Here is a 119,071-nt window from a genome sequence, read left to right as displayed (position 1 = left end):
CTTGACTTGGCGGAAGCCAAGCCATTTCCCCCCTTGCTCTCCCTTCTAAAGCTTCTGCACCAAGGCCACAAAAGCCAAATAAAAGGACCCCTTGAACTTGACATCATATTATTTTGATACAGCCCAGAAAAGTGCTTTGGGGGCTTTGGCAGTTGCATCGCAGTGCTGGCCCAAGTTGTACCTCTAATCCACCAAGACACCTTGAACCATCAAGTTCATTTTTGCATTTGCTACTATTGTTTTTTATTTTACAGGAATTGCAACTTACCACCAAGCACTCTGCTCATATCATGTAGGAAACTACAGAGGCAAAAATGACTGTTAGGAATGTGTAAGATTGCAGATATATAGATGAGCAATTTCTTTTTAAAAAAGAAATAGGCAGGTACTCTCTGGGACTTATAAAAGAACTTTGTGCTCTTTTCCAACACAGTATTATGCCTTGGGAATGGATTTCACTGTTCTTGTTTCAATTCTATTTGTCAGGCCAAAAAAAGCTCCAATGGGAAGATTAAAAATGAGGCAGTCTCAGCCCTTCGTTGTGCTATAATAAAGTGGGCCCAGTATATGAGGAAGCCTGGGTATAAGATGATAAACCTCAGGTATCTGGCCAATAGGGTTAAGGCAACTGCCCCTATTGATCCCTTCTCTCGGTCAGAACAATGCTTGCTGCTAAGGCGCACCTCAGATTCTCAGCTGGGTTAAAGCCAAGATCCCAAATAAGTGGGGGTGGGGAGTAGGTGGGGACTAACGCAGCATGGAAAGAACCCCAATGCTATCTTCAGGTAAATGATAAACCAGGATATGGTGCTGGTGCAGCCTGATTGGTGTGTGGTATCCGGAAAGTGGATGAAGAGTGAGTGTGCACCTTGGCACTCCCTTTTCTCTGAGGAGCCCTGCCGGCAGCCCAGACTTGCCAGGATGCTGCAGATGGTCCTGTTTGCCTTAGTGGTGCTCAGCACCAGTCTGGACCTGATGACTGAGGTCAGTGAGCAGTGATGATGGCAGCAGTGGAGGCTGTGGGTTGGAGGGATTTAGTAGCAAGGTGTGCTTTTGAGGGACCTGGTGTCCCCAATTGTAAGGCCCTCGGCTTCTGAACTCCCTCAGTCCTTTGAAGGGAGGGACACATCAATCGGGCTCAATTTATCTGCAAAGTACCGCTTCCCCCTTGAGGCTTCCCTAAACAGATATATCAGTAGTTTTGGGCAACTGGAGATTTGGACACAAAAAAAGTTTAAGATAATATCCTTTAAGTTCATTCAGGAGGAGATTGTCCCCTGATTGTCCAGTCATGAGCAAGCTGTTCAAGTTATGAGGCCAGCCTTTCTTGGTCCGTGTCAAGTAGACAGCAGGCTAAAGTTTCAGTAAGCCAGAGCCGTACTGGAGACTGGCCTTCTGGGATGAAGAAGCGAAGGCTGTCATGATTCTTCCCATTTCTGGGAACACAAAGACCAGTAAAAGGAAGGTTCTCAGCTTTGCTCCTACCACAGAAGATGAGTGGCATCTTCTGAAAAAGGGCACGGCTGGCTGGCACCCTGGGTGGGAATAGGGGATAACTACTACTGATGTTCTCCAAGTGGATATGTGGCCACCACCTTCTGCTTTTCCTCTAGAGTAGGAGAGGGCAAACTATTGTCTGCCAGGGGCTGCACTTAATATGGGGGGAGCATATGTGCGTAGGGTGAATTGGGTGGCAAATCTGAGGAAAATTGTTTTTCAAATGTTACATTTCTATTTAAGGCTAATCCCATAGTTTTTATATAATAGTTGTGAAATGAGTATACAAATTTAATAAATATTTTCACATCAAAATGCCAGGAAATCAGTTTTCAGTCATCATATTTAAAGATGGTCCCAAGGACAACAAAAAGAGGATTTGAGAGGCTGCATCCAACTCCGGGCTGCGGTTTGCCCATCCCTCCCTTGGAACCTAACACAAGGTGGAAAGGGCTCCATTTTCTGATTCTTTCTTAGTTGTGAGAAGGAGAAGGCGAAATAAAACTTTGAAGATCTGGGGGAGGGGGAAATGAAAGACTGCATCCCATGATTCTAATCTAGCAGTTCATGTTCCATGTGCTCCATTCTTTAATTTTTGAACTTCCAAAGAGGAAGAAGCCCTGCTTGCTAAGGGGAAAAAGTCCTTGCTTTGATCCCAGGCTGGTCATATTTGCCTTCCATTCCTTTTGCAACCTATTGGGGCAGAGGGACCTCTCCTTGACCTCCTCCCGGGCCTCTCCCACCTGCACAAACATGCCCCCCTCGACAGCCATGGGGAGTAACGAGCTTTCCCTGCCTCTCTGGGGTCTCTGCTTTCTAGGCTGCTGCTTTGACCCAAATCCATCAGGCAGGATACTGCGCCTTCTATGGTTACTGTGGTAACAATCCTGAAGTTGGGCCTGGGCTCATCGAGCGCACTGTGCCCTGCCTTTCCAACACCCCAGCCCGGCTGCTCCATGGCCCCCACCTCAGCTTCCTGAAGAAGGTCTGCCCGATGCTGTTCAAGGGAGACTCCAGCACCTACGCCTGCTGCTCGCAACAGCAGTTACACGCCTTGGAGAGCAGCCTCTCACTGTTCTCGGCCATTCTGTCTCGCTGCCCAGCCTGCAGGGAGAACTTTCTCAACATCCACTGCCAAAACATCTGCAGCCCAGACCAGAGCCTGTTCATCAATGTCACCCGGTACTTCAATCACACCATCCTGAACGCTCCGGTGAAGGGTGTGCTGGAGTTCCAGTGTTACTACAACCAGCAGTTTGCTGAAGGAGTCTTTCAGTCATGCCAGGGAGTCAGGATGCCAGCCACTGGAGATTATATCACGAGCTTCACATGTGGGAAGTACGGGGCAGCTGCATGCAACACTCAGCGATGGTTAGATTTCCAAGGTGATACAAGCAATGGGATGGCCCCTGTGGCCATCTCTTTCCAGCTGAAACCAGGAGACTGGGCAACCGAGGAGAGAAAGATTTTGCCACTCAATAGAACAGTCTGGAAATGCAGTGAGGCTGTAAATAATAGCACAAAGTGCTCCTGCTCGGACTGTGAACAGACGTGTCCAGCCATCCAGCTTCCTCCTTCTGAACATCAGCCCTTCAAAGTGGGGAGCATGGATGGGGTCCTGTTTGTCTGTGTCCTTCTCTTTGGTGTTATTGCACTATCATTTATGGCCTTGCTGCTGTGGCAAAGGTGCCCCTCATCTGAGAAGCAAAAAGGACACAACAGAGAGGATGCCGTGACTAAGTTGACTGTCTCTGAGAAGGTGAGTCAGGCCATGTATGATTTCTTAGTTGAGGCCTTCAGCAGTTGGGGCACATGGGTGGCCTCTAATCCCATCAAAGTCATGATCATTTCTCTAGCCATTGTGGTAGGACTTTCCAGTGGAATGATCTGGATGCAACTCACCACGGACCCTCTGGAGCTCTGGGCCTCTCCTGACAGCCAGGCCCGGCAGGAAAAAGCACTCTATGAGAAGCACTTTGGGCCCTTCTTCCGGACCAACCAAATCATCCTGACAGCCAAGAACCGCTCAAGCCACATTTATGATTCTCTTTTTTGGGGCAAGAAGAACTTTAGTGGGGTCCTCTCTAAAGAGGTGCTATTGGACTTGATGGACTTGCAAATCAAACTGCAGGACTTGAAAATCTGGTCTGAAAAGCATCATCAGAACATCACTTTGCAGGACATTTGCTATGCACCTCTGAATCCTCAGAATGCCAGTCTCTCGGACTGCTGTGTTAATAGTCTTTTGCAGTTCTTCCAGAACAATCACACCCTCCTGGAGATGAAAGCCAACCAGACCATGGGGAAGAAGAATGGCACGGTTGACTGGAGAGACCACTTCCTTTATTGCATCCAGTGAGTGTGCATTTGGGAAGCCTCCTTCTATGTGTGAGGGGGGTGGATTTGTTTCATCTTTTCATCCTTGCTAAGAAGGGTAGCAGGTGGAAGGAAACGTCGGTGCCATGTTTTGGTGACATTGTTTCCTTTTCATTGCCATCCATTCATTCATCTTCTCCGCCCATCTCTGAATTGGCACAAGAATGTCAGTTTAAAGTTGCTGTCTTCTGTGCCAGTCCTGCTGCTGCCTCTTGTGCCCCAACAGCTGGCCTTGTCTGCTTTGGAAGTGTGCCCCTTGCCTTCCTTGGCCCTATGTCGTTCCAGGCATGGCAACAGGATAGGGATGGGCTGAACTTTTTTAAACTGGCTGGCTGCCCCTCCATCCACCTCCTGTTGGTACCTCCCAAGCTAGCCTAAATTGAAGGGAAGAGAGATGAGTGGCCCATCCTCAGTTGGGTCCTGGTGATTGGGAAGCAGGTGACAGGCTGATGCCCACCTTCTGGGGGGACTTTGCAACTGACAATATGGGGAGCCTGACGAATAAGCACAGACACAGACACTGGCTGGTCCTGCCTCTTCTACCTCCCCTCCACTTCCTTGTTTAAAGCCTGCAGAGACTCATTGCAGGTGTTCCATGTAAGGTGGTTTCTTGGTTAATGGGGCTGTTGGAGCTGTTCTTTCTCCCACGTCTACAAGGGATAGCTTTTCCCTTCTCCCACCACACCCCCATCTTACAATGTCTGTTCTTCTCTTCTTTGCTCTTATCTTAGCTCTCCAGCCTCTTTTCAAGATATCACAGAGCTCAAGCTGAGCTGTATGGCAGACTATGGAGCCCCCGTGTTCCCCTTCCTGGCTGTAGGTGGTTACTCAGGTAAGAGAGCCTACTCCCTCCCATTTGCTAAGTCCAGACAGCAGTGGCTATCTCTTTCATGTCATTCCCAATGGGACTCACCCTGTTTAGTCAGGGGAAGAGAGTGAGGTCAGCTGGAATGTAGAATGGAATCACTGATAACCTTGGTGAACCAGCCGTGGCAGGAAGGTCCATGCTATTACCGGGCTCTGCTATTACCTTGAGCTGGCATTGCTTTCTAGTTATTTTTCTGTTTCTTGAGGTCTCAGCTGTGCCTTCTTTAGATTTGAATTAAGAAATTTATAAGTGCCGAAATACATACAAAGAGGTGCTTTGACATTTCAAAGTTCAGGATTATCCTAAAATCTTTGCACATAAGCTAAAGTCACATCTTTGTTAAAAAAAAGAGAAACCATAAGGTAAGGCATAAGGAAATTTGGGGGCATCTTCTTGTCCAGAATTTCCTGAGTCTTTGGCCAAAAAACTCTTGACAAGACCTTTGGGCTAATGTAGTGTGGAAGAGGATTGAAAAATGAGGACCTTCAGTTGCTGCATGGACCTCTACCTGAGCATCGTTTGTTGTATTTTTTGCATTCATGTTCTTTCTTCCCATTGAAAGTTGCCCACCTTTCATTCACAAATCAACATCCCAGGAATTCAGTGAACTCAGATTTCTTCTTCCCCCACCTCAGCCTTATGGCATTGTATTTTAATTGTAGTCTATCGATTTCCTGATAGATGGTTGTACCTCAGGTTGAAATGGTTCTTCTTGGCATGCTGGCCCCAGGATATTTGCTTAATTGAACTGCTACTGATGGGCAAAGAAAGGGGATATTGGGGGGGGGGGTGTTGTCTTCTGTTGGATATATTCTCCCTTATCATAGTTTTCCTCCAATAATGAAGTTTAGCTAAAATTTTATTTGGTATCATATAGTGCTTTCCAGACCTATTTTTAAACCCATAGGATTGTCATGAATATATAGAATATGAATATATTTCAAAGTGTGAGGAGGTCGATGGCTTTCAAGCCCCATTTTTCCAGAAATTTTAATCTTCCAGAAGAATGATAGCCCTCTAAGGATAATAGTGGTAATAATGTTTATTTTATTTCTCCACAATTGGATCTATCAGCAAGGTGTTTGAAAGGTACAGAATAAGGGTCCTCAAACTCTTCAGCTCATTGACCCCATAATGGTGTTTCAGATTGTTCATTGATCCCCAAATGTTTATTATATGTAAATAATGTAATGAATAATACTTTAACTAATGGTATTACAACTAATAATAATAATAATAATAATAATAATAATAATAATAATAATAATAATAATAGGATACAACAAAATAGAAGATAAAGAACTGGAGAAAATCACAAAATACAAAGACCTGCAAATAGAACAATGGTGGCAAAAGAAAGCAAAGTAGCATCAATAGTCATAGGCCCCTTGGGTGCTATCCCAAAACATCTGGAGCAACCATTGGCATTGACAAAAATCATTCTCAGTCAATTGCAACTTTACTTAGAACAGCCTATATCCTGCAGCTATACCCTTTATACGAGGGGTGTCAAACTGCCAGCCTGCGGACCAGTTGCATCATGTGGAGGCCACGCCCACCCCAGCTCTGTCAATGCAAAAAAAGTTGTAATATGTCACAACAACGTGACACGGCGAGTTTACATTGTCAAAAAATATAAAAACTGGACAGGATGGGAAGCAGAAACAGATGGCCACGCAGCAGCTGGTCAAGCAGAAAAAGAAGGAATGCTTGTCAATGTATTTCATTGCATTTGGGCAGGGAGGAAAATAAGGAGAAGCAGAAATAGAGACAGTGGCTTTAAAGTTTTCACATGGATCACACAATGACTGTTGTTTTCTGTGACAGGGTGTGACGTTTATGGTCCATCACTAGTTCTGAGCTGAACCACTAAGGGCTGTGAGGTCTTTTTGTGTGAATTAGAATCCTGAAAGGCTGAAAAGCAGCTTTTTTAGAATCAGGGCTAAGGTAGAGCTTGCAACTTATTCTGATGAGAAATGGGAGTCCTGAATAATCTGGTCCATGTATTTCCCACCAGCCATTTTCTAATAGGAGCAGCTAGAACCCAGGGCCCAATTTGGGCTTCTTTGGGCTTCCTCTTGGGGGTGGGTCAGGTGGGTGGGCCCTTTCCTCGCTAGTCTGGGGACTCCGTTGGAAGCATCGGTTGGAATTAGAAGGTGCGCCTGCCTCTCCAGCATTTGGGTGACTTTTCTCTATGCTTGACAGGGTTGGAGTACTCCGAAGCAGAAGCTCTCATCCTCACCTTCTCCTTGAACAACTTTCTCTCCAGTGACCCACGTTCTGACTTTGTGCTCTTGTGGGAGAAGCATTTCCTGAAGGTGGTACAGGAATTTCAGAAAAATCACACCGAGACATATGCCATCGCCTACATGGCAGAGGTAAAGTGCCACTTCCCTCTCCTGCTTGGGAGTCTGAATCCAGCTGTAGGACCAGACAGCCTTCATGTGGACAGGGCCGTTTTCAGTCCTGGGAACCCAGTGAGGGAGACCTGGGCAAAAAGTGTCTAAATGCTGGCACAATTCCAGGTTCTGAATACAGTAGAATTCCTTGGGAAAGGCACATATATTATCTGTGCTTTTATTTTAACCATTTATGTAGCTGCCCACCTTATGACCAACTTTGGGTAGTTCCCAATCAAAAATAAAAACAGCATAAAACCCATAATAAAATGATAAAGCTACACACATTAAAAACAATACTTGAGGAAATAACTTTAGAAACTGTCACTTAGCTGCATTTTAGGAGGCCCTGAAGGCTCCCTCTACACTTTTAAAATGACCCGTGTCTGTTGCACACATGGTGATGCTGGGACAAATGTGAATAGAACCTCCAGTTACCCATCTGCCTCCACCTTTCATCATGTGTGGGGAAAGCTGTGTTCAGCAATCAAACCAACTTCCTGGGTCCCAGAGAGGCATCAGGAGCAGAAAAAGCTCTCCAGGCAAATGTATTTCAGCGGATACATCATAATTTGACCCTCTTTGAGATGGGTCTTGTGGGCCCGTCTTTCCCGCACTGAGGGGGCAAAAAGAAAATGCTCGGGGGTCCCCAGTCCCTGGGCCACAGCCTAGTATTAGGCCACAGCCCATTCACAACCGGGCTGCACATGAGTGTGCGTGCATAGCTCCATTTGCATGAGCAGCGGTTAGAAACACCCCCCCCCCCCACACACACACAGGTTGGGGACCAGTGCTCTTGCTAGCTTAAGATTTTGCTCCAACCTGAGTTGTGCAAGCAGAAGATTATTTTGAAGTCTGTCAATGGTTTCCTTTTCAGAGTGTTCAAATAAAAGCTAATCATGTAGATGGGGTTATTGTAATCATGATTTGCTTTGGAGGGTTGGTGTGTCTTTGAATCAGACTTGACAGCTGGCAACTACCAGTTTCCATGGCAAGATTTTCTTCCTGGAATAGAGGAAAGGTCTGGCCCAGAGACACGCAGTTGGCTGCTTCCACCTTAGGCAGGACTAGAACTCACAGCCTTCTGGTCTCCTGCCGTATCAACTGGCTCTCCAAATTATACTGGAAGAGAACAAACCATTTTTAACAAAGATTTTTTTAGTTTCTTCGGGATTTTTATGGTTGTTGGGAACAGAGTAATAAGCAAAATATTCTTTTGACTTGCCCTCTACTGCACTAGGAGCAAGTCGAGAGTGCAGGATGTTTTCTGCAGTTTGAAAGTTCACATTTCTGACCCCCAACCATCCCTTGAAGGGATTGGAGAATTGGCCCTAGTCAAGCCCTCCTCCCCCAGGTTTCCCTTTGTCGCAAGTCCCACATGTGACTTACAGCCCCTGGCTCCACCTGGCAGCCTGTTTAGGTTTGCCGATTCTGCATACCCCCCACCCTCAGCTTGCTAGCTGGGTGTCCAATGTTAGAGACACCTAGCCCTGGTCAACAATCAAGAGCACTGGCCTGTCGCTTTCAAATGACCACTGAGATGCTCAGATTTTTAACTGAATATTCAGAAATTTACCAAATTGAAGGCCACAGCACAGCTTTTCCCATGGAAGAAGGAAATTGCTCTCCCTTCACCCCGTCTGTCTGCTCCTGCTCTTCTAGGCTAGCCAGGCACTTGCTGGAGAAAGGAAAGCTGCCAAAGCTGGACTCCAGGAGCAAGAAGACTCCTTTTATAACCCCCCTCCTGCCAAGGCCTTCTTGTGGGTGGGTGGGGTTCTTTGCACTCCAAAGCCAGCCTCCATGGTCTGTTGCCTGCTGATGTTCCTCGGTAGGGCCTTCTTCTTCTCTTAACAGTTTGCTTCCTCCTTATCCCTTTTAATAGGGATCTCAATGAGACTCCTGGCATTTGTCTGCTTGATTCATTTTTAGGCTATGGCCACAGTTATTCCTTTTTCAACCTTCATAGAACACAGAATAATAGAGTTAGAAGAGATCTCGGAGGTGTTCTAGTCCAACCCCCTGCTCGAGCAGGAGACTCATTACTATTTCAGACAAATGTTTATCCAGTCTCTTTTTGAAAACCTCCAGTGATGGGGCACCCACAACTTCTGACAGCAAGCTGTTCCATGGGTTAATTGTTCAGTTAGGAAATTTCTTTTTAGTTCTAGGTTGCTTCTCTCCTTGGTTAGTTTCCATCCATTGTTTCTTGTCTTGCCTTCATAGTGAGACAAGTAGGGGGAGAAGCTTTGGGCTGCCACTTCTCCAGGTACAAGAAGTTCTGCCCCCCCTTTCCAAAGGGCATTGAAGGGCAATACCTCAAAACACATAAAGTGGCGGTTTAGGCTGCCCAATACAGGTGGCTTCTTCTGTTAGCCCCCAATAAACTATAGAGCTTGGGGCCAACCATTTCCCCACAGAGAGAAGTGATAGCAATGCCCTCGGAGTTTATCTGGGAAATCAGTATAGCTTAAGCTGTCTCTCTGTCTGGGTCCAGGGCCATTTTAAGCCCTGGCTTAGTAGCTCTGTGCTAAGAGGACAAGAAAGACCTGGCCAGTTCTTGCCAGTTGGCATCCAAGAATTCCAGGGAAGTCATTTTGATGCCAGCTCGCCAAATCCTCCATCATCTCTCTGGGGTACTTTTGCCAATAAAGATCAGAAGAATGCAGGCATTTTAATTCTAGATGTTTATTACTTACTCTTTTTGTGGACAAAGCAACAGAAACAAAATGAAGTTCATTTAAACAACTCTTTTGGCTTTTCACACAGAATATTTAAGTTGGTATCTTTGAACCCATTTTCTAGGTTTTCAAAATACATAAATGAACCAAATAGATTGTTTTTGCAGGACGAACACATCATGAAAAATTAAATAAGGCTCAGAACTAGTCAAGGTTAGCAGATTGCAAAAATGTAACCCCAGTCTGATACTAACCTAAAGAAATAGTTATGGGAAGCCTGCTTTGAAATACTGTTTCTTTGACTATGCAGCTAATTTTGTTGATATTAAGGATTCCCTTCCATTTGCAGTTGATTTTCATTTATTCAGAACTAACCAAGAATGATAAGAAAAGCCAGAAATGGATGTGTAAAGTTACAAATGCTGAGCTGGCTTGATCTATTGCTATCTGATTTTCCCACTGGAGCCAATTCAACTCTCCTTCTGTTCCCACAACTGCAGCGCTCCCTAGAGGATGAAGTGAGCAGAACCACGTGGGAAGACCTCCCCATCTTTGCTGTCAGCTATCTGGTGATCTTCATATACATCACGGTGGCCCTCGGAGAATACTCCAGCTGCAGGAACATCTTGGTAGGATGGAAAGACAGACAGACAGGAACGCATGTACACACGCGCGTGCGCGCGCGCGCACACACACACACACACATTGGATCCTGCTATTTCTAAATGATTTGATTAAGGAGACAGCTGCTGCCTCTGCCCCAGTCACCTCCATTTGTTGTTAGCTGTCCCATTTCAGTGTGATTTACATCATGGGCCAGTGCAAGTCTTGGGGTACAAACAACTGAGTGGGCCAGAGTTCACAATTGTCCTGGGGCTGGTTTCCTCTGACTGTAATGGAATGTGTGTGGATGCCCTTCGGGGAAGAGAAAGGAAAGAGATGCTGTCCAGGGAACAATCAGCAAGAGACTGAGGAGCCCCTAGTGGTTTAACAGTCAGAGGAAGAAACTTAGGAAGGACCCACCTAATGGATCAAGTGGCTAAAAGTGGAGGCAGGATGTCTTTCAGACTTGCAAGATTCTGTTAAAGTAGCCTTAGGATAAAGCAGAATTTGCCTATGTAGTCAGTTTCCTGTCTGGTTTACCCAGGCAGGCTGAAAAGGGGTTTCTCCCTGACCCAAGGGAGGGGAGGTTTCGGCTCGTGTGTTGCTCCCCCAATTTGTGGGGACCCCTCGGGCATTTCTCTCTTCATTGCCCACTTATGTTCCCCCCGGACCATTCAGGGGGAGGAGAAGGTGGGCCTGGATCCCTGCTGGGGCTGGGGCTTTACCTCACCCTCTTCTTTTCAGGTGGACGCCAAGGTGACCCTTGCTCTAGGAGGCATTGTGGTGGTGCTGGGGGCTGTGCTGTCATCTTTGGGCTTCTACAGCTTTGTAGGGCTGCCCTCGTCCCTCATCATTATCGAAGTGGTGCCCTTTCTGGTGTTGGCGGTTGGTGCTGATAATATCTTCATCTTCGTGTTGGGACACCAGGTGCAAGTGCCTCCCCATCCCCCAGGACGGGGGGGCTTGTCCAAAACAAGCTAAAGCTCCCATTTTGAATTGGGGTGTGGAGGAGAAATGGAGCAAGGCCACTCTTGTTGGACCGGACTGAATCTGGGTATGTGTTGCCCTTCCCCTGCCATTGCAGCGATCCCAGCCAGCGCCTGGGGAGACCCCGGAGCAGCATCTTGGGCGCACTTTGGGCAATGTTGCCCCTAGCATGCTCCTGTGCAGCCTCTCTGAAGTCGTCTGCTTCTTCCTGGGTGAGTGAAGCCAGAGGCAGATCAGGCAGCTCTCCCCACATCCTGACCCAGAGATTCTATTTTCCCTTGATAGCTAATGACCCCCTGGTGGCCTTGACCGGCTTTTTGGGGGGGAGACACTGCAGGTAAAGTGGATGGAGCATTGGGAGGATGCTCTCTGGGGCATGTGAATGCAATTCTTAAAAATGTGTATTTCAGCATATTAAGTTAACTCAGGAAATAGGGTACTATTATAGGCTGAAAAAAATCAGTAGCCAAATTATGCAAATCCAGCCAGACTAAAGATAAGTTGTTGTTGTTGTCAGCTGCTAAGTTGTGTCCAATTCTTTGCAACCCCAAAGACATCCCAGGCCCTCCTGTCTCCTAGAGTCTGTCCAGGTTCATGCTCATTGCGTTGAAGATAACTAGGTAAAACTAAATGTCCTGAATGCTGGGGCCTCCTCATCTGACGTGAGCCCCACATGTGATCCCTTCCACTGTATCCCTTTCTCTGGCTTTCCAGGGGCCCTGACCCCCATGCCTGCGGTCCAGACTTTTGCCCTCTCCGCAGCCCTGGCAGTCTTCTTCGTCTTCCTGCTCCAGATGTCACTCTTTGTGGCGTTGATGTCCCTCGATATCCGCAGACAGAAGGTCGGGCTGGTTGCAGGGCATGGGGGTGGGCTGAGCTGCTCCTGGGGGTGTCTCTCCCACGGAGTCAGCTACGAGCTCTCCATCCTTCTGCCCACAGGCCTCTCGGGCTGATCTCTGCTGCTGCCTCCGCCTGGCTGAGTGCGACTCCATGAAGCCACACGAGGGGCTCCTCCGCACATTCATGCGCAAGATCTACACGCCAGCTTTGCTTGGCAGCAGCATGGTCCGGGCTCTGGTGGTGAGTGCCCTGCCTGGGCAGGATGGCTTGGAAGGGGGCCTCGGGGTGTGAGTAGAATGGGGAGCCACCTCCCAGCTTTCCTTCTGGCACTTTTTCCCCTCTCTAGGTGCTGCTCTTCACCCTGCTTTTCTGTGCTGGCATCTACCTGACATTCCACATCGATGTGGGGTTGGAGCAAGAACTGGCAGTACCCCAGGTGAGCCGAGGACAGCGGCCGATCCAGCAGCAGGAGAGCCTCATTTCACCCCTGCCCGTGTCTGAGGCCTGTCCTGAGAAAATCTGCCTTCCTTCTGAACCATTTTAAGCATCGATACCTGGGATGGTTTATGGCTGATGCAGAAAATTAAGTGAGAAATGAATGAAGCAAACCGACCAAATCACCAGTTAAATATAGAATTTCAGTGCATTTATACATTAATATTCCTTCTACCATTTGTTCAGGCAGTGGAACAGTCAGCTAAACTGTCTCCTGACTGATGCAGAAAAAAGAAGCTCTTCCAGGGAATGGCATTCTCCGACCAATCCTGCATTTCTGGAAAATGTTCAGAAAGGCAGATTATATGGCCAAGGGATGGCTGAACTTCCCCTTGCTTTTCTTTGCTGTTTCAGGACTCCTACATGCTGCAGTTCTTCCAGTTTTTCAACCAATATTTTATGGTGGGTGCCCCAACCTTCTTTGTTGCCATTGGTGGCTACAACTACTCCACAGTGCCTGGAATGAATGGCATCTGTTCCAGTTCTGGGTGTAATAATAACTCCATGATGCAGAAGATCGAAATGGCCACCAGGTTCCCTGAGAAGTAAGCCACTTTGAAGCTGCTTTCAACTCAAAATTAAACTTTTTGCATTATGCTCACCTTCACACGTTGTTTTTAATTTTCCATATGAAAGATGCTAATAGTGTTTGAAGCCAAAGTAACAGCGTGGCTACCTTATGGCTTTTAAACATGTGCCTGTAGGATACAGAGCTGTAGAAAGCTGCTCAGTTACGTTTGTGGTTGCCCAGCATGTCCCAGACTCGGTGCTTTGGCTGAAACTGGAGTGGCATCCATTAAAACTCAGGCACCAAAAACACCTCAGATGTTTAAAGCCGTCTCTGGCTAAGGCTTCTGTCGAGGCTGCCCTTCCCTCAGTACTGACCTCAGTCCTGAATTATCTTTGTGCTTTCAGGTACTTTCTGGCCATTCCTGCTTCTTCCTGGGTAGATGACTTCATTGACTGGTTGAACCCTTTATCCAGATGTTGCCGCATTTACAGTTTTGGCCCTGATAAGGGCAAGTTCTGTCCCTCAACCATCAGTAAGGAACTCTGCATGGGGAGAGATGGGAACTGGCAGGATTGGACATTTCAGGGCAGGTGGCAAAATGGGGGGGGGCTCTGGGCAGTGTCCAAGAGTTTGTCTCCTTTTGGTAGACTCCCTTTCCTGCACTTTCACCAAATGCATGGGCAGCTTGCAAGGCACCCTCCGGCCAAACCCAGAAGAGTTCAACAAATTTCTGCCCTGGTTCCTCCATGATATACCCAACCTCAACTGTCCCAAGGGGTGAGTGCTACAAACATGGCTTGCGTGTCTGTTTCCATTTGGCACCATTTGCTGACGCTGTCCAGAGGGACATCAGCCTTCCTGTCGCATTCATCCCTTCCTCCCTCTACAGGGGCCTCGGAGCTTATGACACATCGGTGCAACTGGGCTCTGATGGGCAGATCTTGGGTGAGTAGACCACATCGAAGGAAGGCACTGTCGATGTGGGCCAGCAGCAAATGGTCCTGAGTTCTATGCCATCCTGCCTAATTTCAGAGGTGGGATTGTGATTTCTGGAGGAAGACTGGGCTGGGCATGGAACAACACTTCTCTTGCCCCCAACAGCTTCCCGGTTCATGGCCTACCACACACCCCTGAGGAACTCTCAGCAGCACACGGCAGCGCTAAAGGCGATGCGGCAGCTGGCAGCAAATATTACGGCTACTTTGAGGGAAGTCCCTGGCACTGATCCAAACTTCCAGGTCTTCCCATACACGTAAGTTGCAGGAAGGAGAAACCTGGCAGAATGGGGGGGGGATGCAGCTGAGGAAGGAAAGGGCTGCAGTGCCCCTCATCACAGGGCAAGAAGGATCCGGAAGCCATCTACTCTTAAGGCAGCTTCAGGGCTGCCTGTCCCAGCCATGAAATTGTGATCGGGCTTGGTTTTTGCTTGGGAGAGCCCAAAGCTGATCCTCTACCGACATGAACCAGCAAATGGGCATGGCTGCTGAGGAAAGGCCCTGAGGCTCAAAGGCCCTGAGCTGCCAAATGGCGGAGAGCCACAGCGAAGGCCTTGGAGAAGGAATGCTAGAGACTGGACTTTGGGCCAATCACTCTTTCTCTCGTAGCCTAATACACCTTTCAGGGTTGTTGTTGTGAGGAAAATAGGAGGAGAAAGGAGTATTAGGTATGTTCGCCGCTTTGAGTTCTTTATAAAAATAATAAAGTCAGGATATAAACAAACAGGCAAGTAAATAAAATAATATTGATATTTTGTGTAGAGCCTGTTTCCTGACCTGGCCAACCTCAAAGGACTGACCTCAATGTACTGTTTTGCATGGAAGTTCCTAAGAACATGCAGATTGAGATAAGGGACAATTCAGCTGAGGATGACAGACACACAACATTTGGACAATTTCAGTCCCTTCCTTTGCGGTATATTGTCACTCTGAAATAGCAGTTCAGATAGAAAAGTTGAGATCAGTGAGAACAGTCTTGAAGAAGAAAAGATGCTGCAAAGAGAGCAGTCAATGCAAGAGGGGCCTGGAGACAGGATCACAGAATATGAGGAAAGCTGAAGTGTAGAGAAGACTTTGGGAGGGTATAACAACTCTCCAAGATCCCTGAAGGGCTGTCATGTGGAGAATTGTCAAAATTATTCCATAAGACAACAAGAAACAATATTAAATTACAAGGAAGTAGATTTTGGTTCAACACTAGGAAAAAGTTTGGAAAAAGTGCAAGGAAGAGCAACTAAGATTATTAAAGGCCTTGAGACTAAAACATATGAAGAACGGTTGCAGGATTTGCGAATGGCCAGTCTAAAGAAAAGAAGGACTAGGGGGGACATGATAGCAGTATTCAAGTATTTGAGAGGCTGCCACAAAGAGGAGGGGGTCAATTTATTTTCCAAAGGAACCAGAGGGCAAGACAAGAAACAAGGAATGGAAACTGACCAAAGAGAGAAGCAACCTGGAATTAAGGGAAAACTTCATAACAGTGAGGATAATTAACCAGTGGAACAGCTTGTCTTCAGACGTTGTGGGCACTTCATCACTTGAGGTTTTTAAGAAGAGATTGGTCAGCCACTTGTCTGAAATGATATAGGGACTCCTAGTGCTTTTTTTCTTTAAAAAAAAAAAAAAAAAGGTGCCGGAACTCACACACGTCATACAACCCGCCTTGCCTACCCTACAAGGTTCCATCCCAAAAAAGGTGCCGGAACTCCATTCTGGGCGTTCTATGAGAAAAAAAGCCCTGGGGACTCCTGTTTGAGCAGGGGGCTGGACTAGAAGATCTTCAAGGTCCCTTCCAGCTCTATTCTGATTCTGATGTTGAACCAAAGGAAACAGCCTTGAGAGCTGTTGGACTCGCCTTCCCTGGGGTGTTTAAGTAGAGACAGGATAACTATCTGTCGAGGACACTATAACTATTGTGGTTGAACTGGGTAGGGCTTAAACTAGATGATTAATCTCCCTTATCAGGGAGGGTGGTGGGCTTTTCCAGGAACTGCTTCTCTTTCCACAGAATCACCTATGTGTTTTATGAGCAGTACCTGACTATCACCACCGTTGGCATCATCAACTTGGCCCTGTGCCTGGTGCCCACCTTTGCAGTCTGTTACATCCTGCTGGGCCTGGACCTGCGCTCAGCCTTCATTAATCTGCTTACCATCATCATGATTATTGTGGACACTGTGGGTGCCATGACTCTTTGGGGAATCTCCTACAATGCCGTCTCCCTCATCAACTTGGTCACAGTAAGCCCATCTTTCCTGGGGATGATCATCATGGCAGTGTGCGGGGGGGAGGGAAGAGGTACCAACGGCATGCTGAGACCAATCCTGCCAGATGTGCCTAGCTTTGAAAATAAGCAGCCTGCACTGGTTGTGCTTAGTGCTTTTCTGGAGTATCGTCTTCCAGGGTCCTCACTGGAGATTTCTGGAGGTGAAGGATATTACAGAGGAAAGGACATTTGCATGCAGAGGGAGAAATTGACCTCCCAAAAATGAGATGAAAATAAAAGCAGCATCAGTGTTTCCCCAAATGTATGAAATCTGTAGAATGGTGCCTTTTAATAACTCACCCTGGGAACTGTTTTTATTTTCTGTGGAAGCTTTTTGTGTGGGATCCCTTTCGGTGCAGGAAAGGCAGCTCTCAAACTGATGCATGGTTTTTGACTTTTATTGTCCCAGAGCTGCAAAGGAGGCAGAACTTCATTTTTCTTACAGTCTGCAAAGATTCCACTTCTCTGTCTTCAAGGATTTTCCCTTATCTGCAGCTGCTGGGAGATCTTAAGCAGCTCCTGCTAAGCCAATTCCAGTCCTGTTTGGTTTTCTCAGTCACAGTCTTTCACACAGAGGGTGAAATAGTTAGGTTTTCCTTTCATATTAATTTTTTACTTTTACTCTAAACTTACTGCACCTCTTCTTTTGTCTTGGTAACTCTCTGCTCTGCACAATGTATGATGTTTGGCCTGCCCCTTTGGGCTTTTCCAGCCTCTAGCTTTGATTTTTGTGTGTGCCTTTGCTGCCAAAATGTTAGAAAGAGTAATAGGATTAAAAGGAACATTGTGGTCTTCTAGTGTCCAACTTCTGCTCAGGCAGGAGACCCTATATCATTCCAGCCAAATGAATGTCCAGATCTCTTTTTTAAAGCCTCCAGCAATGGAGCACCCACAACTTCTGGGAGGCAAACTGTTCATTGGTTAATTGTTCTGTCAGGGAATTTCCCCTTAATTCTAGGTTGAATCTCCCTTTGATAAGGTTCCATCCACCACCTTTTTTGTCCTGCCCTCATGCGACTTGGAGAAGAGGCTGAAGCACTCTTCTCTGTGGCAGCCCCTCAAATATTGGAAGATTGCTATCATGTCACCCTTAGTCCTTCTCTTCATTAGACTAGATATACCCAGTTCCTGCAATTGTTCATCATATAATTTAGCATCTAGTCCCCTAATCATCTTTGTTGCTGCCTCTGCACTCTTTCTAGTGACTCAACATCTTTTTTGTACCATGGTGACCAAAACTGGACATGGTATTCCAAGTGTGGTCTTACCAGTGCAGCATAAAGTCGCACTAATACTTCATGTGATTTTGATACTATCCATCTGTTGATGCAACCAAGGACTGCATTGGCTTTTTTGGCAGCTGAAGCACACGGCTGGCTCCTACTTAAGTGGTGATTCACTAGGACTCCTAGATCTGTCTCAGAATTACTGCTGTTGAGCCAGGCATTCCTTTCTACCCTCTGCTTCAACCTATCAAGTGAAGGGGAACCCACCATTTCTCTGTAGAATTAGAGTTATTGCTCTGGGGAAGCTTTTCCAAACATTCAGTCAGAATTTGCATTCTGAAGCTGAAAAAAAATAAAATTCAGATAGCAGAATCCGTGATCCTTTTTGTCTCTTCTCCCACAAAAAGGATTGGCAATACTCTTGCATGGGTGAACAACAATGGCATATGCAACAGATGTTCTTTCATTACTAATTGCTCCACTCTCCTGCAGGCAGTGGGCATCTCTGTGGAATTTGTCTCCCATATCACCCACTCATTTGCTATCAGCAAACAACCTACCAAACTAGAACGCTCCCGAGAAGCCACAATCAACATGGGAAGTGCGGTAAGGAGAAAGAGGCAAAAATGGGGCCAAGTAAGCTGGGATGGAGGGATGCGTGTGCCACAAATGGCACGTATTGTGGGCACTGGCAGCTGTCCGATAGCTGTTGCCTCTGGGCATCTCCAGTGACTGAGGCTCTGAGCCAAGTTGGTCTCTTGCCTGCAGTTCACTAGCTACGTTGCTTAGGCTTCAGAAGCTGCCAGGCGCAGCTTTCCCAAAGGAGCAGCTATTTCCCAATTGCCTGGTTGGCCTTAGCTGTGCATGGCCATGAGATCAATGGGACTCTCACTTCTCAGTTTGCAGCCATGGGGTCAGCCGTTGCTCCCATTACCTGTGGTGCTGGTGGGTGATCTCAAATCTGCATTCTGATGTTCTCCAGGGCAAGGGACTTCTTCCCTTGAGATTCCTAGGAGCAGCCCTGATTCCCACCACTCTGAGTGCCCTTCTCCTTCTTGTAGGTGTTTGCTGGTGTGGCAATGACCAACTTGCCAGGCATTGTGGTCCTGGCATTTGCTAAGGCTCAAGTGATCCAACTTTTCTTCTTCCGCCTGAACCTCATCATCACACTCCTAGGAACGCTGCACGGCCTGGTGTTTCTGCCTGTCATCCTCAGCTACTTTGGTACGTTTCTCTTCCTTGTTCCCCGGATCCTTTGGCTTCTCTGCCCTATAAAAGCAAAGGAGGCTCTCCACACTCCATGGATGCATCTGCAGGCTTGTTGAAAGGGTCCGTCTGTTGTCCTGGTCTTCCATTTGGAACTTTCCTCCTGGCTCAAAAACCAGAAGTAGGAAAAATGCTATAGTTTGGTTGCCTTTCACGTTACAGTAAAAATTGGAAATGCCCCCCTCTTAGTCAATGGTTCTCTGTGTGTATGTGTGTGTTCGTGTGTGTGTGTGTGTGTGCATGCTGAAGAATGGGGGGGGGGTTGGTAGGGTGTGGCAAAGGGAGGGCTTCTTCCCTGGAGGAAGGCTGGAGGGGAGCAGACTCCAAAAGGCTGCCCTGAACCTATCCTGGAAAGGAAATGGCCCTCTGCCAAGGGCTTCCTCTGACAAACTGCTCCTAGGATTAGGAATTCTTTTATCAGCAGCATTCTGCCTCCTTGTAGCACTTTCTTTATTTGGTGCCTGTGACTCTCTAGCAAATGAGGAGAAAGACATGATATTTTTGTTCAAGAGCTGGGAACTATAATGGGCTGTGCAAATAACCTTGAGGAAGGGAAAATCTGCAGGATGTAATGTGAGAAAACAGCTCACATTTGACCCTCTTTAAGTTAGAGGCAGGGAAGAGGGAGGGAGGCACACTCTAGAGTTGCAGGATTCTGTTGCTGTAACTGTACAATAGAAGCAGTTCTAGCATCCATACAGATGGTGTCCGTCTCGTGTCTGTCAAAGAGCTGACAGAAATGCTGCTGAAAAGGACAGGTGGGAGGCTGCTGCTCAACTGGTCTTCATCTCGCCTGGGCGGCTTCAACCTGATTTGGGCATTAATAAAACACAGGAGCTCCGAGCCCTACAGAGAGATGAGACATCATCCCACCCGGGTGGGTCCTTCTGTGCTCCATCCTGACTCCTCTGCTCTCTTTTCAGGGCCTTCGGTCTGTCAAGCAAGGCCAGAGCTGCAGCCAAGAATGGACAACCCCTCCGTCCCTTCGGAAGGCAAAGAAGTTCCTGCCATCGACCAGACCGCTCTGCATCACAGCCCGGCTACAGCCCCAAGTCGTGACCTGGCCAAAGCTGGCCTCTAGAACAGGACTTTTCAACCTTTTCACCCATTGTACCACTTTTAGGATATGGCAATATCCGAGTACCACCAGTTGGCCAGCAAAGTGTCAAAAACTTGATGACCAAAAAAAAAAAAGAAAAAAAAGGAAAAAAAGTGATAAAGAAAAGGTAGTCCTTGACTTACAACAGTTTGCTTAATGACTGTTCGAAGTTACAATGGCACTGAAAAAAGTCCTCCCCAAGCCACAGCCGAGCAAGACACCTGCCTGCCCACCCGGCGGCGCTCTTCCTCCTGTCTGAGGTTTTCATTGTTGTGAGCATTTCTGTTGGGGGTTGGCAGCGGAGGTGGGGTGGGGGGTGTTTGGTTTTTATTCCACCCGTCTGCTGGGTGGTTGTAGCAGGTTTTGGTCACTTCACATGACCCTGGGACACTGTGACTGTCATAAATATGAATCAGTTGCCAAGCATCTGAATGTAAATCACTGCAACATTCCAGCTGATCGGCGCTTCTTCTGGGCTCAGCAGAAGCGCCAGGATCAACGTCGACCTCCAGCTGGAGCCTGGCGCTGATCCTGAGCCCTGACAGCCCCGAAGAAGCGCCGATCAGCTGGAAAGCGGCACTGATCCTGGCGCTTCCACTGAGCCCTGACAGCCCTGCAGCTCCAGCCATCTCTCACTCAGGCTTGTGCTGTGCTGCCACCGGTTCAGCTCATTCCCCTCCCCCGCTACCACTTTTCTAGGATGGTTGCATACCACCTGCCAAGTGCCAATGTACCACAGGTGGTAACCATACCACTGGTTGAAAAGCCGTGCTCTAGAAGCCTCCACATTGGTTTGCAGGAGAGAAGCTTTGGCAAGCTATGTGTATATCTAGCAGCTGATGCCCCAAAATAAGACCCTTCAGAATCTTCTGACTGTATCTGTTCAACACTGCATGAATTTGGTTTCTATCTAGACTGGGGGAACCTCTTCTGAAATCCTAAGCAACTAGGGAGAACAGGCAAACAATCTGGGCCTGGCAACCAAACTTTAGCTCAGAACTGGACAGATAATTCTCTGTCCCAAAAAGTCTCTACCGGGGACAGTTCTGGACACCTGGTTGATGCTCAGCTCTTCAGTGCTGGATTTTTTTTGTTTTGTCACCCTGAGTTCCATAAACAACAGTAAGGACAATTCCCAAGTTAAAAATGAGATGTGTTCGCAAGTGTGCCTTAAAATCAAATTTCCAATGTAAGTTGGAACTTATACTTATGAAAACTGCTGAAAACAGTTTGTGTATTAAAAACACACAGCTTCAGCAGTTCATGAAAATCTTGCCTGGCTTCAGTGTATGTTGACTAGAAGACAGAATGCTATCTTCCATTTTTACTAATAGGCAGTCCATTTATAAGTACAAGTGGTCTATAAGACAGATGTTCTTAACCCAGAGACTGCCTATATAATAAATATTCCCTAAATTAAACTGTAGTTTTCTTGGGAGGAATTTTTGATCTTGCTGATAAAACCAGAAGAAAAGAACTTGTGGATCAAAACCTGACCACTGTCACTGAAGCTACTCCCCCTCCTGTATCAGGATCAGCTTCTAGTTTAATCCATTGACCATGTAGGCTGCTTTAAAATCTACCTGATTCTTTTCAGTAGTGTTAAATACTTCTGCCTCTCAAGAAAAATGGAAGGAAGTTATAATATTGTCTAGTATTTTGATTCCTGTTCTATATTGATGGGGGATGGCGGTGGCGGGGAACAATCCTCAAAAACATTTTTAAAGTGTTTTGTTTCTATCCTTCACTGATGCAATTGTCATGTGTCTGATTAACGAAACACGTCAAAGAACTTTCAGGCATTTTTTTAACCTAAAAAGCCTTTATTAGTATTACAGAGAGTCAGCATGGTGGAATGCTAAGATCTGAATTTCCCTTCCTTTGCACATAACATTCCGGGCATTTCCCCTCCCCTATTTTGGGGTCATGATTCACATCTTCCAATTAACTTGGAGGGCAAAGATTTACTTCCGTTTCTTTTTCCCAGGCTTTCCTTATATTCTCCTCCCCTTTCGCTGTCACCTGATTTAACTCTAAAAATACGAGACAGTTCTGCATATATTGTCAAAGCAAGAATATTCAATATTAGCAGCGTTGACAGCAATACAAATAGCTTTAACATGAATTATTTATTCCTTATTTTTTATCCTCGTCTTTCATTAAAATAATGCTCAAGATGGCTAATAATAAAATAAAATTTATAGAGCTGACCTTAAAATATTTATTATATTTAACCACCCCAATTTTATTGTTCTGAGCACTCTGAAACCAAACAAGGATAATACAAGTAATGTGAATATAACAAATGCAGGACACCTCAATCAACAGGGTCAGAAACTCCTCTGGATGAGGAGCTATAAAGCTTTTGTTCGTGACCTTCAAAATCTTAGTAAACACAGCTGCTCAGAGAAAGTGATATTTACAAAAACAATGGATGTTTTACAAGAGGAAATATACGATAGGCTGCAATCCATTCAAAGGACAATGATTTTAAACCACAAAGAAAAACAAAACAACTTTGAAAGTATAAGTCAACTTATCTCCAATTTAAGTTCACTTCAAAAAAATCCTCAGGAGAACACAACAGAGATGATTGAATATAAATCAGAGGGAAAAGATTTAAAGATGGACTTTCACAAAATAGAAGAGTATGATTTAATTCAAGTGGAAGGAAAGACAACTTACACTTTAACATCACAAAACAAATTGGAAGGCAAGAGAAGGGATTTTAATGGAAAGAAGAGGGCAAGTGCTCAGGACAGAGATATTGATTTACTCTCTACATCTACAAGAACACCTACGATCGTATGGGAAAACCTTTGGATCCAGCAAAGTATATTGATCAAGAAAGATTCTGGGCAAAGAAAAGAGATTAAGAAAAAAGATGATGGGACATACCAGAGAGAATATTTAAAAAAGAAACGTGTTTGAATATGGTTAAAGAAATAGAAAAAATTTGAAACACACCATTCTAAGAGGGATGAAATGTTTTAGATACTTAAATGTGACTGAATTTAAGTTTTATATACTGAACAGCTGAGGAATCTCCCGCCGTTGGACACACATAGACGTGCATTGATGATGGATTTCCCTCTGGAAAAAAAGAGGGGAAATCCACCGGGTAGACAACTCGTATACTCTTCAACAGTGTCCCGATAGATCCCCACCTTTCAGGTGGAAGAGAAACAATGACGATGATAAAAGGGAATCCGGAAGATCTAATGGTGAAATCCCTGAGCTTAGTGCTGTTTGCGGTAACGAAGAGGGATGTACAACACGGAGGAGGAAGAGAAGATGTGGAATGACGACTCGCTCATTCAGTAAAGGGGGGAGAAAAACTCCTCCCCCTCATTTCATGAACAAACGAGAAGCAATGAATGAAGAACGCTCCCATTTGCAGTTAGATCCTTCCCAGGAGGAGCGTGAAGGATCTACTCTGGACACTAAACAACGAAAAACGGTTGATGTAGAGAACGCTTATGGTGGGGGGTGGAAACATAAGCACCGGAACGCACAATGCCCGGATAAATGTTACTCATATGGTTAAGGGAGAGGGGAATACAAAACAGGAAGAAAACATCGATCCACAATCAAAGGAGGTGAAAAGTACCTGGAGTCCTAACGGAATGAGGATTAACACTGAATCAAACGCCCCTGAGACCCGTAGCAGAAAGAGGGATGTGATGGGAGTAAATATCACCGCAGGGGAGGGTGATACGAGTGTGTCAATAGACTTAAAAATTAATAACAAAGGGGCAGGTAGGAAGATACGAAGGAACGACAGAAGAGAATGTAACACCAAAGAAACATCTGGAACATTAATTGACCAGCTGGGGCCGGTAACACAGTCTAGGAGTCGGGTGCAGATGTCAGCCAAACCTATTTAAGTCATTCTTGTTAAACTGGCTTTTTAGCCCTGACGATGTTGGGAATTCCCAACGAAAGCTTGGCAGCTTTTTAGTAAAGTATTTTTCTTACTTAAACTCTCCTGGTGATCGCATATTATTTATTTTATTCATATATATTTTCACTACTATTATATATATATATATATATATATATATATATATATATAATAGTAGTGAAAATAAAAACGTGATTCCTGGGTGAATTCATAACCAATAAAAACGTGAGCACCAGGAATATAATAAACTGAAAATGTTTAATACCATCACCAATCACCAAGCTTTTGTCAGAGACTTCTGACATCGTCAGGGTTAATGCTGGTCTATGGGAGAGTACCTTTATAGGTGAACCGTCCTTTGCACACGGCTCCTAGCTATTGTCATAGGTCCTAATTGATTTGGCTGCGTTCTAATTATAGCTTCCATATTGATGACTCCTCTTTTCTTGCTTCCACTGTTTGTGAGTGTGCCATTACCAAAACCTATCTCAGAGTAAAGGTCTATCTGCAACATCAGCCACTTCTGCATCTGATCTGAATGATCTGGACTTAAAAGATGTTTCATTCCTTGTTACTATGGCAACAGAGTTGGCTTATCTCCATCAGGTTCCTTTTCCTCACTCTCTACATACAGGGAGTTATTGTTGTTAGTTGCAAAGTCATGTCCAACCCATCGTGACCCCATGGACAATGTTCCTCCAGGTCTTTGTGTCGTCTACCATCTTCTAGAGTCCATTTAAGCTCACGCCTACTGCTTCAGTGACTCCATCCAGCCACCTCATTCTCTGTCATCCCCTTCTTCTATTGCCCTCATTAGGCTCTTCTCCAGAGAGTCCTTCCTTCTCATTAAGTGGCCAAAGTATTTGAGTTTCAACTTCAGGATCTGGCCTTCTAAAGAGCAGTCAGGGTTGATCTCTTCTAGGACTGACCGGTTTGAACGCCTTGCAGTCCAAGGAACTCGCAGGAGTCTTCTCTAGCACCATAGTTCAAAGGCCTCAATTCTTTGTCGCTCAGCCTTTCTTATGGTCCAACTTTCACAGCCATATATTGCAATTGGGAAAACCATGGCTTTGACCATACACACTTTTGTTGGCAGGGTGATGTCTCTGCTTTTTAGTATGCTGTCTAGATTTGCCATAGCTTTCCTCCCCAGGAGCAAGCGTCTTTTAATTTCTTGGCTGCAGTCCCCATCTGCGGTGATCTTGGAGCCTAGGAAAATAAAATCTGTCACTACCTCCATTTCTTCCCCATCTATTTGCCAGGAATTGAGAGGGACGGATGCCATGATTTTGGTTTTCTTAATGTTGAGTTTCAAGCCAACTTTTGCACTTTCCATCTTCACCAACATCAAGAGGCTCTTTAGTTCCTCTTCACTTTCTGCCATTAGAGTGGTATCACCTGCATATCTTAGGAGGGCAGGACGGGATGCAGCGACTCCACGGGGGAAGGGGGGAATCCAACCTGCAAATGACTCGCGGCGCCCCCATCGCTGGATGGCTTTGAAGGAGATCCGGGCGTTTGCCCGTCTACAATGGCGCGGGGTCTCCTGCTTGGGCAGCGGCTGGCACTAGAGGAGCTCCGGGGTTTCTCCCGGCTCGGTTCTGAATTTGAGCACTCGAGACCAGCGCTCCCTCCAGGCGGGCGGGATCCGCCCCAGTGCGAGAAAGCGCGGCGCCCCCTGCGGGCCACAGACCAAACCGGCGGCGGTGAAGCGCGACCCCTGGCGGGCGGGGGGGCGGCGCAGCCGGCGGCACTTCCGGCGGAAGCTCCCATGGCGATGGCAGCGGCGGCGGCGGGGCGGCGCGGCGCGGAGGCGAGCGGGGGCGGCGGGAGGAGGAGGACGAGGAGGTGGGGGGGAAGAGGGGCTCCCCTGGGAGGGGGGGACTCCGCGCGTGCCCGCCCCTGACCGCGCGCTCTCTTTGCAGGCCTCCGCGCGGGCCCTCAGGGGCGCCTGGGGGCTACTGGGCGCCGGGCGCGGGTTCCGGAGCAGCGCCGTCTCGGAGAAGGTAGGGGCCGCGCAGCCGCTGGGCGGGCCGGCGGGGTGTTCCGGGAAAGGCTGAGCGGGCGAAGCGGAAGGCCGCCTCGCCCACGCGCCCCGCTCTCCCTTGCAGTGCCACGCGGCCCGCGTCCGCCCTCGGAAGGGGAACCAGCCGGTGTCGTACGAAGAGGCCCACCCGCCCCACCACATCGCCCACCGCAAGGGCTGGCTCTCCCTGCACACCGGTGAGCGCCAGGCGGGGGCAGGAGGAGGGGGGTCGACGCCCCGGAGGGCCCTGTGGACCCCAGGCGCGAACCCAGAGCCCTCGGAGGCGAAGGCGGCTACGGCCGAGCAAACGGCCACCGGGGCTCCCTCCATCTGATATCTCCCCCCCCACCCCCAACACAATAATCCCCGCCTTTTCCCGCCCGGCTTCCCTCATTACCCCCCTTCGCGCCCCCCCAAAGATCCCCTTCATCTAGCAGTTTTCAGTGGGGGAGGGGCTGGGAAGGGGGGAAGCTTCTGGACTGCAGCTGCTCCCGCCCCTCCACCTCCTACAATTTATGGAGCCCAGAGGATGCTGGGAAAAGCAGGGCTGCAGTCTGGAGGTCAAAATGGCTGTTCAGAGGCTCTAAAAATAAAGCCCTTTCTTAATGTTTCACATTAAATGGCAGCTGCAGCAAGTCTTTGCGATTAGATGTCTGAAGATGGGCTGGGTGAGGCCATTTTCTGGATCTGGTCGGTTGGAGCGACTGTGGCACAGAGCACCCTTCTCTGGCTCAGCCCTAAGGCCTCCTCTCTTGCATCACAAGAAGAATAAAATTGGCTCTCGCTTCCTTGGTTTGTCCTGCAGGTAACCTGAATGGTGAGACTGACGCAGCTGAGCGCACAGTGGAGGATATTTTCATTCGCAAGTTCCTCTTTGGCACCTTTCATGGCTGTTTGGCTGATGAGATTGTGCTGAAGCGTCGGGCCAACACTTTGATAATCTGCGCCATTCTAATGCAGAATCTCCCACCACATAAGATTTACTTCCTGGTTGGCTACACAGAGGTGCTGCTTTCTTTTTTCTACAAGTGTCCTGTTAAGATGGAGGTGCAGACCATATCTGAGAAGATAATTTACAAATGTCTCTAATCCTGGCTTAGCTTATCGTAGAAAGATGTTCCTGACTCCTGGTTGATATTGATGCTCCATACTAGACCCAGTGGGATTCTTGCTTCTTTTGTCCTTGAACAGACTGGTGTTTTCCAGCCATTGACTTCTCCTCCAGAAATTGGAAATAGATGGAAACACCCAGAGAAAGGAGAAATCTTATTGATTATTAGAAATGAGTTGCTGAAATGCAAACAAGGAATATTTGTCCCTATTTATGACTGTTCCCAGTTCTTTGTCTCTTTAGCTGTAGAATCTTGGCCTGCACCGCTCTCTGTAGCAATGGAAAATCATTTCACTTTGCTTCATTGAATGGGTTGCAGGTTGCCATGCCAGGGCAAATAGGGGTGGGTGAGTTTCTGCTGAACAGAAGGTGAAAGTGCTGGACTATGGCTGTTCCATTGCCTCTCTCCCTCCTCAGTGTTCTCTTTCTTCACAGACTGCAGGGTAAGTGCTTCAGTATAAGAAGGAATCTAGCCTGTAAAGAGCAGGCTTGTAGGGCAGAGTGAAGACGGACAAAATGGCACCAAAGGTCATGCTAGGTTCTTTTCAGGCCAAGTGCACAATTAAACCCTATAAAGAGCTATTCAGATAGCCAGTGAAGAATGGCCTGGGGTAATAGAAATGGAATGACAATCTGAGAAGCCCCTTGGGGGAAAAATAGGCCCAAAAATGCATATGTAGCACCCTGGAAAAATTATTGCTTCTGTTCTGAAAAAGAGAATCTGTTCAATGTACTTCCCTTTAGTTACATCTTGGAGATAAAGTATTCAACATTGGGAAGTTGCAAAATGGGATGAACAATTTCCTGGCAGTTCGTATCTATGTGTAGCCCAGGCATGACTAGAAGCGCAGCTTGAACTTCAAGGTGATTTTCTGTGTAGTGAGAGTCTAGGAAAACATGATTTCCCCTCACAAGTCATGTTTCCTTCAAGTTGTAATGGTTAACAGGGCTGAGTAATTGCTAAAATTCATGATGGGCCAGTGCTATCCAAGTGTCATAGCCATTTTATTTTGTGCTAAAAACAATGTGACCAGCTGGATTTTGCCTGATCTCAAAAAAAGCTCCAAAGAGCCAGTCCTAGTTAACGCTTGGATAGGAAACCACCAAGAAAATCTCAGGGCTGTAAACCAGACTGGGAATTGGGCAAAGAGGGAAGTAGCAAATCTCTCTTCCTGGACTTGTTTAGAAATTGAGCCTGACTTGAAGGAGATTTGGCTTTTTTTTATAGAAGATAAATAGATTGTGAAAGGATGTTTTTCCAGGAACTCTTCTTTCCCTTTGAAGTACTTCTACTGCTAGGTGTGTGTGTGTGTGTGTGTCAGCTGAGCTCGAATTCTGAAAACCAGGTCCCTAGCCTTGGGGAAATGACCATGAGAGTAGTTTTGCTTGCCTGAGTACCACTCCCTACAACTGAAAGCTGGTTGGCAAAAGAGTTGTGCCCCTTGGCCACCACTTCCATTGGCACAAGGTGTGTACCCACTGACTACCGGTAGGCTGGGGCCAAGAGGGCTTGCGATAGTACCCAGGCAAGCTTGAATTGTTACTAGGACAGGAGAGGAAGACTCCAAATGGTCGTGGGGGAGGCTCTGTTTTTGCCAGCACAAGCTCCTTCGGATTGGAGTGCCCTCCTGTTTGAGGTCAGCCTAGCCCAGCATTATCCTGCCATTTCCTTTCTTCCTGGAAATGATGGGCAGGGAGCTTTCATGTAATTGTAAAGTGGAGGTTCACCACTGTGACTTGAAACAAGACTTCATTGAAAGCACTCTTCAGGAGTGTGTACTTAACTGAATAGACCTATCTTCGGAGGTTTGCACAAGGTTGCCACCATTTTCTTTTTTTTTAATCCAAAGTGAATAATCCATTTTAGCATGTACCACTTTGCTGAGTCAGCATTCATGGATTCAGCGGATGTCATTCAGTATAAAGGAACTCTGTAAGATCATCCTGTGACATAGGATGTTGCAAGCAATGCTCACAAGGAAAGGTTATGGCTGCAGACAGGCCATTTCCAGCCAGAGATTTCTGATGAGCTGCAGTAAAGAGGGACCACTCAGAACTCTTCTGTTGCTTTGAACTCTGACTCTGCTTTATAAGACGGGGCATGGGGTTCCTGGCACTGCCAACTGTACAAAACTAATGATGCAAGCAGAGAAACGCACATGGCCAAGCTCCAGCTTCCTGATGGTTTTAACTTTGCCCTTCAGAAAGGAGTCCAAAGCTCAGAAGCCCCCAGGAAGCTAAACTGGGCAGTGGGAGTGAATACTACTGGGCTTAGCCCAGACTGTATTTATATTTCCCTTGGCCATACTTCTTTCCATCAGGTGTGAACCGGTTGGGATAAAATGACAATACAATGTGTGGCCAAAAAGGCCAGATTCAGTTACATGTTGTGTCATGAGCAGACTGAAATTGGCTGCTGAAATTCTGGATGTAATCCTTGCAGCTGAGTGGCCCTCTGTTCTTCTGGCCACTGGCCATCTGTTTTCCCACCCTGGCCGTCCTGTTTCATAAACTGCCACTGAAGAGGCCCAGTTGTTTTCCTAGGTGGTGGTGTCTGGAGCACTTCCTAGTGAGTGCACTGTTTACTTTGTTGGTTTATGCCTAAATGCTGTTTAGAACTGTTTTGCCAGTGACATCCGTGGAAGTAACTCGGTGTTAGTCACAGGGCCATAGACAACTTTATTTTTAAATCCCAGTACAGAAGAGCAAACAGCCGAAGACATGCACTGGCGGCAGCATTGGTGACATTCATTTTCTCTTCCTTAGCACAAGCCATAACCTTAATCTACAGCTCAGTTTCTCTTTTCTGTCTGAAGTTCTGTTTGGCTCCCTTCCAGGAAGATTTTTTTTTAGACTTAATTTTGTTTTAAGTGATTACCAATTTATTTGTTTCGCCATGCTGTCCTGTCCAGGCCATTCAACACAAAGATATAGGGAACCTAGAGTGGGAGCTGTATGCAACTCCCAGGGCAGGCTGTTCCAAAGGGTGGGCAGCCTTCCACAATCTTGCAAGATGGCAGCATTCAATTGAAGGGACTGGCACACCTATTCTGCCCCATTCTGTCAGGCAGAAGCAACTGGAGGCAGGCAGTCCCTCATATACCAGGACCTGTGCACAAAGGGCTTTATAGGTGATACCAACACTTTGAATTGTGCCAGGAAGCAGCTTGTGTAGCAGTGATCTAGGCATAATGAGGTGTGCCCATTATTGCTTGCACTGTTGCATTTTGAACCAGCTGTCACTTCCAGATGGTCTTCAAAGGCAGCCCCACGTAGAGGGCATTGCAATAGTCCAACCGTGAAGTTTTGCACCTTCCAATATATTTTTATCCACTACTAGATGACAGTTTTGTAGCATAAGACCTGCCCCCTTTGGAACATAGATGTTTGCAACTGGTGCTGTTTCTATTCAGTGGAAGGGGAGTTTTCTCCCCAAATAAATATATACTTTTGGTCCTTTAGCAACTGATGGAATTGTATACTGTCACTTAGTTCAGATGGCAGGTTGGGTTCTGTTTACCGAAAACATTACAATAGGGTGCATTGCTACAAGATGCTAAATGATTTACCATGCAATAAGTGGATTTACACAATATATTAAACGGACATCATTCATTAGGTCTATACCCCATTTCTTCCACAAACACCCCCTAGGTTAGGGTATGTGACCCTTTATTTCTCCCAACGACCACCTAAGTTGAGCTAAGTGAATGACTGCCTTAAAGACTGTGCTTGAAACTACATTTCCTTGGTTCTAATGCAACAGTTTAATTGCTATACCACATTCTAAGCTTAGTATTCTGTATGAATGCCCCCCCCTTTTTTTAGTAGAATGTGATATATCAGATCAATTTTCTCAAGTCCTCAGTATTAGCTGAAGATTCACAAATAGAAAATCATTCTAATCATCCTAGCCTTTTCATGTTTACTTCAAAATTTGTACTTCCCAATATGTGCAGAGAAGATAAAAGCAGTGCTTTTTTCCCTACTATAGCACATTGCATTCCCATAATGCTTACTTTTTCATTATTGCAAAATTGGGAGGTGTTTCAGCTCCCAGAAGACCTGTCTGATACTTAGGGAAAAATAACTAAAGCTGGTATATTTACAATTGAGCATTTACAAAAAAATGGTGTCTTCTCAGCAATCATTGGTAGGACTTGCTGCAACTTAAGATAGGTAATGTGGTAATCAGAGGACCACATTTTTTCCATAATCAACTTGCCAGAACACTTGACATTTGAATTTTCAGTAATTTTGCATAGTTAATCTAATAAAGATTGTCTTACTGGGTCTAGGACTGAGTGGGTGATTAAAAATTCCATAGAATAATAAATGAGAAATGCCCAATTTATGTATATTAGCGTAATATCTAACGGGAAATATGACCCACATCTGTACCTATATATAAATCAAATGATGCAGAAGCAGCAACACCAGACCTTTTGACGGAGTGGCAAGTGCCTCTTCCCCTCGCCTGCAGCTTGTGCTGCTTTAGGCTTATTTTACATACCCAGATGCTCAAAAGTGTTCCACACAGATTGACAAACTCTACAGGGGAGTTGTTATGGTGGAGAATCGAGTGTCCCTTGTGTCAGAGATCACCCGACTGGTGGAACATTGACTCAAGAGCTGAACTTGTTCCTATCTTGCCAGAGTTGGTCGTTAATGGCACTTCTGGACTCCTGCCTTGCCCTCCAAGCGTAGATCCCGTCTTTGGAATCTGCTCCCTTCTGAGGACAAAACGGACTCTGGTGACGCAGCTTTCAACAACCAGCTCAGCCCAGGAAAGGCAGCAGATTCAGTCTTGCCAGTTAACAGCAAAGGACAGCCCTGTCCTCTGAACTCAAAGTCACAGGTGCTGCCTGCCAGTCAAGCTAACCCTGGCACAACCCTGGATGACCAGGGATGGGATTCTGATTCAGATATCTAAGTCAGGCTTTTGAGGCTATTGAATCCCTCCCCAAATCCCTCTTCAGCATTGCAGAGCACTTAGTTATGGTAGTGGCTTCCAGTTTTCATGCAGGTTGTGGCCTGTGGGCCCTGCTAGGTGGCAACGCTGGGCTGATCTTGAAAACTAAGCAGAGCAGGACTTGGCTGAATTGGCTGAGCAATATGACAGTCCTCAGCTTAGCGACCATTTGAACTGATGATGGAAGCCCCAAAAGGCTATTTAGATAGGTTCAAAGTTCCGATGGCTGCCTTCCCTCATCACATAATTGCATTTTAAGCCCTTGGAAAATGGCTCACGTTTACGGCCATTGGCAGCATCCTGCATGTGATTGTGATTTATATAATCTTTGCTGAAAACTGGCATTTACTTCCAGTTTCTGGCAAAAAAATGTCACTGTGGACAATGGAGTCAATTAAGGACCCCTATGTTCACTTAATGACTTCCACAAAAAAGGTGATAAAATTGGGTGCGGTCATGTGTTGATCTGCAAATCAACTGGCTCAACTTAAAACTGTAATTCAATTACGGTCATAATTCAAGCAATATCTGTGAAGTAGAATAGGAACCTGAAAAAACCTTCCAGGAGTGGGCAGAGTAACCACTTAAAATACTGTGGCAAAGAAGAAAAACCATCTGAATATAATGATGGAGAACCAAGAATCCTGCTTGAGGCAAAAAAAGCCTTTAGCTCTGTAACCGCATTAAACGGTGTTTTCTGAGCAGCAGACGGGATGGGTGAGAAATTGGGAGACTCGAGCAGTCAATGCGGGAAATTAAAAGGTTTAACCCACTGGATTTGTATAGGAAAAAAGTAACAATTCAATGAAGTTGGTGAAATAGATTGTTCAGAATTATTTTGCATTATTTCATGGAGGCCAATAAAATGCCCAGCACAGCAGGATTGGAGCATTGCATGCACTGCTGTTCTTTCATCATGAGCTATCACATTACCTCAAGTTTGCTTAACCTCAGGAAATAGCTGGATCAGGTGTCCTGAGACCATTAACTTGGCAGTAGAAATGATTTAAAGTACATTCCCCCCCCTCTGATATGTGTAAATATCTGGCCATGTATACAGCTGGGTGCCAATATTCAGCCAGTGAAAAAGCTCAAGGTCTATTTAAATATGGTGCCTGGTAGACAAATGGATTCTGCATGAGAATCCATTTTGCCAACATTATCGACAACGTCTGATAACAGATATGGCACAAGAAGATGAGGTAGGGCAGCTTTTTGCCCCTAGGCCTGAACTAACCACGGCCAGGGCAGGGCTTAGGCTTTGCCCCTCAGCATTTCAGCAGCCCCTGGAGCTTCTCTTAGGTTCTCCTCCTGCAATTGGAGTGAGCGAGGGGGACAGCAGAGTCATGGCACTCTGCTGCCCCACTTCGAACACATCTGGCTGCCAGGTGAGGGGAAACTTTCAGAGCAGAAGAGAAAAAAAGGAAGCATAAGGGCAGACCCAAACGAAAGATAGATTGAAGGGAAAAATAAAACTCTGAAGTCGAAAGGAATCACAAGGATTGTCTAGTTCAATCTGTGGTAAGAAAAGCAATTAAGCCATCTTCAAGAGATGGCTGTTAGGTGATTTCTTAAACATCCAGGGATGGAGAGACTATTGTCAGGTGGGGAGCCTGGATAGAGTTTAAAAGCATTGATTTCCCCCCCCCCCCTGTCACGTATTCACAAGAAGCTGATCTATTAACAGGCCGAGGCAAATTAGAGCCAGATATGTCAGGAGATTTCAAGAGGGGGTTGGATTAGGTCTCTTGGGGGGGGGGGAAGGAACCGATGATGTATTTGACCCTGCCCTTGGGCTCAGCCTAGTGGTGTCCTACATCTATTTTCCTTTTGTTCAGATCTTTAAAAGGTTTCCCCTTTCGAATTGTGTCTGACTCAGCTCCGTTTCTTAGCTGAGGGAGGAAGCGTTGTCCAAAGACCCATCTGTGGTCATGTGGCCAACATGAGGGTAGATGTACAACTGGCTCACCACACTGAAAGTCAGCATTAATAGCTCTGCACTGAGTTGGATTTCATAAGGATGAGATTTCATGATACTGAGGCCTGGTATTCTACAACATTTTTTAAAGAATTACTGGGATAGAGCCGTGGTGGTATAGGGGTTAGAATGCAGCACTTCAGGCTAACTCACTGCTCAATCCAGGAGTTCAATTCTGAGTGGCTCAGGGTTGACTCAATCTTCCATCCTTCTGAGATTGGTAAAATGAGCATATTAGTACTCAAGTCAGTGTTGCAGATAGACCTTTACTCTGGTAAATTGAACCTCAAGTATGTTTAAGGGTACGAAAATGGAGCCTTATTTCTTTCCCTACTTCCAAGGGTTTGATTACTGAAATTCAAGCATGGCCCAAACTGCTCTGGAACTGCTCTCAGCTCCTGTTGCAACACTAAGTTTTATATGCTGGCTTGTAAAGGATAAAGTCATTTCATAATAAATATTCCCCATAATCACAGTTAACACATCTTGAGAACGGTGCAGAATCAAACCAAGCACTTCATGCTTAGACAAAGGCTCTTTTGTAAATCTTTGGTGGACCACCTTTGCCAAGCCTAGTGTGCCATTCTAATAACGTTCTTGCAGACCTGTGCCTGGAGAATACATGGAGGCATTTGGTAGACCAGGGCAGCTCTGCAGAACTATATAGACCAATCTGGATCTAGCAGCAGGGAGGGAGAAGGATCTTCTGTTCTCTCTCAGCCTCTAGAGCAGTGGTTCTCAACCTCTGGGTCGGGACCCCATTTGGGGTCGAACGACCATTTCACGGGGGTTGCCAAACAACGCAGTCCGCCATTTTTTCTCCCTTTTCCTTAGCTGTGCTACTCCCTTTTATTCTATTGGCTTTTGAAAGCCAATAGAATAGGACTCTCTTGAATAGAGTCTAATTCTATTGGCTTTCAAAAGCCAATAGGAACTGTCCAGGCTGTCTCTGCCCTGCTGAGCCCGCCAAAAGTCCCATTCTGCAAACGGTGCTACACCAGTTGAGTAGTTCTCGACTTACGACCGGTTGAGTAGTCCTCAACTTACGACCGGTTGGGGAATCGCGGCATTAAAAAGGTTGAGAACCACTGCTCTAGATCTGTTGAAAAGTGCATGGCATCATGGGGAGGGGGAGGGGATTCCCTTGAATTAAATTAGACTTGGTGACTTCATGGACAGGTACATGTAGTTTTTTGAATAGAAATGTGAGTGCAGTTGCTTTCTTTGGGACCCTTTTCTTTGTCTGGCTTACAGCGCCAAAACCACCTTAGTAATCTAAAAATTTAGACAGGTAATTTACAAAATTCTTCTCTATCATTTGCTTTCAAAACTTACAAATGGGCAAGCCTTCTGTAACTCTATGTGCCCAGATGGCAACCAGGCCATATCTGGGCCATAATAAAGGTGGGATATAAACAAACAATCATTGGTTTATTTCTGATTCAGTTCCAATTTTTTCTTTATTACAGTCTCAGACCAAATACATAATTTAGTTTTAAACTACAGAAACACAAGAAAAGCACTAATATATAACTTAAACAAAAGAAACCTTAAGACAATTAACCAGGAAAATATATATCCCTTAGCTTTTGTAAACCACAGCTATCGGAAGAAACTTGGCAGCGTTTGCTTCACTTTGTAGAATAGAAAACTGGATGCAAAAGTTACAAATGAAGACCAACAAGCCTCCTGCAGCTCGAAAGTTAAGACAAAACGTACCGGCTGCCGTGTCGCGAAGTGGCCAAAAGCTCCGGGGAGCCGAGCCGGCAGATTGGGTGATCTAGGTTGGACGAAGAGAACGGGAGCCGCGGCGCTCGGCCAGGGAGGTGGGATCTCGAGGCTACCCAGATCCAAATTCCGGGCTTTGGTATCCGGGGTAGATGCGCTGGCGGCCCGCCAAGGGGCCGCCTGAGCCCCCCGGCGACTCCAGGGGCCCGGGAGAGGCCGACGCTGCCCCGGCCGAGGGGGCCGTGCCTGCAGCCCGCTGGTGCCCAGGGAGCCGTGCCCGCTGAGGGCGGCTTCGGCCCGCGCCTCCCCCTTGCCAGGCAGGGCGCCGGGGAAGCGACCGCATCCTTTCCCCGCGGCCTTGCCGCGCTGCCCGGGCAGGAAGAGCGCCCCCGCGCCTTCCGCCCGGAGCCGCCCCCCCCGCCACCAGCCGCAGACGGGGCGGGGCGCGCGGCGTCACGTGGGCCAGGGCTATAAGAAGAGCTCCCGCGCGCGCCAGACGGAGCCGGCGAGTTGCGGAGGGGAGGAAAGGTAGCTGGGCGGGCGGAGGCGAGGTGCGCACGAGGCCGGCCGGGCGCGGATCAGCGAGCAGCGGGGCGCTCTTCGCGGTGCGTCTGGCTCCGGCGCGGGGTCCTTGCCGGGAAGGCGTCTTGTGGCTGCCCGCGAGGCCCGCCTGAGGCGCGGCTTTCCATTGCAAGAAGAACACCGGCGGGCGGGGCGCCATGGCGGGGTTGCGGGGGGGTCCGCGGAGCCGGTCCGCTGCGCTTCTTTGGTAGCAGCGGACGGGCGGCCCTCGGCTGCATGGCGTCGGCCGTGCCCACGGCCCTGGCGGTGGGCCTGACCACGGAAGCGGCGGGGGCGGAGAGCCCGCTGGGCGCCTTCCTGTGGATGCTGGTGCTGGGCTTCGCCATCGCCTTCGTGCTGGCCTTCTCGGTGGGCGCCAACGACGTGGCCAACTCCTTCGGGACGGCGGTGGGCTCGGGCGTGGTGAGCCTGCGGCGGGCCTGCGTGCTGGCCTCTGTCTTCGAGACGGCGGGCTCGGTGCTGCTGGGTGCCCGGGTCAGCGAGACCATCCAGAGAGGGCTGATCGACGTGCGCCTCTACGCCGCCGCTCCGCAGCTGCTCATGGCCGGCTCGGTCAGCGCCATGTTCGGTGAGCGGCGGGCCCGTCGGGGGGGGGAGGGCGGCGAGGGGCACGGCGCGGGGGGGAGGGCGGCGCTGCTGACGCCCTTTCCCGGCAGGCTCGGCCGTGTGGCAGCTGGCCGCTTCCTTCCTGCGGTTGCCCATCTCCGGCACCCACTGCATCGTCGGGGCGACTATCGGTTTCTCGCTGGTGGCCAAAGGACAGGAAGGAGTCCAGTGGTCCGAGCTGCTGAAAGTCGGTAAGCGGGGAGGGAGCGGGGGGGAGGGCGGGGAAGAGATCTGGCGCCTTTGCCTCCCGTAACGGCGCCACTCCGGCTGTTTCTGCCTCCCTCAGTGCTGTCCTGGTTCATCTCCCCGCTTCTCTCCGGCGTCATGTCCGCCCTCCTGTTCTTCGTGGTCCGGACGTTTATCCTGAACAAGGTAGGTCGGGGGCCTGCAAAAGCGGCCCGCTTCATCGCCGCCGCCGCGCCTGCCGCGGGCAGATAAGGCCTAATCTCTGGCCTCAGCGGTCGGGAAGGGAGCACGTGGGCGGCCCCGGAGAAAGACGGCCGGCCTGGGTCTCTCGGCCGACGCCAGCCCCAGGAGGCCCTTTGGCAGAGGGGGCAGGGGGCACTAGCCCTGACAACCTGGCCTGCACGTGTGCATGTGGTCAGGATAGGTGCTGTCTAATGGGAGTCTCCAGGGGAGAAAAATGCTACTTTAAATGCTACTTTAAAAATGCTACTCTCCGGAGGCCTGTTAGCCACCCGTGTCTAAAAAGCTCCATCTTTCCTGATGGGATGATCTGTGTCCTGCAATGTAGTCCTCCTTTTGTAGAGGTTTGGTGGGCAAGAACAGAATAATATACAATGAGATGCTTCTCCTGTTGAGAAAGTGGGTCTGCTGTTCTAAATTTTTGAAATTTTCAAAGTTTAAATAAAATATTTCTTCACTGCTGCCCTGTATACTTGCTTAACTGATGTAGTAGTGATGTGTGATTAGATTGTAACTGTAGAATTTTATAGTTAGGAGTTCTCTTCAAGGGTCAGATTGATGGAAACACCCCAGTATCATTCTCAACACTATTTAGTTCTTCCTTGCACATGCTCTGCCTGAATGTGTCAAAGGACAGGACAGCCTACTGCTTCTTTTGGTAACTGGTTTCCCAGTTGTCAGGTTTTGAGTATAGGGAAATTTTTCCTTGGTACAGGTAGTCTTCAGCTTACAATGTCAGTTGAACCCAAAATGTGGCTTCTCCATTGACTTTGCTTGTCAGAAGGTCACAAAAGGTGATCACACAATCCTGGGATACTGCAGCCATCATAAGTATGAATCACTTGTCAACCACCTGAATTTTGATCATATGATCATGGGAATGCTGCAACAGTTGTAAATGTGAAAAACGGTTTCACTATTTTCAATGATGTAAATTTGAACGGTCACAAAATGAACTGTACAGGACTACACTGTACAGTTAAATCCTGCACTGATAGCAGGTCATGGTCGCTACCTGACTTCTCTTTATAACTAACCTTTTTAAGTTTTCCCGAGAAATGGTCTTGGAGGGAAAATTTATTCCCTCCCCCCCCCCCAACAATCACCCTCCTGGTCCTCTGATGGTTTTCTGGGAAGACCGCAGAAAGTGGGGTTGGGTTGGGATGGGAGAGGCTGAAAAACCTATAGAATCCTCAGTGTTTTCCGCCGCAATTGCAAAACTATGAAGTTTATAGTTCTGAAATTAATAGTATTTTTTCCAGAAGATTCAAAGATAGTAAATATTTCCTTTTTCTTCCCTGTGGTTACCAAGATTATTAATGTTGCTCTTTTAAAATATGTCATTGTATTTAGAGAAGTAAAATTTCTGGATGTGCTGTTTTATAATAACGGATGTCATAAAATATATTTTTTGTAGGCAGATCCTGTTCCAAATGGATTACGTGCATTGCCCATTTTCTATGCTTGCACAATTGGGATCAATCTCTTCTCAGTCATGTATAGCGGTGCAGACTGTAAGTAAAGCTTCAAATATTGAGGTTTAATTTTATAGTATTTTATAAGCTTCTTAATCAAACACAGAATTTTACCCCTTTTGCTTTTCAGGACTGAACTCTTCTAGAAGGCAACTGGTGTGGGCCATTACAGAAAGCTGCAGGCTAGCAAACGCTGAGTTCAACCTTAGCTAGTTATCCTGTCCAAGAGGCCTGTTCACTCTGTAAATTACTAGAGTCCTTTCTTCTTAATCCACACAGGAGCGACTGTTTCTGACTTACTGCTGATGTTCCACAACCCCCCCCCCCCACACTCAGTTGCCTGCAGACTCTGATCTGACCTCTCCCTTTCCTTCTCATGCTGTCTTCTGCTGAAACTCAGGATTCTAGCTGCTGCTAAACCAGAATATTTCCCGTATTCTTCTAATCAAATTCCTACCAGCTAGGAGGCTCTGGGTGGATTTTTCACTCTGGGTCTCCATGCCTTGAATATTAGATTCCAAAGAATTTTCCTGCTTTCCCCTTGTTCATGATGTGCTGGCAACAAATGCGTGGAAGAAGAATGTCATATTTCTGTGCTGGAACCTTCTGAATCTCTTCAAATAATAAACTGGGTTTTGGTGGGAGAAAGAAGCTGGATTTAGCATTTTTGCTATAAACCAGGGAGATGTCATATTTACAAGGGCATTTCTACTGGAATGTAGCCTGGTGCAACAGGTCTAAACTGCAGGTAGTTGAATTAACTTTTAAGTGCCTGAAACTGCCTTTTCCCTTTGGTGCTTACAGTGTGTTAGAGCGACCCTTTTGTGTGTTACTTGAAATGTGTATGTGAATAACGAGTAAGATACCTCAGCCATAACCATCTCACCTGGAATTTATTCCCAAGACCCTCTTACCAACCTAATTTTTCTAATCCTGCAAAAATGTTCCTATTCATTTTTTTATTACTTATTTTATATTAGATGCTGCTTTGACTGATTATGGATGCTGCCCTGACTGATTGGAAAATAATTAGATCAGTTGTGATACCAAATTTGTGGATCCCAGGTTTTGTTTCAGATAGGCTTTCTGTTGTTACTGGCATATTATCTTTCTCCCTTTCAGCCAAGAAAATAAGTGATAAACTGTATAAAAACATTCTTGTATGGGAGAGCATTGAAATAGTTGGCAAAATATGAGCAAGGGAAGAAAGTAAGGCCAGAGTGAAGCTGATTTAATAAGGATCAGTCAAGATATCTTGGTTTCTTTTTCCCAGGAATTACCATTTCTTCGAGACACCATATTTTATTTATTTATTAATGACTGTATTCACACATTAGTCTGGGCAGAAATGGACCTGGGTGTATTTTCGTTCATTGTGTGGTGGAAACCCTATTGTCCTAGTTAGTTCTGTGATCCAGAATGCAATGTAAAGCAGAATGGCTTGTTAGCTTGGCATGTAAGATGAACGTTGCAATTGTATTAACTTGGGTGTAACAGACTATTCCACAGTGAGGGACACGAAATGGCAGACATGCAGTGGACTAAGCATATAGGTGCTTTGGTTATGTAAAAGTCATGTCATCTTGCAGTAATTTACTGTAACATGAAAAAAGGAGGTGAAAGGTATTAACGTCGAAAGGAATGGGGCTGCATTATCCCTACTAGTATGAGCATATGGAACTCTACATTTATTCTTGAGTATTTTTGTATTTTTAGAAGGGGGCTCTTGCTACTGTGTTTCAAGATGTGTTATTTTATTTCCTAGTGCTGGGCTTTGACAAAATTCCCCTCTGGGGCATCATCCTTATTTCTTCGGGGAGTGCTATTTTGTGTGCTCTCATCGTCTGGTTTTTTATCTGTCCAAGAATGAAGAAGAAAATTGAACGTAAGTAAATAAAATGTAATTGAATTTGAGGGTGATGGTGCTGAGTAGTTGACTACTTAGATGTTATCCTTTTAGACAAGCCATTCCCAACCTTTTTGAAACCAGGGACTGGTTTAGTGGGAAACAATTTTTCCCACGGGAGGGAAGGAATGCTTTAATGTGCTACCTAGATCCGTACATGTGCAGATAAATCTTCACTCACTTGCACGAACTGGGTTCCTCACAGGCCACAGACTGGGGGTTGGGGACCCCTGTTTTAGATAACTGTCTAGTTTAAACAGTTGAATTTAAATGTAAACAATTTGAAAGAAATGATGCTATGTTCATGTATGCTGCAAGTTGTTTTTAGTGCCAGAATAACGTTACATAGTTAAAGCAAAGTCCAGAGTGTGTGTTGAGTATAGCCTGGGCAGATCCAGTGTAGTCTCAACTAATCAATTGCAAAAGTGGGAAGGATGCTTTCCACGCTATAATGATAGCAGTTCTGTGCTTGCTGAGGAAAGGGTCACTCAGACTGCAGAGAGTTTATGCCTAAGATCCCCACAGCTGAACGTTGTTGGCATCTCTGTTGTCATAGCTGCCATAAAAGTGAAATAGTTCGCTGCCTTTCCGATGTGAAATCTTAGAGTTTCTAGAGCATGCACATTATGTTTTTAGCTCTAGCAAACAATTTCCTTTTTCTTAACTCCAACCCGTTCCTTTAGAATGAGTTTTTGTTTGGATCCTGTTCCAAGGCATACTTGGAAATATAAGATGAAAATTATTTTCTCATCCTAAAATATTAAGCATTCTGCAGAAGTCTTGTGACTTAGGCCACCACGTGCTGCTTATATCTGGCACAGGACAATATGTAAAACTATTGCATTTAACTTTATGGTGGGAAGGAGGAGTTAACATAGTTTTCAGGTATTATGGAGTGTGAATTTTCATATCCCTTGTTGTGATTTGCAGATCTTTGCTACTTGGTTAAACTTTGGAAACTGGCGTTGGATTAAGTTGGGGAGGTGAATGGTTTTCTTAGTTGCAACTTGCTTATTTCTGCAGAAGAGATAAAGACCAGCCCTTCCGAAAGCCCATTAATGAGGAAAAAGAATAGTCTGAAAGAACAAGATGAAATTAAGACTACAGATAACAGCATTGCTGATGATGAAGAGAGGAGCAACACAGTTGATACTGTGCCTCACAAAGCAGCTCTTGAGGAAAGGGCCGTTTCTTTCAACTTGGGAGACCTGGAGGAGATTCCGGAACGGGAGAAGATGAAGGAAACAGTCATTGACAGTGGTGAGTAGAGGTGACTCTAGTAAGTCCCGGTGTAGGCTCAGTGGAGCTCTGCTAATGATGTAGAGAATAAGCACTTGGTAGTTATGTAGCAACTTACATGCTGTTGAAGTCAGACTGCCTACTTTATGTCTGCAGGAGCCATGCAGCTTCCCAATGGGAGTCTTGTTCAATTGAACCATATGGTGAGCAACCAGATAGGTTCCAGTGGACATTATCACACTGTGCATAAAGATTCTGGACTGTATAAGGAGCTCCTTCATAAGCTCCACCTGGCCAAAGTGGGGGACTGCATGGGAGATTCTGGAGATAAGCCTCTGCGGCGTAACAACAGCTATACCTCTTACACAATGGCAATCTGCGGCATGCCTCTAGATTCTTTCCGAGTCAGGGAGACAGAATCTAAGGGAGCAGAGGAGGTAGAGAAGTGGACGTGGCCCGGAGTAGATTCCAAGAAGAGGATCCGCATGGACAGCTACACCAGCTATTGTAACGCTGTGGCAGATGCTGCCCACCCCACCGATGTGGATTTGCAGCAAGTGGAGATGGGGGCTGTTAATATGAAGGATAGCAGTTGCTCTCTGGATGATTGGCATGACCAGGACAAGCCGGAAGTGTCTCTGCTCTTTCAGTTCCTGCAGATCTTGACTGCCTGCTTTGGCTCTTTCGCTCATGGAGGAAATGATGTGAGGTGAGTGGCTGGCTTGTTCTGGGTGACCTGAAGTAATTTATGCACAAGAATAAAGGTGCTGTTGGGGCAGAGTTGGCCTTTGGCAGTTACTCCTGTCCATTTATTGAGATAAAAATATTACACAGGTTGATGGCAGGGACTATTTTTCTTTTGCCACTTTAGGGGTATTTGAGATGGTTGATTGACCTGATGCGTTTTCTCTCTTGGCAGCAATGCTATCGGTCCTCTTGTTGCCCTGTACCTGGTGTATCAAACGGGCAATGTGTCTTCCAAAGTAGCCACTCCTATTTGGCTCTTACTCTACGGAGGTGTTGGGATATGCACTGGCCTGTGGATCTGGGGAAGAAGAGTCATTCAGACCATGGGCAAGGACCTCACTCCCATTACACCTTCCAGGTAGGAGTTGTCCACGCAGGATAATATCGTAGCCTGGGGAGCCAGGCTGGAACTGAGTGGAGTGATGTGAGGGCCTCATGAGCTTGATTGAAACTCAAGGATCCTTTGGAACTTTTCATAAACATTTTTTTGTAATCTCATTTAATTTTCTGTTCTTTTCTGATTTCTATATTGATTGCAATTTTCTTTTCTGCAGTGGCTTCAGCATTGAGCTGGCATCTGCTTTGACTGTGATCATTGCGTCAAATATTGGTTTGCCTATCAGCACAACTCACTGTAAAGTAAGTAAAAAGGACGTCTGTAAAATGAATGTTAACATGATTGGTGGCAGCCATCTTGTTAAGGCCTGTGATTCTTCTATGCTCATCTCTGACTTTTTTCTAGAAAGCTCGGAAGCTAGTTCCAGTTTCATTCTAATACTTGGCTTGAAGGAGAATAGTACTTGTTTCTCCCAAGTCAACTGTCCACCCATTATATTGATCACATTGGCCTTTATATTAGACTATATGTTCTTTGGGCTTCATTGCAAGGGTTGTACTGTGTTTCCCCGAAAGTAAGGCCTACACCAACAATAAGCCCTAGCTTGATTTTTGGGGATGGGCCTAATATAAGCCCTATCCCAAAATAAGCCCTAGTTTTGGGACGAGGCACACACCTAAAACAAGCTAGGGCAGGGGTGTGGAGCTGCCCCACCTGCCCCGCACCCACTTACCTGGCAGCCAGGCCTCTCCTTGCTGGCCCACTTCTTAGGCCTCTTCTGCAGCCAGGGTTGCATTTCTCACAGGGCTTTCCGGAAGGCCTGTGCAGCCAAGATCCGAGCTATGGATTCAATCCATAGCTTGGTTCTGCAACACCTCAGCAGCCGAGGACTGAGCTATGGATTGAATCCATAGCTCGGTACTCGGCTACATAAGCCTTCTGGAAAGGCCTGACTGCAAAATGCAGGCTCGAATGCAGAAGAAGTGGACGGGGTGGGTGGGGCTACTCCGAAAATAAGACTTGGTGCCTGTTTTGGAGGGGGGAAAAAATAGGACCCAGTCTTATTTTTGGGGGAAACACGGTGCAAACTTTGAGTCCAGGGAAAATATGTGTGGGAACTGCTATGAATGGCATTTAGTTCCAACTGGGCATTGACTGCTGCTTTGTTAAGTTCTGTACTTTTTATCTCCTCCAGGTAGGATCAGTGGTATCTGTAGGCTGGCTGCGCTCGAGGAAAGCTGTTGATTGGCGTCTATTCCGCAATATCTTTATGGCCTGGTTTGTTACTGTCCCCATTTCCGGAGTCATCAGTGCAGCCATCATGGCTCTACTCAAGTACCCTATCCTGGGAGTGTGAAACAGGTGTGCTGAGCACCTGGTATCTCTTTGCATCTTCTTGCCAAGTGGCTGAAACAGTGTTAGGGTGGCTCCACCAATTACAAAAAAGGCTGAATGTGTTATTTGTGCGGTATCTGCTTTTATGCACAACCTCTTCCTTGGAACTAGAAAAGAGCTAGGTCTACAAATCATTGTGTCTATATTTCTAAACTTTTTTTATCTGGCGTTAACTTAATATTTAACGTCAGAGGTATCATTGTTTTGCAAGCTCTAAACACAAACTTTAGTGAGCACAATGAGGAGAATGTAAGCTAGCAGAAAATCTGTGGTGAATACCGCTTTTATAAATAAAACTTTTTAAATAAAAAAAACAGGCTCTGGGATAAATGTATGGGTGGGGCAATGATGATTTTATAATAGTTGTGTTCTTAATATGTGCTTGCAGTAGCAGTACCTAAAGTAGTTGGAGATTACAAAAATAACTGAATTAGTTTTAAAAAATCTGTATACAATTAAAAGGCCTATTACAAAGCAGAGAGGTTTGGATAATAAGCCTTCCTTATTCCTTTCTGAAAGAGTTGTAAGGTTCTTGTTTGGGGGAACAAGTAATTTCCAAAATCCTTTGCTAAGTGTGTGTGAGAGAGTGAGAGATACAGTATCTTATTTAATACTTTTTTGGTACCTGGAATAATTCTTGGAACATTCAGATGAATAAATATTTAACGAACTTTGCAGGAACTGTGTTTGAAAAGTTCTGTATTATATATCTTGTACAGTTCTAAGAATGAAATTAAATATTTCTGCCCTGTTAAAAGCCATTGGAATTTTCATTTAACCTTCAGGCTAGTTGTTGCCTCCTCTCCAAGAACTAATTTCTTTCTATAATACTGAATTCAGATGGAATTGCCAGGATAGATTTAATTGAAAAAAAAATTAAACTGAAGAGGCTGAATCCAGATTTCGGCCTCCTGTTTCTCTTAAGTCACAAATTAATATTTTTGTCAAAACCTGATTAGTGTCGTCAAACACAAGGAACAGTTTGGCTGTGATTAATTAGGTCATTCTCGTGACTCCATTTGGTTGAAGCAGAGGAACTTTTACTGAAAGAAAATCATTGCAGCCAGGTGGTATCTGGTGCTCCCACGAAAAATACAAAGCTATCCTTTTCCTTTCCCACTCCTTCCCCCCATGACCAGCCAATGTGATGCCAGTAAGATGTTTTGAAAAATTTTGAGATGTTAAATTGGTAACGTTCCATTCTGGGGGCAAATGGCCTTGAAAATCCTGGTACAAGCAAGGTGCAGGCCGGTGATGGTAGACCTGACACAAGCACAAGAGATCTGGTTTTGGGGAATGTTTCTACTTTTGTAGATCAAGTACAGTTCTGTGTAAATTGGGCCGCCAAAAGCCCCCAGGCTGCAGCTTGGTACCGGGCCACAGCCTGTTCACCTGCTCAAACAAATGGAGCCTGCCGCTCAGACACAACCATTTCCTCTACCACCAATCCGCCGGTTCACAAAGCTGGAAAGGTTGGGGGATCACTGGTGTAAATTCTTACATACTGTATAAATTTCAGGTTCGGTCCATGGCAAATGCTTGAATATGGTTTGGACCAGTCATATCCTCAAAGACCAACTCTCACAGGGCGGGTGAGAAAATTTAGGTAAAATTTAGAAGAGGACGGACTGTTGGATATGTTTGCCACCCTGAAGGCCAGATTTAAAAAAAGAAAGATCTAGCCCAACAGAACACAAAGTTAGGGGATGAAATAGAATCAGACTTTAATGGAAGAACATTTTTCATCAGTTGCGAATCTTTGGGTGCAGCCTTGGAATCATTGGAATCTAGTAGGCTATATGATTTGACTTCAGCTTCTCCCCGGTTCAAGGTTGTCTTAATCTTCCATCCTTCTGAGATTGGCAAAATGAGGACCCAGATTGCTGGGGGCCATAGGGTGATTCTAAACCGCTTAGAGAGGGCTGTAGAGCACTGTGAAGTGGTATATAAGTCTTAAGTGCTATTGCAAGTTTGAATTTTCAGTATTTTTGCATAAATACGACCTTCAATGCAATATGATCTCCACATCCAAGCTCTTTAGACTACATAAGAACCCAATTAATCAAGTAAAAATCATTTTTCGATTGAGGAAAATGATCCAAAAGTATAATTCGTGGCAAAAGTACAGCAACTGGTGTGCCCCTCGAGGCAGCAATAACTGCCATTAATCATTTCCAATAACTTAAATCAGTCCCACACCATGGCTTGTAGGAGTTTTAGCCCATTCTTCTTTGTTCCGCTTGGATGCTGGTAAGTTCCATCTCTGAATTGCCCACAGTGTTTCTGTAGGATTGAGGTCAGGGAGGTGCAGCTCATGTTCAGGTGCAAGTAGTCCTTGACTTAACAACAGTTCGTTCAATGACTGAAGTTGCGGCACTGAAAAATGACTTATAACCATTTTTCACACCTGCTGACTGCTGCACCATGGCTACATGGTCAAAATTTAGATGCTTGGCAACTATGATGTATTTAGGATGGCTGCAGTGTCCTGGGATCACCTTTTGTGATCCGATAAGTCAATGGGGAAGCCTGATTCACTATGTTACTATGTTACTGACTTAACAACTGCAGTGATGACGAATTATAATTATGTAAAATGGGGCACACCTCACTTAACAAATGTCTCACTTAGCAATGGAAATGTTGGGCTGAACTGTGGTTGTAAGTCAAGGTCTAGCTGTAGTAGCTTTTCTAGTATGCAGTTCTCAGAAAGGAACTTTTAGTGCCTTGCACAAATGGAGCTTCAGGCGCGTGCAAGAACCCGCTGCTCGTGCAAATGGAGTTGTGCACATGCACTTGCTGCTTGCATGGAACCATTTCCTCCTCCCCTTCCCCCGGTCCACAAAGCTAGAAAGGTTAGGGACCCCTGTGGTCTACCCATTTCGTCCAGACTTCTTTGAAGCTGCAGCCCAACTATGTTCTGCACCGCTTTATTGAGAAAAGGAAAATTGGAGACTGGAGAAAAATTGTCCAAAATTGTTGGAGCCAATGCTTCTCTCCCAGACTAACTGGCCAAATTAACCATCACAAAGTCCTGTTTATTTTTTAGAAGTCAAAGAAACAAATACTTCCAAGTATTTGTTGAGATAACAGGACATCACCACAGCAATTTTATACTTAGATATTCTTCACAGTAACTCGATATTCCAGCGTCATTTTAAACAGAGTTGCTGACTGATTATCTAAATAATGACATTTTACAATTCTTACTGCAATGGTGTAAGCCTTGACATGGACTCTTACATGTGCTCAGATCAATGGTTTTGGCAGGTCACAACACTTTCTGGGCACACCAATACAAAAATGTCAGTTATTAGCAGCAATGAGAATAAAGTTCACAAAAGATTTTTAAACTTTTCCAAAGTTTTTGGAAGTTAAATCTGCTTAAACGTAAATTAAAAAATAATAATTGAAACATCAAAAAATATCAAAAGGAGTTGATGAAACTCTTTTTTCTAGAAACCCTGATTCTGAAGAGGTTTGGATGTCAGATTCTGTGCCAATTGCAGTAATAGCATGTAGGGGATGCTGGAGAAAGAAATTATGCTGTACATGGTGCTGGCTGTGCCCTAGGCAGAGCAGTATATATTAGGGGTTGATGAAGAAGACAAGGGGAAGGGACATAACTATGCAAACAGAATAAATCGTTCTGATCTTCTGTTTTGCGGAAATCTTTAGCAGGGACAATATATTGAACAGCCTTTCTTTGTTTTCACAAAAAATATCATAAATCCTGATAGATTGCAGAAAAATCCCCAGAATTTCAACATTGTCACCAGCATCTTGGGTTAGGAATGAAGTTTCCAGCTTGTCAGCAGTTCTCTGGATCAGAATGACCCCTGTGCTGTAATTGATCAATTGGTCTCACAGCTATTCCTCCCAGGCTTCTGACCTGGAACTCTGGAATGGGATGTCCTTTTCATCTATTCCATGAACTGGGTGTTCCACCCTTCTCTCATCTTCAGGTTCTATCCATCCATTGCCCTCGTGCTTTTGGGGTCCGTTTGGGCTAGCAATATTGATTAGCCATTTTGTTTGGAAGAGCTAGCAGGCCATTCAAGAAACCAGGCCATCCAAGAACATGGCTTTGCTGCCCATGCTTACTCAGAGAAGGAGGGATCTGAATGGTTTGCCTTCATGCAAGGTAAATCTGACTAGTGGAAACATGTATTTAACTGAAAGTTTATTTTCACTATTATGTATTTTAAATACACAATAAATATATAGAAGATATTTAATATAGGTTTTCTACATTTCTATTAAATGATTTTTTTGAATATATATTCTAAATATTATAAGCTTATGATGCATACTTTTTCCTCATAAAGTTCCTTTATGCCCCTCCCTCCTGCACGTTTGTCTGGTTTCCGGCATCCTGGGAAGCTCCGCCCTGTCAGCGTGGCTCTCCCGCCCGTCAGCTGTCCGGCGGGGCCCTTGTCAGCTGTTCTTGCGGCCTCCGCTGCGTGGGCGCAGCTCCGAAACGTCAGCTGCCCGGCGACCGCCCGGAGCACCACCATCTGAAACGCCTCACCGGAAAGGTTGCTGCGTCGTGGAGGTTGAGCTGCGTGGAGCCAGTGCTGGCTGTCCTCTCCCCCAGCGTGCCGTCCTTCTCCTCCCCCCCCCCCCCGCTCTGCATGTCGAGCCCAGGAGGGCTGGACACTTGGTTCTTCGGGTCTCACAACGATGCACTCATTACTACTGTCACCGAGTCCATCTCCTTGCTGCTGGTTCTCCTCTGGTTTGTGTTGTCTAGACAATTGTCTTTGATCAATTCTCAGGGACTCCTTGGTGGCACATTACTATGGCAAGGACAAAGACATGCTACTTGTACAAATGGAGCTTCACGTGTGTGTGTGAGTGAGTGCCTGTTGCTTGTGCAAATAGAGACGTGTATGCACTCACCTGCCACTTGCAGAGCCTGATTCTGAATGGTCCATGGCCCAGTACCGGACGGTGGCCTGGGGTTGGGAACCCTTGCCCTTTGGAACAAGGTCTATAAACCCTTTTGTCATAAGCGGATTGTGCCTCTCCTGTCACTGCTAGGCATGACTGACCAGGATGGCAGCTCCCCTAGGAAGTGTGTTGCTTCTGCCATTTAATGCAGCCTTGGGTGCTCTGTGATCCCTGTACCTGTGGCCCATTTTATTGCCGGGATTTTCCTGTGGGCAGCTATTGCTCCCTGCAAGAAGAGGAGACAGGCAAGGGAGGGACGTCTGCAGCTGTTCCCCAGAGCACTCTGGTGTGGATGGGAGCTTCCCTGTGCAGACCGAAGGCGGAAGGAGTCCCACTCATCTACCAGGAGGCAGCAGCTGCCTTCCCTCCCTGGATCTTCCCTGCTGCTGCCAGTTCTGACAGTGACTCTTCTGGGCCTGCTGCTCAATTACAGGGAATCCTCAACTTAAGACCACAACTGAGCCCAAAATTTATGTTCCGAAGTGAGAAATTCGTTAAGTGGGTTTTGCCCCATTTTACGACTTTTCTTGCCACAGTTGTTAAGTGAATGAGTGCGGTTGTTAAGTGAATCTGGGTTCCCCATTGACTTTGCTTCTCAGAAGGTCGCAAAAGGTGATCACATGACCCCAGGACACTGCAACTGTTATAAATGTGAGTCAGTTGTCAGGCATCTAAATTTTGATCATGTGACCATGGGGATGCTGCAATTGTCATAAGTATGAAAAATTATCATAACTCAGTTTTTTCAATGCCGTTATAACTTCGAAAGGTCACTAAGCAAACTGTTGTAAGTCAGGGACTACCTGTAATGCAGCTGCTGTCTGCTCTTTGCCCAGGATCCCTGTGCCAGTGCACGCCCACCTGAGTTCATAAGGATGAGGGCAAGGCAAATCTCTCAATCTGAACCTCTGCAAAAGGCCATTCCTGCAGGGTGTGGAGAACTTGGTTTCTGCTGTATGACAGGTGTGACATGTATGTGGTGATAGGCATCTCTGCATGGCATGGCTTTGCCTAGAAGAAAAGACAAACGTTGCTACTTTTTTGCACCTTTGAACAGCATCTCAGGGGCAAAAGCTCTCCAACCTGCTCTAGCAGCCTGATTGTACTGATGCCACCTGATGCTGACAAGATTGACAGCTATTTTCCAGGCAGGTGACGGACATCCCTCTGATGAGTAGATCCTCTGAGAGATGCTTATTAGAGTATGTAACCAAAGAGAAGATCCTGTGCAGAGGGATCCCTCTGCAGGTGGAAGAGAGTTTGTTCCATTGGAAGCCACGGGCAGGTCTCTGCCAGAGGGAGGTAAGCAGACAAAATAGCTATGAGCTGAGGAGGGAAGAGAGCTGCAAGCCTCCAACCTTTGATTAAAGTCAGAAAGGAGAATTTTCCAAGTAACAAACTGGTACATAGTTAACATTTACTCCAAACATATAGGAAAAGATTAAAATTAATTTATTTTTAAACTTAAAAATTTAAGAAGTTTAGCTAAAAAGTAAGTTTTTGAATGTATTTTTTATTTTTTGTAAAAAATCAGAGTTTATAAAATTTTCTTTATGACTTCTAATAGCAGATCAAGATGATAAAACATCTTAAAATAATTTTCTCATGTTCAGAAGAAATTTAATGTTCTTCCATTTAAATTTCCATTGTTGCATCTCTATCACTGCATTCAAATTCTGCATTCATTTGACCACGTCTTTACTTAATCTGTACTTTGACTTCTTCAAATGTCCCATGTTATGAATTGAACTGAATATTTTATTTGGCCAAGCGTGAGATGGGCACAAGGAATTTGTCTCCCTTGCAGAAGCTCGGTGTACATGCAAAGCAACAGAATAATGATAACCTATAATAATACTAATAAGATGGGATAGTAAAGAAGAATACAGATAGTTCTCAACTTTCAACCGTTCTAAGTTATAGTGGCACTGAAAAAAGTGACTTATGACCATTTTTCAGTTACAACCTTTGCAGCATCCCCTTAATCAAGTGATCAAAATTCAGATGCTTGGCAACTGGTTCATATTTATGACCGTTGCTGTGTCCCAAGGTCACGTGATCACCTTTTGTACTTTCCAACAAGCAAAGTCAACGGGGAAGCCAGATTCACTTAAAAACCGGATTACTAACTTATCAACGGCAGGGATTCAGTTAACAACTGAGGCAAGAAAGGATGTAAAATTGGGCAAAACTCACTTAACATAAATTTTGAGATCAATTGTGATTGTAAATGGAGGACTACCTGTAGTAATACTACAGCATGGGTATATTTACTTAGAATAAAACAATACTGTGAGGATTAGGTGCTTAGCAGAGTGATGGCATGAGAGGGGACAAAAGTCCCCGTGTCCAGTGGCTTTGGCATGCAATGCCCTGTAACAGCATCCCAAGGGGGTGGGGGTTGAAACACTTTATGTCCAGGATGTGAGGGGTCTGTAAATATTTTCCCAGCCTCTTTCTGATCCATGCAATACACACGTCTTTGATGGAAGAAGGCTAGTTGTAATTGTTTTTTTCTGCTGTCCTATCTGTTGAAGTCTATACCTGTCCTGTCTGTTTGCTGTACAAGTTACAGATATGTGTTACAAGATTACAAGACGGGCAGATTCAGTGTGTCTTTCTCTGGTTGCTGCAATTCTTTTACAGTACCACAAGTTCAGGGGTACATTTGAAGATGCAAAAGGCAAACAGATAAACTGGGAAATAAGAGGCTCAAAAGAATTTGCCTTCATTTTATTCATTACTACATCTTGCAACATAGGCAAAAGTCTTCACGCTTGCCATAAACGTTTATAGGAGAGAAGGGGAAAATGAGGGATCTTCCTTCCTGGGCTGGAAGGCACGGGGATGCCTTGAGCCCCTCTAATCCAGAAGACGCCAAGCCCCCCAAAGCTCCTGCTCAGCCGGCGCCCCTCTCTCGTCACCCGCGACTCCGAAGAGCTCGGGCCAACCAGCTTCGCCGTCTCCCTCCCCTTCGGCCCTGGCTCCGGAGCAGCGGCGTCGAGGCGCGGCTGGACCGCCGCCCGGAGCTCGGCTAGGGTCAGGCCAGGGCCGGGGCGGTGACTGGCGGGCAGCCTGGGCGGGCTGGCCGGGGAGGGGCCCTCGGACTGGGTAGGGCCGGGAGCCTCTCCCCCGGCCAGGGGGACGCAGCGGGCAGCCGTAGCCCAGGCTTCTCCTCGCCGCCACCGCCGCGGAGATGGGCAGCGTCCCCCTCGAGGCCTCCAGGGCCGCGGAGTCTCTCTTCCCGGCCGCCCTCGAGCCCCGCGGGCCCGTCAAGCGGGACTACCACCACCGGTGAGGGCGGTGGGGGAGGCGCGGGGTGGTGGGCGAGGGCAGGAGCCGGGAGAGCACCGGGCGCGCTCCCTTCTTCGCCGGCCGCCGCAGCCCGCGAGCCCCGGCACTTTCCGCGCTGCGACGGCGTTGTCGTCGTCGAGCGAAAGCGCCTCTGCCTCGTAGGCCGGGGAGCCGCCTTTCCCCCCGGCCCGCTGCCGCAGGAGTCGGGGGTCCCGCGGGGTGGCCCAGCGCTGCCGTCTCGGGCCGGGGCCGGCAGGAGGGCGGGAGGCCGCGGGTTTGGACGGGCAGCGCGGCGGGGCTTGGCCCCGAGGCCGTCGAAGCGGACGAGCGCAGCTAGGAGAGTCCGCGGAGGAAGCGGATGGGGGCGACGGGTGGCTTTGCCGGCGAGCCCCTCCATTTGCCTCCGAAGCAGGCGGCGCCCGATTGGGGGCCTGGAGGGGCTCGCTGGGAAAGCCGCTCGGGGCCGCCTTTTCTCCAGAGCCTCCCTCGGCTGCGCCCTGAAGGTCGACCGGTCTCCTGGCCCCCTGGGGGGGGGCGTCAGCTGGGCGTCCCGGATCTGCCGAGGAAAAAGTGCCTTGCTGAGAAGACGCCGCCGTTGAGGAAGGAAGGAGACGCTTCTGCCGGGCTGCCCAGCCTGCCCTAACCCGAAGCGGAGGGGTGCCGGGGCAGTCACCGCTTATTCATTTGGCCCCCGAGTATGGAAAGGCACACTTAGCCAGTTCTTAACTAAAATGCCTGGAATGCCACAAGAGGCCCTTCCTTATTCAGCAATGAATAAGGTTGTGAATTCATTATAGGATGTAGGTGCTCAATCACTGGAGATGTTTAAGAAGAGACTGGATAGCCGTTGTCACAAATGGTAGAGGGTCTCCTGCTTCAGCAGGGGTTGGACTAGAAGACCTCCAAGGTCCCTTCCAAATCTGTTATCCAATGTTCTGTGAATAAGCATCGGAATAAGGTTTGTTTCTGTTACATAGAAGTAACTCCATTCTTACATCTTGGCTCTATATGTACTGATGGGTAGACTCTGGATCTCATTTTTGTCTCCTGTTGAATGAGCCGGAAATGGAGGGGATTTCACTTAACCCGTTATCGTTGTTAGTTCATGCCCTGGACCAGTTGCAATTGCTATCCTCGTAGAACTTCCTTAGGGGAGAGGAACCATTTGGATGGTCTGCTTCGGGTACCTGATGGATCCTGTTATTTGGGGATTCTCCTGGATTTCTGATAAGGAAATTCTGTTCAGGTAGTGAGCCAGGTGCCTCTTTCTGGGTCTGACTGGGAATGGCCCCTTGGTTTACTGAGGGAGATGAAGGGCCAGAAACAACAAGTGGAGCAGCTTTGGAAGAATTCTCCAGGTGAATCTGGCTGAGCACGTATGCATGTCCATGTTTGGGTCTACACCGTGTCAATGTGTGAGTGTGTGAATTATCCCTCCTTCTCCCTTGTTGTATAATAATTAGATGGCTGCCATCTAGCAGTCTTATGAATGAATTAGCTTTATACTTTCCTACATGGTTGCTGTGACATCTTGTGCAGAATTTTGCAAATAGAGTTGCTTAAAATCACTGTAGGGTGGACCTCCACATGGACCATCCTAATGGGATGAGCTTTCTGAGGGAGCAACGGGGCTGATGTAACCGTTGTCTTTTGCTACCTGCTGGCTGGACCCCTGCTGGACCCCTCTCCTGGTCTTATTAGATCTATTGATAACTTTTGGTATTATTGATTATCTTTGGACTGTCTGTGAGGGTTGGTGTTATTTTACAATGGAGGAATCAAATTGAACTGCTCATTCCATATTGGGCAGTTCCACTGAGTGTTGGTGGGGGACGAGAGGCTGGCCTGGAGGCCCCTTACTTGTGGGTTGCCTCAGAGGTCAGTCCTATGTATATAGGAGAGGTCATCCAATGGTTCTTGGTACAGCATCATCAATGTGCTGATAATATTCAATTGTACATCATCAATGGACTGTTAAGGGAGATGTTGTTGTTGACATCGTTTAGCAGTTCCTAGAGATTGTCAAGGTCTGGATGGAATTGGACTGCAGTTGATTCCTGGCAAGTTGCCATGGATATATCAGGTTCCTGTGCTACATTTCAAGAAGTAGATTCACAATTTGGATGTTTCTGATTAATGTTTTTTGTTGGCTCAGCAGATGGAAGTTACAGCCAACAAAGGCTATGCCCATTTTGGCAGGTGTGCCAGTTGCACACCTGGGGCAGAAGGACTCGACTGCAGTAATTCATGCCCTTATAACTAGCAAGTACTGTAATGTGCAGACTACAGTCCTTGGGGATTGTTCTTAAAGAGTATTTGAGAACCATGGTTGATCCAAAATGCAGCAGGCCACATCTTTACGGACTCCTGTGTACACAGGTGCAAGAATACCATGGGAATGGGCTAAAACAAGGGCATACAAGGTCAAGAATGAACAGAGGGTCTGAGACATTTTCCATGACTTGTATGGCAGGATTCTGCTTCTGGCTGTTGGGTGTTGCTCCCTCTGTTGTTGAACTCTTAACACATTGAGTAGCCATGTGGAAAAGAAAATGAGAAAACGAAGATAGTGGCGAGGAATGAGACAATGGAGTATCCTACAACTGTGTCTGAACATGCTTTTAGCTGAGGAAACAGTTCAATGCGATTACAGGTTCCACTAGGAAATGTAGGAAGCAGCATTGACAACATGGATGCTAGTATCTAGCCATGGTTTGTTTGCTCATTCTAAAAGTCCACTCTGACTCTTCTCTCCTGCCTCACCTACCAGCATAGCCGCTCCACACACACCCCATGATCTGCATTGTTTTCTTTGCAGATCAGGCCTTGACCTAGGAGGGAAGGCTGTAGAGTGCCAGGAGTGTGTGTGTGTGTGTGGGGGGGGGGGTTAATAGCAACCTGGGTGAGCAAAGGAAGGGCTGACAGGCAGTTTGCAACTATTGACACATTACATGAAGCAACGTCCTGTTACAGAGGATTGCAGACAATGATGAAATGCTCTGACGCAGAGGCTGAAGTCAAAGACCTTCCCGTTCTCTTCAGCAGGTGAACGGACTTTGCTGGCTGTTGCTGCTGCAATGGCAGCCAGCAACGGTCCTCCAAGCAGTTGGAAGTTCTCCATCAGAAAATCCCTTCAGGGAGCCAGACAGGTCCTGCAACCCCTGGCGGTTGAGCAGGCTCAGTGAACAGATGGAATCCAAAGTGACCCTTGGCAGGGTGGACAAGGGCTCCAGGAAATGTTCTTACAGGGTGATGTAAGAATGATTGGTTGCACAGGAATCCGGAGCAAGCTTAGGGGTTGCTGAGGCCATGCCATGGAAAGCAGCCAATTCCTAGGGCAGGGTAGGCAACCTTGGCTCTTTGATGACTCGTGGACTTCAACTCCCAGAATTCCTGAGCCAGCCATGCTGAGGGGAAAGGGAGAGGTTTCCATGCTGAGCCATGCTGGCTCAGGAATTCTGGGAGTTGAAGTCCACGAGTCATCAAAGAGCCAAGGTTGCCTACTCCTGTCCTAGGGGGTAGCTTGACCAGAGAAAGTTAATTCAAGGCAGATTCTGCTCTCTGCCATGGCAGCCCAGTTGGCAGAGATCTTTAGCTGCCAATCTGAAACCCTAATGCAACACAAAGACTGGAACACAGGGCCTTGGAAGGAAGCACCCAGACTTGAGAGAAAAGCAGCCGTCGGGTTGTGTAAGAAAGACCATGATACCCACCTCTGAAAGCCTCCACACAAGTCTCTGGTGGCCTCCAAAGAACGTCCCATTAGTGGCTTGGGTGGTTCTGAGGCTCTCTTGGGAGTTTGTTTGGGTTCTTTTCTAGGCTGCTTCAGGTGGCTTCTGCCTTGGGAACTGCTGCTGATGGCCAGAAGACTAGCCCTGATCAGTTGAGGGCTGCCTGGGTCAAGATGTGTTGCAAAACTCTGGCTACATCTTTTTTTTCTCTCTCTCTCCAGTGGTGCTTGAAGAGAAATTTCCAGAATATGCAGGAGAATTAAATTGTTCCTCTTAAAAAAAAGAGAGACACAGGAGATTTGGAAGAAGTTTAACGGGTTTTGGCAGATATACATGAAATCTCAGGTCTGACAAGAGGAAGGTTGGCATTAAATCATTTCTGAGTGTTCCCATTGGAATATTTGTGTTGCCCATTTCAGTTGAAAGGTTCAGCTGGACTTATTCTAAGTTTGCTTGATTTTCCAAGGCGAGTATCAGGCAAATGTAGGTGCTCATTTTAAAGAGTGTGAGACTCTGGTTATAGCTAGACCAGTTCACGCCATCTCATCACTTGCTATCCCATCTCCTTCCCAGGATCTTTGTGAACCGGAGCTTGGCACTGGAGAAGATAAAATGCTTTGGTTTTGATATGGACTATACCCTTGCAAGTAAGAGGCCTTGAATGCTGAATCGCTGGAGTGCATGGGGTTGCGGAGAGATGGGGTGATAACCAGTGACAGCTTTCCATGTATTCGGGGCACTTTTTTGCTGAGATATTGCCCGACAGACCCTTGTGGTCTGTGTCTTAGTCCGTTATTAAATTGCATGCATGTCTCCTGATTCAGCCCATCAGGCCCAATGTGTTCTTGGGATGAGAAGAGAAGGTCTGTACTGAAACCAACTCAAGAGTACCCAGCCTTTGGGAGCTAGCAGGGGGGAGGGAGAGTTTCCCATTCACAAACTAAGTGACATGGAGGACATCTAAGAGTCTGAACTGTTACCCGCTCCCCCCTCCAGCAAGTGGGCCCCTTTTGTCTTTTGCATCCCACCCCCATCCAGAATCACCACTCTCCTCTCAGTCAGTCATGGCTGTCTCAGCCTACAACTGATGATGATGGCATTTTGTTAATTACTTTTAATGAGAATAACATGTATTTGTGTGATATGAAAATCCTTCCAGGAAACCCATACAGACGGATACAGGATCCTAGCTACAGGATAGAAGGTCAGCTCAGCCCGCCAGCCATGACGGCTAAGTTGGAGTTTTTAATTCAGGAAATTGCTGGGATCTTTGGCAGCCCTGGTGGGCTGCTTTGATCTCATTCAAACTGAGCTTTACCAGCTTGCTTATGTTATTCTGCATTCGTGAGCAGTTGACCATTTCGCAAATAGATGTCAATATTTGTGCTCTTTTGAACCCCAGTTTTTAATTTTTGAGATGACCATGCGAGCAAGCACCAAGACCAAAGCTCACTTAGAAACTGTTGGTCTTTTACATTTTCTACTTTTCCTTTGGGCTTTGTGATAAAAAGATGAGCCAGGAATGGGAGGGGACTCTGCTCTTTTCTGTTGCAGTGTACAAATCTCCAGACTATGAAGAATTGACCTTTGAGCTGTTGCTGGAGCGACTGGTGTCCATTGGATACCCTCACGAAATTCTGGACTATAAGTACGATCCTGCCTTCTCTACCAGGTAACAAAATAACCAGTTATTTAATTCTTTCAGTTGCTGTTGGAGACTTTGATAGTGGACATGAATTGTGGGAGGGAGGCAACCCAGTAATCTTTCCTTGTCATTCTTCAGGGGGCTGATCTTTGATGTCCAGCATGGGAACTTGCTAAAGGTGGACTCCCATGGCAATCTGTTGGTGTGTGCACATGGCTTCCATTTCTTCAAGGGGTAGGACTCTCATCCCTCCTGCATAGCTATGGGGTTTATCTTCTGCTTCTCTGCTGAGACAACTGTAGTAGAACATGACAAAAATATTATAGAAATAGAAATGAATAGAATAGAATAGAATAGAATAGAATAGAATAGAATAGAATAGAATAGAATAGAATAGAATAGAATAGAATAACAGAGTTGAAAGGGACCTTGAAGGTCTGCTCAGGCAGGAAACCCTACACCATTTCAGACAGATGGCTGTCCAGTCTCTTCTTAAACTTCTAGAGGCAAGTTGTTCCACTAGTTAATTGTTCTAGCTGTCAGGAAATTTCTTCTTAGTTCTAGGTTGCTTGATTAGTTTCCATCCATTGCTTTTTGTCCCGCCTTCAGGTGCTTTGGAGAACAGGTTGACACCCTCTTGTTTGTGGCAACCCTTGAGATATTGGAGCACTGCTATCATGTCACCCATAATCCTTTTTTTCATTAAACATACCCAATTCCAGCAACCGTTCTTTATATGCTTTAGTCTTCAGTCCCCTGACCATCTTTGTTGCTCCATTTGCATTGCCCCCTTTTCCTGAAGGAAATCCTTGAAGGAGAGCCCTGCCTTCCTCTCTCTGATCTCTTCCAGAGGGGCCCAATGGCTTTCTGGCGGAGCTTCTGTGAGCTGTTGGCCTCCTGCAGATGCTGAAAGATGCTTCGTGGTTCAGAACAAGGGCCTTTATCCTCCTCACAAGAGTCCTTTACCTCATATGGATTTAGGAGCTAAGTATTCATATCCTGGTTAACCAGGACAGCTTCACTGTCACAGGTCAAGCAAGGAGAATATGCAACAGTGAAAATGAAAGAATAGAAGAAGAACCTCATCCCCACTTCTGGTTAGGGTATGAGACAAGTTGCAAAATGACATGATAGCAGAATTCCAGTATTTGAGAGGCTGCCACAAAGAAGAGGGGGTCAGATTATTCTCCAAAGCACCAGAGGGCAGGACAAGAAACAATGGTTGGAAACTGAGCAAAGAGAGAAGCATCCTGGAATTAAGGAGAAAGTTCCTAACAGTGAGGACAATTAACCAGTGGAACAGCTTGCTTCCAGAAATTATAGGCGCTCCATTATTGGAGGTTTTTAAGAAGAGACTGGGCAGTCACTTGTCTGAAATAGTATAGCCCCACCTTTGGCTTCCTTTCTTCTCTCATTGGACTGCAGAGCAGCCCCTCTTCCCTGGCCGCTCTTGTGCTCGTCTTTGTAGGGCTGCAGTCCAAGGGAAGCAGGTGATGGAGCCGGGATTGGAAAGGGAGAGGAGCACGGTTCCCTTCTACCTATTCCAAGGCCTCCGTTGAAATTCCAGAAGATTTTGAGTCTCTCCTTGCTGAAGCTTTGCCTCTTTCCATTTCCAACTGGCAGAAACCCAGCCTGGAGCTCAAGAGCAAAGGCCTTGGGTCCCTACTAATGAGCCAGATGTACCAAAGATGCAGCCTGGATTTGGGACAGTCACCCCTAGAAGAGAGCAGGTTGCATGGGGAACTGAGAAGAGGTTTCCTGGATGGTTAGGAGTTCCTTTCACACTTTCAGCAAAACTGGCGGCTTGGGACAAAAGTCTTAGTAATGTTTGCCTTCAGTACAACTACATCCCTATCTCACTGATGACTTTTTCTGTTTTTAGGAATGAAATCTGGAATTATTACCCAAACAAATTCATTCAGAGAGACGACACGAAACGTTTTCATATTCTGAATACTTTGTTTAATTTGACAGGTATTTACAAAGGGAGAGTTGGGAAGAGGGGTCGACTTTGGGTCAGGGCACTGCCTGTCCCAAAGGAGGGCTTAATCTGGGTTGGGAGGAATATCGGGCACAGCCACCTGTTAATTTCTGTGGAAGTGGAGTGCAAACAAAGCACCAAGTTCCCACTGTTTCCTACAGCCGGTAAGCATAAAATGTAGCTTTTTCTCCCTAAATTCAGCTCTCTAAGCTTTCCAAGATTGCTTCAAGTTGCTTTGTTCTAAACGTAAAGCAAATTGCAAAATTTCACAAACTTTCCTCAGAGTGGCAACTGTTTTGGACCAGAACTGGAATGTTGAAAGGGAGAATAAAGGAATAGAGCTTGGAAGCGAGTGCAGACTGTACTCCTTGCTCCAACATACCCCTTGAACCCTGAATTGCTGCTCTATCTTGGGGCTTCCTCCAGTGATGTTCTGGAAATCGGGGACAAGGTTTTCTGCATAGCATTGACAAGGAAGTGAGGGATAACTGCTGAAAAATTTATTAGAGCAGTGGTCCCCAACCTTTCTGGTTTTGAGGACAGGTGGGGAGGAGGGGGCAAGAAAATGGTTCTGTGTGAGTGGCAGGTGTGTACCCTTGCAGCTCCATTTGTGTGGAGCTTCAACACAATCAAAAATGCCCGACACTCACACAAATGGAGCTGCGTGTGTGCACTCGCCTGCTGCTTGCCCAGCCCTGTTCCAAACCATCCGCAGCACAGGACTGGGCCACAACCTGGGGGTTGGGGACCCCTGGTGTAGAGAGGGCCCACATTTTCTTTCTAAAGCATTTTGTATGTACAGTGGTACCTAGGTACTCATCGTTAGTTGGTTCTGGGACGTGCTAAACAATTTTTTCTCATAAGGAATAATGTAGTCACAAGGCAACCGACACTGACGAGTTCTAGCCTGTGCATTGAGAACCAAACAAACAATGAGCATTGGGACAAAAATTTTGTACCAATGCGTTGAGTCCCAAATTTGATGAGTTTCAAAGCAGTTGAGTACCACCGTACCACTGTATTTTAAACCATTTTCCTGTGACTTAACTTTGGCTAAGTTTATATAACTTACTTAGCCGAGCCAGTTTAAGATCCAGCAGCTGCATTTGCACAATATGCGAACCTTGTTTTAATAATAATAATAATAGTTGGAAGGGACCTTGGAGGTCATCTAGTCCAACCCCCTGCTCAGGCAGGAAACCCTATACCATTTCGGACGACTGGCTGTCCAGTCTCTTCTTAAAAACTTCCAGTGTTGGAGCATTCACCGCTTCTGGAGGCAGGTTGTTCCACTGGTTAATTGCTCTCACTGTCAGGAAGTTTCTCCTTAGTTCTAGGTTGCTTCTCTCCTAACATTGGTTAGGTTTTTTTGTGATTTAGCATGTGGCACAAATCCAGACCTTGAGGTCCATGAGGAAATGGATTCCTTTGATGAGCAAGTGAAGATGTTTGGCAAGTGCAATCTGTATTCATGGTGTGGCGCACACCATTTCCCAAGCATGGCACCTTGCAGGCTAAAGTTGACCTCCTCTGGTTTAAGCTGAGCTGTCAGAGCCAGATGGATTTTCCAAGCAGCGCCAGCCTGAAATGGGTCTCCTCCTTGGCCTAGAGGGGGCTTCCGCTCACCCTTTTCTCCCTCCCCACAGAAACCTACCTCTTGGCCTGCCTCGTGGACTTCTTCACCAGCTGCTCCAGATACACGAAGTAAGCGTTGTGGCTGAAGCCCTCGGGTGGTCCGGCCTGGCCTCATCTGGGTGGAGGGTGCTGCCTGGGGCTTTAGAGCCTTCTGGGATGCCCACCCCAGTGTGCCAAGGGGCAGAGGCCGGGAACTCTGTTCCAGTTTGCAAGTTTGTTTGTGTTCCTGGGCTCTCCCTGCTGTGTGGAATCATGGCGGATCTCACCTTGGACTTGTTCCTCTTTCACTCTCAGTTGTGAGACCGGCTACAGGCAGGGCAACCTCTTCATGTCCTTCCGCAGCTTGTTCCAGGATGTCCGAGAGGCCATGGATCATGTTCACCTTTCAGTAAGCAGAAGAGGGGGGAGGGGGAGGAGGGGGCTAGGCAGGGGCATGGATGCGGCAATGCGCTTTGGATAGACCAAGATATTTCCTTGGATTATTTATTACGGTGAGTCAAACTTGAGAGCCTGCTTGGTCTAGTGGTCGAGATGTGGGGAGTGGGCACGGGCATGATGTGAGCTGGGTGATTTTGAGCCAGCCCCTCTCACTAGGAAGAAAAAGGCCATGCAAATCACTTTAAAGAACGATGCTGAAAAAAGTGCAGAGTTCCAAGAGTCAAGAGAGACTCAAAGCCACTAAAAATCAAACCCAAACTCACCACCTAGTCACATCTTACATTTGCAGTTCCAAGGCAGCTTAAAAATAACTTCAAAATACATTGATAAGGTCATCTTAACTATTGGTAATAAGAATCTTGGATGTGAGGGGAGAGTTAGAATTTTGGGCCTGCCTTGGTCTACTGGACCACTTTCAGACTGCCACGGGCGGCATCAGGAGCTGCCCTGGCCAAACTGCCCTGCCAGAGACCCCCCATTGCTTGGCCTGGGTGGTGACACTCAGCTCACGTGGCCTCCCCATCTGTTGCTCTCCTAGGGCTCCCTCAAGGAGAAAATGCTGAAGGACCTGGAGAAGTATGTGGTAAAAGATGTAAGTGAGCTTATATCTTGGCTTGGAGAGAGAGTTATTGCAGAGGAGGCCCCCTTTCAGCCCCTGAAATCCTATCTTGATAGGCCTTCTCTTGAAGACACTCGGAACGCTGCTGCAGGGAGTAGCCAGGCTCTGATCTGCAGCTTGTTTCCTTCTTCTTTCCTTCAGCCCCGTATTCCTCTTCTGCTGAGTCGCATGAAAGATGCAGGGAAAATGTTTCTTGCCACCAACAGCGACTACAACTATACAGATGTAAGTCGGGCCTTCAAAGAGAAGGTGAGGTGGGACCTGCTGTCCTCCATGCTTAGTTCAAGAGACGGTGGTAGTGCCAAACTGACCATTTGGCAGGGTGACCTTGCAACTGCTCATGGAGCCAGATAGTTTGAAGGGAGGAGGTCAGTGGCAGGGAGATGCATGGAAGAGACCCTGATGGCTTTGCATCCTTGTCTAACGAGGCCGTTGAACCTGGGCTGATTTTTCACTGCAGAAGAGAGTAGCACTGGGCTTATCTCTTTCCAGGCAATCATGACATACTTACTTGACTTCAGTGAAGAAAATACGGTAAGTCAATCTGTGAGCTGGTGAGATGTTTCAGGCCCAGGTGGCCATTAGCAGCATCTGGGTGGGTCAATTCATGTGGATTGCAGCAAGGTAGTTGGGCTGGGGGACAGGCCTTCCTGCCAGACAGTAAGAAGTGTTGGGGCTGCCCTTCCTTTCATGTCTCCTGTATTTGTCTCCATGGGAAACAGCTGCTATTAAGTCCCATGTACTAAAGTGATGTAAATTGTCAAAGAGCTTGCAGCGTTAAGGTAGCACTTATTAAAGTCCCTATAACAGGCCTGTAACTGAGGAGGGAGAGAAAGACATGTATGCAGTCATTGTGAGCTTGTGACTAATAGGAAATCTGCAGGACTTTCCAGTATGCCAAGTAGCCTAATTTGTTCCTTTTCCAACAGCAGGATAAATCCCAGCATCGACCATGGCGCTCTTACTTTGATATGATTGTTGTCGACACTTGCAAGCCCCTCTTTTTTGCTGAGGGAACTGTTCTGCGGCAAGTCAACACAGTGCGTATCGGTCAGGGCCAAAAGCAGGGAGGATGGCAGAGAAGAGTGGGGCAGGATCCAGGAGGAACTTCATGAAAACAGGGAAGGGTTCATTGTCATCCTGTCCAAATGGGCCAAGATCGGAGATCCGTAAGAGGGGAATGTGTACAATAGTGAAACCGATCAATGGGCAACAAAATCTCACCATCAGCTAGCAAGATTTGTTCTGCTTCTGCTTATACCCAGATTATATATAGGTGTTCCTGATTATAGGACCTTATGGCATCTATCTGCATAGTGCACGGAGTTCTTTTCTAGCCTTGTTTTTTGCTTATCTGGCTGATTGTACTCCTTCCATGTTGGATCTGACCCAAAAGGCTTTGGGCGCTTCAGAGTGAGCCCCACACGACTCTCCACAGATACTGGTCAGACTAATACATGTTTGAGGGGGTGCATCCTGTTGCAACATAGCAAGAAGCAATTTCAGCTGTTGGATGCAGAGCATCAGTCCATTCCCTCTTTCTCCTTGAAAAGCGTGTTCCTACGCTATCTTTTTTGTCCATGGATTATGGGGGAAAGCACACCTTTGTTTTGGATATTCTGTTAATTTGCTCAGCCCTCCTAGACTGGTATTTGCTTGGGGTGTTCCCTCTGCCAAAATCTAGTCCTCATTACTTGAATATTGCTTGCTCAGGCTAATTAGTCTATTTGGGGTCCTTGGTGCTCTTGGAACTTAGTTGTTTTCTTGCAGACGTTTCATTACCCATAACGAGGTAACAACATTGGTGCTAGTTTGTCTCTTGAAGCTGCCACAGGTTCCTGGTTGACGTTGGTAGCTCCTCAGGCTGATAGTTCAGAGGATCCAGATGAGTCCATTATATTTTTACATTCACATTTCAGAGAGCCTCATACAGAGCATGATGGCACTCAGGCAGTTCATTGAGAGCCTGCCCATCCATGCTGACTGTTCCTACCAATACAGTGTACTGTACAGTAGTATGCAAGCTGAAGCCAAGAAAGCAAACTAACACACTAAAAGCATCCTTATGGGGACAAAATGTAATTTTTTGAATGTACAGGTGACTTTTTGAAGAATTAGAATGGTAGACACAACAGGTGAGCAAACTTTCCTTCATTGCAGACACTGAGTTAGGATGCCTATAAATGAGTATAAACAAATAGATATGGATTAGTTTAAAATCAGTCAGCAATTGCTGGAGAAAGAAGTGCTGCAGCCTTTGACATCCACCTCCTTGCATTCATCCAAGTCTGACTGGGGATTTATGGAAGATGCAAGAAATGCTCAGTAGGGCTGGCAAAGAAAACCCCAGCATTCTGTTTTGACCTTTGCCCCTCTATACAGCCGAGTCTTTGGAAACTGAGTCCACGAAGCTGGGAGCTAGTAAAGCTGCTCTCTTTGGCTATGAAAAGTTGCTTTGACAGACCCAAAACTTGTGCTTCCATTGCGGAGAACCTGCCTGCTTCACAGGAAGTGGCTTTTAAGAACCAGTTCTCACCCAAACCATTATTAAGCCTTTTATTGATGGAGCCTTTTGTTGATGAAGCAGTAACTGTTGCAGATCTGGTTATTGGAAGTGAGTTGCTCCCAGCTTCCAAAAATTCAGAAGTCCAAGCAGCTGAAGATTAAGTGGAATCCAAACATGCAGAGAATAACAGAATAACAGAGTTGGAAGGGACCTTGGAGGTCTTCTAGTCCAACCCTCTGCTCAAGCAAGAGACTCTATACTATTTCAGACAAATGGCTGTCCGTTCTCTTCTTAAAAGCCTCTGTTGATGGAGCAACCACAACTTCTGAAGGCAAGTGGGCACTGATCTGTGAGCCTTTGTTTAGCAGTCTCCAGGGCTTCAGACTCGGACCCTTGTATTTTTTCTTATCCTTAAATCTTCACACCTTTCTATACTTCCACCAATTGACTCTCCAAGTTGTCTTGATTTTAGACTCTAATCTCATTTTCAGAGATTGGAGGGCGGGGAGGTATGTACTGCTATTCTGCTCCATTGTGTAGCCAAGCATTCCTGGGATTACAACAGCTCCAGGATGTACCATTCATTATTTTGTGTAATGCTGGTAGTGGGGATTGTTGTGAGGGCTCTATTGGCATTTTCTAGCATACTCTCTGATGATACTTCTGTACTGAGCCTTGATAATTTATTTCAGGGGTTGATTGTAGCCAGTTTATTTATCATCTCATGCCTCATATCACCTACTGTGTTCTGTAATGGAAGGGGTTGCAGTAACGTTCCAGCTTCAGGTATGGGCTGCACATCCCATTGTTCTTTAGAAGAAGAAGAATAGAAGAATAGAATAGAGCTGGAAGGGACCTTGGAGGTCTTCTGGTCCAGCCCCCTGCTCAAGCAGGAGAACCTATACTATCTCAGACAAGTGACTGTCTAGCCTCTTCTTAAAAATCTCCAGTGATGGAGTGCCCACGATTTCTGTGGGCAAGCTATTCCACTGGTTGATTGTCCTCACTGTCAGGAAGTTTCTCCTTAATTCTAGGTTGGTATGGTGACCAAAATTGGCTGCAGTATTCCAGGTGTGTCTTACTAGGGTTTTATAAAGCGGTAATAATAATTCACGCGATCTTGATTCTATGCCTCTGTTTATACAACCCAGGATTGTAATAGCTTTTTTGGCTGCTGCTGCACATGGCTGGCTCATGGGCAATGACCATCCACTAGGACTACAAGGTCCCTGTCACAGCTGTTGTTTTTGAGCCAGATCTCGCCCAGTCTGTACTTGTGCCTTTGATTCTTGCTGCCTAAATGTAACACTTTGCTTTTCTCCACATTGAAACTTATTTTGTTGGACAGGGCCCATTTTTCAAATTTGTCAAGATGTTTTTGGATCCTGAGTTTGTCTTCTGGGGTGTTGGATACTCCTGCCAGTTTTGTGTCATCTGTTAATTTGATGAGTTCCCCTTCAATTCCCTCATCTAAGTCATTTATGAAGATATTGAAGATTACTGGGCCTAAGACCGAGCCTTATGGTATCCCGCTGCTTACTTCTCTCCATGTGGATGTAGTGCGATTGAGGACTACTCGTTGAGTACGGTTTGCCAGCCAGCTACAAATCCATCTGGTGATGATGTTGTCTACTCCACCTTTTTCTAGCTTGCCTAGGAGTTGGTTGTGGTCTACTTTATCAAATGCCTTACTGAAGTCTAGGTATACGACGTCCACAGTATTTCGCTGGTCTATTAGTTTAGTCACTTTATCGAAGAATCAAATAAGATTGGTTTGGCATGATCTCTTTGTAACAAATCCGTGCTGGCTACTAGTTATAACTTTGCTTCTAATTGTTCGCAGAGCTGTTTTTTGATTATCTTTTGTAGGATCTTCCCAGGTATTGATGTCAGACTGATTGGTCTATAGTTTCCTGGGTCTTTTCCAGTGTGGGATGTAATAATTTGTTAGTCTAGTCAGTGGCTATATATATAAATAGATTCGCCTTCAGAGCCCAACTTGACTTTGCTTCTTCAAGAAGGCAGGACGTAGGTTGTCTTGGAGTAAAGCAGATACTTGCACGGACAGTCATTTGCTCTTCTTTTGCTTGTTTCCCCACTGTGAGAGTTGCTTACAGTGGAAAAAACATATAAAGAAACAGACTACAAATGTCAGGTTGCTGAGGGGAAAATGGGAACAGATGAACTAGAAGGAGCTGAAGGGAAGTAGGTTCCTGCTGGGGATTGAGCTTCCCAACCTGTTCATAAACCTGTGGGTTAGAGGGATTGTCTGTGCACAGTGCTGTGCACGTTTGGTTACTCTAAGAAAACCCCATCTTTGTGTGCAGGACACGGGGAAGCTGCGAATTGGGACCTACAGAGGACCACATCAGCACTGTGCTGTCTACTCTGGAGGTAAAGTTGCCTGACTTTCCCTTTGGGCCTGCCGCCTTTCCGATAGCTGTTCCCCTTGCGTACCTTGGAAAGTGCTTCTCATTGCAGGGTGGATAAATACCTCTTCTGCCTCCCCTGGGCGAAGTGGGGTAAAAAACACAATTCTTCAGTCTCCATGGGCTTGGAGGACTGGCAGTAAAGTAGCTGTTCTTGCCGTTTATCACCTGTGAGAACTGGCAACCAGAAGACCAGCTTCCATTCCTTCTGCTGTTGGGTGGGCAGATGTGGCAGCAATGGCTTTCGGACACAACCATTGCCAAAAGGTGACCGGGTGGCCAATAGAAGAGGCCCCTTGGAATGATTGCTCTACATAGGTCTGCACTGGCAGAAGAGGAAAAGCCCTTCCTTTGAAGTTAAACGAGCAAGGGCCAAGGATGGTCTGGAGGGTGTTGGACAAGGCCATGTGTTCCTATTGTCAACAAATGATTAGGGTCAGGAGTGTCCTCTCCCGGGGTAAGCAGGGCACACAAATAAGCTGTGGGACTTAAGAAATTGTGGGTGTGGAGGAAGGGCAGTTGCACTGGTGCTCTGACAACATCTCAAAGACTTTTAGCACATCTACCATTCGCTCTTCTAATCATGCTGACTGCTGGAAAGGGTACGCCAGTAATTCTGATACTTTGGGATGTGTTGTGCTGCGGGGAAATTGTCCTCAAGGCTTCGGCTGCCTCATAAGACTTGACCCTGTCCCTTCTGCTCCTAAATATCTACCTGGAGATAGAAGGTAGTGGTGGATGCATACCTAGTGCTGGAGTGAATTGCCCCCAATATGCTAATAGTAGCTCTAATGGCCCACATTAGTACATTGCTTGAAGGTGAAAATTGAAAATTAATCCACACAATACAGTATGGAATTGTTATTTTCTGCACAAAGTCTGGGTTGGGGACCTGAAAAGGCTTGTACTGCCTGTAAACAGAGCAATCCAACCTTTTTGCATGCAATATAAAATTATCAATCACATCCCTCCCCCCAATCTTGGGAGGCTTAGGGAGTAAAATATGGATATCAAACTTCAGAAAGGCATCATAAACATTTTGCTCCTTATTTCTAACCACAATGACTAAGAATTCAAGGTGTTAACTACTTTGAGGTAGGAACCTAAGAACAGTTGAACAAACCCTATCACAGGCCAAAGAATTCAGCCCCCCGTCCCACAGCTGGAGAAATCTTCCCCAAATTTGCATCATGTGCAGAACTCAATCATTAAACATGCCTTCCCCCTCCCCAGTGGCTGCAAACCTGGTCCTGGAGCTGTCTGTGGCCACTAAATGATGTTGATCTAGATCTTCAGCTCCTGATGGGCAACCCTGACACTTATTGGCTCATCTCATAGTCATCATGAACCTCCCCCAATTACTAAAATGTGCAGATGAGGCTGTTCCATGGACTCTTGAGGAGAGCCATTTTGGTGATACAAAGAGGATATCTTTTCCTCTCATTTAATTCCCATAGGGAAAACTGGGGTGTGCTCACGCCCTTCTCATGTCCACTTTCAAAAAGTGTGGCTAATAGTTAAATTCCCCCATAATTAACATATGTGAGAATGAAACATGTTTCTATCTTTCTAGGTTCCTCAGACATGATATGTGACCTCTTGGGCGTGAAGGGCAAGGAGATTCTTTACATTGGTGATCATATCTTTGGGGATATTCTCAAATCTAAGAAGAGGCAAGGATGGCGCACATTCCTGGTGGTCCCAGAAGTGGCTAAGGAGCTGCAAGTGTGGACTGAGAAGAGTGGTGAGGTTTCATCTGCCTGTGGGGATAGCGATGGCCCCAGGTGAGGGCTTCTTGCTGGAACCTAGAAGGAGCACCACCTGTGGTTCAGTCACCTTCCAACCCATGGCCTGATCTCTCCCTGGCATTTTCAGAGGCCTTTCAGTTGCCCACCTCAAAGAGCCACGTTGCCCTCAGTCCCTGGGACCTGCTCTGCTGGTTTTTCCATCCTTTTTGGACAATCAGCTAAACCAGATGCTGTCCTTAGAAAGCCATTTTCTCTTTACAGAACTCTTTGAGGAGCTGCGGAGTCTGGATGTGCTTTTGGCTGAACTGTACCAGTGAGTAAGACCTTTTTCATCCATTAGCATTTTGCCTGGATTGTAAGGGATGTTTTTCACAGCCACATTGATATGGCCAGTCATAAACTCGGCTGCCCTACCCAGCTTGGCCCCAACCTCTTCAGAAGTGAGGCCAGCAGCTGGTGCTGTCCTTACAGTTTCAATACAGAATCATTTAAGGGAAGTGATTGGTGGATTGTCCTGGCTGTGTTTTCGCTCCACTCAAAATCACCTGCTGCCTGGCAAAACAGTCACTCTGCTTAATATGTGGGTGGATCTAGAGAACAGAACAGAACAGAATAACAGAGTGGGAAGGGACCTTGGAGGCCTTCTAATCTAACCCCCTGCACAAGCAGGAGACGCTCTATCAATCTGGTCAAATGGCTGTCCAGTCTCTTCTTAAAAAAACCTCCAGTAAGGAAGCACCCACAACTTCTGATGGCAAGCTGTTCCACTGGTTAATTGTTCACATTGTTAGGAAAATTTTCCTTAGTTGTAGATTGCTTCCCTCCTTGATTAGTTGCCATCCATTGTTTCTTGTTCTACCTTCTGGTGCTTTGGAAAATAGTTTGGCTCTCTTGTCTTGATAGGAGCCCCTCAAATATTGGAACGCTGCTATCATGTCACCCCTGTTCCTTCTTTTCACTAGACTAGACAGACCCAGTTCCTGCAACTCAGTGTGAGCAAGGAAAGGCTTCTGGGCTCAGACTTCCTTGTCTTTCTTTTCCAGGCACTTGGACAGTGGAAGCAGTGAATGCCCAGACATCAGCTCCATCAAGAAGCGGATCCAGGTCTTGTCCTCGTGTTCTTTGGGTTCTTAGTCCCACGTGGCAGGTCTTGTAGCCAGGCTTAGTTCACTCCCCTGCTCTTCATGGAGCGCTGGTGGTACCTCTGCCTTCCGGAGAAAGAACTACAGAAAATTCCCAAAGAAAAGTGGAACAAAGTACAGGGCAGCCTCAAGAGGGAACTGGCTGCAGGGAGAGCAGCTGGTGGGGAATTGGGCGGGAGGGAAGCAGCCACTCCCAGGAAAGAGAGAGGCCTGGGCAGCACCCTGGAAACGCCCCCACGCTGATGGCAGCTACCTGTGGTATCCATTATTCAGAAGGGCTGGGAGTCTGGAGAGAATGTCACCTCTGCTTTCTTGGCTTGGAAATCTACAATTAGAGGACAGGAAAGGCCTGACAGTGGAGTGTTTGCTTATGTTGTTCTGGTGATCCACCAATGTTGTAGAAGTCATAGAATAACAGAATTGGAAGAGACCTCGGAGGTCTTCTAGTCCAACCCCCTGCACAAGCAGGAACCCTATACTGTTCAGATAAATCCAATCTGGTTATAATTGTCTCAAAAAAATCCAGCTTTGTAAAAATCAGGCTGATGGCTGCTAGAGAGGCAACTTTTCTCTTGCAGAAAGTCACCCATGAGATGGACATGTGTTATGGGAAGATGGGAAGTCTCTTCCACTGTGGCTCCCATCAGACCCTCTTTGCCAATCAGCTGATTCGCTATGCAGACCTCTATGCTGCTTCCTTCGTGAACTTCCTCTATTATCCTTTCAGCTACCTTTTCCGGGCACCAGCGGCTCTGGTATGTGGGCAAAATCAAGAGGCGGGGAGAGGAAATGGGGTGTAGGAGTTCTGTGAACTGACCTAGACGACGACCTTTTTTCCAGCAGCTCCCTGCTGCTTCTCGTAGAAGGGGCTTTGGCTGCTTCCATTGGCATCTAAATGTGAATCCCTGAAGGTAGCTTTTCACTCTGTATTTCATTTCGATCTGTTCCCTATCAGATGCCCCATGAATCAACCGTGGAGCATATAAAAATGGAGACTACCGAGATGGACTTTCTTTCAGGGCAATTTATGCACCAGCTCAGGCAACAGGTGAGTAGACCTAGGCCAGAGTCATTTGGTCTTTCTTCCCTGCTTCTTCTGTGACTGAATTGGCAGCTCCTGTATTTGCCTTTCCCTCAGTTCTTCAAGATGACTTTACGCCCATCCGGATTAGAAAAGGCCCCGTGGCTCTGTGCTTCTCTTGCCCTTGCCAGGAACAGGAGATGAGAAGGAGCAGGTCCAAGCTCTTAGCCAGGGAAATGCCACTGACCTAGCCAGAGTTCCATATCGGCGCTCAGGGAGACCTCAGTGTAGAGCAAAGCTGGCATAAGAGATACTTTTGGGGTAAAAATAAAACACAAATGGCATCATGTACTGAAACCTGGTCTTTCTCAGGCATTCAGCTATGGGAAATTTAAGAGATTAACAGTCGAGGATTCTGCAAAAATAGCCTTAATTGCTGTGCAACAAAAGTCAGAGCAGTCTCTCACTAGGAAATATTTCTAGATATGCTGAAACTTTATGATTCCCCAGAGTACTGGTGTCACAGATTCATGTTAGTGTGTGATAGCCGACAACTGAGTGTTGCACTCTGATCCTGCTAAAGCCTTTGGGTGGTCTTCAAAGACAGCCTCATATAGAGTACATTTCAGGAGTTCGGGTCTTTATCCACTTTACGGACACAATGTCCAAGAGCTAAAACCCTTGTTGAACTCAACAAAAGGTTGCTGGGCCTACTCTTCTGGGACTCTGGAGGGGTTGGTGCCATAAGGCTCTCTTCCCAGAGTCAGAGAATTGGCAGAATCAGCTGAGATTGGAATGCCTTTCAAAGAAGAATCTGAATTTTGAAGTCTTCTGGGTTTGGGATGAGTTATAAACACTGACAAAAATAATAAATAAATCTTCTCAATCATTAGTTAGGTGACTGATTCTTGAGTTAAAAGGCAGGCCACGTTTGTCCTATAACTAGGTGACTGAGCCTACTAAATTGTATCCATCCCACTCTGATTCTCAAGGAAAATCTAAATGAGATAGATGTGGGATCTGATTCTCTTTGAAATGAAACCTCGGCCACCTCCACGGCCCTGCCCAGGCACAACCTGTGGAGCCCCTGATTGAGAGACATCATTTTGTCTTCTCAGCAAAAGGCAGGTATTGCTGGTAACATTAAGCGATTGTGATATTTTGCTTTACAGCTGCCTCACTTAGAGTAACTCTGGTCCCAATTGCCATCATTAAAGGAGGACTTTGCCGGTTGTTATGTGTTTATTGCAATGAGGCTTTAATACCTGGATAAGCCACAGGGAGTGCTGTGTGCTCTATCTGAAATGAAATTTCCTACATACCACCAGAGGCGCACTCTAATTTGCTAGGAGTTCTTAGAAATTTACAGAAAACTTTGTAAACTACATTTCTTACTTTCACTTTCATTTATAGATGGACTGATTTACTTGGAGTCAAGATAAATTGCAGCAATAAATTTAAGATCATTTCACATGCAATACATTCTTAGTCTTTGAGCTCCCAGAATCCAAATGATGGATGCTTCCACCATTTAATTATTTCTTCTTCCAAAGATGTATATTTTCTTCTAAAGAACTTAGGAAAGATTAGAGACACCCAATGACAAATGCAGGAAAGAGTACCCCCACCCTTGCTTTTCCCAGGCAAAAGCAGCCATGTTCTCCATCTCTCCCGTTGGACCTTTCCCTTAAATGGGGAGAAATTCTTAGTTGTATTTCGCTACCAGGGACACAGCTGGATCCTCTGGGTGGGTGGGTGAAGGGCAGAATTCAAATCACTGTAGGATTGCAGCACAGACCATCGGAGAAAGAAAAGCAATAGCAATAGCACTTGGACTTTAAGAGGTTTACAGAATCAGCCTATGGTCCCCCAACAATCTAGGTCCTCATTTTACCAACCTCGGAAGGATGAAGGCTGAGTCAACCTTGAGCTGGTGAGAATTGAACTGCTGAACTGCAGGCAGCTGGCAGTTAGCAGAGGTAGCCTGCAGTACTGCATTCTAACCGCTGCGCCATCACGGCTGTGTCTTCTGCTATATCGATTCCATCATCCGGATTGAACCCACAACTCTGCACTTCCAGAGGGCTTGGTGTATAACCCATCACCCCTGCCAAAATAAATACATTTGTGTGACCTCTCTTGAACAAAATGATTTCATTGGGGTTGGGGTGGGTAAGAAAGAAGTTTTCGTATTTATATTTTATTCTATATCTCAGAAAAAAATAACATCTGAAATAGTTCTTTTAATTTAAGGCAGCAACTCTTATTTTGATTTCACATTTATTTTTATCAAGAGGTGCTCTTTGTAGGTTTATAGCAACTACTCTAGAAAATCCCAGATTGGCTGCTGGTTATAATGATTTCTGGGTAGTGATTGTGCCGTTGTTGCCACACCAGCACCCCTAATTTTGCAAGCGCCTCAAATCTGTGCCTCACAGACATCAGGGACCATAGTTAGACACCCCCAGCTTAAAGCACCTGTGATAGAGATTTGTTGAGCCTCTGACGGCATCCAGATTCACTCATCCTGAGAAGAGAGTTTCTCACTGGGTGGACAGAGAATTCTGGCAGTTGAAGTCTGCACATCTAAAACTTGCTGAGGTTGATAAATGTTGCTTAAAACATGGCAACATGATAAAATTCCCCTGAGTTGTAGAAAAATGTGACTGTAAAACTTTGAACAACAGTGATGTTTTTTCTATGTGGTCCTATTTTTTCTTTTTCTTTTTACCTTTCTTTGATTCTAATGTCAATAGACTCACTAATTTCAGAAACCACAGAAAAATTAATTCACTGATTTTGCTTACAATATAACTCTTACGTTTGATTCCTTGTTTTAATTGGAGACTATCTGCTTAGATAGAATTCTATCATGTCCCTTCTAGGAGAATATTAATATAAATATTAGAGAAGGATATAAATGTTATAAAATATTGGTTTTAACTCCCCTTTCTATATCTATTTTTCTATCAGGATTTCTATATCTTTTAAAATCTGTATTTCTGTTAGTACTATTTTTTTCTTTTTTCTCCGACATAAGGGAAATAAATAGATCTTCTTCTAAACACCCCAAAACAACCACAAAATAACATAAAATATTATAAAATATACAATATCATGCAATTGGATATAATATCTGTAGGAGATGGAAACTCTTTATGTCTGAGGGATGAAATTATATCTCATCTGCCAAGATATTGGCGTAGGATGATGTAAAGATGACCAAGCATTGTTTTATCAGGGTATCGTTGCTTATGCATTGATCATTGATCATAAATAAAGATATAGAATGGAAGATAAAATATGCAAGCATTAACTTGATCCAACCTAGGCAGCTGTCTGTTAATAATTGGTTAACAAATGCCATTAAAAAGGATTATTTCTTTCGGCGACAGCAATACCCAATTTGACCACAGGAGGGCACGGTTTCCCGTCCCATAACATTAACATTGAGGCCGTCGTAGGCCTTTTGCCTAGGATCAGGAAACCGAGAAGCTAAGCCCCAAAGCGCAGAGCGTCAGCCAAAAGCGTCGCCACTCTATGCTGCTCCGAAAAGGACGGGCCGCTTCCGTCGGCTTTCTGCGCATGTCCGCCGGCTGGTTCTTTACGAGTAATCTCCGAGGCCCTCTGTGCACGGCGGATTTCCTGTCCGTCGGTATCGGCCGTCCCCCAGGTGCTGCGGTAAAAGGACCTTTCCATCATGGCCGACTTCCGTTCCTTCGACCTTAATCTTTCCCCCTACTTCCTTTCGGAGACCTCCTCAGCATGGCCGACGTCCTGTCCGCTCAAATTCGCCGTCCTCCAGGGATTTTGAATTGCGACCTTCCCAACATGGCCGACTTCCGGTCCGTCCTTCTTAGTCATCCTTCAACTTCCTCTTGCGCGGACCTTCTGGGCACGGCCGACTCCACGTCGGATCAACGAGGTAAGCCTTTAAAACCCCATTAAAAAGGCTTCTTTCTCTTGGCGGCCGCAATACCCGTCCCACAGCATTACCATCGAGGCCATCGTAGGCCTTTTCCACGGCCTCAATGCCGCTATCGCTAAGGGAGGGAAAACAGTGCTCTCCCGTGGCCATGCCGGGTATAGCAGCCACCAAAAGAAATAAACCGTTAAAATGGCAAAAGGGCCTCCCGTCGCCCTATTAATATTAATAAGGGGTTAATAATAAAGACGGGGGGGAAATAAATAGCCTTAAAATCCCATTTAAAAGGTTTTTTTTCGGCGACCGCAATACCCGTTTTTGACCACAGGAGGGCAGTTTTCCGTCCCGTAGCATGACCACCGACGACGACGTTCCCAGTACGTCCGACTTCCTGTCCATTCGCCGAGGCCGTCCCCAACTTCCTGTCCGTTCGCAGCACGGTTCCCTGCTTTTTCCCGTCCTCTTTTCTGCACTACGTTGACGGAGCGCACGCAGGAAGGAAAAAAGGAAGCCTGCTACTGCCTCAGGTGAGCCGAGTCACCCCCGCATTTCCAGATTCCAGAAAGATACCGGTTTTCTCTGTTACCTAGTTAGCGGGGGATCCCCACCTTCCCCCTCCCCCGCCTCCTCCCCGGCCACTCGTTTGGTCCTCTCCCCTAAGATGTCCTGCCCTGCTATTTCTTTAAGGAGATCGTACGTATGTAGGTTTGTATTTAGGTTTGATGTTTCTAAACTATATTTCTTAGAGATTCCTATGTATTAATATAGGTGCAATATCAAATATCTATTGGAAATAGTGTGCATTTTTATTAAGAAACGATCAATATAAAAATAAATGTAGTTTATTTTGAAAATGTATATAACCTATTGTTCCCTTATAGGTTTATCATTTAACGGATGGATAAAAGGGATGAGACGTGAGAAGTTGCAACTAATGGCATTTATTAATTTGTTCGCCGTCCATCTAACTTTGTAGACCTTCGTCCAAAGCAAGTCAGGGTTAGGAAGGGTAGGAGATTCCTTCCTTTCCAGGTTGCTGTAAACAGCCCACCCACCACCCAGAAGTAAGAGAAAGGAAAAGCAGATCTCTCTGGGGGCAGCAGGAAACCCGGGTCTTTGCAGAGTCCGGCTTGCAATTTTGCTAACTTCCCCCAGTCACACCTGCGTCGACTGAGGTAGCGGCCAGGAGGAAGGGTGGGGACACCAATCCTCTAAAGGCCTGCCAGCTGAAAGCTTCAGCCTTTTTGGAAAAGGCAGTGGAGAAAGGAGGTCACGCTCCCTGGATTTCCAGCCTAGAGCCTCCACCGGATGGGTGACACCCCCCCCCCCTTGCTGTGGCTGTTAAGAAGGAACTGGGGGGAAACAGATAAGTTGTCCTTGAGGATTCCCCCCCCCCTTGCCACTTTCAATGAGGTTAAGGCTTTTCCTTTTAAAGAGACAGGGATGGAAATGGAGTAAGGTTGGGAGCCCAATAAAAACCCCAAGAGGCAGCAGGAAACAGGGTGGGAGGTTGCGATCGCCACCGCTCCTCTAAATATTGCAGTTTTGGTGGGAAATAATGGGAGGGACCTCTCCAAGGGCCTTCCCAATAGCAGAGCCAGGACCATTTTAAGAAACAGGGCACTGTTGATTAAAATTCGAGAGTCGCAGGAAATAAAAGGAATAGAAGTTAACAAAAAAGAATATAAATTAAGAGCTTTCGCAGATGACTTGGTGGTTACTTTGTCCCAACCTACCTATTCTGTAGTAAAGTTATTACAACTGATTTACCAATATGGACGGGTTTCGGGTTTTAAAATTAATAATAATAAGACTAAAATATTATCTAAAAACATGACCAATCTGGACAAGCAGATTTTGGTTAATTTGACAGACTTTGAAGTTGTTGATAAGATAAAATATTTGGGGGTCACTTTATCTGTTTCTAATGTAAAATTGTATAAAAACAATTATGAAAGGCTGTGGGTCAGGGTACAGAAAGATTTGAAGAATTGGGAGAAGCTACAGTTATCTCTTATGGGAAGAATTGCAGTGATTAAAATGAATGTCCTGCCAAAATTTCTCTTTTTATTTCAAATGCTACCTATTTTAAAGAATGAGGTTAATTTAAATGAATGGCAGAAAGGCATTAACAAATTTATTTGGGCAGGGAAAAAACCAAGGGTAAAGCTTAAAATTATGCAAGACTTCCGTGAGAGAGGTGGACTCAAGGTACCGAATTTGAAATTATATTATGATGCTGTGGCTTTAACACTAATTAGTGATTGGGTTAATTTAACAAATGTAGAAATACTCCATCTGGAGGGTTGGGATTTACTTTTTGGATGGCATGCCTATCTAATTTTTAATAAAAAAGTGGACCGGGTTTTTAAATCTCATATTATAAGGATTTCTCTACTTCGGGTTTGGAGGAAATATTATAAAAGTGATTTTAAAATACCATTATGGGCTATAGAGGGGATAAGGAGAGGAGTTAAGATGGATAGGGTCTCTTATACACAATTACTTAGATGGGATGGTCAAAATTGGCAGTTAAAATCTTTGGAAGATTTAGTACATGAAAATATTACCTATTCATGGTTTCAGTACAGACAAATAGTGGATAGATGGAAGATGGATCGTAACATGGGCTTGCTTAGAGAAGATGAAAATTTTGTTAAACAAGTAAAGGATCAAAGGCGAACTCATATTAAGAGAATTTATGGGGTTTTAGTGGAACTGGACTCAGAATCAGAATTAATCAAAGATTGTATGATTAAATGGGCACAAAATTTTGGTGAACCAGTTCTACTGGATACCTGGGAAACTATTTGGGTGAGGAATGTTAAATTTACACAAGCCCAGAACTTAAGGGAGAATTTTTATAAAATGTTTTATAGATGGCACCTTGATCCACAAAAAATGTCTCTTATGTATCCTGACTTACAGCCTAAATGTTGGAGATGTGGTTGTCTGGATGCCACTTATTATCATATTTGGTGGTCGTGTAAAAATATAAAAGCCTTTGGATTAAGATATGGTGGAATATTCAAAGAATTTTTAGAAAGAGGGTAAAAGTCACTCCACAATTGTTTTTGTTAGGTATTGTTATTGATTGTGATGCTAAGGAGGTTATATTGATGTTAAATTTGATTACAGCCGCAAGGCTGTTAGTAGGGCAATACTGGAAGAAGGAATCTTTGCCTACCTTGCAAGAGTGGTTTTTTAAAGTTTCTTATCTGGTGGAAATGGCAAAGATTTCGGCTTTCTTAAAGGAGCAATCGCAAGAGAAATTTTTTGCTGTATGGGAAAAATGGATAAATTTCATACAATATAAATTGGATATAAAAAATATCATTTAGCTTTTCAATAATTTGTATATAAATTTTGATATTTTATAGATTGTACTTTTTTATCTCTTCTTCTTTCTCTTTTCTTTTTTTTATTATTATCTTTTTTTCTTTGAAGTACTTTTTTTTATACTCATGCTTTTTTCTTATATATATTTTATTAATCATTTTATAAGTTGTTTATGTAAGCTATTTAGATATACTCATGATTTATATTTTTTCAATTTCTTTAAGATTCTTAAAAATTTTAATTAAGCCTATATTCAGCTCTGGGAAGGTCGGGGGGGATGGAGGGGGTGGTTTGGGGGTGGGTGGGTGAGGGTTGTTTTGTTTTTTGTTGTTGTGTTTTCTGTTTTTTGTAAAAACATTTAAAAATTTCCAATAAAAAAAAAAAACAGGGCACTGAGCATTATTGGGATCTAGGCTCTGAGCGAGTCAGTCCTAGAACCCACAGACTGACGGCCTTTTCTGGAGCCCCTTCTCACATTTCTGGGCATTTGACATAAAGGGCAAGAACTGAGCAGAAACATTAAGACTCTAAGCCCCGCCCCCCTCATTCCCACAAATTCCTCACAGTACAATGCATACAATTAAAGGAAATATTTTTCAGATCCAAAGAACGGCTTTTGATTTGAATGTTTGGCTTTGGACTAACAGGACACACGTGTGAGAGAGATCTTCAGCTTGAAAATCTGTGAAAAAAACCTGAATGTTCCCTGGTTTGGGAGGTGAGTAATATTTATGGTCTAACTGAGGCATTTGGTGATTCCCAGCATCACTAAGAAAGTCCTGGTTTTTATTATGCCCCCTTAGTGACAGGACAGAGAAACACCTTCAGGAACTGAACTGTGGGTGCTCTGTACAATGGTCCCTTCAGAGCACCCCTCCTCTTTAATTCAAAAAGTGGGAGATGTCAGGACTCACTCTAAAGGGTTACTTCAACCCTCAGGGCTTCACCAGTAAGCCACGGGCAAGGAAAGAGGAATTATCTGCATTATGCGAGCTTCCAATCCATGCAATGCAACCCTCGATACGTAGGCTGGCTCAGAATCTCTCCTGCCTCTCTCTGTGTCCTTCTAGGGCACGGCAAAGGAGCGGAGCTTTGGTGAGGTGAAGTTCAAGCAGTGTGCTGCTGAAAACGTGGCACGGGAGCATTTTAAGAAACACGACACTGAGCATTATTGGGATCTAGGCTCTGAGCGTGTCAGTCCTAGAACCCACAGACTGACGGCCTTTTCTGGAGCCCCTTCTCACATTTCTGGGCATTTGACATAAAGGGCAAGAACTGAGCAGAAACATTAAGACTCTAAGCCCCGCCCCCCCACCCCCCTCATTCCCACAAATTCCTCACCGTACAATGCACACAATTAAAGGAAATATTTTTCAGATCCAAAGAATGGCTTTTGATTTTAATGTTTGGCTTTGGACTAACAGGACACACGTGTGAGAGAAATCTTCAGCTTCCCCTTCTGCCACAAGTACACCTTCACTCAGTCTTGGGGTTTTATCATTCCTGCCCTGCAGGAGTGCCAAGGAGAGGATATTAAAATGTCTGGCTCTAAAAAATGCTATTCTACTCTTAGGAAAGCTCAGGTCTTTCAGATACCTTGCTGGTCCCCACACACCCCATTTAATCCATTTTCTTGCTGCAGAGAGAGATTCTGTTAAGCTCTAGCTGGAACTCCACGTCTCTTATTCTGTTGGTAGCCGCTTTGCTTGGGTTGGTCGTAGCCGAGGGATATTTAAAAACAGCGAGGAAAGTGCACAGGAGGCCCGCTTAGGCTCCCATCGCCTGTTTTCTGGGAGAGGGAAAGTTATTGAGACTAAAGCGGTCAAGCCCTCTGGGAAGAATTGAGTCCTATGGTCAAAGAAGGAATAGCAGCCACAAAAGGAAATAAACCCTTTTAACATGATTTTAAGATTATTATTATTTTTTATTTACCTATTGAAGCTATTGGATGCTATTAAGGGTCAAAAAACAGTGCCATCCATCCCGTGGTTGAAGCAGGTACAGCAGCCATTACAAAACTTTTCAATGGCATTTTAAGGCTATTCTTTATTATTAAAACCTTATTAATATTAATAGGACATCTGGAAAGGAAGGAATCTCCTACCCTTCCTAACCCTGACTTGCTTTGGACGAAGGTCTACAAAGTTAGATGGACGGCGAACAAATTAATAAATGCCATTAGTTGCAACGTCTCACGTCTCATCCCTTTTATCCATCCGTTAAATGATAAACCTATAAGGGAACAATAGGTTATATACATTTTCAAAATAAACTACATTTATTTTTATATTGATCGTTTCTTAATAAAAATGCACACTATTTCCAATAGATATTTGATATTGCACCTATATTAATACATAGGAATCTCTAAGAAATATAGTTTAGAAACATCAAACCTAAATACAAACCTACATACGTACGATCTCCTTAAAGAAATAGCAGGGCAGGACATCTTAGGGGAGAGGACCAAACGAGTGGCCGGGGAGGAGGCGGGGGAGGGGGAAGGTGGGGATCCCCCGCTAACTAGGTAACAGAGAAAACCGGTATCTTTCTGGAATCTGGAAATGCGGGGGTGACTCGGCTCACCTGAGGCAGTAGCAGGCTTCCTTTTTTCCTTCCTGCGTGCGCTCCGTCAACGTAGTGCAGAAAAGAGGACGGGAAAAAGCAGGGAACCGTGCTGCGAACGGACAGGAAGTTGGGGACGGCCTCGGCGAATGGACAGGAAGTCGGACGTACTGGGAACGTCGTCGTCGGTGGTCATGCTACGGGACGGAAAACTGCCCTCCTGTGGTCAAAAACGGGTATTGCGGTCGCCGAAAAAAAACCTTTTAAATGGGATTTTAAGGCTATTTATTTCCCCCCCGTCTTTATTATTAACCCCTTATTAATATTAATAGGGCGACGGGAGGCCCTTTTGCCATTTTAACGGTTTATTTCTTTTGGTGGCTGCTATACCCGGCATGGCCACGGGAGAGCACTGTTTTCCCGCCCTTAGCGATAGCGGCATTGAGGCCGTGGAAAAGGCCTACGATGGCCTCGATGGTAATGCTGTGGGACGGGTATTGCGGCCGCCAAGAGAAAGAAGCCTTTTTAATGGGGTTTTTTTTTTTTTTTTTTTTTATTGAAAATTTTTACATTTTACAAAAACAAATCCCCTTCCCATACCCCCCCCTACCTCACCCCCCCCCTTCCCAACCTCCCAAACCCTCCCCTGGACTTCCCAGAGCTGAGTACAGGCTTAATTAAAAAAAAAAAAAGAAAACTTAAAACACTTTTAAAACCTAAACAAATTTAAATACAATCATCATTCTATATAAGCTCCCTCCAAAAACACAAATTTAAACATTACTTTCTTTGAATATCTATATCTATAATATAAAATCTAATTTCTCCCTCTTTCTTTATCCTAAAACGAAAAAATAAACATACAAATCTTTGTTATACCATTAAAGCTAAATACTCTTAAAGAACTTAAAGTAAGTACATATTTCCTTCAATCTTCATAATCTTCTCTCCTATCCAAAAAGAAGAAAAAAAAAAAAAAAAAACAAAAAACAAAAACTTAAAAAACCTATAAGTCCTAAACAAATCTAAGCACATTTAATTAAACAAATTATTTTGTCTTAAAAATATTAATAATAATATTTAAAAACTAAAAACACTTTTAAATCCTAAACAAATCTAAATACAATCATCACTCTATATAAACTCCCTCCAAAACCACAAATTTTTAAAATTTAAAATATTAGAATCCACTCACTAAAATAAGCAAATTATAATCCCTTCAAAACACAAATTTAAACAATATTATCATTAAAGGTTCAAAACTTAAAACAACAAAGTTAATAAACACATTAAACATTTCAATCTTCACCAATAACTAATTCCATCCGTAAAAAACTACATCCTTATCAATCTCAATTATATTAGTATTATTAATTATTCACATTCCAGTTTTTTCCATTCTCCATTCTTCCATTCTTCCATTTCCCTTCTCCATTCTTGTATCAAACTCGTAAGAAATGCTGCAAGTTCTGCCTTAGGAGACTGCTCCAAAATTCCTGAATCTCCCATCGACTCCGAAGCCAATAAGGATTCCTTAAATTCCTCCTTGTATTGATCTTTACAATTGTAAGTTGTACAAGTTATCCTCTGCCCGTTCCTCTCTTGTTGATGCCCCTCAGACTGAGATTTCCCAGTTTCCATTTCAGGCAACAATTCCACCCTTAAAGATTGCTCCAAAGACTTTGTAGGTCTAACATCTCCCAGAGATTCAGAAACCACTAAATATGAAACTTCCTTAACCTTCTTCTGTTGCTGCTTTTCTTTGGGATTATATACTGCACAAGTTGTCTTCTGCTCCTCAACCTGGACTTGTTGAGGCCTCTCACACAAAGATTCTCCAGTTTTCATAAATATAGGCTCTTCAAACTGTGATTCTACATTCTTTTCTTCCAAAGCTTTAAACTTAATTGATGGCGATGCACATACCCCCAGGACCGAAGTATAAAAATCTTTTGCTTGAGAAACAGTATTAAGTCTATAACATGTCCCCAGGTAATTCACCACCATTCCAATCGGAACATCCCATCTGAATGAAATTTTTCTCTTTTTAAGTTCATTTGCTAAAAAAGCAAACTCCTTTCTTCTTCTTAAAATTTTAGATGGGATCTCTTTAAAAATTATAACATCTTGTGAAGCAATTTGAAATCTCTTCTTATAATAGGCTTGCACAATTTCATTGCGTAAAGATCTTTTACCAAAGTAAATTACCACATCTCTTGGCAGATTCTTCTGTGCTGCCACCACAGAGTTAACCCTAAATAATTTTTCAATTTCATTAAGTATTCCCTCTTTTTCTTTATTCAAAATCAATGCAAAGTCCTTTGCAACCATCTCCTTCAGATCTCCTTGCAAAGACTCTCCCAGGCCTCTAATTCTTAAGGCATATTCCATTTGTCCATATTGAAGCATAAGAATCTCATTTTCCATTTCTTTTTCCATACTTTCAATTTTCCCCTCCATTATGTCCACTTTTTCAGCTACCTCTTCCACATGGGAGTTCACCTTTTCAAGAACAGATTTAATGGGGTTTTAAAGGCTTACCTCGTTGATCCGACGTGGAGTGGGCCGTGCCCAGAAGGTCCGCGCAAGAGGAAGTTGAAGGATGACTAAGAAGGACGGACCGGAAGTCGGCCATGTTGGGAAGGTCGCAATTCAAAATCCCTGGAGGACGACGAATTTGAGCGGACAGGACGTCGGCCATGCTGAGGAGGTCTCTCCGAAAGGAAGTAGGTTTTTATTATGCCCCCTTAGTGACAGGACAGAGAAACACCTTCAGGACCTGAACTGTGGGTGCTCTGTACAATTGTCCCTTCAGAGCACCCCTCTTCTTTAATTCAAAAAGTGGGAGATGTCAGGACTCACTCTAAAGGGTTACTTCAACCCTCATTTTTTATTTATCTATTGAAGCTATTGGATGCTATTAAGGGTCAAAAAACAGTGCCATCCATCCCGTGGTTGAAGCAGGTACAGCAGCCATTACAAAACTTTTCAATGGCATTTTAAGGCTATTCTTTATTATTAAAACCTTATTAATATTAATAGGGCATCATAGTCCTCCTTAACTAGGTTGAAGGCTTTTGAAGCAGATTTCTTCTTCCGCGCCTGTGCGTTGCAGCAAACGGGCCTCCCCTGGCCCTATTAATAAGGTGTTAATACCGTTAATAAAGACAGAGAATACCGTAATTTTAAAATGCCATTAAAAAGGTTTATTTCTTTTGGTGGCCGCAATACCCGTTTTTGACCACAGGAGGGCAGTGTTTCCTGTCCCGTAGCATTAACGTTGAGGCCTTTTGCCCAGGATCGGGACACCGAGAAGCTAAGCCCCAAAGCGCAGAGCGTCGCCACTCTATGCTCCTCCGAAAGGGACGGGCCGCTTCCCTCGGCCTTCGGCGCATGTCCGCCGGCTGGTTCTTCCCCAGTAATCTCCGAGAGGCCTTCTCGGCAATGGCGGACTTCCTGTCCCTCGATATCGGCAGTTTCCTGGGTCCTTTGAGAAAAGGACCTTTCCATCATGGCCGACTTCCAGCCCTTCGTTCTCAATCATGTGATTTTGATTCTATGCCTCTGTTTATACAACCGAGGACTGTATTAGCTTTTTTGGCTGCTGCTGCACACGGCTGGCTCATGTTTAAGTGATCCTCCACTAAGACTCCAAGCTCCTTCTCACAGTTGCCGTTTTTGAGCCAGGCTTCACTTTATCTGTACTTGTACCTTTGGTTTTTTCCTGCTTCACATTGGGGATGACTGATAGATTAACAACAGATCCCACCCCTTCCCTTTCTCATCCTACTCCCTCCCTCCCCATTTTTTAGCTAGGTTGATTATCTGGATTTTTATAATATGTATTTATATCAGTAGGGTTTCATACAATTTTATCTTTTAATATTGTAAGCTCTGCTTTCAGAGAATTGGACTAGAAAGACTTCCAACTCTGCTATTCTGTTATTCATAAACTGTGAAAGCTGCCCAGAGTTTACTTTATAGTAAGATGGGTGGCTAATAAATGTTACAAATAAATAAATAAAGGAAGGAATCTGGTTCTTCTGTTCCAAATGGAACCACCACTGAGATCTCTGCTTTTTTTCTGTTCAGGGTAACCGTCCCCTTACATTTTCCCCAAGGGAACATAATGGAAATAAAGAAATAAGTTTCAGTAATGTATGGTGGACCAGAACAAGCCTTCTGAGAAGAAGAGGGCTTACGGGAATTAATTCTCGTGAAATTGATGCTACGGGGAATCACATATATTGATTTAATCTGTATTTTGTCTCTGCCCATCCATGGAGCCAGAAATTTCATGTTAGCTTCATAAGTTGTGAACAGCCAACCTGTGTGGTCTTTTTAGGGTTCGATACGTTATGAAAAGGCTAAAGGATGAGTTGAGTAAACCATGTTTAGCTTATAGACAGGCATATCACACAAAGCCTAAAAGCGGGGATGCTAGAGAACTGACACACCGTCTGGATCCTCTCTAGCAGGGGGTCTCCCACCTTGGGCACTTTAAGACTTGTGGACTTCATGCTGGCTATGCTGGCTGGGGAACTCTGGGAGTTGAAGTCCACAAGTCTTAAAGTGGCCAAGGTTGGTGGCCCCTCTTCTCTTGGGAGAAAAGGGACAACTGTCTGAAAGATTTAATGGTCAGGTCAGGATTCAGAAGAGAAACAGTGGAGCATTGCAACATCTCAACCTCCTAGGACGCGCCATGGCAGACCTCAAAGTGGCACTTTAGGAGCGTTTAACTCCATTATTCAGTCTAAGGTTGCTGACCTCGCAAACATCCAAAGGTTGCCGGCAATTTCAGAAGGTCTCAAAAGCATAATGGGCTTTTAACAGAGGACAATTGTGCACTGATAAGGTCCTTGTCCTCTGCCTCACATATAACCTACATCTGCCCCCCTCCCTTGCCTGCATCTTCACTCCAATCATTCCCGACATCAGTCTAGCCAGTCTCTGATAAAGCAAAAGCTTCTGCCTTTTAGTCTAATGAAGAGAAGAGCCCAGTGAAGAGGAGGACCAGGAGCGACACAATAGCCGTGTTCCAAAATGCGAGGGGCTGCCCCAAAGAAGGGGGAGGGGGGGATCAACCCATTCTTGAAAGCAACTGAGGGCAAGACAAGAAATAAGGGATGGAAACCTGTGAAGGAGAGATACAACCTGGAATTAAGGAGGAACTTCCTAATAGCAAGGACAATCAACCAGTGGAACAGCTTCCCTCCAGAAGTTGTGGGTGTTCCAACACTGGAGGTTTTTTAAGAAGAGATTTGGACAGCCGTTTGTCTGGAATGGTATAGGGTTTCCTGCCTGAGCAGGGGGTTAGACTAGATGACCTCCAAGGTGCCTTCCATCTTTATCATCATCATCACTATTATTATTATTATTATTATTATTATTATTATTATTATTATTATTATTACTTCCCTCCCCTCCCCTCGCCCCCTCCTCTCCCCTCCCCTCTCCTGTTCCCTCTCTTCCCTTCCTTCTCCTCCCCTCTTCTCCTGTCCCATCACTTCCCTCCCCTCCTCTCCTTTCCTATTCCCTCCCTTCCTTTCCCCTCTTCTCCTGCTCCCTCCCCTCCCCTCCTCTCATGAAATCGGCAGTCAGAAAAGAGGCAACTAGACTTCCTATTTTTTTTTCTCTCTCTCTCTCTCTCTCTTAGCACAAGCGATGGACAAGCACAGCACAAGACTGCCCTCTGCTGGAAAAGAAATTTATAAACCCGATTATCTTTCTGCAATTTTGTGCCATCCACCTGGCTTCCATCGTTCCCAGCCAGGAGATTGGAAATTACAGGGTTGGAAGCACAATGTGGCTGGAAGATATCACGTGAGGGAGACACGAAAAGGGTTAGGGCTAGGTATGTGAAAATGAAAGAAGAAATGCAAAAAAAAAAAAAAAAAAAGTACAGGACTTGAGAGAGAGGAGAGGAGAGAAGAGAGATTCTATGAAATATGGAAGAAGGGCAATCATTGAAACTGTTAATCCAAGGTTGCTGTATGCTTCATATTTATGTGATTAATTTGTGACACAGAATGCTGATCATTCTATGGTAAACACTGCCCACAGGGCTTCTGACAGAGAACCAGATCATCCATTTGAGCATTACATCTTACTTTGTTGCCAACAATGCCTTCGAGCGCTACCTGTGGAGAGAGCACATGGAAAAGAGCACATTCTAACCACTCGGACCGTTCCCCCCAAAATTGAATTACATTTCTGGGAGAAAAAGGAAACAGTTTTCAAGCGTGTGCTATCTTTCGTTAGGTAGAGGCACATTCTAAGCGGAGACAGGACCAGGGCGCTGTCACCACCACCATTAAATGCGTTATAATTAAACAGTCCCTATGATTACTTCTTACAGATTTAAGGGTTTTGTCAAGTGGCAACATCAACAATTACTAATTTGGCAGCATCTTTTGCTTAAATCTTGGAAAAGCTTCCAGCGAGCCATTTTTAAAGGCACCTGTCAGCCTATATAACATAAAAACAATGGAGGCGGGTTGATAGGATTACTTAGAAAACAGGTTGTTGAATTTTGGGATGGGGAGGAAATAACACATCTGATCTTCCTCTGTATCGTAACATGTACCTGATTCATGTTTAATTTACAATATGTATTTAGGACATGGAGTGGGGGCAGTGGCCTAGCGGTTAAGACAGTGGGTTTGTCAACCGGAAGGTTGGCAGTTTGGGACCCGAGCACCGTGCAACAGGGTGAGCTCCTGTTCTCCTCCCACAGTTTGAAAGCATGTAAATGCGAGGGGATAAGTAGGTACTACCAGTGGGAAGGTAACAGCATTCCATGTCCCTTGGTGTAAAGCCACGCTGGCCACATGAGCACAGAAGTGCCTTTGGACAATGCTGGCTCCCTCAGGTAAGAAAGAGAGACATGACTGGACAGGGGAAACCTCTGCCTTTAGGACATGCCACGAATGTTTACCTGTAATGTCCAAGTTGTGGAAATAGATAAGGTCACTTGATGCCAACCAACATCTTGCTTTCCCTTCATTGACCTCACTTTCTGCCAGTCAGTGGAATTCAGAAGCTTTGTGTAGAAGTTGATTTTGCCTACAAAATATAAATAGCTCTATGACCAGCTATCTACAGAACGAAAAAAAACCTCACATTTTTTCTCTTGAAGATCACTACAATTAGTCCTCATTTAATCACTGTTCAAAGTGACAGTGACTCTTCCCAAAGCTATGTATGGCCCGTTTTTGAAGTTCCAACAGCCGTGCAATTGCAGGCTCAATTACTGTTGTAAGTCGCGACTAAATGTATCCGTCTCCGGATGTTTGGCTCACCATTTTCAGGATCGCTTAATCCAGCCTGGAACCCTTCTCAGAATGCAACCCCCAGCCCTGTTGGGAATGCAGCCCCCAGATTTTCCAGCCAATAGGGCTGAAGACATTTACCTGCAGCACAGTCTGGTGATCTGTACCAAAACTGGAGACATCTGATGCCGTACACAACAGGGCTGATCAAAACAGCCCTTTGCTTTGAGAGATGATTTGAAGGCTTGAGGGAGATATAGCCTGGTGAAGAAATGATGTGGACACAAGTTAGCCTGTCACAATCAAGAGATCTGAAGCTCCTTTCTGAGGCAATTCAAGGTGCTGGTTATCAACTTGAAAGACCCTCCATGGCACAGGGCTAAGTTACTTGCAGGATGGGCTCTCCCTGACGGTACTTGCCTGTCCCCCTCCCCTAAATGTTGCCATCTCATGGGAGCTCATAGCCATGCCTTCTTGGTGACCTCCCACTCTTTTGGCACAGCCTCCCACCAGAGATCAGAGACACCCCTCCCCTTTTAGCCTTCTGGAAAGCTGTGGAGACCTGACTTTTCCCATAGATTAGGACAGGGGTAGGCAACCTGGGCTCTTTTATGACTCATAGACTTCAACTCCCAGCTATGCTGACTCAGGAATTCTGGGAGTTGAAGTCCATGAGTCATAAAAGAGCCGAGGTTGCCTACCCCTGAGTTAGGAGGTCAGAGGGAGAGACCCAAACTGAAACCCATTTATGAGGCCTACTCCATATCTGAGTATGGAAAAGCAAGGACATAAGCACGGCGACCAAATGTAGTTAGTTTGCTCGCTTGTGTTCCCCGTAGCTATCTATGATTGTGAAAGCTGAACCTTAAAAAAGCAAGATGGGAGACTAAAAATAATTTAAATAACATAAATGAGCAACTCTCCAACTTAAACTTACAAGCAAAAAAACATTCGGAAAATGACCATAAAGAATGAACTAGAAACTGAGAAATCAGAAGAAAAAAATAAAGGAAACTGACATAAAGATAGAGGATTTGAAAGAAGAAACCAACAGACAGGCGCAGATAAATAAAAATTTGGAAGACCCAGATATAACACCAGAAACGGGAGAGACATTTTACTTTTTAAGACTTCAGATCAGATCAGATCCCTTACCATCTAAACTTCTGAAGGGCTTCTCGGAAATTCTGTCATCTTCCATGGACTCAGCAGTCTTCTCTTCCTTCTGAAGCATCCAGTCTAGGCTGTCATTTTGACTTTGCTTCCAGCCACACAGGTTCTCCTTGAAGGAGCAGGATATCAACATGTTATCTGTTGTTCTCTGGTTGGGCCCTTGGTTATTTCCTCTCTTTTTTTCAGAAGGAGACAACTTTCGGAGAAGAGTCCATAATTTGGATTTTGAAGTGGACCTCAATAAAGGTTTCTCAGGCTCCCTTGGTGTCGTCATGTTTCCTATTGAAATGGCAGGATGACTCCGGTATCCTTGTAAATATCCAGGAAGAAGCAGTTGTTGTATGGTCCCACCTGAAGAAGCCGTAATGATTTTACGCATACGCTTCTTTGGGAACAATTTCTTTATGCTCAGCCTTCTGGGATTTACATGTCCAATATTTGAGTGCAACAGCTTAGAATGAGGAGCCAGTGAAGACAATATGAAAGAAGATGGAGCTGCCGTTATTCCTAGCAGGGATCTCTTGTTGATATGGTGGAGATGGACAGGATTGCTTGCAAAAAAAGACTTGTTTTCTTCTAGATTCCTTTTGTTCTTATGGCCCCCAGTCATCTCTTCTAGTGTCACTGCAACATGGGTCTCAGAGATTTGTCTGGATGATTCCGTTGCAAGAGTAAATAGTTCTCCATTTTTCACTCTTGCAGGAGTCTTAGTGGCTTCTTCCAGACTTTTGGCTCCATACATTGTAGAAGACCTCCTTTCCGTTTCAGTTGAGCCAAGAGTTTGGAGCTGGGAAAGAGATATTCCAGTATGCACCAAAGCCCCTTTAGAGAACTTTGTGACCATATGGTACACATCTGCAGCTTTTACCTTCTCTGTATCATGAGGGTTATAGACATCAGAAACAGATGGTACCACATTTGGTGTTGTGGCATTTGAATGGGGAGGAATGAAAGCAACATAATATGATTGGCTAGAAGGACTGGCAGTGTGATATACATTCCATTTCTTCTCATTGAAGATTGTGGATTCTTCTGTTTCCTTGGTGGAATTAGTGGAAATTAACTGAGATGAAGATTCCATACCTAGACTGGTGGCACCTGCTGTGCTGATATGACTTTGTTCAGATCCTTCCTGTTCAGCCCTTGTGAGTTCAGCAGCAGCTGACTCCTCTGATCTGTATGCATCATTTTCTTTTGTAAGGATCTTCCATGTCTCTTCCAGAAAATGGGTTGAAGTTTTCCCATCCGATATTGGCCCAGTGACTTCCTCTAAAGGCTTTACTCTAGTTTGTGGTTCAGACTGGAACTGTAGAAGTTCTGTGTGTTTCTCATGGGACCCCCTGGTAGAAACTCCAGCATGAGATGTTCTATGGATTTCAGTTGAAGCCAGAATGCTACCATTGGTGTCCATCTCTATCTCTCCACTTGTTTTGGGAGGGATACCTGTGACCCGTTTTGAATCATAATGCATCATAGTCTGGTTTTCCCTAGAGTCCACAATGATAGCACTGGACAAATCAGTAGATAGTGCAACTATAGTGCCCATGGGGGATGTGTCCCTTGGAAGTGATGTAGCTGTTCTACGATGGCCACCAACAGATCCCTCTTTTGGGCTCACAAGCTCGGGAGACTGTAAGGAACCTGTGACCAGCGGTGGGGCTGTTCCTTCTAGAGACATTGATTGCATTTCTAATGAAGGAGGCCCTGTACTATGTCTCCCAGCTGCACCTTCCTGAACATGAGCTGTGACCCAGCTCATCCCACCCACAGTCAATCCTGCTGTTGCACTGGCTGCCATGACAGATCTTTCTTCTGCAGAAGAGACAGTTTTATTAAGCTGGAAGGAAAGTTCTGTTTCTGGGCTGAGTTCTAGAGATCGCGTAGACAGGTTTTCAGGATGTGTTACAGAATCTGTGTCCCCCAAATAAAAACGGCTTTGGGGTCTGTTGAGAGTTGGCTTGCCATGAGCCAAAATGGTGAAAAAACTGGAAGAACCAACAGTTAGTAATGCAGCAGATCTGGTACCGTTTATCACAGTAATCTCTGGAGTCCTTTTCTTTGGAGTTGTTTGCGTGAATTCCTTCACTTTCACTAATAAAGTCTCTTCTTTAGGATGCTCTGCAGAATTATTGGTTCCATTTCTACCTCCTGGCTTCATGGAACTACCCAAACTTCTGGGAGAAGTATCTCTTTCTCTCCCTAGCTGAAATATCCAACTTGAAGTAGGGCCAGATTCTTGAATTTCTGGCTTTGGACTCCTTTTGCCAGTAGTTCCCAATTCTGTTTGCCTGTTTAAAGAGCTGAATTTCTCAGCAGTGTGCTCCATGTGTGGAGTTAGTGTTTCAGATGCAGACACTGCTAATTTCTTACCACATTGTTTTGGAGACACCATTGCCCTCAGCCTACTAGTAGAATTGCTGGTTTGAATCTCATGATATTCAGCTCCAGTTTTTATTGACAAAGTAGAAGAATGTTGACTTTGAGTTTCTTCATCCCCTTGTTCAACTTGGGTGAACACTTGGTTCCCAGATGGTTCCGTGGGAAATTGTCTCGTCAAAGTGGTTCGCCTAGGTCTTTCCCTGTGGACCACATCCATCTTTTGAGTCATTGGTAACCTCTCTAGGGTTTTCATAGATGCTGTTTCTATAGTCTTCTCCAGTGTTTGTTTTTCTACATCTGCAGATGGAGACCATCCCTCAGTGATGAACCTGGGATGGTGATGCATGTCACTGCTTGTTTGGGACCAAGTCCTATTGTCCCCTGGTCCTGCTGCTGTCTTAGAGCTTTGCTCTGTAGGCTGGACAGCCACAATGGTTTTGATTGCTAATGAAGCCACTTTCCCCCAAGTGGGAATTTGACTTGGCAACTCTGCATGATCCATGGTATGGCTTTCAACCTCCACTTGCCTGTCTGTAACATTCAAGGAAACAGATCCAGGAGGCTCACCAGTAATGGATGTCCCCCATTCATAACCATTTCTTGCCAGGTGAGGTGGTGGCAGTGAAAATGAACCTGTTATCCCAGAAGAATTGTTATACAAGGAACCGATCTCTTTTAACTCTGAAGCAACAGGATGGGCAGTGACCACTCCCTGAAGAGATGATGGGGCTTCAGAAGTGAACCAACCCATGTATTTTGTTTGAGCTTCCAGAGTTACAGGAACTGGTGTCTCCTTTCTAGGAAGTAGAACTTCTCCAGGTTCGTGTGTATTTTTGATAGTGGGAGATTGAATGTAAGGAAGCATAGTTGATTTCTCGTGGTATGAACTTTTTGCGTCCACATCCCTCCACTTTGAGCCAGAAATGGTGACAATGTTTGTCAGGCCTTCCACTTTAGTGCCTTGACGTTTTTCTCCCAGTTCCATATGGCTGGAGATGGTGGTTGGGTTCCCAAGGGTGCCAGAGAGAGATAAAGAGCTAGTCACGTTAGTCAAAACATCCTCCACTGGATGTATATAAGCTGGGCTGCCTGTTTCATTCATAGAAACAGTTATGGCTTGATGGAACGCCTTCTTTGATTGTCCCTTGGAGTGTTCCTCCACCACAGATAGGGGGGACCTTGGAGAACCCATTCCAATGTCTGTCTCATTACTTCCCATGTCCAACAAACCTGCCAATTCCACCGCTGTAGACAGTTCTCTTGTAGGCTCTAGGACTGTGGCTTTTGAGCCAGAAACTTCCATACTAGTTTCTTTCTGACCAAATGGTGTTATAGCTCCATGGGTTTTTCCCACTGAAGAAAGGACAAAACCTTTGGCAAGAGAGGAAGATGTCTGCTCCATTTCTGGAGCAGCCCTTGCTCTTGTTTCTGTGGGGCTTTGTTCAGTTGGTGTATACGCTTTCAGATATTGGTATCTCAACTGCCATCCAGTGATTGGATTCTGGGAAGTCCATGGTGTAGGAGCTTTCTCAAGAACACTGTCTATTGCCTGTCTAGTTTGTGTTGTATCCAGCACATGTTTTGAAGGCGTCTGAAGTTCTCTGCTTGCTTCTCCTATGTGAGAGGTCATGGCAGATACCACCACGCTTTGTTCTGCCCCCTCTGTTCTCCTCAACTGACCTGCTACTGTGCTTAGATCTTCACCAACAGTCTTTTGAGATGACAAAATGGGCTCTGTAGTCTTTCTAACAACAGTACTGGCTAAATTGGTTTTAGAACAGAGCTCAGGATGAACAGGGATGAAGTCCATAACCTTCTCTTTGATGGCTTCCTCAGGCACCACTTCTGGAAATATAATACAAAAAATTAGATAACCACGTGCTGCTGGGTCATAGAAAAAGACATTCCCTACACATTTGCTAGTCCAGTTTTGCCTTATTATGACAACTTGACTAAGCCATAATTGCTTGGATTTATGAAGTGAGCAAGCCATAAAACCTGGTTTATCAACCAGAGTTGAATTCACATTACCCCTTAAAAACCAAAGCCCAAGAAAACACAGTTTAGTGCAATCGGGGAATCCCATAATGTTAAAACAGCCAATGCGCAAGGCAAGCCGTGTGAAGTTGTGCCTATCTCATCTTCCTTACCCTCTACATATCCATAATTGTGCATGAAGATTATCTAATCCAACCTTTTTTCTCCTTGTGATACACATGACAATAAGATTTTGTAAGAAACTAGCTCTCTTGATTACTGTCAAGAACTTGACTCATTTTGAGCATTACCTGGCTGGGCTGCAACCTGAGAACATTTGTAGAGTTTGTTGACTTTTGCAATGTCCGAAACACTCAGGTTCCATCTTTGGCCGAGGAATGCAGGAGGACCAGAAAGTGGGATGATGGTAGGTAAGCCAGTCATACTGAAAGCATTCCTGAAAATGGTGAGAAGATGATGTAGCTCAAACTTCCCTTTTGTAGTAGATCAAGTGAAACCAGGACAAAAAATAACAGATCTTAGGCAGAGAAAGTTGTTTCCCATTCCCCCCCCCATCTCTCTCTCTCTCTCTCTCTCTCTCTCTCTCTCTCTCTCTCTCTCTCTCTCTCTCTCTCACACACACACACACACACACACACACACACACTACCAAAGACACCTTCTCCATGCACAGAATGTACCCAATGAGTGGAATATTTTTCTCAGTATGACCTATATTAAATTAAAAAGGTGCAAATCATTAAAAATCCTGTTCATAATAATATGGCAATATTCTGTACTTTTTAAAAAAAGGGAAAATGGTATGGTCATTTGCATTCATAATGCTTTCTATGAACCGTTCCTAATTTCTGTAATAATGAAGATGAATTAGCCGCAAAGTTATTTTTTTAAGCTCATGCTGCTTTGTTTAAATGTCATATTAACTGAAACCCCAATGTACTCTTTTCAAATGCAAATTCATCTTTATAAAGCGGTATGGTACCTTTTGTCTGACATCATATCACTCCCAGAGTGACAAGGGTGAGTGGGCGGCCTTATAAATCTTCCAAATAAATAAGTAAATAAATTTTCCATACCTCCCATAATGCATAATGGACGAATAGTCATAATTGTCAAGCATGTTGGTATTCCAGTTCTTGATGAAGTTAATTTCAAAACCTGAAAAAAATGAACAAGGACACTTTTAATCATCTGGGGGTCATGGAATTTTAGCAGGCAACTAACCATCTGGATTCAAAGATAGCAGAGAATGGGGAAATTAAACATTTAACTTATTCTGATGGAATGCACGGATAAGTTTTTCTCTGCACTTGCTAGACCTACCTTCTCAGAGCTCGTAGTCACACTAAGGAGAAATTTCCTAACAGGGAGAACAATTAACCAGTGGAACGGCTTGCCTTTAGAAGTTGTGGATGCTCCATCACTGGAGGTTTTTAAGAAGAGACTGGACAGCCACTTGTCTGGAATGGTATAGGGCAGGGGTAGGCAACCTTGGCTCTTTTATGACTCCTGGACTTCAACTCACAGAATTCGGCTCAGGAATTCTGGGAGTTGAAGTTCACGAGTCATAAAAGAGCCAAGGTTGCCTACCCCTGGTATAGGGTCTCCTGTTTGAGCAGGGGGTTAGACTAGCAGACCTCCAAGGTCCCTTCTGACTCTTTTATTCTGTTAAGTCTATCCCAGCTTATTGGGAGATAACTTGCCGCAGCGGATCCAGCCATGCAACGGCCGTTCCTCTTACCCAAAACGGTTCTGAGAACAGCCACATCTCTTACCAGTCAAGATTTCATTCCAGGAAATGTTGATGTATTTGTCTCGGTCAGCCCTGGAGTGTTCGTGCCAGAAGCCCAGCACATGCATCAGCTCATGCAAAGCCACCCCTTTCCCTCTCCTCAAGCAGTCTGGAGCCAGAGACAGCACCTGCATGCCTCCGATGCGTCCTGCGCTGGAGAAGCAGCTGGAAAGAAAGAGAGGAATTAAGGGGTTGCATTGCAGATCAGATGGGCTAATAATGCCCTGGGCGAAGCTGCCTGCTCTTTAGATGAAAATGACTTGGGCATTTGCCATACTAGACGTAGAGTAAACAGGCCACTAACCTGAAGCTAAAGCAAGATGCAATATTTAAAACACACAAACACCTCCAAACAGAGGTGGGATTCAGCCGGTTTGCACCATTTCGGCGGAACCGGTAGCTAATTTTTTGTTGCCCAGGCCCAGAATGGACTTCTAGAAGTGGCATCCACACAGAGAACTGGTTGTTCACCTATTTGAATCTCACCACAGGACTACCTGTATATATCTCCCAGAAGTGAGTGAGTGTGTAGTGTGTGTGTGGGGTATTTTTGCATGTATTTATCTGCAGCAAGTTTCTCCAACTTGCGGGACTTGAGTGAAATTGGACTCCAGCTGCCATCAGCCCCATCCAGCGCAGAATTGAAAAAGGTCTCCTTTGGTGTGTGATCACAGAAGTCTACAACTGTGCAGGAAGAAGCAAAATTTGAGATGGGAATCACTGTTACTCACCCAGACAGAGGGACGATGGAGACGAAATCTCTCTGGTAGGAATAAGGGACAAACTGGATGCAAGTGAATTTTTCAAAGTCTTCAAATGCTTCCTTGATGATCTGCACGCTGTGTTGGTCTGGAATGGTCAATTCAGCAAGAAATTGGTGTGTGTGTGTGGGGGGGAAGGGTTGTTGTTGTTTTTTGTTGTTTTTGTCCTTAGAGGAAATAAGGATGGAAGAATTTTTTTAAAAAATATGGAGAGCAAACACTCTTCCCAATTCGTAGAAGAGATGAAGGAGAAATGAGGGAGGGAGGGAAGGAATTTTAAAAGCAAAGGAAAAGAAAGAAAGACAGAAAAGATGAAGGAAGGAAGGAAGGAAGGAAGGAAGGAAGGAAACAGAGTGCTACATGTACCAGCTTGAACTCCTGAGGCAAAGGTGGAATCTAAATCAAATAAATACAGAAATAAACAGGACATTTAAATTAAATGTACAAATTATCTTCAAGTTCAGCAGCAAGTTGAACTGTGACCAGGAGACTTAGACCCTTTCACCTGGCCACTCGTTAGAAGGATTTCATCCTACCAAGAATCCTGGTTTAAGATCCTGGCTAGAGATTGCCCAGTTGAAAAAGCAAACCATAAGATTCCAGAAGGGTTGGAGAAACACCACTGAAGTTGAACCTCTGGGACTTTTGACTCTTTCCAAGAAAATGGAAGCCTGCTATTATTTCTTTTCATCCACATGGAAGTTTTTTCCAGAGTTTGCTCCTTACCGTATTTATAGGAGACGATGTAGGGAATTCGGACAATTCCTTTCCTCTTCGGCCATCTCGGACTGGCAGAGGAGAAGCTCTTGAAGGGGCTCTAGAGAGAAAAAGGCAACCCCTCAATCACAAATTCAGGACACGTATACACGTCTCTTAGCATTTAGGGTAACTGTAGTTATTCTCCATGCATTTACCGTATTTGCATGATTTGCATGGTTACAAAGTCGTCTTATACACCAGAAAATATGGTAATAACCATTCTGCCATTTGAGAAATTAAAATTCACCATCTATGTTTAAAGGCTTCATCAGAGGCCTTTCAGGACCACCTAAGAGCAACAGTAACAATATAACAGAGTTAGAAGGGACCTTGGAAGTCTTCTAGTCCAACCCCCTGCTCAGACAAGAGACCCTACACTATGGTTGTCCAAGCTCTTCTTGAAAACCTTCAGCGTTGAAGCCCCCACAACTCTAGGAGGCAAGTTGTTTCATTGATTAATTGTTCTTATCATCAGGAAATTTCTTCTTAATTTTAGGTTGATCCCTCTTTCACAAGCTTCCATCCATTACTTCTTCTCCTGCCTTCAGGTGCTTTGAGGAATAGGTTGACCCCCTCTTCACTGTGATAGCCTCTCAAGTACTGAATGATAGCTATCATGTCACCCCTGCTCTTTCTCTTCGTTAGACATACCCAGTTCCTGCAACTGATCATTGTATGCTTTAGCCTCCATGACCCTGGTCATCTGTCCACTCTTTCTAGGGTCTCAACATTTGTTTTATATTGTGGTGACCAAAACGAGTAAAACCTGAACTTTAGGACCACATCTCCAGCAATTTCTCAAAGGAACGCTAGCAAACTGGGCTTTCTGTTCCGAATCTTTAAAGCAAGAAGTGTTTTGCAGGAAGAAAAAAAAAACAAGATTCCTTTTGGTTATTTTTTTAAAAAATGCTGTTTCCACTGCATTGTATGGGCATTTAGAACTAGGAGCCATCACATTATTTAAAAAAAAATTCTTACTCAAATAAGAACCACTTAGAGAATAGAATGAACTTCAGTTAGAAGTCAGCTGTGCAGCAACTACAGCTGTAACTGCACCCACAACTTCTGAAGGCAATCTGTTCCACTGGTTAATTGTTCTCGCTGTTAGGAAATTTCTCCTTAGTTCTACATTGCTTCTCTCCTCAATTAGTTTCCATCTGTTACTTCTTGGCCTGCCTTCAGGTGCTTTGGAGAATAGGTTAACCTCCTTTTTTTTGTGGTAGCCCCTCAAATATTGGAAGACTGCTGTCATGTTACTCCTAGTCCTTCTTTTCACTATACATACCCAATTTATTAAGCATTGCCTTGCAATTTCCCAAAAATATCTTCTCCTATGAAAAAAAAAATTCCGTTCCTTCAGTCCTTTCTCAAGATGCTTGAAATTTTTTTCTGCATTTCTCTGGCAATGTTTTTAAAAAGGACTTGACTGCTCAAGGTCTTTGGCAATAGAACAGCACGTACCCCAAAGAAATTGTTTCGGATGGTAGAGTGGATAGTTATTTTTGATAGTAACCCTTTCCATCACCCTACTCCACTCACAAAAAATGGGTGGAGCTTCAATTGCACTGTTGCAGCTGCCATCTTGACTTTTTTGACCACAGCCTGGGATGGGCTGACCTTGAAGGGCCCTGCCAAGCTGCTAGAGATCTCCATCTCTCCAGCATCTTGACTTACCAGCTTGATAATATCGCCTTCAAGCAGGAAACTGTGCTCAGGTGCCTCCAGTGGAATCAGTCCTGGGAACAGAATGTGGGAATGGTGTTAAGGACAAACCGGACTGAGCCTTAAACTCAGGAAACCTAATCACTCCTAGCTGGACTTCTAAGGGGGCCTAAAATTTTATAAATATTGTAATTAACCCATGCACAAAAGAGGGAAGTTTGAATTTCCTTCTTCTTTTCCTTTTTTAAAAAAATATCTATTAGTGCTCTGATCCTTGTCCCAGAAGCTTTATCTTTTCTTTTTAAGTATGTAGAAACAATATTAAGTAATACAGAGTGGTGATCTTAATATTAGCAGTAGATCTGGGAAGGAAACATTTATTGTATAACAAACAATTTCATAGAACATGGCGCTTTTTTTCTTGCTCCACTCAACTCCAGATGCAGATGCCAAATACTATGATGGTTACAGATATTAGCCAAATATATTCACCAATTGCACACACACACAAAAATTAGAGATGCTTTTTATTGTCTTACTTTTTTTCTTTCCTAATAAATTCTTGCAGTGCTGCTTAATCTGGATGCATATTAACCCATCTAGGGTGGCTGTGCTATTATATTTTTATTACCTTCTTTACTTTCTCCTTTTATTGGTATTATTATTACTACTATTATTCTCTCTGTTGCTTTGCATGTACACTGAACGCTTCTGCATTGGAGACAAATTCCTTGTGTGTCTAATCACACTTGATCAAATAAAGTATTCAGTTCAATTCAATTGTTGTGTCAAGCTATTTCTCTTTTTTAGTGTAAAGGCTGGTCAAAGACTATAATAAAGATATTTGAGTTCTTTGATTCGATGCTTATTAACGTTAATATTTCAAAGCGTAATTAGGATTGATAGTACTTATTTCTTTTATTGAATATTCAGTGGCTTAAACTAGTTAAACATTCAAGTGCTAATCATTTTTAATCAACATTGTAGAAATATCACAATATTGAAACTAATACAACGTATAAAGCAAGTTTTACAACAGTATAATTAAAGTTAATTAGAGTAGACTAGAGTGGAATGAAATGGAATAGCATAGAATATGGAATAGGAAATGGAATAGGAATAGAGGATAGGATAGGACTGGGACTAGGACTAGAAAAGAATATGGAATAGGAAATGGAATGGGAATGGGAATAAACTATAGAATAGAATAGAATAGAATAGAATAGAATAGAATAGAATAGAATGCCATGTGTAATTGGATACACAAGGAATTTGTCTTTGTTGCAGAAGCTCTCTGTGTACATACAAATAACAAAGTGATATAATCATAAAATACCAATAAGAGAAGGTAGTAGAAAAGATGAGAAGGATAATACTAATACCACCCTGCTACATGGGTAAATATCCTTAGACACAAGACAGCGCTATGCTCATTAAGTGTTCAGCAGAGTGATTAATGTATTTTTTTGAAAGGACAGCAAGTTCTACCTTGGTTGATGTCAAGAATGTCATCACGAGGAACCTCCTCTTCCTCCTCCAGTTCATAATCTGGAGTGGGCGCCACTTGGAAGGTGTCTCCACGACCGGGAACCGGCTGGGCTGAACCAAGAGAAGGGGGAACGGGGGGGGGAATTCAGCCATCCTGCCCAACTGCCTGCCGAGTGCAGGAATACAACACAGCCTCTCCTGCTTCTGTCAGAACTCATCCAGGGAAGGAAAACCCATCGCCTCCTCGGTCATTGGCCCCACTGACCAACCAGCTAGGGCAGTGTTTCTCGACCCTGGCCACCTGAAGATGTGTGGACTGCAACTCCCAGAATTCCCCAGCCAGCTTTGCAACAACCTGCCTCCAGAAGCGGTGAATGCTCCAACATTGGAAGTTTTTAAGCAGAGATTTGTCCGAAATGGTATAGGGTTTCCTGCCTGAGCAGGGGGTTGGACTAGATGACCTCCAAGATCCCTTCCAACTCTATTATTATTATTATTATGAATCATCGCACAGTCAGCCAGATGTTCAGACTGGATTTGGCATTTTTGTCTACCTATCAAGTCCTTACCCAGGACCTGGGATAGGCAGATGTGGATGTTTGATGGTATTATAGGTATCGTCGCAGGATGGAAGCAGTTCCTAGTAAGGCCGCCTTTTGCAATTGACTAACAGCGAATTTGTCCATGCCAATGTTGTTCAAGTGGTGCTCCAGTTGTTTTGGGATTGCACCCAAAGAGCCTATTACTATATTATTATTATTATTATTATTATTATTATTATTATTATTATTATTATTATTATTATGGATCATCGCACAGTCAGCCAAATGTTCAGACTGGATTTGGCATTTTGTCTACCTATCGAGTCTTTACCCAGGATATTATTATTATTATTATTATTATTATTATTATTATTATTATTATTATTATTACTACATATCTTCAAGCAGCCAAGGCAGCGTTTTTCCCTACACCTTCGTTCTGATGTAACTGAGATCCTTGTGAGTGAAATGCACAACAGGGAGTCCTCTACTTAACAACCACAACTGAATCTACAATTTCTGTTGCCAAATGAGACCGTTGTTAAGGGAGATTTGCTCCATTTTACGACCTTTCTTGCCACAGCTGTTAAGTGAATCGTTGCAGTTGTTAAATTAGTAACGTTGTTAAGCGAGTCTGGCTTCCGCATTTACTTTACTTGTCAGAAGGTCACAGAAGGGGATCACGTGACCGTGGGACGCTGCGACCATCATAAGTGTGAACCAGTTGCCAAGTGACCGAATTTTGATCACGTGACCGTGGAGATGCTGCAATGGTCGTAAGTGTGGAAAACGGTCATAAGTCCCTTTTTATCAGTGCTATTGTAGCTTCAAGTGGTCACTAAATGAACTGTTGTAAGTCGAGGACTGCCTGTACATCTGTAAAGCCTGCCTTGCTTTGGTTGAGGTAATACCAGCGTCCGCCATAAGAGGGCAGCTTTTCACCAGGAATTTCAAACGGAGGTTGGCTAAATTCTCTTTGCATAGGATAATAAACCTTGGATGCTTGTGGCATCTTAAAAAGGTCACCCTGCCTACTTTTTGGAGTTAGGCACAATCCACTTGAAACACCACTTGGAGGAGTTCCTCTGCTAAATGTTAAGCGGGATAATTTTTAAATGAAAATTACATGTCTGCAGATCAGTTAAGAGATTTTGTAATTCTAGAACTTCCTAAATCACGGTAACATCCATTACTCAGACTTTTTATTATTTCATTTATTTATATTTATGTGCTGCCTGACTCTGGACTTCGGGATGTAAACATATTAAAAACAAGGAAAAGTAGAGTAACAGACAAAAAGTGAAAAAATAAAAGATGCCAGGGATGACAACCCCCCCCCCAAACCTATGAATAAAAACCCCACACAACACTCCTCCCCAATCCAAGGGGGGAAATGGAGTCAAATGAACACAACTATCCTGGTTTGTAGTCAGCACTACAACAGACACAGTCAGCCATGCTTGCTCAGCTGAATGTTGTAACTTCTGAGCAGGAGCAGTGTTTAACTATCATAACCACTAAACAGTGGTTTGCTTTAACTAAGTCCTATTGAACAAGCCCACTATGGCCTGATTCAGATATCACACCAAGCCATAAAGCAAAAACACAACCTAAAAAACATGGAACAGGCTTGTCCAACCTTGGCCTCTTTAAGATTGTGGACAGTACTGAGAGTGGAAGTCCTCAGATCTTAAAATGGCCCAGGTTGGACACCTCTGACATAGAACATAGAATTCTAGGTCTGGAAGGATACTCAAAGATCTTTTAGACCAGTCCCCTGCTCAGGCAGGAAACCCTATACCAGGGGTAGGCAACCTTGGCTCGTTTATGACTCGTGGACTTCAACTCCCAGAATTCCTGAGCCAGCATGGGGGAACTATGGCCCCCTCATGACTCGTGGACTTCAACTCCCAGAATTCCTGAGCCAGCATGGCTCAGCTTGGAAACCTCTCCCTTTCCCCTCAGCATGGCTGGCTCAGGAATTCTGGGAGTTGAAGTCCATGAGTCATAAAAGAGCCAAGGTTGCCTGCCCCTGCCCTATACCATCCTGGTTTTTTTTAAAAAAAAGCCCCATTGCATTTGATCTTTGCATGACATAGTACAACTTGAGGTCAAAGTGAAGGAGGAGAGTCATCAGAATGGAAAATATTGTAAAGGGTGTGTGTCAAGGACTCCCAGCTGGCCTACAGAGTCTCCAGCTTGGGCCCCCTGCCCCAAATCATGGCTTCTCAAATGCGAGGGCTAGACTCAGAGCTTTGAGACTTGTAGACCATACTGAGAGATGAAGTCTGCAGGCCTTTAAGACTTGTGGACTTCAAGACTCTTTAGTCAAAACTAAAGAGAAACATGCTAGAACCCAACCTCCGACAACCGCTTGAGGGGACCAGGGATGCCTTACCTGAAAGAAGCCAAAAGCAGCCGACCACCAGGACCCCAAAGGCATCGTAGAGACCCATGGCTGAGGAACTAACCCCTGTAATGTTAGTTCTTGGCTTAACTGCTAAGTAGCCCCAGGAAGAGAGAACAACAAGCAGGCTTGAGGGAAATGGCTCGTTGGGCTTCTTATATAGAGCTCAGGTGAAGCAAGCACAAGCAGGTTAACCCCTTGCTGTACTCAGGCTGGGAATCCTAGAATTGCAAGGTAGCATCACCTGGTCAAGCTCCAGCTCAGTCCAGGAGATTCTAGAGCAGGGGTTCTCAACCTTGGCAACTTTAAGACTTGTGGACTTCAACTCCCAGCTTTGCTGGCTGAGGAATTCTAGGAATTGAAGTCCACAAGTCTTAAAGTTGCCAAGGTTGAGAACCCCTGTTCTAGAGCAAGCTTCTCCAAGGGAGTCAATGGGGCTATTCATTGTTGTTGTTCATAGTACTGTTAATTAAAGTAGCGTTTATTGCATTATTTTCATATCATAAATATGGGAGGGGGTCGTTGAACTACCTGAAACTTCTTGGGGGGGGGGTTTGATGAGCTGAAAAGGGACTCCTGCTTTAAAGGAGTCTCTGAAGACTTCTGGAGAAGGGAGATTCAGTTGGTTGCTCCATTGCCCTGAAAGCACCTACAATCAGGAAGTTCTTCCAGATGGTTACCATGGACCTCCTCCTTGTAGACTTAACACTTGGTTCTGGGTGTGGGCCTGTCCTGTACGGCAGGGGTCTTCAAACCTGGCTTTTTTATGACTTGTGGACTTCAACTCCCAGAATTCCTCAGCCAGGCATGCCTCCAGAAGTTGTGGGTGCTCCATCACTGGAGCTTTCCAAGAAGACACTGGACAGTCATCTGCCTGAAACAGTACAGGATCTCTTGCTATGGGCAGCGGGTTGGACTAGAAGACCTCCTACGTTCCTTCCAACTCTATTAATCTATGTCCTACATTCTTGCTAACACCCTTGCACCCAGGACACACACACACCCGACTGTCTTACCAGACTTAGTAACCCTGCAGTGCAAGAGACCCATGTTCCCTTCTGACCTTCTCCTTACGCCTGCAGGTGAGGCTGTGCAAGGTATATGAGATCCAGGTGGAGCTTTGATTGCACTGCGGTGTCCACCATCTTGACTTTTTTGACCATGCAGGAGGAGACTTCTGCTCACAGGAGCTCGGAGGCCCAGCTCCATCCCCAAGGGGTGATTCTTGGGAAAGTGAGGAAGCTGTTCCATCCTGCCGGGAAGCCTCTCCCTTCCCGCCGACTGACGCCAAGGCTTCCTGTGGAAAAGAAGCTCCAGGTGAGAGGGTGGAGGAAGAGCAGGGCAGACAGTCCCAGAGCGTTGCAGGTTTGGCCCCGAGTGCAAGGACCAGTCTTATTGTCTCCTGGGCTAGACTGATGCCTCTCATTTCCCTCCTGCCCTGACATTTGAGAAGGCAATTTCAGTCTGACAGGATCAGTCAGTTTCACTGCCAGGAAGTGTCTGGTGTGTGTGTGTGTGTGTGTGTGCGTGTGTGTGTGTGTGTGTGTGCCATATCTAAGGGGCTGCCACAAAGAAGAGGGGGTCCACTTATTCTCCAGAGCACTTGAAGGCGGAATAAGAAACAATGGATAGAAACTAATTAAGGAGAGAACCAACTAGAAGTAAGGAAAAAAATTATATACTAACATTGAGAACAATTAATCAGTGGAGCAACCTGCCTCCAGAAGTTGTGGGTGCTCCAACATTGGAGGTTTTTAAGGAGCCTGGACAGCCATTTGTCCAGAATGGTATAGGCATTCCTGTTAGAGCAGGCGGTTGGTCTAGAAGACCTCCAAGGTCCCTTCCAACTTTGTTATTCTGTTCTTGGGGTGTGTGCATGTGTAAACAGACAAGATGGTAGATGCAGTTTTGTGATTCAAGTCCTCTCCCTTTTGAAGACTGATTTAGAACAGGGGGTCAAACTTTAAGACTTGTGGACTTCAACTCCCAGAATTCCCCAGCCAGTTAACCCCTTCAACTGGGGTTAAAGTAGGGATGTCCAACCTTAGCAACTTTAAGACTTATGGACTTCATCTCCCAGAATTCCCCAGCCACCGTAGTCCACAAGTTTTAAAGTGGCCATGGTGAGGCAGACCTGACTTAGAATATGAAACATAGAAAAGGGTCAAAAGGGATCTTGAAGGTCTTCTAATCCAACCCTTATTGGAAGATCAACTGCTGTTCTGTAAGTGGGTGAAAACAAGCATCTCTTGGGTCACAAAGAAGGGGGCGGGCTGGGTTTTTTGCCCCTTTCTCTGCGTTTGGCATCCATCAAGACAACTTTTTGTCATTTTCACAGCTAAGGGGAGAATGCAGACTAAACTGGATTTGCCACCCTGTAGTACAGGGGTCTTCAAACTTGGCCCTTTGATGACTTATGGTCTTCAACTTCCAGAATTCCTCACCCAGGCACGCATGCCTGGGTGAGGAATTCTGGAAGTTGAAGTCCACAAGTCATCAAAGGGCCAAGTTTGAAGACCCCTCCTCTAGTATAAACTGCCAACATCGGAGCCGTTTCAAAAGGCGTACAAGAAAAGGGCTTTCCAGCCTTCATTTTTGGGTTGCTTTCAACCCATTAAATTCCCATGCCTTTTTCCCCCTTGTTTCCCCCCCCCCTCCTGCTTGCCTCCCCCGTTTTCCTTTGAGTAAATATGTGTTCCATTCTTTGATTAACGAATAAATATGTTATTTATATATATAGTCTTTGATTAACCATTCACTCCACCCCAGCACCTTCACCCTAATGACTTGGGAGCAGGGCGTCTTGTGTTAAAGCCTCTTTCACACACACACACACACACATACACACCCCGCTGGGTCTGGAGAAAACCCCCTGCTTGTGACTGCTTGTCACTTTCCACCCACCCAGGCAGCCAGAAATATTCCACTCGCGCTGGATTTCATCAGCCCGGCTTCATCTCAGCCCCCTCGCGTCATGCCTCCCCAGATGTGTTTGTCAGCCTCCTCATGGCTCTTCTCCAACGCAGCTCCTAAACTTAGCTGCCTTTTAATACATTTAGATGAGTGTTTCTCTCTGCTTAGGCACGCACACGTGTGCACGGGGGTGCGTTTGTGGCCTGAAACGTCCCATTTTCTATCTCAGACATTCTCAGAATTTTGCACCTAGCATTTTGAGTCCTGGCATCTCCATGCCAATGGCTGCTAATGGTTTTTTTTTTTTATGGAACAGCTTGCTTTCAGATGTTGAGGGAACTCCATCACTGGAGGCTTTTAAGAAAAGACTGGACTGTCTGAAATGGTATAGGGTCTCCTGCTTGAGCAGGGGGCTGGACTAGAAGACCTCCAAGGTCCCTTCCAATGCTGATGATGTTCTATGTTTTAGCCACAGTATATTGGTTGCTACTTGTGAACTGGGCCATTATGGTTTATTAAATGAACCATGATTGAGCGTATGAACCCTGATGACTTAAAAGCAGCTCCTCAAGTTCCATCAAGTCAAGGGAGGCAGGCTTCTTGTTGGTTTGGGGGCAAATTACAAAACATGAGTGATGTCACATGAAGGCAACCATGTTCAGTACACATTCATGTCAAGCATTACATCATAAGCCATCTTTAGCCATGACATCATTGTGTCGGTCATAATTTTGACACTTTGCTGCAGAGGCTGCTATGTGAGTCAATAAAGATACGAAGGGTTCTCTATGGGGCTCATCAATAAGCATTTCAAAATGTTGACCCTAACATAGTTTAACACAATATATTGTGGGAACCAAGTAATGTGGCTTATTCACTCAACTAAGGTTAAGCAAAGCATGGCTTAGGGTATTGCATAAACAAAGCCCCCATTATTGCCTTCATAGGTAACGGGGTGCTTAGATTGTCAGCCAAGCACCCAAGGCAGAAATTCCTGGACAGATGGAGCCTTAAATACACCATGGCTGCCACCATCTTGACTTTTTTGACCCTGTTGCCGGGTGTGCCTCTTCGGTATGCTTAGGGCACATTAATCATTTAATCATTCAGGCAATAAATAAAGGACGGACTCCCCAACCGAGCAAGCATTTGGAGACACACCTCCTGCCATATAAAAAGTGGTTGTTTATTGCAACGGGTGATAATAAATATAAAGTGCAGAAGACATTTTGAAATCAATGTCCATCAAGAAAGAGATTCTCCTAATAGCACACGTATGGAGGAACAATTGAGTATTGCTTTGATGACCAACAGTGTAGCACAGGGGTCTTCAAACTTGGCCCTTTTATGACTTTGACTCCCAGGATTCTGGGAGTTGAAGTCCACAAGTCATAAAAGGGCCGAGTCTGAAGACCCCTGGTGTAGCAGCAACCTGAACTTGCCCCCATTTCAAATGTATGACTATCGGCAACCTGGATCTCTTTTTTAAACTGTTATTTTAATATATATTATGACTTTTTTTTAAAAAAATGTGGTGATTTCAGTCCATGACTTGAAGTCCTCCAAGGATGTTGGGAGCATCCAAGACACCCAAGCATGCATCACCTGGGCTAGAAAGAATGGCACCAAATCAAATTTTGGAGGACCCAAGGGTAGATACAGATAGTCCTCAACTTACAACAGTTCATTTAGCAACCATTCCAAGTTACAACAGCACTGGAAAAAGGGACTTATGACCATTTTTCACACCTATGAACACTGCAGCATCCCCGTGATCAAAATGGGGCAAAACTCCCTTCACAAACGTCTTACTTAGCCAATGTAAATTTGGGGCTCCATTGTGGTCATACGTTGAGGACTACCTGTACTCGGGTTCGATTTACGCAACGCACCAACTAGCCGCCAGTGGGATTCACTCGTAGAACAATGTACAAATAAATAACATTTGGTTCTCTTCCCTGGGGACAACGGAGTTCACCAGAGGGGCCGAGCGGTTCCTGCCAACAGTGTTGAACCTGCTCATCTCACATTTATTTCTCTTCATTTCCAGCTTATTCACTTTTTCTTTCATAGTCACGGAATAAGTCATCGCGGCAATTTCACACGGGACAGGACGAGTCCTTTCCCGCTTTGGGGATTCCTTGCTACCAATCAGTGCAATAAAAGAAAAGGGAGGAGGCCATTGCCCAGCTCGCGGTTCTCTCCCCCCCAAAAAAATCTGGGATGTAAACAGGAATGCCCCCCCTCCCCACCTGTGGTCCGTAAGAAGCCGCCTGGCCTCTTCCTCCTCCTCCGCAGAGCAACCAGGAGCCCCCGGCTAATGGCAGAGCACCTCCGTCTCAAACTGCAGGAGCTGCCCCATGAAGCCAAAATTGGGGGAGATGACTCCGCGGCGCTGCTTGATGAAATCAAAGGCCTCCTCCAGCGGCACCCGTTGGCTCTGGATCAGGTAGGCGAGGCAGATGGTGGCTGAGCGGGAGATGCCAGCCTGGCAGTGTACCAGCACGTGCCCACCGCCGGCCTTCACAGAGTCTGCCGAGAGAACAGGAGAGGTGGAGGTCAGAGGTGGGGGGGGGAGAGACGGTCCTGTCCTAGACTTCTTCCGTGCCAACTGTAACCCATTTTTTAATTTATTTATTAAACTTTTATGCTTCCCATCTCTGTTAATCTGTTCATTTCCCACTTGGTCCAGGAAATAGCTTCTGTTGTTCAAAGTTGCTTAGGTAGATCAAGGCAAGGATCTCTCTCGGATCACTCGCTGCTCCATAAAGTTCACAAGAAAGACACAGGAGCACCGGTCTCTCCCCAGCCTGCCTTTGACAGACTGGATCCATAAGGTGGACTGCCTCTGTATCTGCAAGCTCTATATTTAGCTGCTGGTGGTCTCTGGAAGAGCCACCCTCCCTAATTAGGTCCAAAGCTCTAATCTCATCTTTAAAGAGACCTCCTTGGCCAAGCTGAGGTTGCCCTAATTATGTAATGAGTTGGATATGAATCACTGTTGTATCATATTCCATGTGTGGCAGTATAATAGAACATTAACCCAAAGAGACCTCAAGGCAGCTTCATTTAGTTACCTGCAGATATTTTCAGGACAGTGATGATGCCCCCTCCCTCCTCCCACCAGCACCCATTCTCAAGATCACATCATCAACATTTGGTGACAAGGATGGCCAAATTCCAGGCACATGATTTCCATCAGTTACTGACGATTTAGAGTGGTTTAACGGTGTAAATAGGAATGGTTTGTCTCTGGGAAGCTTCTTATAACTAGCACCATCCTTATCCCTTCCAGTCGAAAGGTCAAACTGGACCATCTAATGCAGCTTTGTTTCTTCCAATGACTTCACTGTGTCAACCAATGGAGACCTGCCATTCTTCAGAGAGCCAAGGGGCTGAATTACGCCCCTCCCGAATGGTCCACACAGAAACCATGGGTTTCTCCAATTTATGGCACTCACCAATGAAATCAATGGCTTCCTGGAACCAGATGCTGATATCGGCCATTTGATTGTCTTCTACTGGAATGCTCTTGTAAAGGAAGTGTCCTTCAAAGTAGTTGGGACAACTGGAAGAGACGTTAAGGACCGCTGTGATTCCCAGGGACTCCAGCACCTCTCTGTTGGAGGAATGGTGACAGCTACCCAAGTAAAGGAAAGGTAGGATCTCCACCGGTCCATCCTGAAAAAGAAAAACCAAGAGGACAATGTTCAGCTTTGGGGTCCATTGACGAGTTAAAGACAGAACTTCTTTATTAAATTTATATGCCAGTTTAACTTGTGTGAAACATGCATGAAAAAAAATTAAACAGTAGTTGCAAGAGGACCAAGGAGAACAGGTTTTTTTCAGGTTTTATGCTCTTCTCCCCATCCTGCACTTTTTCTGCACAGCTTAGCACGGAAAGCTTCTTCAATTCACACTAGTTTTCCCAGCTGTCTCTGGCAAGTTGGGTAGCGGCTAGAACCTTCTTCCTGCAGATTTCTTCTCTGCCTTCCTAAGAGTTATAGGTTCCACTTGACGGACTAAGGCAACGTGTGATTATTTTTTTGTTGTGTGAACTTAGCCACTAGGCTTGTATGTCATGGTTCAGTGCTTAGTTCAATAAGCAAATTTAGAGAATGTTGGTTTAGCCCAACCACATGAAGCAAGTCATACTTTGTAGTGTAATGAGAAAACCAAATGGCAGGAAAAAATAAGAGTAAAAGCTCTATTGATCATATCCAGGGAGACGATGAAAGGGGCAAAGCCCATCTTCTGCACAGTCAAGCAGTTTTTCTGAAGGTCTGCAGCCCTTCAGCATAGCTTTATGGATGTCCAGTAAGATGTCCAGTTAACAGAACAACAGAGCTGGAAGGGACCTTGGAGGTCTTCTAGTCTAGCCTCTTCCCCTGCTGAGACAAGAGACCCCAAACCATTTCAGAAAAATGGGTGTCCAGTCTCTGTTTAAAAGCCTCTAGTGATGAAGCACCCACAACTTTTGAAGGCAAGCCATTCCACTGGTCAATTGTTTTCACAAGAAAAAAAAATCTTTAATTCAAGGAGTTCTTATTTCTCATTTTGGTCCCTCCAGTGGCTAATGTTGAAGAGCTTAAATGTAAGTGAGGCTCTCTAGATATCTGGGTCTTTCTTCCAGATAAGAAGGCAGAAGGTTACAAATTAAGCCCATTTTTGTATATGGCATAAATGTAAGATTCCCCCAAACCCTGAAAAACTCAGACTAGATAAATTGTTGCAAATCACGGCCAACTTGCCGTAATTCCACATTCAGCAAAATGAGAAGAAACCTCAAAATGTTAGGAGGAGAAAGAAGTGTTACTATTTAAAGCAACTGGGTTATATTGCATAATTCATTAATTTTTGAATGGATGACAGCTGAGAATTAAAGGGACTTTATAAATATTTTGGTTCTGGTATAAGCTGTAATTAAGCCACAAAGGAGGAAACATGAAGAGACAAACTTTCATACCCCCTTAGTTATCGCCAAGACACTCCTGCACGGAGATGCTCGCAATAGGCAATTAAAACATAATTAATTGATTTAAAAATGATTATGAGATGCGGACAGCTAAAATCCAAGCTCTGTTTGTGACCAGCTCCAAGCCTTAAGCAAAGGCTGGATGAATAAAATGCCATGCCAGTTGGTTTTCCACCACACGTGCAATCATTTCACCAAGGATTACTCACTCTACGAAGTCTAGACAGCTTAATTAACAGCAAACCAGAAGATTAATTTAAAAAAAAATTGCTTGGGGAGTTACAGGTGTGTTAGTAGGTCTGTAGCTTCTGCTTATCCGTTTGCTGTACACCTTCCCAGTCCAGGAACTCACCTGGTCATACAAGGGAGTCACCACTTCTCCACCATTGTCTTCAGGGCTTCTTAAGGCTGTGGAAGGCGCCAAGGTAGGTGGTGCCACTGCGCACAGTTCTGGAAAGTTGGCTTGGAAGTGTTCAAAGCCACCTAGATGAGAGAGATTGGAAGGAAGTGGGCTGTTGAGTTGGGAGACGGCATATAATAGCACCCTTCCAGGCTATTTCCTCCTGCATGGGAAACCTGGTTATCAGTAAGCAGGACATCCTTCACATCTAAAAGCAGTTTCTCAATCCTGGCAGCTTTCTAAGGGGGTGGGGGGAATTCTAGTTCACCCCTCGGGAAGCTGCCAGGGTTGAGAAATGCTGCTTAAAAGCATCTGCTGGAAGAAGCCTGTCTCCTTAATTTCATTGATTTTATTATTTCTATTCTGCCTTTATTATTTTTACAAATAACTCGAGGCAGAGAACATATCCAGCACACCTTCCTCCTCCTATTTCCCCAACACCAACCCTCTGAGGTGGGCTGGGCTGCGAGAGAGAGAGAGAGGGAGTCACCCAACTGGCTTTCATGGCTAAGGTGGGATTCGAACTCAGAGTCTCCTGTTTTCTACCCCAGTGTCTTAACTACTAGCCCCAATTGGCTCAATGACCCAAATTTTCCAGTGGAAAGACTCAAGAGCAGGCAAGGAACATTTTTAGTTCCAACTATAATTTTATGTGCTTCGGTGGTGACAAGGAGAGGCCACAGCTAATATTTGCGAAGTGATCCGATTAATTGAGAGGCTAAACCATGTTTTGATAGCCCAAGATTGCTGATGTGTGGACACCACAGAGGCAGGACCAAGTGATGAAGCAAGATCCAAAATCTTGTAGACAGGTGCACCATCAGGAGACAGAAAGAGGGCCATTTACGCCTATGCTTGATTGCTGAAAGAAATATGGCAGATGCGCCAAACTATAGATTTGGGCAATGTGATCACCCCTCCGGTTTAATTCCTACTACAAGATCCAGCTGGAATCTCCTCGGAAGTCAGCATGAAACAGGTCAACCTGAAATCTGGTCCTGATGCTCCACTTTTGCCAAAACTGGGCATGAATGCCTTTTAATGAGATTCCACACAATCCAAAATGATTGACAGGTACTGAAAGGTTGCCCATCATCCCCAACTGAAGGTGCTGCAAGTTGGGGTGACAGCCAAGATTGAAGCTCAAAAAAAAAAGAGCATCCATCACACCATTACAATGATTGCCATCTTGACTTTTTTGACCATGTTCCTGGGATCAACCATTATTCTGCTTTAGTTCTGTAAGCTTTTCTCTCAGGGGGGAGAGACCAAGACTTACTCTCCTCAGCCCTCAGCAGATGCGCCCCGTTCTGTCTTTCCTTGAAGTTGTCTTTGAGAAAGGTTGAGTTCCCACAACCTGCCCTACTAGGATGAAATGTACCTGGGTATTTTGAGGGTGAGATGGTGAGGAACCAGACATCCTTCAAGCCGGCTGCACCAACCATGCTGTGCCCAGAAGCCAAACTGTTACCGATCTAGGCCTGATGTGAACCCATGCTACAACGTGTGCTTAACCCTGGTTTAGGATTCAGTGTGTGAATCCAGATTGTGTAAAGCAAAGGTAGCCTATCAAGGGCTTTCCAAATCAGTTAACAGTAGGACATTTTTACCAACGATATTATGAAATATTTCTTATGATTGCCTAATAAGAATATTGGCAGGGGGCAGGGAATAATCCCATCCTGCCTCTTTTTTATTTAATTCCTTTTTATTTCCACGCTTTTCATTTCTGACTCTTTCCTACGCAAACCACTTAACGTTTAAATCTCAGCGCTTTTCTTCAGTCAGGATTCACACAACCGCCTCAATCAAGCTCAGCGGTTCACCTTAACCGCGCTTTGGCTCCCGGCGCCCGAACCTGCTGGGCGAACCCGGTTCGGAGCTCCCACAACCGCCAAGCCCAGCCGTGGGTCGGCTCCTTCCATACCCGGGTTCCGCGGGCCGTGCGAACGCAACCAGGGCCGGACCCGTCGCTTAGCCCTGCCTCTGCCCCCCCCCCCCAGTCCCGGGGACCTCCGGGCCGGCTTCTGACCTTGCAGCAGGTAGATGTGCGACGTCCCGGCTCGCTCCTCCCGCAGCAGCGCGTTGAGCAGCAGCCTGGCCAGGCTGTCCGGCCGCAGAGCCGAGACGGAACCGCCGGCCTCGTCCAGCACCACCAGGTGGGCCAGCTCGCCCTTGCGCAGCCGGCCCAGGAGCGCCCGGTCCGGCACCAGCCGCTCCAGGCCGACCCCGCTCCGCCCGCGGGACCTCCGCCGCAGCAGCCCGTTCCAGTGCACGGGCCGCGCCTCCAGCAGGTGCGCCTGGCAGTACGCCAGGAAGGGCCGGCAGTCCAGCACCAGCGTGCGGCCGCTTTCCTGCGGGTCCCGCAGCAGCCGGGCCAAGCCGGAGCTCTCCAGCGGCACCACGTCCTCGATCACCATGCCGGCCGGCGGCTGCGGGGCGAAGGCGGGCAGAAATGCACAAGAGCGGCCCGGCGGACCCGATTCCCACGACGACTTCCCCCCGCCCTCCAACACGCGAGTCAGCCAGGAGCCCGCGCCAGTTCTGCCTCCCTGCAGGCCGGGAGGGAGCTTAAATCGCCTGCCGAGCCCCGCCCCGGCTGGCCATATATGGGAGCTCACCGGGAACTCCCTGCCTAGGCCACGCCCCCTCCCCGCCCCCCGAATTCCCCGCTCGGGGCCGCTCGGGGCCCACGCCCCCCCCTCGCGCGCCTCGGGATCCCCGCGTGTCCCGCCGCCCGGGCTCGTGGGGAAGCGACGCGAGGACGGCTCCGTGGAGCCTCCGGGAAGCCCAGCGTTCCGCCGGCAGGAAGGCCGGCCCTGCTGACACGTGAAGCCAGCCGTCCGGACGTGCGAGGCGCTCGCCAGGCAGGCGCCCCCGAGAAGCCCCGGGCTTGGGGCGGGTTGAAGGAAAGCGTCGCGTTGGAGAGGGAGAAAGGGAACGGGAGGGCTTTTAAAGGCATCTTCCCTGGAAGAACTATAGACACGTCTGAATGGGGTTTCCCGCAAGTTCTTAATAAAAAGCCTCAGTGAAACTGACCTTGTAGGGAGGTTCTTGGTCCAGAGAACGGGCCTGTTGCGCTCCCGGAGTTTTCCGATAGCAGGTTTTCCCTTGATCGCTGGGTTGACTTCTTCACGGGCATTTGAAAATCACGTGAAATGCTCTTCCCAAATGATTTTAGCTTCTGTTTCAGTCTGGAAAAACCTCGTTTCTCTACAGTCCTTCCCGGAGCTTTCTTTCAGAAGGAAAAAAACAACTCAGATCATTCTGAAACATCCAAATTCCCTTGATAACCAAGATTTGTGGTTTCAAGTTGGAGTTAAATTCCTGACACCACCACCCCCATCCCCTCCAGGACTGACCAAGTGGTGAGCATTAAGTGAAGAAAGCAAGAAGGTGGGCTGCTATTAACCTTGGTTAGATGTATAGGGAGAATCCTGCCTGAGTGGTTTTGTTTCACTCTATTTTGTAAGTCCAAGTTAATCCAGTGCCCAGATGAAATAAGTGAACACAAACTAGTTTTTTTTTTTTTTTGCCTTTGCTGCATTAAAGGAGGGTCCACTTTAGGCATGTGTGCATTAAAACACGGGCTCGGTAATCAAGGGTAATCTGCACCAGAAATATGAGGATTTTGCACTCAGAATGTTGGAGCATGTTTCTTGTTCCATGCTCTCCTGAGCTCTTTATTTTTGTGGCTTTTATTTCATGTAAGTTCTTGAAGGTCCCACCTTGTGTGATGGATACCTGTGTGTGAGAGAGAATCTGCTTTCTAATTGAGTCATTTTTCAGATGAACATCCATTAAGAAAGAAATCAGGGAAGGAAGGAAGGATTTTAAAAACAGGAAAAGAAATAGAAGAGGGAGGAAGGATTTTAAAAACAGGAAAAAAGAAAAACGGAGGGAGGAAGGAAGGAAGGATTTTAAAAACAAAGGAAAAGAAAGAAGAGGGAGGGAAGGAAGGATTTTAAAAACAGGAAAAAGGAGGGAGGGAGGGAGGGAGGGAGGAAGGAAAATTTGAATCCTCTTGACTCTCCTCGCTTTGGCCACATTACTCAGGCTGATATTTATGCTGAATTTTGTTCAGTACTGAATTACGCTGTGAGCCCACTTGACTGATTTATTTTGCGGTAGACAGCAGGCAACAAATATCTGAAATAAATAAAACAAATATCAAGCTGATTTGGAGAAAGGAAGGGAGGAAAGAGTATTTTACATTTATGAAATGTACACGTCTCCTGCCTCACTATCTAAAAAGATGTTAAGGAGGGACTTGCAAAAAAAAAAAAAAGTCTTAGTCCGGAGAAAGGGGCATGTGTGAAAGAAACTCAAAAAACCCCTGCCTCAATTTTCCTCAGTATAAGATGTGAAAGAAGGAAAACGGGACAAACTGTCGAGGTTCTGTTAATTCTATCTTACTCCAAGAAAGACCATTGCTGGAAGAGCATTTTTTGATTTGGCCTACCTCACAGGGTTGACATTGTCTCAGGATTTTCTAAATTTAGACATTGTATTTTTTTTTCCCCTCACATGGGTCTTCCGCCTGCTCTTTTGGGACATTTCTGGTTAACCCTAGAAGTTGTGGGTGCTCCGGCATTGGAGGTTTTCAAAAAGAGACAGGACAGCCATTTGTCTGAAATGGTACAGGGTCTCCTGCCTGAGGAGAGGGTTGGACTAGAAGACCTCCAAGGTCCCTTCCAACTTATCCTCTCTGCTCTAAGAACAGACTGGGCTAATTTTAGGTAAAAGAGAGAAGCTGGTACAAAGAAGCTGCTTGACATGTCACCAGCAGGTGGCGCTGCAGGCACTGAGCCAGCCAAAGCGCTGCCCCTGTTGCTGGGCATTCTATTCTATTCTATTCTATTCTATTCTATTCTATTCTATTCCTATTCTATTCTATATTTCTATTCCTATTCTATTCTATTCTATTCTATTCTATTTTCTATTCTATTCTATTCTATTCTATTCTATTCTATTCTATTCTATTCTATTCTATTCCTCTATTCTATTCTATTCTATTCTATTCTATTCTATATTTTATCTATTCCATTCCATTCCATATTTTCTATTCTATTCTATTCTATTCTATTCTATTCTATTCTGTTCTATTCTATTCTATTCTATTCTATTCTATTTATTCTATTCTATTCTATTCTATTCTATTCTATATTTTATCCTATTCCATTCCATTCCATATTTTCTATTCTATTATTATATTCCTTATTCTATTCTATTCTATTCTATATTCTATTCTATTCTATTCTATTCCTATTTCCATATTTTCTATTCTATTCATTTTGCATTTTGCATTCTATTCTATTCTGTTTCCTATTCTATTCTATTCTATTCTATTCTATTCTATTCTATTCTATTCTATTCTATTCTATTCTATTCTATTCTATTCTATTCTATTCTATTCTATTCTATTCTATTCTATTCTATTCTATTCTATTCTATTCCCAATAAAATTCCAGCTGGAAATTCTACTCCCACCATTTCTAAGTTGGGACACCAAGAAACCTTTCTTCTTAGTGTCTTCTTGTGTTGACCACATTGAAAACACCACATCTAGGAAGGCTAGTTCAAGGGAGGCCATTAGCCACTCAGATGCTTTTAGTATGTTATCAGTTGGCTTCTGCGTGTTTTTTCAACTTCTATGTCTAGCATAAAACCTGAGATTTCCTGTCCTTTACCTGGACATATTTGGGACCCTTCCCAATTAATCAAGCAATCTAATTATGATTTTTTTTCTGGATGCAAATAAAGCATTCCTAAAAGCCTGGCACCACCCCAGTGCTGTGCAAAACATGGCCGTGACTAAGAGTTCCTCTCCCAGCATGATACAAGCACATTCTTTCCATTCAGAAATGTGGAAACTTTGAGCTACCAACAAGCATCTATCATTGTTTGCTAGCTCTATCAGCTGTTTGCAAGCTCTGCCAAAGCAAACCGAGGATATATTGGCAGGTGGAGTCAGATTGTGCAAAGCCATATCTCAAGCTCAGAACAACAGAGTTGGAAGACCTTGGAGGTCTTCTAGTCCAGCCCTGTGCTCAAGGAATATCATTTCAAATAAACGGCTGTCCAGTTTCTTTTTAAAAACCTCCTGTTTTGGAGCACCCACAACTCCTGGAGGCAAATCGTGGCTGCCCAGAACATCCCTTCTGTTGGACTGGCACCAAGTACTTTTTTTTTCTTTTTGCAAATGTTTCTTTTCCCTTTCCAAACAAATGAGGCAATTGAAAGCATTTGCACCTGATAAGAGTTACAGCAGGAGGAAAAGAAGCTATCACCCCTGCTTGAAACCAAACTAAACCAAACCCAAATGTTTTAAAAAATGAAACCTAAGCATGATGTAATATCCTCCAGAAATCAGTCTGCCACTTGTCACGCCCACTCTTTCAACCTCCAGCTTTCACAGGAAACCTGCCCACCCCGGTTCAAAGCCCGACCACTTCCTTTATCAATGAAGCATCTTGTTCCGTTGTTTAGCTCTCCCCCACTCTCATCTGGGGCCCTTCAGTTACAGTTTCCTTTTCAAGAAACAGAACTGTGGTCTCAAAAAGCATAAGACTTGCTTTTTGCCTTCCTTCCAGATGTAAAAAATATTTAAGTTCCAATAAACTAAGTTCATCCTAGCCTCTAGAAGTTCTAGGATCCAGGTATAATCTGTCTTTCTTTGGTGCCTCGCAGAATTTGAGGCTAGTCTACATTTGGCAGGAGGCAAGCATTCAGGCCGCCAAATGCAAGATGTGACCGAGCTAGTGGCAACCTGCAACTAACCATAATCTAACCATTAGGCAAACATTTGCAAAGGGAATACTGCATCCAGTTTTGGTCACCACGATGTAAAAAAGATGTTGAGACTCTAGAAAGAGTACAGAGAAGAGCAACAAAGATGATTAGGGGACTAGAAGCTAAAACATATAAGGAATGGCTGCTGGAATTGGATATGTCTAGTTTAATGAAGAGAAGGACGAGGGGGGACATGATAGCAATCTTCCTGTATCTCAGGGGCTGCCCCAAAGAAGAGGGAGTCAACCTA

At 45.3% G+C, this 119,071-nt stretch overlaps 7 protein-coding genes and 1 long non-coding RNA gene across 11 annotated transcripts; 5 read left to right on the top strand and 3 right to left on the bottom strand.

Annotated features, from left to right (window-relative positions):
* Positions 1-740: 740 nt before the first annotated feature.
* NPC1L1 (NPC1 like intracellular cholesterol transporter 1) lies at positions 741-20,215 on the top strand. The gene is made up of 19 exons (XM_039324140.1): positions 741-984; positions 2,318-3,852; positions 4,605-4,705; positions 6,947-7,119; positions 10,319-10,447; positions 11,166-11,348; positions 11,506-11,620; positions 12,123-12,250; positions 12,348-12,488; positions 12,595-12,684; positions 13,098-13,288; positions 13,659-13,786; positions 13,902-14,031; positions 14,144-14,199; positions 14,356-14,506; positions 16,258-16,489; positions 18,234-18,347; positions 18,803-18,965; positions 19,931-20,215. Exons 1-19 carry the CDS (start codon positions 790-792, stop codon positions 20,086-20,088), a joined length of 4,113 nt encoding a protein of 1,370 aa, XP_039180074.1. The 5' UTR covers positions 741-789; the 3' UTR covers positions 20,089-20,215.
* Positions 20,216-25,760: 5,545 nt separating this feature from the next.
* On the top strand, positions 25,761-31,440 carry MRPS24 (mitochondrial ribosomal protein S24). Its single transcript, XM_039324102.1, has 4 exons — positions 25,761-25,823; positions 25,936-26,016; positions 26,122-26,233; positions 26,842-31,440. Exons 1-4 carry the CDS (start codon positions 25,782-25,784, stop codon positions 27,123-27,125), a joined length of 519 nt encoding a protein of 172 aa, XP_039180036.1. The 5' UTR covers positions 25,761-25,781; the 3' UTR covers positions 27,126-31,440.
* Positions 31,441-36,310: 4,870 nt separating this feature from the next.
* Positions 36,311-45,295, top strand: SLC20A1 (solute carrier family 20 member 1). Its single transcript, XM_039324103.1, has 10 exons — positions 36,311-36,975; positions 37,064-37,204; positions 37,300-37,385; positions 38,857-38,953; positions 40,680-40,799; positions 41,844-42,080; positions 42,216-42,768; positions 42,979-43,164; positions 43,361-43,445; positions 44,339-45,295. The coding sequence occupies exons 1-10, from the start codon at positions 36,624-36,626 to the stop codon at positions 44,498-44,500; spliced, it is 2,019 nt and encodes a 672-aa protein (XP_039180037.1). The 5' UTR covers positions 36,311-36,623; the 3' UTR covers positions 44,501-45,295.
* Positions 45,296-52,584: 7,289 nt separating this feature from the next.
* LOC120299399 (cytosolic purine 5'-nucleotidase-like) lies at positions 52,585-73,813 on the top strand. 4 transcript variants are annotated; one of them, XM_039324220.1, is made up of 18 exons: positions 52,585-52,785; positions 57,090-57,163; positions 58,071-58,188; positions 58,300-58,395; positions 60,044-60,135; positions 61,789-61,846; positions 62,072-62,165; positions 62,754-62,807; positions 62,976-63,083; positions 63,327-63,368; positions 63,767-63,874; positions 67,668-67,734; positions 69,343-69,513; positions 69,779-69,830; positions 70,561-70,621; positions 71,238-71,414; positions 71,615-71,707; positions 73,094-73,813. In XM_039324220.1, the coding sequence occupies exons 1-18, from the start codon at positions 52,688-52,690 to the stop codon at positions 73,100-73,102; spliced, it is 1,572 nt and encodes a 523-aa protein (XP_039180154.1). In that variant the 5' UTR covers positions 52,585-52,687; the 3' UTR covers positions 73,103-73,813. The 4 variants fall into 4 exon arrangements, with proteins under 4 accessions (XP_039180154.1, XP_039180153.1, XP_039180157.1 ...); XM_039324219.1 differs by having other exon boundaries at positions 63,764-63,874; XM_039324223.1 differs by having other exon boundaries at positions 52,587-52,785; positions 62,976-63,059.
* A 5,791-nt stretch (positions 73,814-79,604) lies between these two features.
* Positions 79,605-87,408, top strand: LOC120299377. The gene is made up of 3 exons (XR_005554403.1): positions 79,605-79,662; positions 83,987-84,235; positions 87,166-87,408. It is a non-coding gene; the product is annotated as an uncharacterized LOC120299377 (long non-coding RNA).
* A 589-nt stretch (positions 87,409-87,997) lies between these two features.
* On the bottom strand, positions 87,998-95,371 carry LOC120299376 (mucin-22-like). The gene is made up of 3 exons (XM_039324175.1): positions 89,936-95,371; positions 88,922-89,041; positions 87,998-88,574 (listed from the first exon to the last, which is right to left on the bottom strand). Exons 1-3 carry the CDS (start codon positions 94,416-94,418, stop codon positions 88,423-88,425), a joined length of 4,755 nt encoding a protein of 1,584 aa, XP_039180109.1. The 5' UTR covers positions 94,419-95,371; the 3' UTR covers positions 87,998-88,422.
* On the bottom strand, positions 94,556-103,790 carry LOC120299442 (astacin-like metalloendopeptidase). Its single transcript, XM_039324290.1, has 8 exons — positions 103,733-103,790; positions 100,793-100,903; positions 99,317-99,378; positions 97,610-97,700; positions 96,854-96,971; positions 96,106-96,287; positions 95,407-95,488; positions 94,556-94,766 (listed from the first exon to the last, which is right to left on the bottom strand). Exons 1-8 carry the CDS (start codon positions 103,788-103,790, stop codon positions 94,592-94,594), a joined length of 879 nt encoding a protein of 292 aa, XP_039180224.1. The 3' UTR covers positions 94,556-94,591.
* Positions 103,791-107,819: 4,029 nt separating this feature from the next.
* Positions 107,820-114,587, bottom strand: DUSP2 (dual specificity phosphatase 2). Its single transcript, XM_039324266.1, has 4 exons — positions 114,062-114,587; positions 111,982-112,112; positions 110,116-110,335; positions 107,820-109,186 (listed from the first exon to the last, which is right to left on the bottom strand). The coding sequence occupies exons 1-4, from the start codon at positions 114,447-114,449 to the stop codon at positions 108,972-108,974; spliced, it is 954 nt and encodes a 317-aa protein (XP_039180200.1). The 5' UTR covers positions 114,450-114,587; the 3' UTR covers positions 107,820-108,971.
* Positions 114,588-119,071: the final 4,484 nt, after the last annotated feature.

Source organism: Crotalus tigris, unplaced genomic scaffold (genome assembly GCF_016545835.1).
Source record: "Crotalus tigris isolate CLP2741 ecotype Arizona unplaced genomic scaffold, ASM1654583v1 scf7180000024293.1627790, whole genome shotgun sequence".
Taxonomy (NCBI): Eukaryota; Metazoa; Chordata; class Lepidosauria; order Squamata; family Viperidae; genus Crotalus; species Crotalus tigris.
The sequence above is the reverse complement of the archived record's forward strand: the minus strand, read 5'-3'. Positions and strand labels throughout refer to the sequence as shown.

Coding starts and splice junctions, on each gene's coding strand:
- LOC120299376 (XM_039324175.1), bottom strand. CDS start 94,418: ATGGGATTCCCCGATTGCACTAAACTGTGTTTTCTTGGGCTTTGGTTT. Junction 89,042..89,935: donor GCCCTTCAGAAGTTTAGATG/GTAAGGGATCTG, acceptor TTTCTTCACCAG/GCTATATCTCCCTCAAGCCT. Junction 88,575..88,921: donor ATCACCAGACTGTGCTGCAG/GTAAATGTCTTC, acceptor TATATTTTGTAG/GCAAAATCAACTTCTACACA.
- NPC1L1 (XM_039324140.1), top strand. CDS start 790: ATGATAAACCAGGATATGGTGCTGGTGCAGCCTGATTGGTGTGTGGTA. Junction 4,706..6,946: donor GGCTGTAGGTGGTTACTCAG/GTAAGAGAGCCT, acceptor TATGCTTGACAG/GGTTGGAGTACTCCGAAGCA. Junction 16,490..18,233: donor CCCTCATCAACTTGGTCACA/GTAAGCCCATCT, acceptor ACTCTCCTGCAG/GCAGTGGGCATCTCTGTGGA.
- SLC20A1 (XM_039324103.1), top strand. CDS start 36,624: ATGGCGTCGGCCGTGCCCACGGCCCTGGCGGTGGGCCTGACCACGGAA. Junction 38,954..40,679: donor CATGTATAGCGGTGCAGACT/GTAAGTAAAGCT, acceptor TTTATTTCCTAG/TGCTGGGCTTTGACAAAATT. Junction 42,081..42,215: donor GGAAACAGTCATTGACAGTG/GTGAGTAGAGGT, acceptor TTATGTCTGCAG/GAGCCATGCAGCTTCCCAAT.
- MRPS24 (XM_039324102.1), top strand. CDS start 25,782: ATGGCGATGGCAGCGGCGGCGGCGGGGCGGCGCGGCGCGGAG. Junction 25,824..25,935: donor CGGGGCGGCGCGGCGCGGAG/GCGAGCGGGGGC, acceptor CTCTCTTTGCAG/GCCTCCGCGCGGGCCCTCAG. Junction 26,234..26,841: donor CTGGCTCTCCCTGCACACCG/GTGAGCGCCAGG, acceptor TTTGTCCTGCAG/GTAACCTGAATGGTGAGACT.
- LOC120299399 (XM_039324219.1), top strand. CDS start 52,688: ATGGGCAGCGTCCCCCTCGAGGCCTCCAGGGCCGCGGAGTCTCTCTTC. Junction 60,136..61,788: donor TACTTTGTTTAATTTGACAG/GTATTTACAAAG, acceptor CCCTCCCCACAG/AAACCTACCTCTTGGCCTGC. Junction 70,622..71,237: donor CCATCAAGAAGCGGATCCAG/GTCTTGTCCTCG, acceptor TTTCTCTTGCAG/AAAGTCACCCATGAGATGGA.
- DUSP2 (XM_039324266.1), bottom strand. CDS start 114,449: ATGGTGATCGAGGACGTGGTGCCGCTGGAGAGCTCCGGCTTGGCCCGG. Junction 112,113..114,061: donor GCACATCTACCTGCTGCAAG/GTCAGAAGCCGG, acceptor TCTCTCATCTAG/GTGGCTTTGAACACTTCCAA. Junction 109,187..110,115: donor GGAAGCCATTGATTTCATTG/GTGAGTGCCATA, acceptor TTCTCTCGGCAG/ACTCTGTGAAGGCCGGCGGT.
- LOC120299442 (XM_039324290.1), bottom strand. CDS start 103,790: ATGGGTCTCTACGATGCCTTTGGGGTCCTGGTGGTCGGCTGCTTTTGG. Junction 96,972..97,609: donor CATCGTCTCCTATAAATACG/GTAAGGAGCAAA, acceptor TGACCATTCCAG/ACCAACACAGCGTGCAGATC. Junction 96,288..96,853: donor TCCATCGTCCCTCTGTCTGG/GTGAGTAACAGT, acceptor CTTTCTTTCCAG/CTGCTTCTCCAGCGCAGGAC.